Genomic DNA, 142,000 nt, shown 5'->3' on the forward strand with positions numbered 1-142,000 from the left:
TTTTAATTATTTATAAAGTATAATTGTATTGGATATAGAATTGAAAGTTTTATATATGATGTTTTGGATAAAATAATTATAAATATTCAACAAATTATAGTTAACAAATTATTATTATATACGTTTTATGATTCCATAAAGTACGGCGCATTTACTCCTCAATTTAAGAATGAGTAATTATTATATATATATTTGTCTGTATGATTAAATATTAAAATCTTAAAAGTTAGATATTAAGCGGGGAACACACACTTTTCCATAAGCGCATAACCATAAGTATAAGGAAATTGATTGGTTCATTTTCTTATGCATACATTTGTGGACCAATCAATTTCTTTATGTTTATGGTTATGCGCTTATGCTAAAGTGTGTGCTCCCCGCTTTAGTATCGAGATTATCGAGTATGAGACTCGCTCGCAAGTTCGTTCTCAAAGTAATCAGCAGGTTAGTTCTAGAAAATCACTGCTGTACAACTAGTTAGTTCTAAATAATGCTTCCTGATTCGTCGATCCAAGGAATTCTCAATTCCTTGCGCCATCGATTATTATTACTAAAAGGATTAAAATATATTCGGTTTTTAGGCTAAATAACCATATGGAATTAAAATAATAAACGATTAATGAAATTAGTTAACAATTAAAATAAAAGCAAATGGATTACATAATTATTCTATAGGTATTTTGTAGGGATAAAAGCGGTACTTAATTACTAGCTATAATATAGTTTTAAAATTGGCAGGTCGTTACATTGCCCTATTAAAGTAGAGAGCAATCTTTTTCTTACTGAGCTAATTTCACCACCTTCGGTTAAGTTAACCGACGGTTAAAATCAGGGTGGTAACAGAAAATAAAGGCGAATGAAAACTAAGCATTCTTATCATTTCAGTTGCCACCCTGCCGTTTGGTTAATCTTACCGAAGATGGTGAAATTGGGCCTAACTGAGGTATAGAGAGAAAAAGAGCATCGCTGAGACGTAACACTTTTGTATTTTTCACTTCGTTTCGAAAACTGTAATAGGCCTTCTAATGGCTTAGAGTCTCTATTGTTATTATAGGGATTCTAATTTGAACCAATGAAATTATAATTTTTCTAGTAAATTCGCTCATTTTTGTAATTTCTACCCTCATTTGAATTACAGAATTGATGCCCTTGAATGATTATCTATGTGAACGTCTATCTATGTGGCATGAATTGAATGACTCTGCGAGAGAGAATTGGAGATAATTGTGACAGCTGAGTTAGAAAAATTTTTGATAAGAATGGCTTATGTGGGTAATATTTTGCAACAAGCGGCTACTATTTCGGAAAATATGATGCCGGACTGGTTAACTTCGGAGCAGAGCACTGGGGTAAGTTCTTGAAAATAATGATGACGATGATATGTTATTAGGTTATAATGACACTGCAAAGATATGATTAAAAAACAATCTTTTTATGAAATTTATTTAAGTAGATGAATATTTCAGACACAATTAAAAAATATATTTATTTACTATTCTTTTGAGTTAAAAAAAATTGATTTTTTTTTTACTGATATATTCGTGGATATATACTCTGAAGTATATGTATTTGCAATTAATTTTCTTTTTTTTTAATTTAAATATGGACACTCTATATATTAATTGTTTAAAAATATTTCCATTGTAACAAAGCTAAAATTATAAAGGAAAAGTTTTTACTCATTGTACACAGAGTGTTCCAGAAATACTTCAACAGACTTTGGGGGTGAGTGCTCGACACAAAAACAAGAAAAAAAGTCATATAAATATATAGAAATGCCTGATTTATAATCAAAAGATTACATTCAATTTAATACCAATATCTGGCTTAAATCCATTATATTTTTGTCTGTGAGACACTTAAAAGACTTACTTTATATAATTAAAATTACAAATGAAGAGATGCTTCATTGACATAGATGTCTACAAAACAATTTGTAATCATGGGATCATTGAAAGGGTGCGACAATTCATGATCTGATGTGTTGATGCGCGCATTGAAGCAGGTTGAAGCATTTTGAGCAGTTTTATAAATTGTTACTAAATAAACAATTATATTAAATATATATTACATTAATCATGTGTCATTGTAGACATATCCTGTTAAGTTTTTTTGTCATTGAAATCTTTCGATTATAACTCATAAACTAGGCATTTTTAGATATATGTTTACATAACTTTTTTCTTGTTTCTTGGAGAATTTGCTCCAAAAATTTGTTGAAATATTTCTGAAACACCTTGCATAAATAATCAAATAACATTGCTATTTTATTTGTATTCTGCATACATACTTTAAAATATAGTTTTGATTCAATATCTTTTTTATAAAAATTTAAAAGGATGCAAAGTTTAATTTAAAATCTTAAAAGTATAGTTATAAAAAGTATTGGAAATATTGAAGGAATATTTATAGAAAGTTATTGTATTTGAAAGAGGAGAAAATGACAGAAAAATATATAAACATAGACAAATGAAATAACAATTTTTATAAGTGTGATGTAAAACGTTATATTTAAACATCATCAGTGAGATTCTATTAAAAGATTTGAATATGTGAGATTCTGATAAAGAGAATTATGAGTTTATCACGTGTTTTTTTATCTTGATTTTATCTTGACACTGGATTTGAGCTCCTTATGTCAATTTAGTGCAATATTTGATATCATTACAACATATTTACAGACGTCAATCATGGCATGCGAATTCGACGGTGGCGTCGTAATTGGCGCCGATTCTCGGGGTACAACAGGGTAAAATATATAATTTATTGATGAGATTATATTTATCGATTACAATTCTTTGTTGTCGATTAATTTATGTAATTATTTTAGAGCTTATGTTTCCAATCGTTACGCCGACAAATTGACACGAGTGACGGATTACATTTATTGCTGTCGTTCCGGTTCAGCGGCGGACACACAAGCAATCGCTGATATTGTAGCTTATCATTTGGGATTGCATCAGTAAGATAACATTAGGGGAAATAAATAAGTGTCATATTTTATCGACAGCTATAAGACAAATAAATTTTTCATATTAGAATGGAGCTTGGAACACAGCCCTTGGTGGAAACGGCTGCCAACGTGTTTCGCGAGATATGCTACAATTATCGAGACTCTCTGATGGCTGGGATTCTGGTGGCGGGATGGGATAAACAAAAGGGTGGTCAGGTCTACAGTATTCCCATAGGTGGTATGTGCGTGAGACAGCCAATCTCGATAGGCGGTTCTGGTTCGACGTACGTGTACGGCTACGTAGACGCACAATATAAACCCAAAATGTCGAAGGACGAATGTCTCAAATTGGTGGAGAACAGTAAGTGTATTGTCAAAAGGAAAGGAGATTCAAATCTTAATAATAACTTTTTACAGCGCTCGCATTAGCCATGGCCCGTGACGGAAGTAGCGGTGGTGTCATACGAACCGGAGTGATTACAGAAAAGGGAATTGAGAGGAAAGTCATATTGGGCAATGAATTGCCACGTTTCTACGAAGGCTAAAAATTACTATGTCATTAAGTCGTTGTCGCGATACGTTTAACGTAAAGTTTACATTTTTAGAAATCTAAGCGCGGGATACATACACTATGCATTTGCTAATTAAAATTAAAAGGAAAATCGTATGATTATGTTCTTCTTTATTCCTCGATGTTTATCCTGGAAATGCAATATTTGCATATATATTTTTATCCTGTGATGTAGCGAAAGCTTAAATAATGATTGAAGAACACTTGATTACGAAAATTATGATTTGTTAATTGATCGTGAAGAATTTTGTAAATGAAAATTAGAAAGATTATTGATTGGTATCATCATTATTGTAAGATGCACTAATTCCAATCACAATATCTCTTGAAACGTTTTTGCGCGAGACAACTTCTCGTTCGTCGACTCTACAAGATTTCGTGTAGACTCTACAAGACATGGTGCTGGAATTGTTGCCGATTTCCAAACACGTATCCATACCGCCAATGCTAAATTTAGGTCGTATTATTCACTTACGATTCTCTGGCCGTGTGGTATAACTCGTCGGTCGTTCGTTTCGTACTCCGTACTTTATGCCTATTGTTAGGCTTAATTAGAAGATTGTCGCAATGACACTATCGTGACGCGTATAATCATGGCGCGATGCGATCCTCTTCCTCACCCGGCTGTGCTGCGATTCGCATCAAGGTAGTCGTCTCTCGGCTTCCGCGATAGACTTTTCAATCTTGCGCTTTGTTAATTTGAGAACGGTATCGGTCTGTTCTAATATCTATAAACTTCGAATCTTTCAATATTCGCGTACTTATCTCGATGTTAACGATACAACTTGGACATTAAATTCAATTTTGATTTAAAAAAGTGAAACTTAATCATCTAAACTCTCTTAAATGTTGATAAAATTTTAAAGCGATTAACATTTATTTTAACAAAATTTATTTTAGAGATAATTAAATTGTGGTAGCATCCCGCAAATTCTTTTGCGATTTATTCCATATTCTTCATGGTAGATCATAGCGTGACTATCCGCTGCTACTTCCGTGACATTAATAAAACGCGTTGCGTTTAAGCATTGGATTAAAACAATCGAAAAATCTTGCTCTCAAGAGCAACATTTCTCCACTTCGATAATCTATCAAAGCGACGAGATTCCGTTTTGTAACAAAATGACCTCGGAGGGTACCTCCGACGATCTGGGCTTGGCGAATTGGACGCCGGAAATGCCCACTGTACAGGAGATCAGCGAATCAATGCAGAATTTTGGTACATCCGATTACACCGTGTTCGCGGTGATGCTGATTGCCTGCGGCTTCGTCGGTATTTATTTTGGCTTCGTGAACAAATCTTCAGGCGAGGATGAGTATCTGGTCGGCGGAAGGAACATGAAGACATTTCCAGTCAGCCTTAGCCTGATAGCGAGTTTTATATCGGGTAGAACTATATTCTTACTTTTTACTAATTTTTCTCATAAGCAACAAGAGATCATTAAATATAAAAATATCAAAATGTATCTATAATACACATTTAGATCTTGATATAAAGTGGGAAAATTCGAAAAAGATTTATATTTTGCTAGCTTAATATATTTCTCCAATAATTTATTTATTTATTTTTATTTGTATTTGTTAAGCGTTATATACACAAGATAATCCAGGAGAAAAGATCAATATTCTGGAAGGTGATATCAGTCATTTTAAGCAAAAATGTTCATACAAACGAGTATCCTATTTCAAATGATTTCCAAAATAGAGCTGTTTGAATATACAGTTGCAAAATTACTGATAATAAAGAGATACTACATATTGTTTCTAACTTGTGTTCTAATTTATGTTCAAGTGACACATTTTTTTAGAGTTTATAATAAATTTTAATAATTTAATTTACTAATAATAAAGCTAAAATTAAGCAAAAATGTTCATACGACAGTCGTTCATATGAACATTTTTGCTTAAAATAATCGATGCTATCATCTTCCAGAATATTGATCTTTTCTCCTGGGATGTCTTGTATACATATATAATTAAAAAAGACTAAATACTTCACGGTGTTTCTCTTTAGGTTTCTCATTATGTGAGAAGTTTTTAATATCTTTTTTTGTTTATATTTATTTGTTATGTTATATTTATATGGAAAATTTCCATCTAATCATGATTTTTTTTTCATAGCATATATCATACAGCTTCATTCTAGATGATAACAAACTGTTAGATTAGATAAGCAAGCAGTTAAGTTGTAAATATCTTGTCACTTGTGTAAATTAAATGTGCGATAGGAAAATTTACATAATTGTCTATGTTCTACATTATATCATACGCGTATATATATTTTTGGAAATGTGAAACAGAGATAAAATTAATTAAATAATTAAAAAGCATGTGTAACATAATAACAAGAAATAACAATAATATTAACAGTAATAATAACAGTATTATTATATTATTATATTTATTGTATAAAATATTGATTTATGTGTGCCGAAAAATTTCAAAACTGAATGTTCATAAAATTATGCCTAATATTAAGCATAAGTAGGTTTAAAATCTCTATACATTTCTTATTCTATTTAATTTTATGATGTAACAAATATATTAATAATAATTGTTCAATGTCGGGAAATTGAATTATGAGATTAATTTCTCTAATCGTTCAAAATTGGTTGGACAACATCTCAGGTATCTCATTGCTGGGTACACCGACGGAGGTTTACGTGCACGGTACAAGTTATCTCTTCATCGGTTGCGCGGTCATCTTCGTCGGTCTCATCATGTCCATCGTATTTCTGCCAGTCTTTCACGATCTTAAACTTACCAGCACATACGAATATCTCGAGAAGCGTTTCGACAAAAGGATCAGATTGTTAGGTTCGATTCTCTTCGCCATCGGTATCGTAAGTAAATCCTCGAGAAAGAGAATCGCGTGCATAAATCTTTTTTTTTTACAATTTTACTGTCTCGAGCGATACAAATATATACGATGACTTCTTTTAGATGACTTGGCTGCCGATTGTCATCTATGTACCCGCATTGGCTTTCAATCAAGGTATATACCTCTTTTAAACGAAAGTTTAATGAGAAATCGAAATTAATTAAAATTTAATTAAATTGTTTTGCAAAATATGTCGCCTAAATAAGAGAACGTGTTATACGTGAGGAATCATTTCCGACAACTTTTATTTTCAGTTACGGGGGTGAATGTTCACATAATAACTCCTTTTGTGTGCATTGTTTGCATATTCTACACCTGTGTGGTAAGTTAGCCAAGCTCTAAGAGAAAAATATAAATACATGCCGCGAGACAAACTCAAATATAGACAAGAATAATCAATTTAAACCTGAATACATATATACCTGTGTTTGTCTTGTACATATATATTTTCGTAAAATCGAATAAAAATTTCATTAAAGTTTAATTTAAAATTAACTGAAGAAGTTTTATTGATTTTTTAAAAAATTTTAATTTTAAAAGTTTAGTTTACGAAAAGCCCCTTTTATAACACAAAAATTATTCCCTTTCATATTTTCTAAGAAAAAATTGAAAAAAATCAATCAAAGAATCTATTAAAAAGATGTTCAGTTAAAATGTCCTGTATGTATATGTAATTTTAACTGAATTACATTTTATAGTCAGATCAGATTGATCTAAATAAAATGGGTTTTATTAATGGCACTAGGGAAATAGCTTATTTAATCCTTCTTTTGAAAGGAATTTAATTCTTCTTTTTTTATTGCATTCAGGGCGGTCTCAAGGCAGTAGTATGGACGGATTTCATTCAAACTTTCATCATGTTCGGTTCCATGTTGTTAATTATAATTAAGGGCACAGCCGACGTCGGTGGATTGTCTTTGGTGATTCGAAGAAATCTAGAATCCGGAAGACTCGAATTACCCACGTGCGTACATTAATAATACAGATGTCTCGTTATCCTAATACTTAAATAAGTGTAGCTTTATACATATAAAAAAAAGAAAAAGATTTTATAAATGATATAAGTTACAGTCTGGTAAATATTTTTTTTTTTGTAAATTGGATTAATTTATATTTCACAGATCGTTTTTATTTTTATATATATCGTAGAGGATACATTTCTAATTGTAAGTAACATGCACTTTGAATTTTGTGGCGCTTTTTTTGAGTTCCAGAGATATGCATTTTTAAATATCATAATTTTTGCATTTACTTATATCATCTTTTCATTATATCTTACTTGCGTGTTTATATTTTTTTATTTACATTTGTGTTATTGTCAGTACACATCCGCTAAGAAATTTTTTTGTTTACATTTAATTGTCTTTGTATTATTGTTAGTATGCTTCAGAATCACAATTGCTACTTCACGCAAAACGAAGTTCAACGCAAATCTATGTGTCTAGTTTTTTGATAGTGGAGATCTCTTGCAGGGGGAGGGGTGGAACATATTGCCTTCATGCATATATTTTTTTATGCAAAATGAGGTTCCACATGGGTTTACCCGTGAGTAACTTTCCACATAAGTCGAGGTTCAACTCAAATCTTTATATTGATAAGTGCTGTTTTGTATAATTTTCTAGTAAATGGAAAATCGTAAATCCATGAAATCTCACTTCGCATTAAAAAGTATATGCGGAGGCAGTATGTTCCGCTCCCCTTGCGGGGACTCTACTATCAAAAAACTAGATACATAGATTCGCGTTAAATCCCGCTTTGCGTGGAAAGTAGAAAAATCCAAGAAGTTTTGTCTTTGAAAATAAATAGATACGTTTGTTTTACACAAACGTAACAAACTTTATTATTTATACAACGTAAACAAACTTTATTTTTTTCTTATTTTATAATAAAAAAAGCATTAAAATTGTGAAACTTTAAAATCGTATATCTCTGGAAACAGAAGAAAGCGCCACAAAATTCGGTACGATTACAATAACTATGGCCCCTTATTTGAAGAGTCGTTTCTGAAGGCATTTTTCAAGAAAGATAGGAAAAATAGTAAAAAAAATTTTTGATCAATATTTTCCAAGATATGCGATTTTAAAGTTTTACAGTTTTTTTCTGTTATAAAATTAGAAAAAATAAAGTTTGTTTACGTTGCATTTGTGTAAAGCAGATGTGAAAAAGTCTCTTTACATTTCCAAGGACGAAACTCCTTGGGCTTTTTTACTTTCCACACAAATCGACTCAAACTTTCGTTCTACTCAAATTTTTGTATTGATAAGTATTGTTTATATAATTTATTGGTAAATATAAAGTGGAAAGTTGTGAAACCCATATGGAATCTCATTTCGCATTAAAAAATATTAGCGTGGAGGCAGTATATGTTCCGTCCCTCTCCCCCGTAGGGGGGCTCCACTATCAGAAAATTAGACACATAGGTTGCGTTGAACTTTGTTTTACGTGGAAAGTAGAAAAATCCAAGAAGTTTTGTCTCTGGAAAAGTAAACAAACACTTTTTCTACGTCTGCTTTACACAAACACAATGTAAACAAACTTTATTTTTCCTTATTTTATAACAGAAAATGCATTAAAATTATGAAAATTTAAAATCGCATATTTTGGAAACTATTGGTCAAAAATTTTTTTTACTATTTTTTCCATGTTTCTCAACAAAAATGTTTTCAGAAACGACCCTTCAAATAGGGGGTCGTAGTTATTGTAATCATCCCAAAATTCAAAGTGTGTGTTACTTAGAAATGCACCTTTTACAATATATGTAAAAATGAAAACAATCTGTGAGATGTAAGTTAATCCAATCATTTACCTTTTTTTAAAAGAAATGATATAGTTTTATTTTATAAAAGAATGATTTAAAATATATGATGATTAAAAATATATGTTAATTGAAATTACGTTTGAAAAGTACGCTCCAGGACAATAGTTTGGAAACACTTTTTAAAAACTATATTTTTGGAATTATTCATTCCAGGGACCCGGAACGAAACAAAATTAGGGTTCGGGTTTGGTTATGGTTTAATAAAATATTTAATGACTATTCAGTTTCAATTCCTTGATAAGTAATGGAAATCGAAACCGCTTAAAACACAGTTTTTTCGGTTACGATCCCGGTTCTTTTAAAATTATTACTTTTCTAACTTTTTTCTAATAAATTCTAATAAATATTATTTTTATTCGCAAATATATTGTTGCTTTTTTATGTAAAAATGCAGAGTTTATTAAATTTACTTCTTTTCTTTCTCTATATATATATATATATATATATATATATATATATATATATATATATATATATGTATTGTACAGGATGTTCTAGACCATACGTCCACCGTTTTTTTTTCAAAAACTAAGCATTTTAGAGAAAAATGATTTGAACAAAAATTGTTTGAGAAGAACATAAGATGGTATCATTAGTTTGACCTTGGATGGCATTCTTAAGGTCAAGTCAAGGATACCTTTAATTTCTTAAATAGAATCCCCTATTTTTTATTGCATATTCTTATTGCTTATGTCGAGAGCTTTCCAAAACACTATAACAAAGTATTTTTTCATTAAGAATTTTTTGAGTTATTTTGTATCTGACATATTTTAGTATAAAATATAAAATATCTCGAAAATTATTTAGTGTTCAATAATTGTATCGTAATACTTTTATGTACAGAATAATAAGATGAATCAAATGGTGTAAAGAAAAAATAAATAAATAATTGTTATAAAAAAATATATTGCAAATAATTGCATACTTTTTTTTAAAAAACAATTATTTTCTGTACTGTAAAATGCTTAGTTTTTGAAAGAAAAGGGGTGTACGGTGGTCTAGGACACCTTGTATGTACAGGGTGTCTCAGAGCACTTGTGATAACGTTCGTGAGTGGGTAGAACACAGTAAACTGAACAGAAAAGTTCTTTACCATTTTTTGATCTGAACTTTCTTTTCGTTGTTATATGATGTTAAAGTTAGTTAATCAGCGCCTGTTTACACGAGAAACAAAGGAGGGATGTCAAGGATTGAAGTAACGAGACGGCTTTCTGCTGTGAGGCATCAGCCCTCTGACTCTGACATTGTTCTATTTTCATTAAGTTTTTCATCTTCCGATGACTTTCAAAAGTCGAGAAAATGACAAAGTTAATAATATAAAAATATTTTGTAGAAATAAATTACAAGAACTGTAAAAGTACTGAAAAGAACCGTAAACCGAAAATATTTTAACGGTCCGATTACAGTTCCGGATTACAGTTTATTATAAATTTTACAGTTTCAATACGGTTTACGGTTTTAGTCCTATTAAAAAAAATTATGAAACGGTTATCGGTTCCGGTTTGATCCAGATCTTTGATTCATTCAAATATCTACAATATATTTTATTTTATATAATTTGTTTGAATGCTTTTGTACTCGCTTTATACATTTTTGTATATTTATTTTATTTTTTATGTTTAAAATCAATTTTTGTTAATAAATAAATATAAATTTAATATAATTTATCGGTATTTTTAAACTTTTGGTTTAAAATATATAATCGTCTCGCTTAACAGGATAGATTGGAGCCCTTTGACAAGACACACGATTTGGGCGCTTACGATAGGCGGTTTTGTACATTGGCTGCAAATTTCCGCTATTAATCAAAATATGATTCAACGATACTTGTCGCTTCCCACTTTGCAATCAGCTAGAAGGTATATTTTATTCTTTCATAAATGAAAAAAATTAATAATTTCTTTTTTTACAAGAACAACAATATTTTTAATTAAAATAATTATATATATGTTATTATCATTATACATATATATATATATATATATATATATATATATATATATGTATATATCAATTTAAATTTATTAGTATTGCATATAATATTTTCGTGCTTTCAAAATAAATAAATTTATTTTATACATATGTCATATGTAACTGATAATTACAAACATACACAACATGTAATAAATAAATTCATTCTTCTCTTTTATGTATATGTACATATAAATAATACCGTTCTTGATAACTATGTATTTTAGAGCACTCTGGTGTTTTATAATCGGAGTTTTAATTTTAATTGGTATGTGTGGATATGCTGGTCTACTAATTTATGCTTGGTATCACGAATGCGATCCACTCACGACCAAGGTAACATCAAGTTTGCTTATTTAACCGCGACCACTGAACATCGATTAATGTATGCATATACATGCTACAGCTGGCACGTGCCAAGGATCAATTGCTACCTCTGCTGGTCATGAACGTTTTAGGAAAATTTCCAGGACTGCCCGGTCTCTTCGTGGCTGGCGTGTTTAGCGCCGCACTCAGGTATTCACATTTATAATTATTTAATTCAAATAAAATGGGAAGAAATCTGTGTATAATTATTAGAAGATATCAAAAGAAGATAATGAATAGCTATCCCTTTTATTTTTAAATGCATGCAGAGTGTTTCCTAAGTAAGTACACAAACTTGAGAAAATATTCCTTGGCTTATTTTAAGGAGAAAAGGTTCTATAAATATGTATTCTAAACTGCTTCAAAATACAAGGTGTTAAAATTGTGCAAACAAAATGAGAATTTCGGAAATTTGGAAAAGGTTTAAAGATAATCTATTCAAAATTTTTGAAATTAATATTATTTTATTAAATTACATATATTTCTTAACATTTTTTATTAAAAAATTAATATGACTATGCACCACTCTGGTAAATCTAAAAATATTTTATAAAAAAGCTTTATCATTAACGTTTCATCAGTTCTTAATATCACATTTGTATCACATTATGTATATAATATTGTATGTAAAAAACTATATAATATATGTAATAATTAAAACTATAATAATGTATGTAATAATGTATATAAAAACTATATAATATATATAAATATACGTAATAATTAAAAAATGAATAATAATATATAATAAAAAATATGTAACAATATTACATTAATGTCGCGTAATAATATCACATTAATCACGCATACCAAATTTGAATAAAATATTTTTAAACATTTCCTAGATTTTCGAAATTTTCATTTTCTTTGCACAACTTTGACACCTTATATTTTGAAAACGAAACAGTTTAGGACACATATTTATATATAAGTTATATATATTTGTTTATATATAGTTTATATATATTTTTTTCTTAAAATAAGCCAAGGAATATCCCTTCAAGTTTGTGTACTTATTTAAGAAATATCATGTATGTATGCAATATAAGATTTTTTGGGGATTTTTTTAGCTCGCTGTCGACTGGCTTAAACTCTATGGCGGCAGTAGTACTAGAAGACTTTGTCAAGCCTTTCATCAAAACTCCGTTTACACGTAGAAATGCCGATATCTTCATGAAGCTTACAGTTGTCGTTTTGGGGGCGACGTGCGTCGCCCTTGTCTTTGTCGTCGAACAAACAGGCATTCATGTGCTGCAGGTAAACAGATCGGAGATCTATCAAGTAATATAAATTGAATTTTTTCTCTCTTATATATTGGAATTATTTTTGTAGTTATCCATGAGCCTGGGTGCCATTACTAGCGGACCGTCTCTCGGCATTTTTAGCATGGGATTATTGTTACCGTGGATTAACGGCAAAGCATGTGTTTTAACGATAACTTTATTTTGACTTAATTTAATAGCTATATGTATATTTGGATTTGTCTACAGTAAAAAAGACCTTCTCATATTTTCAATTTGGCAGGGTGCTCTGATCGGAGGACTCGCGGGTCTGAGCTTCATGAGTTGGCTCGGTCTTTCCGCTGAAGCGGCCATCGCTAGTGGACAAATTAAGTTAATGTTAAATTCATTTATTATAAAGGTGTCCCGAAAATTGCGCAAATACTTTTATCATTTAATTTTTTGACAATTTTTCTGTATAATAGTATTTTGATTCGCGAAGCTCGGAATATTCTGTATATGATGATATAAACTTAATGTCATATATCATATTGTCTCCTTTTAAAATCCTCTAACAATCACATGTCTTTGCAGATTCGATGTGAAACCCGTCACTACGGAGGGATGTGCTTATTCGTTCCCGCAAGTGGAAAATTTACTGTTATCTGTACCGCCGGATTCGATTTTCAACGATGCGAATGGAGAGTAAGTTTTAGAGAGTGTTATTAAATTTATTTATACATATATAAATTTGACATAAATGAATAACTGATAAAATAACCAGCTTGGGTAAATTAATCTTTTCATTTTAACTTAAGTTTAAAGTTAATAACGAAAAATTAATTAAGTTTACGTTAAAAGTTACTTAAACAAAAATTAAAGTTAGTTAAAATTAGTTAAAATTATTAGTTAAAATTAAAAAATTATTAACTTATTAAAAAATTAAAAACAAAAAATAATGATTACATAATTAATCTTTTAATTGTACATTTTAAATTGAACCTTTTAAATTTAGGTTATATAATAAAAAGATAATTTTTTTTATAATAGAGATAAAATATTTTTTCTTATATGTATAACAATTAATAATACACATTATTTAAATATAGTTGTATAATGGAAATATAATGTTTAAAAACAAAACGATTAATTAGGAACTTCGGTTAAGAGGACTTTCCTGTTTAATTATTTGAACCGCTCTCCCTGCATACATGCGTTTTATCTTTATCTTTAATTGTTAGATATTCTAATAATAAATTTAAACGATTTAAAATTATTTATTGAATTTTAATAAAAATGTCATTTTAAAATTATGGTAATTTTTCCTCTTAAGTCAGTTATATACTAAACAATCTGCAGTAGACATACGTTTTACGTGCGTCGAAGATGGTACTAGTGTTGCATTTTATGAATGCACATTTCACTGTCTTATGTTCTTATAATTATTAGTAAACAGATAATTTTCGATTATCAAAGATACAAAATTTTAACCCGTATAAAAAAAATTAATAAGTAAACGTTAATGCATTTAAAAGTAATTAGTTTAAGTTAAAAGTTATTAACTTTCAATTTTTTAACTTAACTTTTAACTTTTTAACTTTAGTTGCTATCCAACTCTGACAATAACTATATTATTGTGAATTTATTAAGATAAAGACTCGATTATACAAGTTTTATAATAAAATATATAATTATCATTTAATAGGGAACCATGGGCATTGTACCGTCTCAGTTATCTTTGGTACACCATGACCGGTGCCTTAATGACTATAAGCGTCGGTCTCCTCGTAACTCTTATTACCTCTCAAAATGTTGAAAAATTAGATCCGATGCTCCTGGCGCCATTTATGAGAAAATATTTGAAGACTTCAAGCAAAGATATCACTCCCGAAGAGCTTCATCAGGTCAAGGTATTTTATCATTTTTTAATTAAATTATTTTATTATTTTTGATTGAATTTCTTCTTATTAAATAATAACCGTTCCCTTTGTCTGCCTGCTTTCGTCCGATAATTCTGCTGATAATTTGCTAGTGATACAGCTTGTTTTACTGAATGTGCGCTGTATGTATTTGAATATATCATATATTGTTTAGATGCTTTTCTTATTAAAATAATTTTGTAATATTATTAATAATATTATTATTAATAAGATAATATATAATAATAATAAAATATATTTTTTAATACATTTAATTTATTGTTTTTATTAGATTGCGAAATCTGAAAAGGACGAAAAAACGGCATCTCGAACTATCAATGAAGATGATAAATTATTAGAAGCGACTTTGACATGATATGTAATATACAGTTCAGTTATAAAATTAATGAATGTATTATTGAATTTCCAAATGTATTAAAAACGATAGCATATTTCGTAACTCGGCGATATCGTTTTGTATAACTAAAGTTCGAATTGTACTATAACAGAAGCTTTGTACAAAGTTCATATATGTGATATTATACATATATATTCCTGGTAGCATTGTTATATGTACATTGTTAAAATTATTATAGATCGCTGTGCATATTATTTTTACTTAAGCGCAATAAAGGATACGAAGACATTGTATAATAATTTTACTAATTATTAATTAATTTTATTAATTGTTTCACATTATATATACATATAATTCAAAAAATATGTAGAAAATATATATGCATATCATAATCGATTCAGTATTTATTATCAAGTAAATAGAATTTTAAATTAGTAAAAAGTTTGTTTTAATCTTTCTCTCTCTTTTTCTTTTTTGATATATCTGAAAAACTTAATTATTATAGAAATATTTATTAAAATAAATAAATAAATAAATAAATAATATATAATATTTTTTATTTATACATATATATATATATATATATATATATATATATATATACACACGCATGCATGCATGCACGCACATATATAAATATATGTATATATATATGTATATATATATATATGTATATATATATATGTGTGTGTATATATATATATATATATATATATATATATATATATATATATATAATACAGGGTGTTTGAGTATACAAACTTAAAGGGGATATTGCTTGGCTTATTTTAGGAAGAAAAAATCCGATAAATATGTGTCGCGTTTTGTTTTCAAAATACAGAGTGTCAAAAAGTTGTACAAATCCTTACGGAAAAACACCTCAAATATTGAAAACACTTAATTTTGGGAGTTTACTCTCAAATTTGGGTTGTATATATTCAATTTTGAAAGTTTACTCTCAAGTTTGGATATATACACTCAAAATTTTGAGTGTTTACACTGAAGAGTGAGTGTGTGCACCAAACATTGAGTGTTTTTATACTCAAACTTGAGTGTGTACATCCTACATTGAGTATGAACATTGAACTTTTAAAAGTTTATTCTCAACACTTGAATATGACATTGAATAGATGAGTATATGCCCTAAACCTTTGAGTGTTATTCACAAGATTGAGTATTATTCTCAAGAGCCAATTGAGTGTTAACTGAAGGTGCTTTCCAGCAACATATACTCTGGATGCCTTCCGTTTCACGCATTGAGCGCATAGATCGCCTGAAAATCTATAGTTCACATATGTTATAGATTTCCAAGCTATTATGCGCTCTATGCGTGAAACGGAACGCAACCTCTGTTACACAAAAGCATTTTGTTGGCTACATATTATCTTAAAAGATGCTATAGATGTCGTTTGCTAGAAAATTTCCTGAGTCATAATTGAGTATTCTTAAGCGGGAAGCACACACTTTTGCATAAGCGCATAATTATAAGCATAAGGAAATTGATTGGTTCATTTTTTTATGCATATATTTATGGACCAATTAATTTTTTTATGTTTATGGTTATGCAAAAGTGTGTGCTCCCCGCTTTGTTATTAATGCTGAAATGTGTGTTGAGTGTGTATGCCCGCAAATATTTTAACACTGTTTAAAAATAATTGCATTTAAATTTTTTAAGTAAATGCAATAAATTTAAAGTATATTATATATATTATTACGGTTGCAATTTAATAAAACCTCAGTTCTTAAAAGTTAAAAATATATACTTAAATATATTTAAAATATATTTAAATATATTTTTTTAAGTAAACTGGAAGTTAATGTTTTTTTAACATCGAGTATCTAGGAAATAAAAGCCCATATATATGCATATATTATAAATTCATATATAAATTAGATAATTCATGTATAATTATATTTAAATATATATAATTCAGATATATAATCTCATATAAAATCTTTCTCTATACTTACGTATACATAGACATTTTGTCTATGCGTGTGACCTCTGCAAGTCAAATACTTTCTATGAAGTAAATAATATTATTTCATTAAATTATATTTATTTATTAACATTTTTTTATTAAAGGTTTAATATGATTACTCTCATACGCATAACTCTAGTAAATCTAAAAATGTTTTATCGGTATTATAAAAAAAAAGTTGTTTTCGATAATGTTTCATCGGTTTTTAATATCACATATTATAAAAATAATGTATGTAATAATAAAAAATAATCACATAATGCGTAAAAATGTATGCAATTATAAAAAAATTGTAATAAAAAGTAATATGTAATAATACTACATTAACATGCATACTTTGTATGCAAATTTGAACAAAATATCGTTAATTAAAACATTTTCCTGATTTTCGAAATTTTCATTTTCTTTGTACAACTTTAACATCTTGTATTTTGAAAACAAAGCAGTTTAGGACACATGTTTATGGGATCTTTTCTTCTTAAAATAAGCCAAAGAATATCCCCTTTAAGTTTATGTATTTACTTAGGAACACCTTGTATAATAAATTAATTACCTCTCCCGAGGAGGGTTTGTTTCCGAATTAAAATTCGCGGTTGCACTCGCGCGCTATCTTCAATCGGCGAATTATAACATATGAATTATTCTATCTATGTATAATCAGTGATATGTGTTTCACGCGTTCGTGACGTTAAGGTTAGTGATAAAAGGGAAAAAAATTTTTTTCATTGTTTATGATTGAAATGATAAACGTATCGCGAGTGTGTTGGTATCAATCATCAAACAACCGTGATGATAGATTTTACTAAAATCGCATATTTTTATGACACGTTACACAATTGCACGTGACAGAAACGCTTTTGTAGGTTATATCTGCTATGAAGGTTATGTTTATCAATCCCTTTCGATGATCTGTCGTGCTTTATGGACTTTTCTAATTTTATCTTAGGACCAAGTATTGTCGAACGTTTTCGTCAAATAAGTATCTCTTGACTGCAGTCGGGGATCATCATAAATCCATTCGGCGAAATGGCAGAAGCGGAGAATGTCAATCAGGATTTTGATGTAGATGGTGAGTGAGAGAAAGAGATTACATATTACATATGGAAATATAATACATCTATTATCATTATAATGACACACTGCATTTCACATACATGATGCCTCATTATTTCAGACACCTCATTATTTCAGACATCTTGTATATCGATTTTTCTGTACATATATTGACCTCTGTGAAGCTAGCCATTAATAGAGGGCTTTTCCTTAAAGAGTTTTAAAATTCCTGATGTTTAAAAATTTGAATTCTATTAATTAAATGTAAAAAGGAGTTTGAAGATGTGTCTATTTCACCATAATTTTCCAATTCTAACATTTATTCTTTAAACTGAGATAGAATTGAAACTAAGAGTAGCAATTTTTCCTTTCCCAGATTAAATTTTTTTTATTCAGAACTGATTTTGAATTTTTGTTTTTTCTAAAATTCTGAATAATGCAAAGAGTTTTGTAGAAAAGTAATATGACTCAAATCGATTCCTATTAAAATAAAAAAGTTATAGTCAATTTTCATGTTACAAGAACGTAATATTGATACTATATATCTCTAGATTTTTATTTTTTTATATTTAATCGACAGAACTCTTTTTAAAACATTATACAAACTCAAACTTTTTGAGAAAAAGAGGCCAAAACTTCATTAATTATATCGAAATTCTGAAGTCGTTAACTTCACAAAGATAATAGAATATTTTAATTTAAAATATAAATGAAACAATATATGCAAAGTGGTCCATCGAAAACGAAACGATTTTTTCATTTAACCTTATTTGTTCGAAAAACGTTTGGTCAACTGTTTGTGTGTGCGTGTGCGTGTGCATGTGTGCGTGAGCATGTGTGCGTGTGCGTGTGCATGTGTGCGTGTGCGCGTGTGTGTGTGTGTGTGTATATATATATATACAGGCGAGCAAAATGTTTTTCGAACAAATAAGATTAAATGAAAAAACATTCCTGTTTCGTTTCCGATGGGCCAGTCTGTATATAATGAATTTAATAATATAAGTATATTGTCAAAATAATATATGTATATTGTCAGTATTATTTTCTTGATCTTTTGCATTAATAGAAAGTTATATCATTTGCAAAGCGGAAAAATATAAGAAAAATATATTATACTATTGCGAATGATAAATAAATCAAAGAGTGAGACAAGATTCAGGAATAAATTCGGGCTTAAGGCAATAAATTAGTAACAAATTATCACTTAATTATGCACTATAACCGAACCCGATTTTTCATGATGAGGATACCAGCTGTATCAGATTAATATGGGTATTCAGGAATTAAGAAATTGAAATGCAAGTAGCTGATTGAATCAGTTTCCGACTTCAAATATGTATATTGTAAAAAACATACTTGATATATATATAAAAGTAAATACGTTTGTGTTTTTTGATTGACTAAATATTAGTATTGTCAATAGTTTTTTTGATTAATAAGACATATGTAATGGATTTCTTATTTGAGAATTCGCTCTTATATATTATTATACAGAATGGACCAGTAACTCTTGCCACCTCGAATATCTTCGAGTCTAGAATAGTCGCGAAAAATTTTTTCGTACAAAAGTTTCATAGTTTCAAAGGAGTCATCGAGTGATGGTAACATAGTTCGTTGGGGTGGCGGCGCTTCGGAGATCTCAAGGTCAACTCTACTTTTTCAAATCGGATTATTATTTTTTTTCGTAATTCAATAGAGGAACTCAAAAAACGTTAGCAAGGTAAATTACAAGACTGTCGATTAATATATTGATCATAAAAAATTTATAAAAAAATAACTAATATTAAATAATATAAATTATTTTTAATATATTAAAATATTAATAAATTAATAATAATATAAATTAATATTAATAACATATTAATATTAATATTAATAAAAATCACTATTCGATCGCCCCTTTGAAATTATAAAACTTTTGTAGGAAAAAATTTTTCGTAACTGTTCTAGACTCGAAGATATTCGAGGTGAGAGTTACTGGTCCAAGAGTTACTCCACTCTGTATATTTCATATAAAAATAATATCATTCTGCTAGCGAAATTATTCTGAGAATATATTTTATGTATAGTTATCTATATATAGTATCTAATATATAGTTATTTTCTTATCATATTCAACGATAATTTTCGCTTTTATATATATACACAGTATGATCCAGTCTATTCTTCCCATGGAAGTTAAGATTCTTGCGATTGTGCGAGCTTATCCTTTAAAGCGTCAGATATCTTTGGAATTTGTAAGAAAATATCAATTATAGAGAGACCAAATCTTTTCCAAATGAGATGAGAATATCGTCAGTACGAATAGTACTCTTGCCGTTGTGGAGGACGTGCGTTCGGCGTGAAGCACAAAGCGCAAATAAATATCAAGAGACTATACTGACGAGTACTGCTATGTTGCCCACTCGGGGAACTCGGACAGATTGAATACATATGTGCCCCATGTGGAGAACGCCCCCACAGTGACGATGAGTGTGACGATGCTAGGTCCGATACCGGCAATCATAAAGTCCCTTGTCTTTATATGACCCGCTGCGCTGGCAATTGCATTCGGCGGAGTACCTACCGGTAAATGAAACGAGAACGAGCAGCAGATAGCCGCCGGTAGCATCAGGTACAAAGGATGTATTTTAATAGCCACACACTGAAAAAAAAAGGTTTTGTCAAAATCATATTTGACTTATGTCACTCGTATTGTGAGAATAGAATTTAAAGTCAAATCTTGATATTAACTTACATATTAACACACATCATTTTTCTTTTGACGTATATTGTAAAAAGTGCACTTCTAAATAATATACGTTTTGAATTATGTGATACTTTCTTTCTCTCCTAATACACGCTATTTTAAAATATTTAATTGTCTTGTACTATCTTTTCATGATATTATATTTGTGTATTTATATTTTTATTTGCATTTGCTCGTTATTATATCACTGAAATAATTGCAACTTTACGAATTTCTAGTCATTCCTGTGGTAAAGATAAACTTATTGATTATTTTCTTGAATATAATAGATCACACCTCGCTTTACAATTAGATATGTTGCAAGAGAAATTTTGTGTGTGCATGTGTTCTGAGTAATTTCCCGCAAATACAGGACGATATTAGTTTAAAAGATATAATAAATTAAAATTCGACAATTTTAATGCTTTTCCTTAGGCATTATAAACTGATATTAGGAAATTTATGTATGCTATATTAATCTGTTTGTCGTCTTCTAACTAGAAAAAATTGTTGTTTACATTATTTAAGGGATAGTTACATGGTCATAGTTATTTATCATGATTAACGTTTATTTCACCTACGTTCCCTAATTTGTTAACAACTTTTAATATGCGACTATCCGAATTTCTAAGTTTCTTATCGAAAATAATAATTAATTAATAGATATTTCTTGCTGATTGAAAAGTTATTCATGGATATATTAAATGTTCACGGATGTGGGCATCTCCTGGTGTGGAAAATATTATTTATCGATTGCATGGACAGAAAAAGTTTCCTTCGCTACCGCGCCACACAAAAAAAAATTCTAACCTAATCCACATCTAATTTTAATTTAAAATCAGAAATAGGTTTGCGTTAGTTTTTTCGGGGTGGAGGTTCAGGAGGAAGGAAAGAGCCTTTATATGTTTATTTTATAAGATAATAAAATAAAACTGGTTTATAATTCTTAATATGGTTTAGAGCTTTCAACATAAAAATTTGAAAATTGAATGAGAAAATTTGATATACTTTGTATGTTTAAATCTTTAAATACATATTTAATAATATACGAATGTTTAATAATGATGAAAACTTTTTGAAAATTATTGAGAATCATGATCTTGAAAACATGTCTAGTTAAGATCATTGGAATTAAATTTTCCAAAAATTTGATTTTTGTAATATTTCGCATATTCGCAGTAGTCGCATATTTAAGAAACGTAAAGAGAGAGCGCCACATAATTCAAAGCGTGTATTACTTAAGAATATACTATTTATAATACATGTCGAAAGAAAAGTGAGTTATAACTTTTAAATTATTCAACAAAAAAAAACGAAAAATCACAAACAATTATAAATAATTTTAAATTAAAATATGTTAACATTTTTTCTTTATCTTAAAGTTAAATGAGAGACATTTTAAAAAAATTTTCTATTTTTTAATGTTTTGAATTATAAGCGAAAATATTGTTATTACAAACAACTAATAACGAAATACTGTCATTTTATATATTAAAAACATTATTTATTATAAGTGAAGCCAAGCTCACATAGATCTTATTGCTTACGGCCTCACGCGTTAGCAACAAGATGCTGGACGCATGTAACAAGACGCTGGACGCATGTAACGCAAGGAGCGTGGCACTCAGCTTCAAGAATGTCAATACCGTAAATGTACGTGGGCAATACGCTTTAATTAATTTAAATAACAACACTGCAAAAGTATTTAAATATAATTTTTTTTTTATATTTTATATTTGATTACTAATTATAAATCTATTTTTTCTATTAATAATTACGTATGTTTTGCAATAATTAAAAAATTTTAATAACATTTTATTCAAAACTTTTTATTGCAATCGTATTGATGTATACATATAGCTTTGAATAAAATGTTACAAAAAAATTTTAATTATTGCGCGCAAAACATATACGTAATTAATAACACCATTCGACAAAAAAAAATGTATGTCAGGTAACTCCACTCTAATCAGAGTAGATGATTAGTAGTTACAAAATAAGAAGTGTTGCTTATAAATTTTTGGCCATAAAAAACAATGCCACAAATCAAATTGCTCCATCATGCTAGATTTTAAAGTTATTTTGAATTTAAAGATGAAAAATCGCTGATTTCTCGTCATAAAATTAAAAATAACTTTAAAACCTGATGTGATGAAGCAATTTGGTTTGCGGCATTGTTTTTTGTAACCGAAAATCTATAAGAAATATTTACTCTGATTAAAATTATTCGACAAAAATTTTATTCACAGGCCAACAACAACAAAATTTGTGAAGTAACTTTAATCAAAGTAGGTGTTTCTTAGATTTTTGGCCATAAAAAGCAATGTTGCAAACCAAATTGCTCCATCACGTTAGATTTTAAAGTTATTTAGAATTTTAAAATAAAACATCATTAATTTCTCATCTTAAAACTCAAAACAATTTTAAAACCTTTTGTTGCTTTATGAAAAAATATTTGACTAATAATTTTAATCAGAGTGAGTGTTTCTTATAGATTTTCAGCCTCAAAAAATAATGTTGCAAGCCAAATTCCTCTATCACGTCAGGTTTTAAAGTTCTTTTGAATTTTAATGAGAAATCAGCAATTTTTCATTTTTAAATTCAAAATAACTTTAAAACCTGACGTGATAGAGCAGTTTGATTTGCGGCATTGTTTTTTGTGGCTGAAAATCTATAAGAAACATCTACTCTGATTAGAATTATTTGACAAAAATTTTTTTTGTCAGCCTGTATAATTTAAACCATAAATCGATATGATTGCAAAAGCATGTAAGAAGCTCTGTGTGAATAAAATATAAAATTTTTTAATTATTACAAAAGATATACATAATTAATAATAGAAAAAATAGTTTTAATTATTAATAAGATATAAAATATAAAATTACTTTTTTTGGAAACTTTTGTTGTATTATTAGAAACGTATTGTTACATTAAATTTGTGATGTGAACACTCTTGAAGCTAACGATAAGTATCACACTCCTTAATTATGTACAGCATTTCGTTGCTGACGCACGAGCAATAAGTGGAGATGCAGTAGAAGTGGATCACGAAATCTGATCGAAAGTTGCAAATAAAGAACAACATTGATATAGAAAATATTGGTTATATATAAAACAATTTTATTGTGTTGACTTCACTTGACTCACCATTTCCGCTAAGACTGGCAGTATAATATTTGCGACGGCCACATTAGCCGTCAATTCCGTCACGTTCTCAGCGAAGAAGCAGACGATCAACAATATCGCTACCACATTGATTTTCTGTAGACCGATCAAGGATTGACCGAGCATGGCCGATAAACCCGATGTAGTACTACCTGCAGAGATGGCAAATCCGCCACCCAGCACGAATATCAGACTCCAATGCATCTTCTGGTTGATCATCTTCCATGTTATTAGACCGGGTGACGGTTTCGTGGGCCGTTTGCGTGAATTTTTATCGAATGCGTGTAGAAAATCGAGTTTCGATGGAATGATAAAGAACAATATTGTCACGCATATGGCGGCGGTTGAATCCTTGATCGATCTGGAAATTTTAAAAAAATTTCAGTTATTTGATATTTTTTTCTATTAATTTTTTAGTAAATATATCGAAAAGGGAACCCACTCTCAATGACTTTGATCTTGACAAATAATTATCAAGATTGTGTCCTTGAATAATATTCAATAGATTTTAGTCTGCTCAATATTTATTTTTTATATATACAGGGTGTCCCAAAACTACCGCACTTTCTCTTAATGGCAGATTCCTTAGAACATTTCAAGACGAAAATCCTAAACAAAAATGTCGAAGCTATAATAGTTTTTAAACGGAAAGCGATTATATTTTACGAAGAGGGCTGAGATTTCATGCATTCAGATTCGCGAAATAACAAGCAAAAAAGTTATAAATGCGATGCTCTTTTTATGAGATTATGATTATCGTATAAATTTACAATAGCATTGTTATATGTTTTTTTGCTTCTCTACGCAATGCATTCTTTTTAAGAATAATGAATGTAAGAACTAAAGGCATCTCAAAAATGATTAAAAAATTTGATATATTCCAACTTCAGCTGTCAAAGTGATTGATCAGTATTAAATGTCAATATTAAAATGAAGGTGTCTACTATGATATGTTATGAAAATAATTTGCATTTCATTACAAAGATTTTAAAATATTTCAAAATGTCAAATTTAATTCTATTATAATTTATTTGTCTTGCATAGCATATCATAGCAAACACCTTCATAGTAACATTGATCGATCACTTTGATAGCTGAAGTTGAAACATGTTGCAAAATTTTTTTTTAATCATTTTTGAGATGCCTTTAGTTCTCGCATTCATTATTCGTAAAAAGAATATATTAATGCAATGCGTAGAGAAGTGGGAACATATAATTACAATGCTATTGTAATTTTATACTATAATCATAATATTATAAAAAGATCATCCCATTTATAGAGCACTTTTTTCACTTATTATTTCGCCTGAGCGCGCGAAATCTCAGCTTTCTCATTCGTAAAATATAATTGTTTCCCGTTTAAAAACTATTACAGCCTTGACATTTTTGTATTAGGATTTTCATCTTGAAATGTTCTAAGGAATCTGCCATTAAAAGGAAGTCCGGTAGTTTTGGGACACTCTGAATATATATATATATATATATATATATATATATATATATATATATATATATATACAAGGTGTCCTCCAAAGATTGTGCCAACATTCGTGAGCGGATAGAGCACAGTAAACTGAACAGAAAAGTCCTTTATCATTTTTTGATCTGAGCTTCCTTTTCGTTGTTATACGATGTTAAAGTTAACTAATCAGCTCCTGTCTATACAGCAGAAAGCCGTCTGCTTACTCCGACCCCCGACGTCCCTCCTTTGTTTTCCGTTGTAGACAGGCGCTGATTAGCTAACTTTAACATCATATAACAACGAAAAGAACGCTTAGATCAAAAAATGGTAAAGGACTTTTCTGTTCAGTTTACTGTGCTCTACCCACTCACGAGCGTTGGCATAATCTTTGCAGGACACCCTGTATATATATATATATATATATATATATATATATATAATTAACAAAAGAAGTTTTATAAATGGAATATAATTATTCGTGTTTGAAAAGTTATTAGGTAGCATTTTATAATGAATATGAGATGTATCCCTTAAACCCCCATGTACCCCCTATTTATAATTTAAAATTAAAATTATAAAGTAATTTGATTATAAAGTAAACAAAATTAGATTTGGATTATATTATAATTTTTTGGGGAAGAATACGCAGGAGAAGGGGCAGAGCCCTTCCCTCCCTCACACTGAGGTTTCCTGAGGAATATACGGTTCCACATAGATTTTCAATTTTCTACGCAAAACGAAGTCCACTCCACGGTTTCCTGCTTTGAATGCAAAACGATTTATCATTGTACGATTTCGCACATAGCGTTTTCGAATGAAGTTTTGATCGCTCTGAGAGTGATCAATTACATCATAAACTTCATTTCGGATTAGAGACAGATTATTAGAATATTCAATAAAATCCGTAGAGTAAACATTTGATTGATTAATCAAAATGAAAAGTCCTGTGCTTTAAGATCAAAATAGCATCAAATGGGATGCTTTATATCTATTTATATATCATTTATATTTCATTTTCGATCGAATGTCTGTTCATGGATAATTGAGCTTAATCGTTCTCAGAGTGATTATATCTTTCTTCACTCGAAAACGCTAATAGATTTTTGATGAAACGAGATCTACTCAATATCGTCCGATACTTGCACTATAAAACCAAGTTTATCATTGTTTATCAAAGATTTAACACAAAATAGTAAATCATATGGTTAATTTGTAGATCCAATAATTGGCATCTACATACAAAATATAAAAAGATTGTGAAGAGAATGCGAGCATTCATCAAACATTTCTTGCTATGGTATACGTGATTATCACTTCATGAATTATCTTGCTGAATTTATGTTCAAAACGAGGAGTCAACCACTGTGGCAATCATTGTACATTTCATTAGAAATATATTGCAGCAGTACAGTAATATAATTACAATAACAGATAATACTAGTAATACTAGCAAACAATATGCCAGCAATACACAGCAATACATAGCAAAACATTAGCAATACATTAGTAATACATGAGTGCTACGTAAAAGTTATGAAAAAGCCAAGCTTTCAAAAATTGTTACTCCCATTTGGAAAATGCTAAAAAAATGTTTGAAGTGTGAAAGTGTTTATCTTTTTAAATCCTTTCCATCAAAAAATTCAGATTTGATCTTAGTTTTATAAAAAAAAAATTTTGACATTAAATTGTTTTATGGAAAGAACTCACAAAGATGAAAATTTTCACATTTTAAGCGTTTTCTTTGGATTTTTCGGAACGGAGTAACAATTTTTTGAAAGTTGGCTTTTTCGAACTTTGACTCTAAATAACTTCCGAATGGGTCAATGTATCAACTTTCGGTTTACGCCAAAAATTTTCTATTTTTGATATATTTTCAAACGATACGTGTAGAACAAAATACATCTAAAATTAAATTTTTATGTGCCAATATGGACGAATTTAGATGGCTCTTAACGAAAGATGATATTCAATAAGTCGAAAAAGATTTATAATGTATGAACAAATATCTTTAAATTATCAATCAATCCTTTTATAATTATAAAGAAGTACATAAAGAAATCCCCCCAAAATTAAAAAATAATAATTATTATTATATTTTATTCATTATATTTCCATGAAAATTTTAGATTTTAGTTTTAGTATAATAAATTTTAATGTACCAAATTTGTATATGTTATATTATTTATTACATGTTTATTACATTATCTGTCTTATATAAAACAGAAAGAATTATATATTTATTTTGTTTTTTTAACTGATCGCATTGATACATTTTTTTATCAAACTATTTCCAATTTTTAATAAATTACTATTGGTATATAGTGCTTAAATAAATAAATAAATAAATAAATATAATTTTAGGAAATATGTTTTAGAAAAATATACTGAGATAATACTAGCAATATAAGAAAAAAAGTAATACACTAGAAATATTTCTTAATACTGCGGTAGTAGATACTAGCACTGATATATAAATATTATAAAATTAATACTATGAAAGCAATACAATGACAATACCAGCAATAAAATGTGTTGTATTACTAGAAATGGTAATTACTGAACATTTTTTGAGTAGTGGTTGATTCCTCGGTTCAAAAAATTTTCAACTATGATGATCACATTGATGCGTTTTTTCAATATGAATTCAATAGATTCATTAGATTCATTAAGTGTTGAATACAATTCTTGCTTTATATATTTACCATTGATTTTTTGTTACATCATAACAAGAAGTTTTGCCTTGTCCATATATGTATATATATTGTTTTCTAAATATCATTTTCAGCAAATTACATTTTTAAATATCGATATTAATTGGAACATTTTTTTTTGTTAACAACTTTTTAATGAACAATGCGCGACGGCCAAACTTTTGGAATATTACTTAAAAGTATAGCATGGATCATATATGTCAAGAATAAGGTAATGGATTTTCTTTTCAATATATTTACTAATTTTTTATCTTTTTCCATTTTTTAAATTATTTTTTTTGCATTTTTGGAGATTTTTTAAAATAAATAAATAAAATATTAGATTTTAGAAATTATAAAACTTAACTCTGATAAATACAAAATAAAATAACAGAAAGCATTTTTAATTATTTCATAATTTTTTTAATTAATAATTTTAGTAAATATATACTTTGGGCATTCTTTGCCACCCACTGTTCCAAAATTGTACTCAACGTAGAAAAACCACTTTGCATACAAATATAGTTGCAGGCATAAGCTATCGAAAACCATATGACGTGATGAACTTTTGAATTCACGATGGAAGTTTAAAATGACGGGTCCAAGCGAATATAAAGCAGAAAAACATGGAAATAAAAGAAAATACGATGACTCATAGAATTTACTTTAAACTTGATTTTCAGGGATATTGTGGCCTTGATTACAAATCTCTTGTTAAATTTTAGAAATTTAAAATGGCTTCAACAGGCAGACATAAAAGTACAAAGTAGAGGAATCGAAAATCTCTCTGCATTTTACAGGATTGACTGTCTATATAACATGTATAAAACCTGCGTTACTTTTTTTTGTTTTTTAATTTTTTGTTTTCCGTTTTTATTTTTTATTTTTTCTATTTTTATTCTTATTTTTAAATAATTATAGTAAAGAGTAACTAAAAATTTTCTACACAAGTTTGATAAGTTCTTTTTCTTCAGCTTATGAGTATATTTTTATTAGCAAGTCTCCATTTGGAAGGACTATAAAAGAATACCTACTTTGAAATTTTGGGATAGGCTTTGCATCTAAGAACCGTTTTTTAAGATGCTATTCAGTTTTTCTGTGAACTTTTAAAAAATTCAAGCGGATCTAATGTAGCAAACATAAAGCAAAAAATGTGGAAATAAAAGAAGAAACAGTGCTAATAGGAGCCATTTTAAATTTCTAAAATTTGACAACAATTTTGTAATTAAAGCCACAATATCTTTGAAAACCGATTTTAAAGTGAATTCTGCAAGTACTCGCACTATATTTTCTTTTATTTCTATGTTTTCTGCTTTATATTCGCTATATTGGATCTGCCATCTTGAATTTTTCAAAAGTTTACATGGCTCTCGATAGCTTATGCCTGCAACTACATTTGTGTGCAAGATGATTTTACTACGGCGAGTAAAATTTTGAAACAGTGGATGGCCGGCTTGGCAAAGAATGCCTCATATACTATATTATGATGTAAATATAAAAATATACTATTGCGCATGATGATGTCACGCGTAGTGACCTAAAACAATAAGTGAGCCAATAAGAAATATCCAGGAATGCAGCGAAACTCAGCAGCTGTTAGCAGCCATATTAGATTCTAACATTTCTGAGTATTTCTGATTGGCTATTATTTTGTACGATTGCGTATTCATTTGACTGGTACATCTTTATATTTATATTATTATGTATATTATATATATGATATGTCTCCTCCTCAGTTCTTGTGCTTCTTGACAGAGGCGTGGTGACCTCTCAACATATATCTACGGTGTGCGTCCCGCAACATATGGGATCTACGATTTAACGCCAACTTCGAACGGCCTTAGTTTTAAAGAGGTGTTCATAGCAAGAATACTCTCGGCAGTTTGCTTTCCGAGAGGTGGCGATCGTGAATTATTCAATATTTCTGGCTCTGGCTGGATTTGAACCCGAGATCTTCGGCACAGAAAACAGACGCACAGCTCTATGTGCGAGTGAGTCTCGATTGCGCACATTACAGATCGGACACGACAAAATTTCCCGATTGGACACAGACCTGATCGGATACAGACCCGATCAGACACAATCCCAATCGGACACAGGCTTGATCAGACACAGATCCAATCGGACACAGTTCCGATTGGACACAGGCTCGATCGAACACAAACTCAATCGGACACAGTTTCGGACCGGTGTCCGATCAGGCCCGTGTCCAATCAGGTCGGTGTCCAATTTGCAACCAATGTATCCGATCGAAACTGTGTCCGATTGAGTTTGTGTTTGATTGAGCCTGTGTCCAATCGGAACTGTGTCCGATTGGATCTGTGTCTGATCGGGAAATTTTGTCGTGTCCAGCCCATAATGTGCGCAAACGGGACAATCCCCTATGTGCCACGATCGCTTATTCACATTTGATATGTATATATAATATATATATATACATATATATATATATATATATATATATATATATATATATATATACATGGGCATCCATCATCAAAATTATAGGATAAGTAGGTGGACATATTATGATGATCTTAAGTAAGCTTGAGTATCTTTGGTTTTCACATTATAAATTAAATTTTTTTTTTTTAAATAAGGGATACTTCTGAGTCATTGCATCGATAGAACTTAATGAGCTTAATAACTTTTGTCAGAGCATATTTTCCGAATTACTGTTGAAATATTTACAAAATCAGAAGAATAAATGAACTTACAAGCAGCTACATATTTCTTTTTAAGAACAACTTTATGTTTTCTTTACATTAATTGATTTTTCTCATTTTTTTATAAAGGTCTTGAGGCAAGATAGTTAAAATTAAAAGTTAAAATTAATATTTTACAAGATATTTTATAATTTATATAAAATTATATCAAATTAAAATATAAAATATTTCATAAACTATTCAATTTTTGGTCATTCAGCGTTAATAATTTTTTACCAAATATTGGAATCGATTTATAAAAAAAATCAAGATGATTCTATTTAAAAAAACTAAGTTTATCTTCACATGATCTTAAAAAATTATCTTAGTTAAAATTCAAGATTATCAACTTTTTTTTTTAAATTCTATAAATTTTATCTGAACTTTTTTTACGATGCCAATTTTCGAAGAAAACATCTCGTAATATATACTTTATACTTTATACATAATATGTGAAACGGTGTATTGCATATTATACAGGATGACAGTTTAATCCAGTGATTGGAATAGATATCACATTGTAAGAGATAAGAAGGCTCACATTTAAAGCACTTTCATCGTGAGAGGCAAAGGGATTTATGTTAATAAAAAACCCCATCGTGAGAGGCAAGAAAATGTTAATAAAATACTCCAAAGGAAACAAAAAGCTATGTTCACGTCGTTCTTCCCGAGAAATAAAAATAGAATTAGAATAAAAATATATTAAAACAATTTAAGATAGTTCCGATCTGAGCTTGAGCTTAGCATGTCAAAGTTAATCAAGATCATCATTTTTTCTTTGTCTCAAACTTAATTACTTTAAGATAGTAGGTTGACTAAATATTGATCTGTTAACTTTAAAACCGCATATCCCAGTAATAGTTTATCGAAAAAAGACAGGTACATAATATTTTGAAAATCTTGAAGTGTGTCAAAACCTTGACTTGATTTTGAGGATACTTTTTTAAAATCAACCAAGGTCATCATCTTCTTTTCTCCTAACAATTGAGTAACTTTTGTCTTAAACTCTTAAAAACTAAGAATTCTAAAATATTCCAGTAAATTATTTAAAATGCATCTGCTTGTATATTATATATATTATATACATATTTGTATATGCACATTTTAAATTAAAGAATTATATAAAATAATTTAAAATTATGTTTTTATTATTTTTCTCACTTCAAATACGTTCATGACAACATATAATATAGTTCAATTTTGAAAAAACGAATATTTTGTATTACAAATTTAATACTTACAAATTTGTAACATAAGCAGCCCAGCCCGGCATGAATCCGGGATTCCTGAAGAACCACAGGAGCACTACGAGGATAAATAAAACACCCACCGAGGATTCGTGCCATGTGATCGGTCCTAATTCCTTGTATTTTTTCTCGATGACGGCTGCTGCAACACGCTCGCCTTGCCGACCGATGTCTATGGCACGAGCATCCTTGCTCTCCGGTTTGAAGAGACCCATGTACATCACCTGCAGCCATAACCATGTGACGAAGCTCATTAGCAACATGGGCGGCACTGAGTATAGCATCCAGGACGCAAAATTTATGCCGGGACTATCAGGAAAGCGTCTAGAAAAAAAAAGCGAATCTTACATCGTTCCCTGAAAAGAGCAATTAAACTTTAAAAGAAATAGAAAATGAAAATTGGAGAGAAAAAAAAATTAAAATATACATATATATTAATACATTATACTTCCTCCCTTTCTTAGAATGCACATGCATAATATAATTGCAATGCACATACTTCTCCAGAAAGCCTTTTAATGTTAAATTGGTACCGCTGCCAACAATAGTACCAATGCCACCTAGACTGGACGCATAGGCCGCAACAAGATAATACACCATAGTGCTGTGCGTCGGCCTTTTATTCCTAAAAAAGATTACACTTGAATGGAATATGAACGCAAAGAGTTATTTTGCTTATGAGTATTTTTAATATTAATATTCAAAAATTAAATATTTCCCGAAAATGAGAAAGAATAAAAAAGAGAGAAGAGATGAATTTATGATGATAACTATTTACGTTTCCGCGCTCTCCTCCTCAGTCGCTTCCTCTATCTGGACGAACATATTCCCGAGTCCTTGCTGAAGCAAAAATTTGTATAATTATTCCTCTGCGCATTTTCTGAAAAGAAATTGAAAACTCACCGCTTCTAGTTCTATTAGAACTGTTTCCATTATGGGTATCATCATGGCTGTGGCGGCAGTGTTCGATATCCACATTGAGATAAACATTGTTACGAAGAAGAGGCCTAACGTTAGCCTAGGAATTTATTAAAATTTAATTAAAATTAATTAACTGCTTTATTTATTTAAAAAAATTTTATCTTGAAATTTTAAACTAAGAATAAATAAGTAAATAAATATTATCTGTAGAATTATTAAAAATATTTTCGTTATATTTTCTCGCACTATTCGTTATTGAAATATGACGAGAGAACGACACATACTACAACATTTTTGAAGATTCGATCAATTTTATAAAATAACGAATTTTGATAAGTAGGCTTGAGAAACAGAGAACGGCTTCTACATGATTTAATTAATGGAAAGCACCTTCGATGACTACAACCGATGATCTTAATGATGAATAACGCCATTCGCATATGCAAACCGGAGTTCTCAATTACCACCGCGATCACCAAACTGCCTAGAAACATCATCGTAGTATCGTTCATATAACATAGGCAGGTATCATTGGTAGACATGATGCCCATCAGCGGATACAGGACCACCGGAATCATGCCTGTTACAGGCAATGGCAGAACCTCGGTCACCCAGAACATCGCCATCAACGCGACGACGTATAAACATTTCATTGCAAGGGGCTGCTTCCGGAAAAAAGAGAAGGATTCTTTAATTCTCTCAATTTCTCGGTTTTCTAACAAGTTATCGTAATAATTTATACATGTGATTCCTTTTCTTTAATATAATTTTGCATATATGTATGCGCTCTGTTTGTCTTTAAATGCGAGTTTATTACAATTTATGAACATACCTTTTCACTCTCGAGCGTCAGTATCGGGATCAGAATTAATGGCCATATTATCACGATGAATGATCGCCAATAAATAGCTAGGAACTTTAGAAATAATCTGCCAAAGCCGATGGTTTTTCTAAAATTACAAAAAAACAACATTGAACAACTGTGGGACATGTATATCAGAAATAAATATGCCTTACCCCCTGTCTTTTTCCTTTGCTTCGGATTCAGTGATCTCCGGGTACGAATCTTCTGATCTGGTGACCATTGTCTTTTACTGAAATTAAGTTGAAATTTTTAAAAATGATTTTAATATTATATAGGGTGTCCGGTAAAGATTGTGCCAACGCTCATGAACGGGTAGAGCAATAAACTAAACAGAAAAGTCCTTTATTATTGTTTTTCTATAACGCTTAATAGAAAAGTTATTATTGAGTAAAATCTGCGCCAACTTTTAGTCGGGCGCATGTCAGTGAGCCGTGCACCTGGTAACGCGGCGCCGTAACGGTGGAGCGTTTAAGTACGCTTGTGTGCGCCCGGCTAAAAATCGGCGATGATTGGCCAGACTTTATTCAATAATAACACTTATTAAGCGTTATAGGAAAAAATGGTACAGGACTTTTGTCTCAGTTTTATCTGCTCTACCTGCATACGACGGGTGATGCGATTAACGCCGGACACCGTATATATATATATATATATATATATATATATATATATATATATATATAGTTATATATATAGTTATATATAGTTATATATAGTTAGTCTTCCGAAAGTGCAGCCCCATAGAAAATGCAAAACTCACTGCTCCCACGTATATATTTTCCTATCCACAACAATTGTGATGTATCATGCATCAGTGAACCTGATTATTGATAAAATATCTGAGAAGATCATAAACAAACTATCACGTACATAAACACGATTGTTTCTAATATCAGTTTATAATATCTAGGGAAAAAATAAAAATTATATCTTTTCAATATATATATATATATATATATATGTGTGTGTGTGTGTGTGTGTGTGTGTGTGTGTGTGTGTGTGTGTGTGTGTGTGTGTGTGTGTGTGTGTGTGTGTAGGGTATCATATATATATATATATATATATATATATATATATATATATATATATATATATATATATATATTGAAAAGGAATAACATTCGTAACAAGATTTCGAAAATTTTAAAGAAAGATAGCGTTATAAAAGAAGAGATTTTTTTCTATGTAAAAGAATTATAGTTTCTCAAAGATTTTTGAATGTATTTAACATTATTAAACATAAAATATACTATATTTTCTCATTATATTTTTTCTTTTTGTCAGATCTAATTATATTTTTGATTGAAAACTGCATAAGATTACACATCATCGATTTTATCACCATTTCAATAGATTGTAGAGGAGGCTTTTTCTCCGCAAGAATAATTTTCCGCAAGGAAGAAGTAGAGGCGGCATTGATTTAAAAGATATGACAAATTGAAATTTGACATTAAAGTGTATACTATAATAAAATTTGCTATTTTTTTATTAATTGGCTATTTATGATATTTACGTGAGTCCTTTCCTCTTCTCTTTTCACCCAGAAAAAGTTCTAGTCTAATCCAAATTTATTTTCAATTTTAAAAGTAAAGTTGAGTTGGGTTAGGTTAAAATTTTTTTGAGATAGGAATGTTGAATGAGGTAGGACTCCCTATACGTATTCAATAAATAATATTTTTTACTTTAGATATATATATATATATATATATATATATATATATATATATATTCATCAGAATAAGAAGATATGAAAAAAAATGATAAGCTTCATATAAATATTTAATATATCTTTTTAATTTACATGTCATGATCATATATTTATCTTATATATGTAAACAAAAATTTTTTCCGTCTGCTCTATAACAAATACAAATTCGCACACAAACTTTATTGTTTGTAATGTTATTTTATAATACCTAACAAAAAGTATTAAAACTGTGAAACTTTGATTTGTTATCTTCTATGCACATATTAATGCTCCCATTTATTTTTTGCGGGGAATTACTAAAAAAAAACTCTCTTACAATATATTTAAGTGGCAATAAAATTAGTGATACGTAATGTTTTATCATATTTATTTTAGTTTTATCATATTTATTTTTGATTAAATTTTGAAGCAGTATTAGAAAAAAATTGATGAACCTTGATATTAGCGTCGACCTCACCGATTTCAACCAATTTTGACCTTGACATATGTTATCAAGAACATGACTGAGTAACTTGCAAAAAATTTTAGCCGTCGTTGTTGTTTATTACAAAATTATTAACAATTGAAGATAGTGACCGATTGCAACATAAGATTGCATATATATCGATCGATTAAATATATGAACACGTCTTTTTATATAGAAACAAATACTTTAGCGCTCGTTGTTGTAACAATAATGGGCTGTTAGTAGAGATGTTTAGACTCGTCCTAAACTGCGCATTTATGTCTATAATTATTTGTTTAATAGTAAGCATAATGAATGAACAAAAGCTGTCTCGATTGTGCGTATAATTATTAAATTTTTAATCCACGAACATGTTAAACCAACTAAAATTTAAGTAAATTACTCAGAGCCATGACCTTGACAACATATTTTTTCTAACAATTATTTATTTTTTCTATACATCATTTGATTCATCTTATTATTCTGTACATAAAAGTATTACGATACAATTATCGAACACTAAATAATTTTCGAGATATTTTATATTTTATACTAAAATATGTCAGATTAAGATACAAAATAACTCAAAAAATTCTTAATGAAAAAATACTTTATTATAGTGTTTTGGAAAGCTCTCGACATAAGCTATAAGAATATGCTATAAAAAATAGGGTATTTCATTAAAAAAATTAAAGGTGTCCTTGACTTGACCTTAACAATGCCATCCAAGGTCAAAACCAATGACACCATCTTATGTTTCCCTCAAAACCATATAATTTTTGTTCAAAATGTTTTTTCTCTAAAATGCTTAGTTTTTGAAAGAAAAGGGGTGTACGGGTGGTCTAGGACCTGTATATATATATATATATATATATATATATATATATATATATATATATATATAGTATATATATACACGAAAGATATACAAACTTCGATAACAACCAATATTCCAGAAAATTTCAGATCAATTTGAATCGACTTTTCTTTCCCTGTCATGACATATGATAAATATTAAGACATATATTAAGTATATATTATTGACAAAAAAAGAAGTGAAGTTTTTTTTTTATTTTTACAAAGTGGTACTGGTTATTTCAAAGTCAATTTTTTGAATTTTAACACTTTGTGTAATAATGTTTTGCGATAACAGTGTTTCCAATTGATTGCGACGTTGTGCAATCTTTATGTCAAATCAAATGGCAATTCTCATGACATAAACCTTTGAACAATGGAGAAAAAATTGATAATCAATAGTACTCTATTCTTTGAAAGCGCAACGCGATTGCTAAATAACGATTTGATTTTTTTAAAATTGATTTTTTTATGCGATTTTTTGATTAGTTTTGTAAAAAAAAGAGTACAGGTAAGATTAATGCGGCAGTTTAATATAATTGATTGTAAAAACATATGGAATAATGAGTAATAATTTGAGGACGCTTTGTGAACAAACGCAATTAAAACAATGGTATATCGTGCATATTTATGCATATATTATTTCTTTTTTAAATGATTTATAAATCCTTTTAGAACACACATTCGTGTGAATATGCTGATAATTACTTTTCACACTTATTTTACGTCGCGCATATCAAATTAATAAATCTAAAAAAAAATTTAAAATTGATTAAACATTCATAAACACATTGCATTATTGTTTCAATTTTTCAAAATGTTTTGATACTGCGTTAAATAATATTTTGAGAAAATGAAAAAATTAAATTTTTTAAAAAGACGAAATCAACAATTTAAGTTATCAATGTTAATATTAAATCAGTCAGCAAAAAAATACTTATTGAAAATATAATCTATTTGTAATTACATAAGAATAGATTAACGGATTTAAATTTATTCAAAATTAAGCTAGAAGAGAAGTTGAATACACGCATACATACACACACAAAATAAAAATATATGATAATATAATATAATAATAATTATATATATAATAATATAATATAAAAATTTTAAAAAACTATCATTAACATGTTAAAATTAAAACTTTAAACTTGTCAAACTTCAAACTTCAATCTTTTCTTTGTTCGAGCATGACATTCCAGAAAACGTTTGCAATAATGTCGCCCATAAATCTGCATCTATTAGTAAGAAAATTGTAATGTAATCGTATGATTAAACATTCATAAACACATTGCATTATCGTTTCAATTTTTCAAAATGTTTTGATACTGCGTTAAATAATATTTTGACAAAATTATTATATACACAATTATTATTTATATACACATATTATATTATACATACACATTATTATATATACAAAATTTCTCATAAAAATGTTTGAGTTAATTTTTGATAATAATTAGATTCATAAATACATTTCGCACTGATTCGAATCTGCTTCAGATTTTTTCTTTATTCAAACTAATTTGAGAGCTTGTATTATTTTTTAAATAAATGTAGCGAGACATTTCGTAAATCCAATGACGAAAATAGATTCGCCGCCAATTTAACTTTGTGTTTCACGTTATTATCAGCAAAGTTGAAGATCTTCGCATTATTCAATAATTTTATCATCAATGATGCTATTGCTTTAATTTAATACGTTACATCAAGTTGTTTCCAGAATTATGACTTTTTTATTCCGTATTTTTCTCTTATGATTTCATATATTTTATTTAAATATGATGAAGAAATTATTTTCTTATTTTTTATTTTTTGTTAGTATTTAATTGATTTCAATTAAATTGATGTGAATATTATCACAATGTTTTTATATATATAACGTGAGAAGGCTGCATTCGTAATAGAATTAACAAGACATCAGTAAATAAAACAAAATGCGAAACGACATTCATAATTAGATAATAATTTTATTCGAAAAAATTGAGAAAACTTGTGCCAATCTAAAATCTAGACTGACACTTCACTGACATTATAATTGGTAATAACACACAAAATTACGTCATTGAATCACTATTCTTCCCATCTTCCACATCTTTGTCTTCAATATTATTGCAAACATTTACACGATACATTACGAATGAAAGATTGTATGATATTTATCGATATTTAAATACTTGGAAGTAAATGTAGTTCACGCGATAACAAAGAATATCATGACAATCATTGTAATTACATGCATATGTATTACACGTGACTATATACATATGTTGTAGATAGATAATCGGGAATATAGAGACGGGTCGGGTATCGTTATCGCGGTCAAAGTTCTCAAATGATGATGTTGCGTGTCATGAATAGCGCGATTATGAAATAATGTATCATAAAACGCTCTATAATCTGTAATCCAGGGATCATATCACGATTTTAACAAGTCAGATTTTTGCGTATCTTAAAAAGTGGGATTCTCTCAGAACTGTTATCACGCATCATTACTACTCGCGAGCTCCCTCGCGTTTTAGACGCGTTAAATATAGAACCGCAGATCGCATAAGAAAGGGCGATAAAAGCATTTAATTCAGCGGCAGACGCGGTCACTTGTTCTCATCGTATATTTGTTTTTCGTAACATTTTTCATGCACACGTATGTATGTATTATATATGTATATTTTATTATATATTTATATATATTTTTTTGCTTGTTTATTATAATGAGACTCTTAAAAAATGTTTCGGCTGTACAATAATAGTAAAAACTTGTCAAAATTTAAAAAAAATATTTTTTATATTTATACTGTTTAAAAAATCAAATAAATAAATCCGGATTATAAAAAGAATTAAAGTATCGCAAAATAATATTGTTTGTGTCTTTGTAAAGAAAATTAGTATATATAATTAATATTTTTTCTAATTTATGACAAAATTTAATTATTAATATTCTCCGAAATCAACTGCAAAAAACAAAAAAAAGTAATTTACAGATTTGAGAAAGAGGGGGAGAGAGAGAGAGAGAGAGAATATTTTTCTATAATTTTTAGTAAATAACTTTTAAAGTAAATGGATCTAAACCAATTTTGCACAAATATTTATTAGTTTTCTTAATATATGTAAAAATTTTTATCTTGTTGCTATGTTTTTTCTTCGTCAAATTTGTCAATAAGTGTTATTTAATATGCAATTTTTCATAAGAATCAATATTAACTTTAAACTTAAATAATTCTAAACCGTTAAAAGAATTGTGCTCCAGTTTTGCACAGATACTCAGAAGAAGTAATAGAATAATTTACGAAATTACTTTTGTCAATGTTTTGACATACATCCATATATGATACATATATCCTTAATGATAGGTTTTTTTTCACGAGAAAAATTTTATTCTTTATTATTGACCAATTACATTATTTTCAAAGAAGAGAAATGTTTTTTAAAGAAATATCGAATAAATATTTATAGCGTAACATTTTAGAATATATATATATATATATATATATATATATATATATATATATCTTTTTAATATAAAGAAAAAATATTTAAGACTTTATTTTCGACTTAACATACGCATGTTAAGTCTTTAATTTAACAAATTTAATTTTTATATATTGTTATCTGTGTTGAAGATTAAAAAAGATCTGAGACGTATATATTTAATGCATACTTGAAATTAAATATGTGTATAATGAAATTAAACAACAAAAAGTTGCACACCATGCCTCGGTTTTTATTTTTCAATTTCGTCACTTAGTACGTTGAGCCTTTTGCTGTTATTATTGTAAGAAAGAAAAAGAAATTTTTTCGATTCTTATCGTGTTGTTGAAGATAAAAAGACGATTTAGGCGCGTGCAAGATATTGTAAAATTGTTTCTACATCACTGATTCGCGGTATATTGCGCGATTTGTGTACGCATTTGCAATAGAATGCGAATTATTGTGCATGTTCGTTTTATTGTCTTTTCGAGAACATCCGCAGGCGTTTAAACCGGAAGCATATCGAGTAAACGTATTTCAGTGAAAAATAGCATTGTTTATAATTAATAATTTTAAATATAACAAAAATTATTTTATGCAAGGTTTTAGGAAAAATTATTTAAAACAAGACTTTTTAAAATTAATAATTGACGCTCTTTTTATGCTCGTTCGTGATCGCTCGTACTTACAATTAATTTACACTCCATTTGCACCCGGCTTAATGTACCGCAATTTGCGCGACACTGAGTATTATTAATCTTTTTGATGGGGGGTTAATTCTTCCTCTCATTCTCAGCAATACTCACATACATAAAAGGTGAATTGAAGGTTTTATCGATATTGTCAATCGTGGGATACGTCAAAAATAGAAACTAAAATGTATTTTATTTTGTTTTTTCTCTTTTTTTTTAAGGATACTTAATATCTTGCCGTTATTAAAAAATAATTTGCTTGATAAGATTGCGAAATATTTTTTATTAAATTTTTATTATTTTTTATTATAATAATTAAATTTATTATATCTAAATTAATTAATAAATTGTTGAATGATTTACTAATTATTAATAATTTATTAACTATTAATAATTTAATATCTCAAGAAATACGCGATCAAATTTAATCATTCTGATTTTGAATTTTAGAGAATTATTAGGGAGAGATTGATCCCTCCGACCTATAGAGAATAAACTTTAAAATTTCAAATGAATACCTATGTAAAATCAATCATTTCCGTAATCTACGTTAGATAACAAACAACTTTTATCGAAAACACTTTTTTTACCATTAACTTTTAAATGTTACAAGTGTTTAAAGTTTGAAATTAAATGATTTGATTAAATCGAAATTGATTGAAAAAAAGGTGAAACGCAAAATAACATGTGTGTAATTTTATTTATAAATAAAATATGTAAAAGTAATATTTGAACAATCAACTGCAGAAGATGACATAAAGTAACGAATAAATGAAGCAATAAGCGAATTTACTATAGTAATCTTCGAAAAATTGTCTGGAGATAGAAATTTAGAAAAATTTTATTCTTAGAATAAACAAATATTTACATATAAATGGTTGACATTTTGAGCGTTTAATCCATGAAATTTGAGACTGATTGAAGTTGAATGATTGCGTAATTTTTGAGATATTAGACTATTAAGAGGAAATTATGTTGATCACTCTGTATAATATAGGAGGAGGAATATATATATATATATATATATATATATATATATATATGTATATATATATGTATATATATATGTGCGTGTGCGTGTGCGTGTGTGTGTATATATATGTTTATAATATTTATAATAATGATTAGAATTAACTTATGTGATATGAAAATGCGATGTTTATTTTTTCACTACAATACTCTCAATCACGAAGTATCAAGTGAGTTGGCTGTGATGTAGACTATTTTTTACGATCACCTTTTACGTTACGATGTAACGTTACGAAAGAAACGACGGTTTCAAATGAAGCATAACAGTAGATGCATTTCGAATATTTATTATAAATAATATTCCATCATCTATTTTTAAAATCATAAATATTTTTGAAACGTTGGAACAATACTTCGCATAAAAAATTATGTATGTTACTTAAGCATGTTACTTTATTTCTAGTTATTTTTTCAGAGGCATCAGTAAAAAATTCCTTCACATAAAATAAATTCTATTTTAAAATATCGATAAATTTAAATATTAATAAATGCATTTATAAAAAGTTGCGTATTAAAGTCAAGCACAATCTAGTACGCTAATTCGACAATTTTATAGCTCTCATTTAAAAACTATTGTTTGGATGGAGTTTAAAACTATTGTTTTGATAAACGACAAGTTGATATCAAGAATTTCCCTGTATGCGAGAGTTTTCAGACAACCTGTATATAAATTTGCATATTATATTGTTTTAAGAGATAACATCCATTTACTCAAAAATTGCTACAAAAAATTCATTTTTAATTAATCACTAAGAATCTATAATACAAAGAATATTCATCAGATCATGCATAAATTCGTATAAACTATAACATAATGTTATATTATTTTAATACACTTTTAATACATATATTTTAATATATATATATATATATATATAAAATAATTTATTACAATTAATATAATAATATATATAAGAATCTCTATAGTACAAAAAGATATTTAATAGATTATGTATAAATTTACATATATATATATATATATATATATATATATATATATATATATATGTAAATTTATACATAATCTATTAAATATCTTTTTTGTACTATAGAGATTCTTATATATATATTATTATATTAATTGTAATAAATTATTTTAACATATATATTTTACTGTATTAATTGTATTTAAATATACAAATTAAAAAACACTATATTTTAATGTATATATATTAAATACTTAATAATTGTACTTTAAATATATATATATATTTAAAATATAATTTAAAATATTATATTCTAATCAAATTAAATTTATGCATAATTTATTGAATGTTCTTTTTTGTATATTGAATGTTCTTTTATACAAACTTTAAGTATTTCTTTAGTACAAAAAAAAAGATATTTAATAGATTATGTACAAATACATACACACATATACATACACACACACGCGCGCGCGCGATAAAATTCAAGAATATATTTTGATTTTGAAATATTATGAACATATTAGGGGCTTGTGCAATATTAAATATGCATATCTATGTTTTAAAATCAAGCACGAACAATTGCAAGTAAATATAACACCGAACGAACACAAAAAGACGTTACAATTAATATTTTTTATTAATATTTTTAAATGATTTTTTATAAAATTAATAATTAAGTAATGCTTTTTAACTTTTTGATATATGTTGATATTTGTTTGTGATCATTTGTATTCTTTTGGTTTGAATCTAACTTGTTGTGTTAAGTTTTTAAAAAATATATATATATATATATATATATATATATATATATATTATATATATATATATATATAGACAATATTATAAAATATAAATAATAATAATTTTGTTACGTCCAATTACAGCGTTTTGCACACTTTGAATTATTATATATTTCTTTAAAATCACTTTGTGTAATCCATCTTTTTTAATCACAACACTTTAAACAATACGCCCATAAATATTACGATCGTGCGTTGCGATAACACAATCACTTTTGAATGAGACGAGACGAGATAGTCACATCGTTACCACTAATTCGAATTTATTACAACTGGATTTCCCATAAATTATAAGAATAAAATTAATTAATTTCATAATATTAATTAATTTCATAAATTTTTCTTATTGCATGAATTTACCTCATTTAACGTTAATTCGTCTATTAATTCCCGCTTGTTGCGAGCTTTCGAGCGTTGCGTTCCGCGCGCACTGACCGTCCAAGCCAAAAGCATACGAAGTTAAAGTCTGCAGAGTTCAAGCCTCATCCCTTCTCTTCTTCGATGCTTCTCCTCTGTTCGTGTTTCTTTTTCTGCCTCTGTCAGCTTACTCTGACTGTAGTAAATTCTCGAGCCGCGAGACTTCTTTCAGCGAGAATCTTGACCTGTTAACGAGTGGTCGACAGAATTTGATCAAGAGCTCCTGAAGCCTCTCTCGAGGGGTTTACAACAACACAACTGACCTTTGCTCCTTGAAACAAAAATACGAAAGAAATTGTGACATAACACACGCAATTGTTTTTTTGGCAAATTTTTGACATTCCGAGATTCTTGAGTACGATTAGATTTTTTCGAGGTTCTCTGCAATATTAAAGCTCTAAACACAGAAAAATTAATAGAATTTCACTCTAGAAACGCTCTCTCGATGTTCGTTCGTAAGATTGAACAACAACCTTCAAACTCGTATTGATTTGATAAGCCTGAATATTTAATTAGATCTAAATACATATACGTAAAATTTGCTTTTCCTGATATCAGAGATTTTTTGGAAGCGATATTGTCTTATTATAATAATGTGTTCAGTCTAGGTTATTTTCAAATTATGTAAAATGTTATTGATGATAATGTTGCAATTTTGTGGAAAAGAGTGGAAAATATAAAATTTATTAAGGAAGTAATATATAAAAATAACACATAAATAATACATAAAAATTATTGAATAAAATAAATCGATAAAATTGTTTTCGTTGGTTCAAGATTGGGATTATGTTGTTCGAATATCTCTTTCTTCCGCTTATATTTTTTAAATCTCTTAACAATCTTTTTTCCTTTATTTTCTTCGATTAAATCTTAAATAGTTTTATTATTAAATTATCTAGGTGAGGATTATATAAATCATTATACTTATAAAGGAATGTGAAACATTGGTTTAAAGATTTAGGTAAAAAAATGAGAGAATATTGATTTGAAGTGAGGAGATAGATAATATAAAAGGAAAGATACTGCGGAAATTTTGGATAGAGAAAGAAATAATTATTAAGAATAAAAAAAGAATATAAATGTAGTCTTATTAGTTATAGAGATACGAGTGTGTGAATGGAAAGAATGAGTTTTAAGGAATTTATGTGAACCCCCAAGTTTACTTCTTGGCTAATAGTTGAAGTTTTAATAAAATTATTATTATTACAATTAATTAATTATTTAATCTATATAATTAATTTTTTATTTAAATGGATGATCATAACTATATCATATATTGAAAAAAATTATTTTATATTTGATCATTGCATTCCAAAAGATCTTCGTCAATTGTATTGATGAATGCGGTGTGCATGTATAATCCTTAAGAAAATCGGGTTCACAGACCCACTTACATCTTTTTTTGTCAAAAGAAAGAGGAAGAGAGAGACCTGAAATGTGTTATGGCAACAAGAAAATCTACATTCCTTCATTTGCTCGTATATACACGGATGGAGAAAGAACTTTGCGGATGCATACGAAGAACAGGATGTCAAAAAGGACACATCGAAAACTAATTACATATTTTGTTCTTCTGTTACTATCTATGTTTTTTTCGTGGCAAATATTTGTTCGCCGATAATTTGAGAGAAACTAGCAATCTACTTGCACCAAATATTTGACATTTGATCAGCGATTTTTCAGGAGAATTAATAATTACAGATTAATTGTTTTTTGACTGCGTTAATTTATTGATCGATAAATGAAACGATAAAACATGTGAGGAAAATATGAGAACGAAAAACCATTCTTAAATTATTTCTTCTGCATTGTTACGTTCACTTGTTTGACGAAGTGTGAATTTCAATGCGTTCGATTGAATTGTGATTCGTCGGAAATCCTTCTTTATTCGTGCTTCACATTATTCATTCCACGTGCATGCCGTCATGTTGTTTTGCATTCGAGAAAGCTGCGCAAAGCGTCGAAACATACGTGTGTATATAGAAAATCAATATCTTCAAGAAATTAATTCAATTAAAATCCATAATTGTATAATAAAAAGAACTGTATTATTATTTTATAATATTATTTCTATTTTTCCCGGGGAAGAAAATATATGGAACTTATGAAGCTTGAGAGTATACTGGTATAAAAGTTATATGCTAGTGTACATGCATGTGTGGCAAATTATTTATGGTGCCTATTATATTTTATCGAAAGAACATGAAAATTTTTTATTATTAATACAAATAACGTTTATATCATCTAATACTAATAAATATAAATAATACAATAAATGCACATTTTTTGTTTTATATCATCATTTGCGCATTTGAATAAACATATATTTGACAGAAGAAACATAAAAGAATTATTTCTTTATTGAAGAATTTTATTAATATTGACACGAATTTGCTAACTATTTAAAATATATTTTAACGCATCTTATATTATCTATATATTTATCTTTTAATCTTATATTTTAATTATAAAATAGTTATATTTTTTTTTAATTAATTAAAAAACGAAAGATTATTGTTTTGCCAACAATATTTTTAATTTAAAAAAGATTTTTTTTTTAGTTATCCGAGTTATTTTCGAGAACTATACATATATGTATTGTCATACAACTTTTTTTTTATACATTGAAGATTATAAAAAATATTAAAATGATAAATAATGATAGATAATTAAATAGATACTTAATGATTTTGTAATTTTTATTCTATTCTAAAACTCTTTATTATGTTTTGTAATTTTTTCGTGCAATTTTGTCATTATGCTATGTTACAATAATGCCTGATAATGTCATACATTGATGGATTAAATTAATCGTTACGTAATAGTCTTGTTGCGCACTTTTAAGGAAATCAATGTACGGAATTCTCTTTTACCGTATGTTATCGCGAAATAAAGTTAATTTAAGAAAATGAGCAAGAAACAATAGTCGGAAACGTAAAGCCGTTATAATACCTCACATTTTTCTTGTTTCGAGTAATTGGAATGATTATGCGATTCGTAAACAGACCTAGAATAAACCTGACCGCGAAAAATATCACGCGAGTCATTCTTGGCTGAAGAATATTTGTTATCTCATATAATGATTTGATATTATGTAAAATCTAAGAGCTAAGAGAGAAAATTAAAGAAAATATATTAAATATATTTAATTAATGAAAATCAAATATAATTTTTTAGAATAAAATCTTCTTTCTAATATCATTAAATTGCAAATATTATATAAAATTCCTATTCTTTTTTTACCATAATAAATATAGATTTCTATTGTGAAAAACCAAAGCAGTTGTCAAATGACTGATATTGTTATAAATAATTAATTGATAAATGATAATAATAAATGAAATAAATGATTAATTGTGATAAATAGTTCTATCAATGTTAATTTTTCTCATTTAATCTTTTATAATTTACAGTTTATATTGCCTCTTTCAATTTATAAAATTCTTGGATAATGTGAATACATTAAATTATAAATATGCAAAATTTGATTATAATTGAATAATAGCATGTATATTGATATAGGCAATTAATATGTACACACACATACACACGCACACGCACACCCACACACACACACATACACACAGAGTGTCCCAGAATTGGCGGAAAAGTTTTTAATGACATTCTTTATAAACAAATGTAAAATAAATAATTATTAAATAACAAATTGATCATAATTTTATCAATCAATTAATTAATTAATTACTCAAATAACTTAAATTAGTTTTCCATATTTTTCCGTGTTTAAAGATTAAGCAACTAGTATGTAATACAGAATAAATCAATAATGAATAAATAAATAAATGTAGAGTAATAAGAAAAAAATAATAAATAATTAAAAGATAATAATTAAAAGATAATAACAAAAAGATAATAATTAAAAAATAATAACAAATAAAAAAACAATAATAAATAAATAATAAATAATTAAATGTAGAGTAACATGCATCGTCACGATACACGAGTCATGAGTCAAACTTGGTCATGCCGATCTTGACCGCATGAATTTCATGCGCTCCCATATGTCAACTTCAATGCCTCACCATTCAAATTCTATTCATCAGATCACTTTTTTGTAAAGAACTTTTTGACTTGGAATTTCATGAACAATCTGACATTAAAAACTTTTCCGCCAGTTCTGGGATACCCTGTATATATATATATATATATTTCTTAAATAGAATCCCCTATTTTTTATTGCATATTCTTATAGCTTATGTCGAGAACTTTTCAAAACACTATAACAAAGTATTTTTTCATTAAGAATTTTTTGAGTTATTTTGTATCTTAATTTGACATATTTTAGTATAAAATATAAAACATCTCAAAAATTATTTAGTGTTCGATAATTGTATCGTAATACTTTTATATACAGAACAATAAGATGAATCAAATATTATTCACATATGTTGTATATGTGTCTGAATCAATTTAAATTTGAATTCCAAAATTTGACCTAAAAACTTAATTACAGAAGAAGGACTGATACAAACTTCCTTTAGAATTGATATATAGATTATTTATGCTTAGGAAATTTTTCCGGTGAGAAAAAATATAAAATTTGATTTTATCAACAGATATTTCGAGACCTAGTATGGACAGGATCTCTTTTGCTCTGTCTATAGCATATTCAGGTTTATTCTTCGAGAATATTCAGATCTATTCGTATAGGATTGTTTTTGTAATGATAAGTATATTATCGGAATATTGAATAATATTACGGTTATCATTTTTAATTTCATCTAAATCAGACACATACAAAGAGTAAAGCATCATCTTGATGAAGTTAAATTGTAAATAAAATGAAAAGTATTTGGAGGAATGCTTAATTTAGCAAGTTTTTTGATTTTTTCCATTTATTAATACATTGTCATACGCTGATTTAATGTCCAAGAAGTTAGAAACCGTTGCTTTGTTTAATTTGAAGGACTTCATGATATTTGAATATAAAATAGAAGAGTTATCAATATATAATAAACTTCTTCGAAATCCGAACTGAGAATTCGGAAGAAAATTATTCGATATTAGATCCATCAATTCAATCTGTTATGAATAATTTTCTTAAGTATTTTACAAACACAAGGGGCTAAAGAAATAGGCCTGAATTTGCTTTTATCCGCTTTAGAGATGAAGATTAAGTATCTTTTCCATTCTGGAAAAAACATTTTGGATGAAAAGATGATTAAATATCTCAAAAAGGATATCAATATCCGTTAGAGAAATGATAATTTTTTAATCGATTTCGTTAAGTCACAGGCTGGTTTTTATCTTAAGATGGAAAACAACAAATCGTAGTTTTCCAGGCTAAATGATATATCTAAAAAATGATTGAAGTCATAATTAGATAATTTCGAACACTTTCGTTTCTTGGAAATTCCATCTTATTTTAATTCTTTTACAATCTTCCAAATATAGGAGGGATTTGTGTCTTTCCCTTAGTTTTTGCAAAATGTAGAATTTATTCTAGCTTTAGTTTTTGCTTTCTTAAAGTTAATAAAGTCTATCCAGGAACGAGAAATTTTAAATTTACCTAGAGTATCATTATGTAATGTAACTAACTTGTCACATTCTGAATTCTATCATGAGCAAGAAGGGGAGTTCGACCATGTTCGAGATTGTGCAACATTATTCCTATTTTAATTATTACTCTGTGATAATAAATAATTAAATTTTTTATTTGGAGTGGCTTTTTTTAACCGATTTCTACATAATGTTAATAAAAGTATTGAATTTAGGTAGAATATTAAGAAATAGTTTTTTTTAAGAGGGGATTCTACTAATTCTTCAATTTTATTACTAAAAAATTCAGTACGTTCCCAATCCAAAATTCAGTACGTTCCAAATATGTCATTGAGCCACTATTGATCCAAACCATATTAAATTCCGTTAAACTATCCAGTAATTTGATATTAGTTTGACAATCTCTGCCAAGAAAGCGAGACACGTGGAGCGCTCGGAAATTATGCTGATGTGTATCTCACACAATAGCGCTTGAAAAAAGACACTCGAAACCAAAAAGATGGAATTTTAACCAGTAAGCATTTGGCATTTCCTTGGCCCTACCTCAGCGGCCAAGGAAACCTGTAAAGATTTCTCCTTCATTATAAAAAAAAGAGTGTCCTCAAACATCATGATAGACATTGAAATCCCCTCTGAAAAAAACAACTACTTGAATATTGTTCAAAAAATTTTTTTCAATTATAAGTCCCAATCAGATGACTGTCAGCAGGCCTATAATATGAAAGTTACTTTATCAAAATTTACAAAGAAGTCAATAGCACATATATCGTTCCACTATAATTGAACATCTGACTTTTCTCTGAATGATACTATTAATTCCTATGACAACTCTGCTCTCACAGTGTTCAATGCGACCCTTATTATATCGAAGTCCTTTAATACGTCTAAGAAATTAAACCACATCTCTCAAAGCAAAAAATTATCAATATTCGCGATATACTTAAGTATATTAATTTCTGTTTAAGGTTTTTACAATTCTACTGTAACAGTCTAAGATTTCTTTTCGGATTTATCATATGGGAAAAATTTATTATTATTATTTATTACTAGTTGATTTAATCTTGACCCGTAGATTTTCTATTTATTGATTCTTTTCAAGTTATCAATTAAATCTAATAAGAACGCTTCAGCCGTTATTGAGATGCGGTATTAAGGTACTTTCAACTGGCCGACTCACATGTAAATACACAGGGTGTCTCGCTGCTGCTGCACATGATTTGGCGTGAGACACTATCGTTTTTTTTTATAATTCTATCAATTACATAAAGAACGTCGTGTAATGTTTTTTTTCAAATTTTTTTTGTTGTGTTTCTGATACAATTAACTTTAAAGAGGAATTAAACGAATCAACTACATCAAAAATTAATAAATCTAATATATGTTTTTCGCGATTCGTGAATTTGACATTGCGCAAAGCATATACTTTTATATGATTGATTTTATCCTTTCAAAATATAAAAGAAATAATTAATTTGTGAGATAGTAAAATATAAGAATTGTAAGAAAGTAAAAATTTGTTCTGTAGAATATAATTTAATCTCAAAATTGCAAATATTATCTTATATCAAACTAACTTTTTTTCTAATGATTGTACGATTTTAACTGTATACACAAAAATTTATAAAAATAAAAATTTTAATTTATATGATGACACAAGAATAATTTAATCTAATAACAAATATATAAAATACATAACAAAATAAAAATGAAATATATAAAAGTGAAATAATTCAATAATTTTTTATTATATTATTGATAAAAAATATTTAAATGTATTATTATTTATATGTAGATGTATGGTTGCATAATAAAATTTTTGGTTTTAAAGATTAGCAGCTGCCGTGCAGGTTATTGTGCAATAATTTGGAAGTCCTCTAATCGTATAAACAACTTTAAGGTTAAGTATTTTGTTGTGTGATTGATAATATCAAAGTTGAAACAAGTTTATTTGGAAAGGAAAAATTGTTACTAAAAAAGTATACCAAGAGAAACTTCAATTTCAGTAATTTTAGTAATAAGTATTTTTAGAATATTGACAGTACGGTAACTAATTATATATCGCGTTATTACGTTATAATAAATTTTTTAATAATTTATATTTTTTATATTAAATAGTTAAAATCAAATTGAAAGTTTTTAATCGAATATAGGATATAATGGCACTAGAGCCCAGCGCAGGATTTAAGGGCGCATAGTAGTTTATTAATAAAATATATTAAGTTAACCTATATTTATACAATATATATATATATATATATATATATATATATATATATATATATATATATATATTTGAAGCGTACATTTCGGCCTTTCTTTTAGCCTTCATCAACGCAGTAAAAACGGAAAGATATGGATACAAGTTCTTAACGATCAAAATAACAAATTAAAACACATTGTAGTTATTCGTACGACGTGCGGATTTTGATTCTATGATCGAAAGTTAAGCCAATTTTCCCGAATGTTAGACAAGTCCACTGTACGTTTGGACGCCGAGCCAGGTCTAATAATTTATACTCGTGGATCACGGAATGCAATAAGCGTTGAACATCCTCGGACCAGTTTTAACGAAAAAAATTACTTGTCTTGTAAACTATAAGTAAGCGTAACTACCGGCACAATTACGATAACTACGGCCCCCTATTTGAAAGGTTGGTTCTGAAGGCATTTTTGATGAGAAACACGGGAAAATTAGTAAAAAAATTTTTAACCAATAGTTTATAAGATATGCGATTTTAAAGTTTTACAGTTTTAATGCTTTTTCTGTTATAAAATAAGAAAAAATATAGTTTGTTTATGTTGCATTTGTATAAAGCAGACATGAAAAAAGTGTCTGTTTACATTTCCAAGGACGAAACTTCTTGGGTTTTTTTATTTTCCACACAAATCGAGGTTCAATTCAAAATTTTTGTATTGATAATTGTTGTTTATATAATTTTTTGGTAAATATAAAGTGGAAAGTTTTAAATCCATGTAGAATTTCATTTTGCGTTAAAAAATATATGCAGGATGGAAGCAGTATATTTTGCCTCTCCCCCCCTACGGAAGGGTTTCACTTCCGGAATGTATATAACCTAACTCAAGCCTATTTCTAATTTAAAACTAAATTAAAACTAAAGTTGGTTTGGATTAGGTTATATCTTCCGGAAGTAGGGATCCGGTAGGGGGGAGGGAACGGAATTCAGTGTTCATGCATATACTTTATAAGCAAGGTCCAACTTACAATTGTTGTATGGGAGATGGGTTGGATTAGATTAATAAAACATACATAATATCTAAAAATTACATATTATATATGTAAATAAAAATTAAACGAATAAATAAAAAATTAAGGCATTGGTAGATACGATTCTAAACTACATATGGAAGATACTTGCGACAGTGATCTTCGCAACATATGTCAAGGTTAAGATCATTGCGTCCGTTTTTGTAAAGTTTTATCATCATGTCCAATACTTTAAAGTGATATATCTCGGATACTATTGGTTGGAAAATTTTTTTACTATTTTTCCCGTGTTTCTCGTCAAAAATGCTTTCAGAAACGACCTTTTAAATAGGGCGCCATAGTTATCGTAATCGTCTATAAATTATGTAAATATTTTTTTTAATTATATTGAACATTTCGTCGATTCCTTCTTTAGACAATTTTCAACAAATCTCAATGACAAAAAATTCATATATTTTGACTTTCAGTTTCCACCATTATCATTTTTGTCTTAAGTAAGTCTCTTATTTCAGTCATTTAGAGATGACGATTAATTCAAAATAATCAGACGTTGGAGAATGAAAATTGGGGAAAATACTAAATAAAAAAAAGATAAAGATAACTACGAAGACTTACTGGAAAAACTTATATAAAAAAAAATCTATAATTTTGTCATGTGACGAATCATGACAGTTGCGTGTAATTTTGCAAAATTAAAACAATTTTTTCGTTGATTTGAATCCATTTTCCACATTTTTTGTAAAAAAGTCGCATAACTTTACAACGTGCATAAAGTGCATGTTTACGCATTTCTATCTTGAAAAACATATGCGTATATAAAGACGGAGCAGATTAATTGATCCATTAAATTTGTTTGAATGCGGGCGCATACATTTATATGTCAATTTGTTTAACCCGCGTGCATTCACAATCACAACTTGTACAAACATACGTCATAAATATAATAATAAAACCTCTCAAGTCTCGGAACGCAACTGTATGTTTGAAAAAAATTGAATAAATTAAGATAAATGAAAATTTATATTTCTTAAATTAATATAATACCATTCCCCACATGATTTTTGCGAGAAATTATTCAGAACTTTTCTTACTGCACATAAGTGTCATCTAAGTTTCGATTAAATCAGTGATGTGTGCACTTTTAATCAAATTTTATAATTTTTTTTTATCATATAAATATAAATGTATTTATATATAATACACAATAAATATAAAATTTGTTGTTTTTACTACATTTAGTAATATATTAACATATAAAGTAATGTACTTTGAATGTAAAACATAAAATAAATAATATGATATAATATATAAAAACAATAATTTTTAACACAATGTTTATTTTGTGGAATAAAAAAATTTATTTATGAAGTGATCCATTCAAATTTTTAAAATTTTCCGATCATGCTGAAATTTATACAAATGTAGTCATATCAAAAGTAAAATCGTTGCCCAAACTTTTTGGTTCGCGAGCATGAGCTCGCTATTAATAGGAACTTGAATTTTTATCATTTGGGCTGTCGCGTCTAATTTTAAACGCCGATAAGTTTTAGTAGACTACTCCGATTTTAAAAAAACTGGTAGTGGTATCGAAAGGTCTTTTTACACTCTTTAATCTTATAAAATTATTTTTTTTTTAAATTTATCTAAGAATTTTAAAAAACAAAAAATAAAAAATAAAAATTGTTCTTTTTTTTAATTGAACATTTTCGACTTTTTTTGAAATCTTAAAAAAAAGTAAAAATTTTTTCCTTTAAAAGCCGAGGATCAAAATGGGCAGATTTTTAGTTTTTAAAATATAGGTTGTTTTACGACCAAGCGCGCCACCATGGTGCTCGGACACTGTTGCAAGTGCAGATTAATAATCTAGTCAAGCTTATTGCTTATGGTCGGCGAGATGATCTCTCTCACATATTAATTATAAGAATTAAATAATATAAGAATTAAAGTAATATTTTAACGTTGATGCTATAGTCAATAATTAATTTTATATATTTGATATAAAATATTTAAATGATAATACTGCAGAATGTGTTAAGACAAAACATTTATTATATATTATATGTAAATATATGGTGTGTGATGCTGTCGTATCATTTCGTGGAAACTCATAAATAATTTAGGGTTTTGATTTTATTTTTAACAATTCTAGAATTCTTGATAGTTTAAACAAATGGTTCTGATTATTAAGGATGTATATGACATATATCGAAATATTAAAAAGCATTAAAATTTCATAGATTATTCTACTATTTCTTCTGAATATTTGTGCAAAAACTAAGCACAATTCTCTTAACGGTTTGGAAGTTATTTAAATTTAAAGTTATTATTGATTCTTATGGAAAATCACGTATTGTAACACTTATTGACAAATTTGACAAAGAAAAAATATTACCAATGAAATAAAAATTTTCTCATATAGTAAGGAAATTCTAATAAATATTTGTGCAAAACTTGATTTAGATCTACTAATTCGTTTAAAAGTTATTTACTAAAAATTGTAGAAAAATATTATCTGTCTCTTTTTCTCTTTCTGTAAATTACTCGTTTTTAATTGTTTTTTGCAGTTGATTTCAGAGGATATTCACGATCAAAAGTTTTTGTCATAAATTAGAAAAAATATTAATTAAAACTATTTTCTTTTACGAAGATGTCAAAATCCATATTATATTGCGATACTTTAATTTTTTTCATAACCCAAATTTATTTTTTGAATTTTTCAAACGGTATAAATATGTAAGAAACATGTTTTCTTTTTAATTTTGACAATTTTTTGCTACTATTGTACATCCAGAACATCCTTGAAGCATTGAAAATGTCTTAGGACAAATTGAAACGCCAACTTCACACAGCGTTTTGTCTTACATTTTCCTTATCATAATTCTCAAAATTGAAAAAATTTATAGTCATACATGAATTTTAAAAAAGAGTTCTGTTTTTTGAAAGCAAAAAAAATATTATTTAAGATGAAATAAAGACAAACGGCGGATCCTTATATCTATAGGTACAGAGATGAAACGCTGCTTAATTTTCGAGAGTTCTCTTTATTTTAAAGTTCTGATCCTAGTTTCTGACCCTCTTCTCTAGTTCTGGCCATGTACATTGCCTTCCTAAAGAGTTTTGATGATAAAAACAATTAGAAAATTTTGTATTTAATTATTTTGTCTCGAAAACATATATTTTTGAGTATAAAGGTGAGGCGCCGATCGATTTTCAAGAATTCTGTTTATTCTAAAGTTCTGAACGTATTAATGCATTTTCTAAACAGTTCTGACAAGCAAAACAATTAGAAATTTTTTGATACAATTATTTTGCCCTCAAAGCACCTATTTTTGAGTATTAAGATGAAATGCCAGTCATTTTTTATGAGTTCTGTTTATTGTAAAACAGTTCTCATATAATTCTAGGCATTGTACATCTTTCCAAAGAGTTCTAATAATAAAAACAATTAGAAAATTTTTTAAATAATTATTTTACTCCGAAAATGCTTATTTTTGAGTCTAAAAGTGAGATACCGGTCGATTTTCTGAAGAATTCTGTTTATTTTAAAGCAGTTTGGATACAAATCTGAATGTATTAATACATTTTTACGAGTTTTAATTGTTAGGAACGTTAGATTTTTTAAGAAATCTTGCTAGTTTGATACTCTGAAAATAAAGCAATTTTTGGAAATTTTTTTAAAGAAAAATGTAAAACATTAATTCCAAACTGTCTACGTTTACTGACTAACTTTTCAAGTATATTCCCAATTTTTTTCAAACAAAAATATTTATTTCGAATTTATAATACTCCAACAAAAGGGTGTCTAAAAAAGAATTGTTATTCGTGACAAACATGATTTCTGTTGTAGACATCTGAAATAAAAAAAAAAAATTCTTAATCTATATGTAGCTATCGGGTGATCTAGAATAAAAGAATAAAAAAATATTGAAAAATAAAAAAATGGCAGTATTTCAAACAAAAATTCCATTTTTCACCAAAAAATTGATTAATTTTATAAGTCATAAATTTGAATTTTACAAATATCAATCTATTCTATCATTTACATGATAATAGGACATCTGCTGAATATATCTAACTAAAATTTAAGTAAATATATCTAACTAAAGTTTAAGTAAATCGATTGATTGATTTTTGAGATATCATGTTCGCCAATTGGGAAAGTCATTTTGAGTGTTACGTCCAGACTCTCGGAAGGATGAATCACAAGGAAGGGCGCAACAACTATTTTAAATATCGAAATCAAATGCTTTACGGGCGTAAGAATCGGGTCGAGCGAACTCGAAGGTTCGAACTGAAAATCAGGTAAACGACTATACACGTCGCTGTTACGCTGTTTTCCGATGTTCACTCGGTGGTTTCTTTTTAGTTAAAGAATTTAATCCCTATTACTCGGGATGGGATCAAGTGCGATCTTTCATTGGAAACGAGAGAAGAGTCAAAAAATATTTAGATTAGTTAGACAAAAGTATACATTTATTTATTAAATAAGTAGGAAAGTTGATACATGATTTTTGTGATTTAACATTAATACTAAGTATATGAATGTATGTATGAGTGTATATGTATGTGTTCATTTATTCGCGAGTGTTACATTTATGCGGAAGACGTCGGTCAAAGTGAATGAGGAAGTAGATTCTATTGTTAATATTTAATTCTGACCGATTATTATATAATAATTTTGTTAATAAGTAAATAAAATTAAATAAACATGTGTGTGTGTGTAGAATGGTCGGAAGTATAAAATTGGTCGTTCGCATATGAGTTAAATTAGGGTTATAAAATTTTCTACAGCTTATTACGGCTATTACGGAACAAGTTAATGATTTAAAGGAATAAAACAGCTTACGGAATTGTTTTGATTTATATTAATAAGACATAAGACAAAAGAAAAAAAGGAGAGAATTATTTAATTAGACTTACTTTTTAAGAATAGCGATTCGGAGTCTAAGGGATGGCGAATTAATGCGAATTTCGCTCTCATGTCGATAGCTCGATGCTCGTTGCAGGTAGATTGCTCTGGAGGTGATCCCAAGGACACTGATTGCACAAGTAACTAACTCATAACTCATTATGCACAAGCACGAAATAAGACTGCGGTAATAATAACTAGTGAGTGAATGAAGTCTGAAGTTTTGATTATTGTGTGTCTCTTATGAGTCTTCTTTTTATAGTTCTTTTTCGTGTTCTAATTTTTAGAAGTAAGGATCCTCCAAAAATTTAACGAATTAGAAATTTTCCCTGTGTCTTCGTTAGGCGGGGTGTTTTTCCTACTTTTTGTTTTTTTCTCGTAGTGATCATCGATTGGTGAATCTGATATCAGTTCAAAGTTCCTTGATCACCTTTTCTGGTAGACTTTTGCGCATATGATTTGATTAGAAAAAGTCTTATTTCTTCATGATTAGGAAAGAATTTATTTTCTTATGATTACTTTTACCAAATAGTACGGCTTTATTTGTTAAATATTTCGCTAGAAAAATTTATTATCTTTTCAGTACTGCTTTATTCTTCCTCCGAAAAATTCTACTGTAAGGGATATTTATCAATTTTTATTTATTCGAGAGAATTGGTGTGGTTTCATTGATTTTCTTGCTTCCCTTTCTCACGATTAGATATACAGTTATTGATAAGTGACTAAGAGTTTACAAAACGCGTAACGTAGGATGCTTTATTTATTAAACGATTCATTTTTATCACCAATAAATGATAGCCGCAACTTCGCGGAAGGAAGGAATCATGGAATCGCCAGGACATAACAGAGAAAAACGTATTTAAAGTTTTAGATACTATTTTAGAGTATACAAGAAACAAAAAATTATACTTATAGCTAATTAGATATTCCAGGACCGTAAAGCACGTCTTCCTCTTTCTCGTAAACAAAACAACTGAGAAGTAACATTTACACAAATGAAAAACTTAGTTTCGGTCGCCAATCGAGTTCGAATGCTTCGATTTCTACCGATGCGCCGCTACGTTTACAATCTTCCAGTGTTGCCAAATATTTATATTTATCTATAATACTTTGGGATTATGTTTTTGAGATATCAAACTGTATAAAAAAAAGAAAAAAAATCAATTTTTTTGATCCGTTAAACTAGGAAGACTCTTTAAATAATTTATTTCACTCAAAAAAGGTGTATCTAGACGGATATCAAGAGGAGAGTTCTAATTATTAAAAACGGTAGAACATGCGAAAATCGACCGGCGTCTCACTTTACTCATACTGGAAACATGTATTTTAGGAGCAAAATAATTTAAAACATTTCCAATTATTTTTATCATCAGAACTCTTAGAAAATGCATTAATACGTTCAGAACTATATCAAAATTGTTTTATAATAAACAGAACTTTTGAAAACCAATCGGCGTTTCACCTTTACGCTAAAAAATAAATGTTTTTAGGGCAAAATAATTGTTTTAAAAAATTTCTAACTGTTTTTATCATCAGAATTAAAAAATGTATTAATATGACTATGTCAGAACTACTATAGAATAAACAGAACTCTTGAAAATAAACCAGAGTCTCACTTTTATACTCAAAAATAGGCAATTTGGAGGCAAAATGATTGAATAAAAAAATTTTTTATTGTTTTTATCAGTATCCTTTAGAAAATACATTAATACGTTTAGAACTATATCAGAACTATTTTAGAATAAACAGAAATTTGAAAATTGACCGACATCTCACCTTTAATCAAAAATATACGTTTCCGAATAAAATAATTGATTAAAAAATTTTCTAATTGTTTTTATCATCAGAATTCTTTAAAAAATGCAGTAATATGTTTAGGATTATATCAAAACGGCTTTAGAATAAACAGAACTCTTGAAAATCAACTGGCATTTTTGAATACTCAAAAATACGCATTTTGGGGGCAAAATAATTGATTAAAAAATTTTTTAATTGTTTTTATCATTAGAACTTTTTGAAAAGACAATGTACATGCCCAGAATTATATCAGAACTGCTTTAAAATAAACAAAATGCTTGAAAATCGAGCGATCAATTTTCATCTCTATATTTATAGATATATTTATAGATATCTCTATATTTATAGATATAGATATCTCGTTTCTGTTTTATTTTAATTAATATTGTTTTACTTTTAAAAGACTGAAATTTTTTTGAAACTTATGCAGAATTATGCAGAACTATAAATTTTTTCAATTCTAATAATTATTGATAAGGACATGTAGCATAAAGTGAGACGCAAAGTTGGTGAGATGTAAAGTTGGCGTCTCAGTTTGTCCTAAGGCATTTTTGGTGTTTTAATGACCAGAACTATTTGTTTAAACTCAAGAACTCTATAACTATTGAAAATAAAGCTCTTAATTATTTATGAGTTTCCATGAAATGATACGTCGGCTTCACACACACAAATATATGTGTGATAAAAAAAAATTATAAAATTTGGGTAAAATGCAGAAAAAAGCCTTTTCACGTCTGCTTTACACAAATACAACGTAAACAATTTTATTTTTCCTTATTTTATAACAGAAAATGCATTAAAACCGTGAAACTTTAAAATCGCATATCTCGGAAACTATTGGTCGGAAATTTTTTTTACTATTTTTCTCGTGTTCCTCGTCAAAAATGCCTTCAGAACTAATCTTTCAAATAAGAGGCCGTAGTTATCGTAATCGCCCCCTGGAAGAGACTCTGCCCCTCATCCCGAAAAAATTGATTTAACCCAATCTATGTCCGAGGGATAAATCTTTATTGTAGGTAATAATTTATCTCTTGGACTTGGATTAAATTAATTCTATTTGGAGTAGAGATATAGAGCATTTAAAGTAAGGTCTTTTGAATTGATACTACGAGGGCGGACTGAAAAATAATGTACCTTCGATTATCTCAAGAATGAAGAAGTATTTAAAAAAAATGGAATAAACATAATTATTGATTACTTATTTTAAAATGTATAAAAACATATAATTAATGATATACTATACTATTCAAAATCAGATCAATAATTTTTGTTGCAAGAATATAAGAAACATTTATTTGTAGACCCTATTATTCCGATCCATAATATTTCATTTCATAGAAACTCTATAATATCTTTCACTATAAAACATTATTTATTCTTTATTGCAAAAGTAAAAGCCACATTTTTAATAAAAACATAATGAGAGTAATTTTTGCTGAGATGACTCGAGAAAGTGATAAAATTAACAATTACTTTCTTCTGTTTAAAATGTATCTCAAAATTTTTCCTGGATTCTAAGATTATTTTGATTATAATTTTCGGGTTCAAAGAAAAACTGAGTGAAAAAAAAGTGAGCTTAATGATCTTTGCGTGTTCTTCAAACTGTCTAAAATATATATCCTTCTTTTTTTAATGTCAAATTTCAATTTGTTATATTTTCTAAACCAATGCCATCCCTCCCCTCCATTTCTTTCTTGCGGAGAATTACTCAGAAAAACCTCTCTTATAACATATTAAATAGTGATAAAATTGTTGAGAAGTAACCTTTTATGCAATTTTACGAATATTCAGACAACAAGACTCATCGTTTTTTGATTAAGATCTATGATACATTGAATATATAATAACAATGAATAAAGCTTTTTGCTATTTTGATTATAATTTAAAATTATACTTACAATCTTGTCGAAATATGAGAACGAGTAGTCGATTCTCTTCAAAACGATCGGGAATTCGATAAATTTTTATTTGATAATAATTTGCATACGCATGATGTATGCATTAACAGTATTGCACGGCACGATCCATTATTTGTTTCAACAAAAGATACAATCATTGATCAATAATAATGCATGTCTATTATTCTTAAATATGTTTTATATTTATCGAAATGAAAACTAAAAAGACGTGATCGATCACTAATCGACTAGCTTCAGCATCTAGTTAGAAAATATGCTATTTCTAATTCGATATAATATTTAGAACAGATATCTTTTATCATGGATTATTTATCATTTTTATGATGCATTATATATTTTACTTTAGAGATTGATCTCATTAAGTTCGTTCTTATTCTTCAAAAATTTTTCAACGATGAGATATATGACATTATTATTGTTCAACAATTATTACATAATTCAGCACTATTATTTGGTATCGTTAGTATCGTTCATCTTCTCTCTCTCTCTCTCTCTCTCTCTCTCTCTCTCTCTCTCTCTGTGTCTCTCTCTCTGTCTCTGTCTCTCTCTCTCTCCCTCTGTCTCTCTCTGTCTCTCTCTGTATCTCTCTTTTTATCAATCGATATTTCATTACGAATTTCTCGCGCAGTTACCGAAATCGATGATGATCATGGAAATTGATCGACGATTCGGTTGCTTTGAATCCGGCGATTAAATAATCTTCGCAGTCGTGATGCTGCGAACTTAACATTGAACTAACGTTTCGACACGCCCGCACAGCAGAATACGAATATCAGTTTGGACTCGGTTCAATTTTATCTTGAAGGTTAAGAGAGTGGGAAAGAGAGCTCACTGTCATTGACGTTTCAGTCTCGCGAAATAAAAATCGCTGAGTTAATCTGATAATTTGCTTTAATTATTCAGATTAAATCAGTATTTTGTATTATCATGAATTGATTCATATTATTCATATTAGTTATCAATTGACCAATTCATTAAACATATCGAAGCATTAATAAATATAGGGGAAAAGAGTAGGTAAAACAACGATTTTAAGGTTTGTTGATTTCGATAATCTGTTTATCATATAATGATCAGTTTCACTAAAGTTTGTTTATTATCTGTAAAAATTTAAGAAGTAATAACTAAATTAGAATTTTTTTTTTTATTTAGAATTCTTAAAGACATGTCAATGTCGTCATCTTGTCCTCATATGCGGATAAGATGATTTTTATTAATGAGTGAAAAACCAAGTTAGGTTAAAAGTAGACTTTTTTAATTTAAAACATTTATTGCAATAAACATTTTATACTATTTTGATATAATATTTGCACATATAAAAGAAAAACAAAAAGAGAATAAAAAATATTTTATATTATATATATATATATATATATATATATATATATATATATATATATATATATATAGGGTGTCCCCGAGAATAAAAAATATTTTATATTATATATATATATATATATATATATATATATATATATATAGGGTGTCCCAGAATACCTGTGACAACGCTCATGAGATAGAATACAGTAAACTGAACAGAAAAGTCCTTTACTATTTTGCAATAATTATTGAAATATTAATTAAAAAGGATTGGCGAATAAGCATGAGGCTATCGCGCGGTTGGATCATGAGACGTACGTTCTAGGCATGACAGCGTGAAAAGTTTGGCCTCGCAACGAGAGGGATACCAAATTTTTCGTTGCTGTGCGACACTACGAAGCTCGCCGCTGTCACGCCCAGAGCGTCCCATGGCCTAGCCGCGCGATAGCCGCGCGAAACGCGTGCTCTTTCGCCAATATTTTTTAATTAATATCTCAATAATTATTGCGAAAATTGCAAAATGGTAAAGGATTTTTTTGATCAGTTTACTGTTCGCTATCTGCCCACGAACGTTGTCACAGGTGCTCTGGAATGTATATATATATACAGGGTGTCCGGCGTCAATCGCATCATCCGTCGTGTGCTGATAGAGCAGATAAAACTGAGAAGAAAAGTCCTGTACCATTTTTTTCGATAACGCTTAATAAAAAAGTATATATAAATAGATGTCAACTTAGGCAATTTATTAAAAAATAAGCATAGATCTAATATGTTACGTTATCATATTATACGCGTTTAGTTATAGCTCACGATGCATTACACAAGAAGTAGACAAAGCATCAATTGATGAAGAGTATCTGAACATACAACAATATAAATGTTTTCTTTCGGAGACACTTTGTGTAGGACAACAAAAGAAATATTCCCAGCTGGTATCAAGATGCCAAAAAATTTTAGTTGCGTGAATAATATACAAAGTGCTCTCAAGTTAAATAGTCAAACTTGAAATATGAATATAAGACTTTAAAACAATCGTTTCGTTCAAGAGATAATTTCTTAAATTAAAAAATTATAGGAATAAATAATCTCGAAATAGTTTAGGTTTATCCTAATTTATTGCTTTACAGTAATTAAAATTAATTAATTAAATGTTTTGTTCAAAATGATGGTCTCCAGCTCGAAGACAAGCTGTACCATCGAGAGAAAGAGTGATTGACTGACATTGTGCATCTGTAATTTCTTCGCACGTATGCACTATTCTCCGTTTTAATGATTGTTATTTTATTTTGTTTACAGAGCAAAGTTCTGTTAATGATCTTCCATCTTCAAAACAAAAAAGCAGACATTTCGACATTATTCATTCTTATACTTATGTAACTTAAGAAGTCAATATCTCTTGAACGAAGTTTTTGCGAGTATACTTCCACAGAAAAATTATTTTTGTTTTGAGATTCTAAATTCATATTTCAAATTTGGCCATTTAACGGGTGCACTCTGTATATATGATTTCAATTTTTGCGCTAATACAATAATTTCATATCCGCATCAAAAGATCTCAGAAACTTGAATGTTTCTTTCGGTTTATTTATTGGACGTCATTGACCGTTGAAGGTTCTACCGGATATTATTTAAAGAAGCATGTCTTTTTATTTTAATCACAGTAGCCAATAAACAGCTATAGAAGATTCAAGTAAGGGTTGAAATTGAAAATGAATTCTGAGAAAGTACTGTATTGCACAAACTTTTGATTTTTTTTTAAACTGTATCTTTTTGCTGATTGCTGATTGAATTGGTGCTGATAGGAGATGGCGAGCTGTCACTGATATAGATTGGTGAACAGTCGCCGATGATCGATGACAAGCAGGCAGCGGGAGATGTCGGCCGATGAGCGTCAATGGTTGTCGGCGGCCTGACGCCGGAGGTTGTCAGTGTCCGAGCGCCGGGGGTTGTCGGCGGGCGAGTTCCAGTGGTCGTCGGCAAGCGAGCGCCGGTGGACGTCGGCGTGCGCCGGAAGCTGGTGGTTGGCTGGTCGCTTTCCACTTTTCTCCTCTTGATCGCTCGGTGGAGCGGCGTAGGACGAGTCCTTCGCCGTAGGGTTATCTTCGCCTTGGCAGGCAGGGTGACAATACTCTTGATGCGTGACGTCTTGGATATTAGCGACGTGCGGGCCAATGTTTGCGACTGGTGCTAGGAAGTCTTCTGGCGACAGGCGCCAAGAATTTTCTTTGTCGTGACTTCTCAGTGGGGTGCCCATCTTATATGACCACTGGGCGGTTTTCCAATCGCGGGTTAGCTTGACCTAGCGGCGGCGACACGTTACCGCGTGAGCACGTATGCGGGTTGCCGTATCGTGTGGGGGCGTTTGACCGCCACTAAGTATGGCTGGCTGTGGTTAGCCGCCATATTACCTCTTTCATTGTGCATTAGTTGGGCGACTGGAAACGAATCGTTTTTTGTAACACCCTGCCACTTCTTGTAGTTACCTCGGCGGGTGATGGATCTATTTGTGCTTTAGATATTTGCTTTGGTGCTGGTGTCAATTTTTTGTCTGCTAATATCTAAGCAGCTTTGAGTCGGTCGGTTACGTGGACGGTTTTACCGTTAATTCGTAATTTGTAGGTTTTCTCTAATCGATCGAGGACTTGATACGGACCTTCATAAGTTGGTTGCAAGGCTCGGATTGGTGCGTCGTGTCTGAGGAACACGTGCGTGGAACTCTTGAGATCCTTGTATTCAAAGGTAGCAGGCATTCCGCGTCTTTTGTAAGATTGTGGTCGTAAATCCTTCATCGCTCTTTTCAACTTAAGCAGGAAGTCGTTTTTATCACTGTTTGTTTCGTTCGACTCTTGCAGAAACTCGTCAGGAAGTTTTAGCATTTCTCCATACACTAATTCGGCTGGTGTTGCCTGGAGATTCTCTTTGAAAGCTGTTTTGATGCCCAACATAATTACGGGCAAAATCTCGGTCCATGCTTCTGTTTCGTGATATTTAATGGCCATCTTCATCTGGCGATGGAAGCGTTCGACCATGCCATTGGCTGGATAATAGGCTGTTGTATGTATATGCATTGTTCCTGTCAACTTTATGAGTTGGCGGAATAAGTCGGTTTTGAACTGTCTGCCCTGATCAGTTGTAATCCGTAGTGGCGTGCCGAATAATAACCTAACCTTGCGATCCAGTACGTGAACAAACTCTGCGCTGTTGTTTCTGCTGTAATGTCTGCCATTGGAATAGCTTCAGGCCATCTTGAAAAACGATCGATAATTGTGAGACAGTATCTATAGTCTTTCGTAGTGGTCCTACTAAGTCCATGTGTATATGCTCGAATCGTTTTGTTGGGCCAATGAAATTTCCAAGAGGTGCATGATTATGCCTCGAAATCTTTGCCTTCTGACAGTTGATGCAAGCTCTTCTCCAGTGATGGCAATCTGCTTTAATTTTTGGCCAGATATATCGCTCTGCAACCAGTCTTACTGTAGCTCTGATTTCTGGATGCGATAAATCATGAAGAGACTGGAATATTTGTCTTCTAAACTGCTTGGTGACGAATGGTCGTGCAATCGGTGTTGAGACATCACAATACAGGACAGCGTTCGTTCCAAGAATTTGGACTTTCTGGAGTTTGAGCAAAGAGTTCCCGTTTAGCACTTCTAGGTGGCACATTTAGGTGTCCTACTCTTATGCTTTTGTTAGGTTCTCCAAGTTTACCGCTGTTTGGATTTCTATTACCCTAGATAAGGCGTCAGCGACAGTGTTATTTTTTCCAAAAATATGGCATATATCGGTAGTAAACTGCCCAATATACTGTAGATACCTTGCTTGTCTAGGGGAGCTGTGCAACGGATCTTGTTGAAACGCGTTATTGGCATGTGATCCGTATAAACTATGAAGTATCTTCCCTCTAGCATATGTCGATAATGCTTTATTGCAGTGTAAATCGCCAGGAGTGTACTTGCGCCTGCTTTTTGCTGAAGAAGGCTAATAGTTGCCAATCTTCTTCCACACATTGTTAGATCACTCTCTCAATGACTTTGTCAAATGCATCGGTTGTAAGAATGATCTCGACTTCCGACTTGGGAGTACCAGCAGTGTTGCTCTGGCTAGACTATCCTTGTTTTTGATGAAGGCTTCCTTTAATTCAGCGTTCCATCGGCGTCTTTTTTTGATTTTTGGCCCACTGAGTAGACTATTTAGCAGAACCTGCTCTTTTGCAGCATTTGAAATAAATCTGCGATAGAAATTTATTGTTCCCAGATATTGTCGCAGCTGTTGGATGTTTTGCGATTTCGGGAAGTTTCTAATCGCATCAATCCTATAAGCAGAAAGTCGTGTTGAGGTTTGACCGCCACTAAGTATGGCTGGTTATGATAGGCCTCTACAAAAATAATTTTCAATTTATTTTTTTTTTATTTTCTTGGTCGAATCGTTGTTTGGCAAAATGCAACTAATCGACACATTCAGTTTCAAATTCTATTTCTTTTATAGTTGGATTAGTAATCTAGAATTACTTCTGCAACAGAATATAATAAATATAAGTGAGTCTTGATTGCGCACATTACAGATCGGACACGACAAAATTTTCCGATTGGGTCTGTCCGGTCGGGTCTGTGTCCGATTGAGCCTGTGTCCGATCGGGAAATTTTGTCATGTCCGATCCGTAATGTGCGCAAACGGGACGATCCCGAGCTCACGCACATTACCAGGTGCACGGTTCATCGATATGCGCCCAGCTAAAGATCAGCGATGATTGGCCAGACTTTACTCAATAATTCCTTTATTAAGCGTTACACAAAAAAATAATAAAGGAATTTTCGACTCAGTTTGGTCCGCTCTATCTGCACACATTTTGTCCTCATTAATCTGAGACAACTTTTATATATAGATATATATACAGGATGTCCCATAATAATCGTATCACCTCTTGTGAGCAGATATAGCAAGTGAAACCGAGAAGAAAGTCCTTTACTATTTTTTTCTACAACGCTTAATAAAGGAGTTATTATTGAGTAAAGTTTGGTCAATCTTCATCGATTTTTAGCCGCGCGCCTGGTAGTGTGCGAGAGCGTTCAGCTATTACGTTGGCACACCACTACCAAGTGCGTGGCTATCATTGACGTGCGTCCGGCTAAAAATCGGCATTGTATATATATATATATATATATATATATATATATATATATATATATATGGGGCGTTTGTCAAAAAGGCCATTCCCTCTGTTCAATTTTTGAGATAAAATGTTCTAAAAGGGCTTAAAATTTTCATTGAAGTATTTTTTGATATCATGTAGCCTTTTTGAAAATTCAAAATAGCAGACTCAAAATCGCGAATTGCGATTAAAATGAAGAAAGCCATTGAAAAAATTAATGGATAATTATACAGTATAGGGGAGGCAGCTCCGATGATCTTGACCTTGACATATGTTGTCAAGGACATGACCTTGAACAACTTTTTCTTATAACTTAATCGGCGGTCATTGTTTATTAAAAAGTTATAAACAAAAGAAGTTTGAAAAATTTGCTACTTTATCTTAGTGCTAAGGAAGTAATTGACTGATATGTATGTGTAGACACAGTGTATGTGTGAACGGGGGAGAGATTTTGCTTCTCACTTGACAAAAACCTAAGTTAATATACATAAAATGTATAATCTTACGGATGACCTTGATGTTGACATATATTATCAAGATTTTAATTCAAAATTCTAGTGCATCGAAAAGAACAGACATTATATAAAATAACTCAATACTTAAGAAAATTATAGTTTGTATTATATAATTTAGGAAACAATGCATAAAATGTATAAAATATTAAAAGCTTAATGAGAAAGAATTAAAGAAGACTATTTATATTATTAAAATATTAAAGTCTAGTTGCACTAATGTTATTTTGGTTTTTAAACAAGATATGTTAAGCGCCTTAATGAAATTTACTGAAATTTTTAGACTAATCTCCTCAAAGGCATTCTATATGATCATAAGAGTAAATTCTTAATATAAATTTCAAATTTTTCTTGACTCTCGAATCATAATTACCTAATGGTGTCCAAAATGATATTGATTAAAAGAAATCACTTCTTTTTTTTATACTATTCCGCGATACTCTTATAACTTATAATCGTTAATAATTTCTTATTTATTATATTACCTTACTCATTTTATCACTTTCCTCATTGTTGCATTATTTTGCGATACTCTTACATGATGTGTCTCGTCGTTGCCGTTTTTACTTTGTGTGACATGAAATGCTTCGCATGGCGCGAGATACTACTATATCTCTTGATATTCTTTCTTGCACTATTCCGTGATACTTTTATAAATATCTCTATTTTTTATGATAAAATAATGCATTTTTGCATTGCAAACTTATTTTATAAATATATACTTGTCGAAAGTAAGTACGGATGCGAACAGTAATATCACGAAGCGCCGTAAAGAGGACTAGAAAGATTTGAAATTTCCAAAAAATCGATGTTTGGTTTTTTACATAATCAATTAGTATAATCTTTTAAAAACATAAATCTGCACATCACGAAGTCCAAAAAGCGATAAAATCTGTGTATGAAGCTTTGTCTGATGAGGAATTATTGTAAAAATGTGTGGGATACTACACAAAATGTAATATTAATATCAATTTTCAAATATCAATTTTCTAGCCGTTATCTTGCTCTGACTTTAACCGTGTTTTTCTCAAAAGCATTTTCCGCTAGTTTTGCCGCGATAATTCAAGAACAGCTGAAAATTTCAACTTATTATTTGTTTTTAAATTAAAGATAAAGATGTACTGAACCTAAGTCTGCACATAAAAATTAATTTTTTAATACTTTTTAACAATAAATAACTTGAATTTTTTGAAGTTTTTGGTTACCATTGTTCTAATTTTGATGATTTTTTACAAAATTTAGGTTCAGTCTATAGAAGAGGATTTTACGAATAAAATGACGCTAAAAACATCGAAAAATTCCAAAATTCTTTGTTTACTCGGAATCGCGGCAAGAAAATAGCAATACGCAAGTCGTGCGGTTGCCTTTAGATATAAATATTTTCCTTAATTATTAATATTTTTGAAAATTCTAACATTTGTTTTGTTTATTAAAAATGCATAAAAAACTTGCAAAAAAAAATTGTATATCTTTATTTGTTTGTCTACAATCGTCATTTAAATTTTGCCCAATTTTTGACTATTGAAATCTTTTTAGTCACCTTAACACAATCTTATGGCGAATGTTCCAATTGTACAACTTTTCATATCCGCGCATTGGAGACTGCCGATGATGCCGCAGAATCTTAAATAAAATTTTATATATTTCGACTTTTGCATCATATTATCTCAGTTTACGATGTAGAAAAAAAAATAAAGATACTTTCATTAGAATTCAAACCCAAGTTATCGATTAAGCTTATTAAAAATATGATTCAGCCGTTATTGAGATCCGATAATCTAAGGTATTCATAACTGGTCGACTCGTATAGATATATGCCTCACTGTTTTACATGAACTTTTCACATGAAAGGGATGAAAAATTACCATGTTTCTTCTGCATTTTATTTTTTTATATAGATATTTATATACATTTAAAACTTACACATGTTGATAATTATATTGTGTTTTCTGTACAGAGAAGTATAGAGTGTACGCAAGTGTATCATTCGCAATGCTGCTATTAGGAATCGGCATTCCCCTTTGGTGGCACACCACGGCGGTGCCTCGTGTTGCACTTCCCTACACCGGAATCGACGAGCTATCACAGCTGGACATCAGGATTACCACGAAGATTACGCTCGCAGCGTTCTCGCACGCTCGTGCGGAATTGCTCGTACGTGAAATCAGAAATGCGTTTATGAATGCTGGTGAGCGACAATAAAATATTCATTGATACATAGCATTATCTAAGGAGAGAGATTACATTGACGAAGAGATGGTTCACAAGACTCTATTCGTAATCACATTGATTAATGTTAAAGTAAACAATCATATGAATTCTTTTCTTGCAATATATACAAAGCCTCTGCAGACTATAGGAGATATTGTTTTAATAATAGATTTGTTGGCTAATTTGAAAATAAATAAATTTAAGAAGATCATAATTTTTGGCAAATTTCCAATTTGTTTCATAGTACATGTTATCATTAAACCTTAAATTGAAATTCTATTGAAATAAACTTCATAAGAAATTAATTGAAGAATATAGATTTGTTAATTTATTTTTAAATACACAAAATTTTGTAATGCTTTTTTTTCAATCGCTCATAATTCGGACATTATTGATATCATGGCATTTGTGCTTGAAAAAAATTGTCTTCAAATTGTTTCTAGAGAATCTATTAGTAAAAGAAAAATCCGGTGCTTTTTAGATATTCTGTATATATACGTCCAGAAATATACTATTATTCACATATATAAAATAGATTGATAAAAATAATTGTTTTCATCCTGTATTAATAAATATACATAATAACTTAATGCATCTTAATTTTCAGCGAAATAAATCTTATAACAATATTTATCAAGATTTACATCTTTCCTTATTAATTCATAAATTGAAATTAAAGTTTTTAATATATTTTATTAATCTATAATTAATTAATCGGTACCTAAAAAACCAATTTTTTTTAACATATAATGTAAAAAAAAGATTCACATAATTTTTTACTTCTGTGATGCCATAATACAATATGGTTGTAGCAAAGATTCGGATTTTAACAATTCGATATCATTGTTATGCACGTATGATCGCTTGAGCGATTTGATGACAACTTTGCGTGTTTGTGGATATCGAATGTGATTCGAATCTTAGCAATTGACACTGACCCGGATATGCCTATTGTGACTGGAAAAATAAACAAGGACGTTTGATCCATCTAAAGATACGAGCACGTATGGATTAGTTAAAGATTGGCAGAGATCTATGTCATAATCTTACGATTGCGACGCCACAATCGAGAAAATAAGTATCTATTTACGTCTATATTATAAAATATAGTCTTTTGATAAAATAAAAGTGAAAATAAGTCGAAAACAAAAGATAATATTTTGTTTAAAAATATTAAGTTATAAATATTAATAAACCATCGATATAAAGAGAATAGTAATTAATTAATATTTAATACAATTTATAATAAAATATAATTAACACGATTCAAGTTATACATGTATATGTATACGTATACATATATGGTTGTAGTAAAGGAACCTCACGAATTCGAAAATTCTGATTTTAATGACTATACACACATGTAGGGAAGATAAATAATATGAATTTCTAGTTGCGGCCTAAAAACGATTCTAAGGGGTGTAAGAAAATCGAGTTGCACGCTATAGGATCCACAGCGCTGCAACGTCGCACAAAAGAGTGACGATGAAGGAGTTAATGCCCGCGCAGGCATTTGAGATTAGAGATTAGTTAAACAGTAATTTTAACATAGAATTTGATAGATTTTATTACGTATTTTATGTTATATTTCTTATATATTTCTTACAAGGATGAAATCATCTTTCATATGTAGAACGGCTTTTTTTTCGATATATCTCGAAAATTATTTGAGATATCCAAAAATGTTTTATACAAAAATTTTATAGAAAAACAATTCTATTTAACTACATTAATAAATCTTCGAAAAAATAATTTTTTTGTACATACATACATACGTACATACGTACATACATACATACATATGTGTGCGTGCGTGTATATATAGTATATATATATATATATATATATATATATATATATATATATATACAGGGTGTCCGATAATTCGCGGATTACCCTTTAAGGGAAGGTGTTATTCTGAATAGAAAAGTCCTGTACCATTTTGTAATTTTCTCAATATTTAAGAAAATATTAATTTTAAAAGATCAGCCAACGAAGTGCCGCGAAAAGCTCGCGGCGTGAAGATGCCTCCTACTGTCAATTGATACTCGGTCCGCGGCGAAGCAATGGGAGGAGCAGTTTGTGAGCATGCTTCGCTATGGCAACCGAAAAAAATACACACATAATGCGCGCTCCGTTTTATGTATGTGATCTTTTCATTATGTATGTAATTCTTTCGGTTGCCATAGCGAAGCACGCTCGCAAACCGCTCCTTCCATTGCTTCGTCGCGGACCGAGTATCAATTAACAATGGGAGGCATCTTCGCGAGCTTTTCGCGGCACTTCGTTGGCTGATCTTTTAAAATTAATATTTTTTTAAATATTGAGAAAATCACAAAATGGTACAGGACTTTTCTATTCAGAATAACACCCTCTACCTTCCCTTAAAGGGTGATCCGCGAATTATTGGACACCCTGTATATATATATATATATATATATATATATATATATATATATGTTTGTTTACGTATGTTTATTTATAGATTACATAGTTTAAAAAAAAACAAAAAAGATTATTCCCCTTTTTTGGTAAAAGAAACTTATTCCCTTGGTAAAGGAAAAGTCTTCTGCTGAGATGTCTTATAGTTTGTATCTCGATTTAACTTGTCTAAAGGAATCGATATTTATTGACATTGAAAGCATTTACTTTACTTCGCTTTTCGTTCTGATTTTAATTTGCGATTTTTAGAAATCTACCAATTGGATGTGAAGTACCAAGTTATCTCTAACAATCTGCTGGCCTACGCCTTTACATATCACGAGCTCGAGAAGGTGGCTTCGACTTTCGATTTGGATGTGGGTGGTTTGTTGCTATTAGAAGCGACAAATCTAAATGATGCCGTTCTAGTCGGTTCAAACAGAACGCTATATTTCTCTACCAAAACCAGTAAGCCGATCGGAAACAGTTCAATTGCATCTACTTGAGATCATGTCAGCTTATTAATCGCAACGATGATAATTTCAAAACAGTCGAGAAACGCATGTTTTGATTCGCATAACACAGAGCTATTGTCAACATATTTATGACAGAGACATATTCTTTTATTAACATTATATTGTCTTATATCTTATACTCTATATATATATATATATATATATATATATATATATATATATATGTGTGTATAATCATTTCTAGGTGCTTCTAAATTGGTGCAAGTATTGTCGGAATGGATTCTTCATGACAAATCATTGGCACTGACAAAGAACGCGCTTGCCGAACCCACCATGTATAGCTTGGATGAGGAGAATAGAAGACGATTCCCAATCAGTTCGGCATACGACGTTCTAATCACCTTAGTTAATCCTGATCCCGAGAAGCTGAAGATCGATTGGGACTTAAGGATAGTGACTGAAGGTATCAACATTATTACAATATATACATTATTAAAATAATTAATTACGTTATAAAAAATTTATTAAACTTTATTATTTATTAAACTTTATGTATTATTATTAAATACCGACTTTAATCTTTAATTAAGAAGATATAGTACAATTCATTAAAAGAGACTAGAATTTAATTTTTTTTTTGTCGTAGAATATATACAGCCGTTTCTAGACGAACTGTCCATCTTGAGTAATTTCTCGGTCAAGTCGCAGTGGCTTTATCTGCTGCCATTAGATGTGAATCCCAGACGCGTGCCTGATAGCAGCCCGAGCCGCAGGCATTTCGCCTTACGCGAGAGCGTCTTGCCACAGCTGGTGACGCCATTGGAGAAAAAATTAGGTACGTAACGCATATATAAAGAATCACGTGTACCAAGCATTTCTGACTGAATTTTAGCGTCACAGGTCAGTCTTCATCCGTGCATTAACTTGGTCATCTATGCAGTACCATGCAGTAGCGCGCCACTGCATATCTACACTCGCAGCGGACATAAGTCGCGAACAGACAGTAATGTAGAAGCCTTCCTCTCTCCGAGGTATTTTCTTCGCTTCCGGGCAGTTTATTTTATTTCATCGTAATTGTGTTCTCTTATTTTTATTTTAAGTGCATGAACATTACGATAGGACTGTTTATGTCTATGATTACCGTGTTTATTAATTTTTCAAAAATATGCAATTATTAATATTATTAATTAATATTATATACAGGGGCGAAAAAGTTTGGTCTCTCGCGTATCTCTCTCGTCGCGAGGCCAAACTTTTCGTTGCCGTGCGACACTATGAAGCTCGGCGCTGTCACGCCTAAACTGTACGTCCCATAGTCTAGTCGCGCGATAGCCGCGCGAAACGCGTGCTTATTCGCCAATATTTTTAAATTAATATTTCATTAATTATTGCGAAAATTGCAAAATGGTAAAGGACTTTTCTGTTTAGTTTACTGTTCTCTACCCGCTCACGAGCGTTGGCACAATCTTTGTAGGACACTCTGTATAATATTTTAATATATTAATATTAGTTAATTTTCATCATTGATATCGTATTAATGAACATAGGTGGGGTGGCGTGGTTTTGATTAACCCACCATCAAAAGCTTGCGAAGATACGCGGGAGAATGAAACCGTCATTATTGTTCCCGAGGAGACCGCTGTAGTAGGCACGTTCTTAGCACAGCTCAGATTATTGTTGGGCATCTCTGAAAGGGTAACTTCTAATAAATAAAAACTCTTATTAAATTAAGTTTTCTCGAGCAATTGCTTTCATTAATTTTTAATTGCAGAGAGAGAGAGAGAGAGAGAGAGAGAGAGAGAGAATATAAAATAGAATAATCATGACATACATAAACTATTCGCAGAAACCCATCGATGAAGTCACGACGGTGCCGTTGGTGGGGCTAAAATCGCGCGACTGGGAAATCGATTCTTTACTGAGGTTTCGCACCGTCGAACAATTGACCTCGGCGAAACTAACTCTGCAGTCATTGGCACGGCTGTTGAAGGAGATCAGCAACATCGTTATCTCGGACGTAGTCGGGAACAGGATTAAGACTGCACTCGAGCTGGTGCACGAATCCGCAAAATATCTTCGAAATGGCGATCTCGAACGAAGCTTCATTCTCAGCAAGGAAGCCTTTGTCACTGCCGAAGCGGCTTTCTCTGACCCGACACTTTTGGCGCTCCTCTACTTTCCGGAAGATCAAAAGTAAGTGCGAAATTTTTATCTTAAAAAAAAAAACAAAAAAAAAACAGGGTGTCTACCTCCTGGAAAAAAAAAACATGAAAAACCTAAAATTCTCAAGGAATATTTTTTTCTGGAGAAATCAAAGAATTCTCATGGAATTTTAATGGAACTCAGAGAATTTTAAAAAATTTTCTTTTTGATAATTTTGTGAGCAGTATAAGAGACAATCTGCCGATTGTGACTTATGTCTTTAAAATATATTAAAATCATATACCTGTCTTTATTATATATTCAATGTCTTAACAAAATATTGAATATGTAGTACGTTTTTTTTATTTTAATTTTTAGTAATAAAAAATGAAAATGTTATAAAAGCTAAATATTTTTAACAAAAACTATTCATTTCTTTCAATACATTTGCAATACAAATCTAACTCTTGAATCTTAAATGATTTTGTGTTTTTCCTTATGTTTTTCGTATGAGTGAAAAACATTAGAAAACGTGTACAATAAAAAAAATTAAGAAAGAACACCAAAAATATCTTTAAAATATTTTCTTTACCTGGAATTTTGAACAAAAATACCTGGAAGATCAGGGAATTTTTAGAGAATTATTTTAGATCTTAGTAGACACCCTGAAAAAAAGAACAAATAAAAAAAAACAATTTCCATATTTCATAAATTCTTATAGTTAAAAAATAGAAACGGAATTGTTAGTTGAAGAAAAAATATAATACTGCTATTGTGCGCAATTTGGAAGAGAAGGAACGAAATATTACATATACAGGATGTCCTAAATATGTGCGAAAAAATTCAAAAGATATCTTGGATAATTTTTTGAAAAAAATGTTTATATACGTCGATGCTTTAAACGGCTTAGTTTTTCAGGGTATATCTTAATCATTGCATAAGCAAAATCTCAATCTTGGCCCTTTCGATCCCCAAAATTGAATCCCTCGGATTTTTTCTTTTTTCTGGAATTATCTTACAATTAAATCCTTAGTTTATAGCATTTTGATTGAAATATTAAAGATTTAAGAAATCGCATAATTGCATTATGCAAAACAATCCGAAATACATTTGGTATTTTTTAATGTATTCGTCAATCGATGAGGAGGAAAACAAATTCATATATCATGACTGAAAATGGTCATTTCTAAGAATTCCTATAATTTTAATTTTTTGTCAAAATATATTTTTTGAAATTTTTTTTAGCTCTTGAAAACCCTGTAACTCTCGAAAACAATGCCATTGAGGACATTAGAGTATATGAATTTTTCTTTAATAAAATAATCCAAGGACCTTGTACGAAATTTTTCGCACATGTTTAGGAACACAGTATAATTAATATTTTTCTATAAAAGTTTATTTGTTATTCCCAGATTTTATTTTGTACAAAATTAATAAGAGGCACATTCATGGAAAAGAGAGTAAGAGATAATTTTGTGATAATGTTACAGATATGCAGTGTATATTCCCTTGTTTCTTCCGGCGATGATACCGGTGTTGTTATCACTTAAGAATATACGAAGATATTACTTCCTCTAGAAGAGTAACAAGATAAGGACGGGCTGTAGAGAAAATAAAAATGATAAGGATAGTAAACCAAAGATCGAATATGAAATGATAATGCATTTATCTGATCGATAAGACATGATTACGTGTATACAATCGAATGCGATTCAATATTATTTCTTGATCAAAAGATAATGTATAGCAATAATAGACATGTAATTTCATACGTTTCTTATAGTTTATATATATCAAGTTTCGTGCAGTGACTGTTTATCGCAAGAAAAAGCTATTATCTGTTTTCTTTATTATTCATTGCGCATAGTAAAAAGAATGTGTGGCTATCGTATTTCGAGTATCGATCGAGTCATATTACATAATGTTAGACGCTTAAAGACGGTTGTTGTCCATAGATGGTATCGTGTAATGATCATTAAGTACCACAATAGAGTTGTAAGAATTTTTATTCACTGCCGGCAATAATTTCGCATCGAATATTCTCTCGCGAAAGAAAATAAGTGAAAGGAAAATTTATGAAGAAAACGCTAATAACTCTGTTTTATTCTGTTTGAAGAGGCAATGATTCGATGAAATGAATGTATGAAGTCACATATGTGCGAAAATATAATAAACAATTTCTTGAGCCACTTCTTTTTTTTTCATTCAAACGATAAAATCTCTCAGCAAGATCTCGAACGATCCGGAGGCATTAAATAACTGAACATTTCGTTTTCATTCTCTCTCTCTCTCTCTCTTCCCCCCTCCACCCTTCTCTCTCTCTCATTCACCACTCATTCATTCGTAAGTATATCGATTCGGACGAGGTTGTAGGCTAATTTATTGAAATTCTCGCCATCGATTGAATTTCATGTTTATGCGTACAGTGCACATCGACACGCATACACTCGGTCAAAATATGCACGTACGCAAGCATAAGCAAACCCCGCAAGACATCTTTCCTCTCGCATACTCTTTCCGATCAGATTTCGAAAGTTAATAATCGATTAGATCATTAGAAACAAACGTTGTTTTATGTATGTGTATCAACTCAATCCTCAACCACATTACCAAAAAGTTACAAAAAAAAATTGCGAACATTAAGTTACTATAAAAAGAAAAAGGGAAAAGAAAAAAAAAACGAACGAGAGGAAAAATGGTATATGTCCATCTACCGTGAGAGACCGATCTTTTTTTTTACTAATTTCTATAACAAAAGATTCAATGTCATTCAATAAAGAGAAGAACATAGTAATAAAAACACTAAAAAGAACAATAATAAAACAATTAGCTGCTCGATATATTTAGCTAGTATAAAATACGTGTGTGTGTATGTATGTATATAAACACCCTTTAAAAAAAAATTTTTTTAATTGTGTATTTGACCTATAAAGTAAAAATAATTGCTCAAGAAATGTCTTGTGCTCATAATAAATAGTAATAATAATAAAAATAAATGTGGAATATCTTGATGGAAATAAAAGATCTTGACTGCTTATGTTTTAACTTTGTCAAGAATTTAAAAATATATAATAATAATACACAGACGAACGATATCTCGTTAAAGATGTAAATAGCATGAGAGCTATCGAAATGATAATGATAAAATGATAATGATAAGATACATCATAAGGAGAATCTCTTGTATAGGCCAATAATAACACCAGTTACTACGAATAGGGTCACCCTTAATAGGAATAATAATGGCAATGCAAGCATCATCATCATCATCATCATCATCATCATCATCATCATCATCATTATACCTATGATATGTACCATAGTGTGGATCTCAAATGGTAGCTGGACATTATTAAAAGTAAAAATAAATTAGTCATCGAACCGTGAAGCTTATTTGTACGAAAATAATAGAAAAAAATAGTAAAGAGCAATTAAGTCAACAAGGATTTTGAACTAATTGTATCGCGTGTTGCAAAGCATCTGCGATATTCTGAAAAACAGGTACACCTTCACGCGTCGCATAATCCGACAGGTACATCCTCCCCCGGTTGTAATCTTTTCTGGCTTGTTCAGTCAACTAAATCAACAAACAAAAACATATTACATTTCTATTATAAAAAAGAAAATGTTGAAAAAATGTTTATATATTGTACATCATCATACATGATTTACTCGAAATAATATTCTCTTGAAGTTTAATTCTTCAAAGTATTCTTTTATCCTAAATAATATAAGTTAATTCTATATTCAGTTATATTTGTTAAGATATTTTGATGAATTCTATATTTAGTTACTGCTGACATATATTAATATTCAATATATCAATCGTACTTTTTCACCAGACACGATCGAATCCTCGGGAAGAGTCTGAACACAAAGGACAAGCTTAGCACGCAGTCCAATCAAATGAGCTGCCAACGCCATAATGGCAATACCGCGCGAATGTTGCGGCACTATCAGCAGGATTAGCCGCGAATTCTTCATCTTTTGTAATTCTTGTGGTAATACTCTTACGTTGTACTCGTTCAGACTTGATCGATACAGAGATAATCTCATCGACCTATAAGGGGATCATTTGAATGAAATGCCATTCGTTAACTATAAATAGATAATCGAAAGTCGATACTCACTCTATCAGCGGCACTGCAGAAGATTCCAACCAAAACAGATCTTTATTGACCACGCCGATATAAATATCTCTCTTCTCGGACTCTTGTGCGAAGGAGTTGGTCCAATCTGAAAATATTCGAGTTGATTACAGTTTTTTACTTTACGAGATATGTGAAATCAACTACGTGTTCAATTATAATTACATTTGAAGAGTGACATGATAAAGAATTTAGATGAAGTATAGGAATTGTATATATTAAGTGCCAGAGATCGTGAGGAAAATTTGATCGAAAAATTAGAAATACCTAGAAAATGATTAAAAGGATGTACAATAGCTCGGCGTAGAAAATTTGAAGCCTTCCTACAAAATATATTCCATACTGAAGGTATCTCACTTTCACAAGAAACGCCATTACTCTTCGTTCGTGTCCACGACGACTCGCTGGCCAGAGCACAGAACTGCTCGAAATTGATTCGAAATTTTGTCGGATCGCCGTTCGTCGGAAATCCGTTTATCAATGTCCTGTACATTTCTGCGAGATAAACATGTTATTTATTTATTTTTTTCATGAATCAGAACACAAGTCGTCAAATCTGATATATGAATATATTACCGGATTTATTCACAGTGTTGAGCAAATCTGAGAAAGGCATATTGTTGCACACTGTGTTCGACTGCAATGTCGCCCAAGCCTGGAAATGAAGAAAAACGTGTGTTGCCATCAATGAATTTTTTAAACTTTTCTCGCGCACATAAATATACATACTTCTCCCAACTTCACCGTTCCGCTATCATCAACATTCATAGATTTGAAAATCTCTCGCAATGTTCTAAAATATAGACAAAATTTTTTTGCAAATGCTCTCTTATTCTATTTTGTTTCATATGTATAAACGACTATATGTAATTGATTTTTCAAAATCGGCAGAAACTTACACTGCATCCATCCTATTCTGAGTAAGAGAGATTCTTATAGGTCTGATGCCATCTTCAGTATATAAATCCGTACAATCCTGCACATTGATCTCTTCGCGTAACATCTGTGTATACATATAATATACATGTATCAATCATTATTATCCTGTATAATTTGTTTGTTAATTAGAAGCCATTACCTTGGATGTGCAATGAAGGGCAACTGAAACGCTCTCGAATATCGGTATCCTTTTCTTCTCCATTAGATATTGAAGTACCAGCAATCCATTCATCAAATCATAATATTCTCTAAGAATAAAAAAATAATGAAACATGTAAGATGAAGAAAACTATGGCAGAATGTTTTTATTAATTAATCGCTAGTTAATATACTGAGTAGAAACGGTCTCCCCGAGTATAGTTTGCCCCTGTCGATACGGATAAATGACGAGCACCAGGGACTCGCTGCGCGTAGCTGCTAGTTGAGCCGCTTCAATGATACCCGCGCTGTTGCGCGTCTGGTTGTCGATAACGAATAGCAAGACCCGCGCCGTCTGCTTCGCCTCGTACTCCTGAGCTATCAACTCTGGACCCCATTGCGACACTTGCTGTGATACAGAATCCAATTATGATATCTTGTGCGCGAGGGCGAAGAGGACGACGATAGTGAGCAACCTACAGGATTGTAGTAAGTAATTCCGAGGTTCTGAAGGGTCGGGATCGCTATATCTGATCTCCAGGTGGTTGGATTGCAAGACCCGCCCAAAAATACCTCATATGCCATCCTCTCTAAGTGATCGATTGATAAATAAATAATAATTGATGTAGGACTTGTCGAGACAATCAGTTTATTTGCTAACTTACTTGAACCAGTTTTGTGATTGGTGTCCTTTCCATCACCGTGTAATGAGCGAGAAGCGCTCATAGGAACAGCTGCCGTTCTAGAGATATACAAGAATAGACACATGTAATACGACAATTCCAGATTTTGCATGCTGATCCAGTATTATCACACTCGATACTAATAGTAGCGACTATTATGTATGTGATAGGATTTGATATTTGAAAGTGCAATTGATGTCTGTACATTCGGCACGCACGCACGCACGCACGCACGCACGCACGCACGCACGCACGCACGCACGCACGCACGCACGCACGCACGCACGCACGCACGCACGCACGCACGCACGCACGCACGCACGCACGCACGCACGCACGCACGCACGCACGCACGCACGCACGCACATACGCATCGCACATATATATATATATATATATATATATATATATATATATATATATATATATATATATATATATATATACAGGGTGTCCCTAAACTGGCAACAAATATTTTCATCACCCATTCTAACATTTTAAGACGAAAATTCTAAGATGAAAATGTCGAAGCTACAGTAATTTTTAAATGGGAAAAATTTAAAGATCATGAACAACAGGGCTAGAATTTCGCATGCTCAGGGATGACAAAATGGCCAATGGTAAAGGTGCTTCCATGAACCGAATATCTTTGAAACAATTATTGTAAAAATATTCAAGATTTTTTTATTAAGAATTTATTTCTGCTTATTCATAAGGAATCATAAGAAGAATTAAAATATTTTTATTCAATAGTTTAATATACCGATATTGATATATGTCGATTGTTCCCACAATGAAATTAGTCAAGATAGCTAAATATGATAGTTGACACATATCAGTATATTGGCTATCACTGAAGGCGCGAAATTCTGGTCCTGTCATTTGGGATCAATAATAACTCTTTTATTAAGCGTTATGATAAAAAGCGTTATGATCTTCTACTTAACAATTTTCATAAAACAGTTGCATAATAAAAGTTATAAAATTTATACTTATGCTTATACTTTTTATATTTATACTTATACTTATTTATAAAATTTATATATATATATATATATATATATATATATATATATATATATAAGTTGAGTCAAAACTTTATATATTAGATTAGAAATAATTTTTCTTTACAATTTTTTGCGATTTTAGCTATTGCTGCTAGGAATAAATTTTATAACTTTTATTATACAACTGTTTTATGAAAATTGTTAAGTAGATCATTATAAGATTTTGAAAGACGAGTAGGTTAATAATATTAATAATATAATTAATATTCAGATTCATCATTTGTAGTTTTCATTCAAAATAAAAAATGGTAGTTATGCTGGATCATTTATGATTCATCTTGTATAGCAGGAAAAATATATCGATTATATAATTGTCAAATAAAATTTCATCAGAGTGTGGTAATAGATACGCTAGATCGTAGCATCAATAATCGGTTTTTTCTGTTTCTTTTTTAGCTGGACGTACTTCCATGTATCAAATAATTTTGCAACAATTAACATTGCGTTGCGTTTCATCATTGTTTTAAGACATTTTCCCATTATAATCATAATCAAATGCTCAATATTTTCGCCTGAAACATACAGATCTCCGTTCACCCGATAATCGCGTGTACAAAAAAATTATATACAGGGTGTCTACTCAAATTCTATAAAAAAATTTTCCTGAAACTTCCCTGATTTTTCAGATATTTTTGTTCAACATTGATAAAAAGAATATTTTAAATACTTTTTGATGCAATTTTCTAAAATAGGTTTTTTTATTGTACGCGTTTTTTAATACTTTTCATTCAAACAAAAGAAAATTACAAAGCCACTTAAGTTTCAAGTGCTAGATTTACAAATGTACTAAATGTACTAAAAATAAAATTGAACAGCTTTTGTTAAGATACAATTTTCTAACTTTTTCATAACATTTTTATTTTTTACCACTTAAAATTAAAATAACGAATATGTATTGCATATTTAATATTTTGTTAAGATAGCTATTGAATATATATAAACAGAGAGATATATATTTATAATATATTTTAAACACAATTCACAATATGGCTTATTGGTAAATTATCTATTGCTTACAATATAAGAGCAAAATTATCAAAAAGAATTTTTCAAAAATTTGCTAAACCCCAAAATTTCATGATAATCTCCTGATTTTTCTAGGTATAAAAAGATTCCCTAAGAATTCCAGATTTTCCATGTTTTTCCAGAGAATAGACACTCTGATATTATATGTTCTAGTGTGAGTAATTTAACTTACAAGGAAAAAATAAAAACCCATTATACTGTACAAGGCAATACCTGGTGTTTTTGCAAAATATCTAGCAAAGTCAAACCTGTATGATAAATCATAAAGTTTTTATGTTACCCTCGCTCGCACAGACGTGCCAGTTCTGTGGCAAATATGCAGAATTCTTCTAACATTATACAGGCATCAGTACATTCAGGACAGTCCTTATCGTTGTACTGCAGCTTGTTGCACAGCTGCAAACAGTTTGGAAACAACAGCATCACGTATATTTTTCGTATCTGAAATTAGCAAGCAAATTCTCTATATTCTATGTTGACGATTAAATAGAAACTATATAAATGCAGATATAAAGTTTGTGCACTTACACAGGATACACAGGTGACTATTAAATTTACGCTTAGTCGAGATCTGATGATAAATATTCCTCATCATTTAAAACTATACAATCGATTTAAATTTTTGCAGAAATATGAATGTATCTACAAATTTTTTGATTTGAACATTTGCATTCTCCTATAAGAAAAGATACAAAATATTAATTTTTATTTTAACTAAAAAATATCTCATCAAATATAAAATATATATATATATATATATATATATATATATATATATATATATATATACACACACACACATACATTCATCTCTGACATAATGCAACAAATAATTGAGGTATTCTTTTTTCTCTATGACAATTATACTAACCTTGATGATATTTTTGTCAAACATGCTAGTGTATTAACGATTCACTCTCGTATCTTCATATCAAGAGTTTCACCTAAGAATAAAACACAAAGAAAACCTTTAACTCTCTGTTTGAATTGAAGTTTATCATTTATATATATTGTGACATTAACAACGTTACAGGTGACTTAATAAAACCCAATAGGAACATGATTGACTCACTTTAGTCATATGGTAATATATCTCGATTACTCACTAATATTCCCAAGAAATACATACTGTCACTCAATCAATTTCCCGCAATTTCCAATTAACAAAACGTTAAAATCACATGATTAACTTGTGTAGTATTTAAAAAAAAAGTATCTATGCGCAAAACATGTCGGGAAGAAAAAGACGAACGTAAGGAAAGACAAATGCGAAGCATCCGTCAACAAATCGCAGGCACAACAAATCGCATTTCGAAGTCACAGTTACACACGCACGCATCACGTACGCGCGCGCGCGCGCGTGCGCGCACACACATGCACACACACAATGTACGCACCACGTAACCACCTTATACGTGTCGTTTCCTCTCTTTCGAAAACGCGGAATCGATGAGATTTGTATGCCAATTTAAAAATTTGTATCATTAAATTTCTGTCACAAAATATTACGCTCGGAACTGATAAGACATTTTATCGCTAGACGTTTTGTACATCCTTGTACTTGCTCGAGAGACGATTCGTCTTGAAATCCTGAGTTAATTATTATTATTTTAATTAACTGCCGATTAAGCGAACTGTATCCGTCCATCCTTCCATAATGTTTGGAACTAACGATCTAGCGATTTTCGCGCTTTCCTCTCCCTCCTCTCTGTCTCTTCTGCTTTTCTTATCATCCTCGGATCTATCATCCTTGTCAGAAAGAAGCGCGCAAAATACTAAGCAAAGAGCAAACACACTAACCTTGATAGAGTTTCGGCGGCGTTTATGTACAAAGGACACACTGGAAAAAAGTCGAATGCATCCGACGCTCACTTTGTCTCTCTCTCTCTCTCTCTTTCTCTCAGTAAGCAGATCTATCTCTCTCGCGTGCGGAGAGCGCGTGGATAAACAACGCGCGAACGGAAAGAAAAATCAGCCCCGCCGCGCACTCCCGCTATTGCTCATACTTATTTATAAACCGTTATATTTAAAATGAAAGAGAGGCGCGCCGCGTGTCGTACGTGCATCGATCTGATGGCTGGAGAGGTGATATGGTGGTATAAGAAAAAGAGCTGACGGCGATCTATCAATCACATATCTTCGTCAGTCTGATGATTTGCGGCAGGTGATAACGAAGTCATCAAATTGCGCAAAAATAGTCTCCCCGAAGGAGGACGCGCATCCGAATATCACTCACAGTAAAATGTGTCAGCGAAAAATTTTCGCGTCTTCTCATATAATGATATATACCCCCTCCGAATTTTGACAGTAGAAACACTAGAAACTCTGTTTCTCTTCACGAGAACGTCGTCGTCGACGTTTCCAATACAACGTCCGAACACTAGAGAGAATGCGATTCAACTCGTTCAGGTCAGCGACGATGGTGTGGGCGACTTTTTATCGCTTGTTGTCTTTTCCGCGACGAAAAGGAGGTTGTGCATGCATGCGTGCGTGCGTGCGTGCGTGCGCGCGCACGCCCGTCCGTCATCTCCGCGCATACTCTCCCCGAATGGATTCAGGAGAATGACGTAAACCTCCAACAATGAAGCGTGATGTCACACACAGTACACAGTGAAGTTCGACATGGGCTACCGTGTCGTCGTTGTCGCTTCATGCGCATGCGTGAAAATCCGAGGACCTTGAATTTCGTAGCTGTCTCTATACTGTTCTGTCAGTATAACATACGCGCACTTAGCGAGCGCGTGTGGTCATGATGTCATCGTCCATCTCCATGAGATGAGGTGCGCCCGCGCGCTGCGATTCAAAAAATATTCCCGCATGGATAAAAACCATGGCAGATCGAGATATTTTTGATTGATATCATCATGAAACGGACAATCTACAAATTTTATCTCACGCGCGCGTAGAAATCGATACGAAAGTGTCGCTTTTTCATTCCAAATGATGTAAGCAAATAATACTTTTACAAAAGCGTTTACGTCGCGAGGATTGTCGTTTTCATTATTGCCACAGCATTATTTCAAGAAGAATTTAGAAAGAACAATAAAGAAATAATAAATTTTCAAGATAGTTTAATATGTTGAATGCGTTGGAGTTTTCTAAACATATTTTTAATTGTTATACAGGATTTAGCATTCGCGAGATAATCGCATCTTATGCGTATAATCGATATCAAAGATGAGAAAACGGCCAATAAAAAATCATACATGTGCAAAATAGTTCGAACCTATTTGAAATAGAAAATGCAAAATAGAACTTTATTTAAAAATGCAAAATGCAATGTTTTTTAGACATCCATTTAAAATGGGAAGTGGAAAATGAATATTTTTAAAATTTCTTTAAAATAGGTTTTTTTAAAATAAAAATGATTTTTTTTAAATATTTTTATTCTTATATTTATTTATATTTAAATTCTTATATTTTTTATTGCTTAATCTATTAAATAGATTCTATCTATTAAATTATATCTTATTATTTATTCTTATTTCTTACGTAAAATCGCGTCTGTATTTTAGCATTTCGTTCATATACAAAGTATCCTTTTAAATGATGTCTTCAAATGAATTAATTAATGTAAAAATACAAATAATTGTTTAATAAAAATACATTGTAAATAATTACATATTTTTTCTTAAAACAATTATTTTCTTTATACTAATTGATTTGTCTCATTATTCTGTACATAAAAGTATTACGATAAGATTATCGAAAATTAAATACGAGATATTTTATATTTTATATCAAAATATGTCAAGTTAAGATATAAAATAACTCAAAAAATACTTAATGAAAAAATATTTTATTATAATTTCTTGAAAAGCTCTCGAGATAAGCTACACGAATATGTAATAAAATATGAGGATTTTCATCTAAAAAAATTGATTTAGATCCAACATAAACCCCCGATCCAAAATCTAATAAAATGTAATAAAATCTATTGGCTTCATTTGAACCCTACAACTTTTATCTGAAACATTTTTCTCTAAAATGCATTTGTTTAAGAGATATTTGAGGTGATCATTTAAACGCCTTGTACATATATCGCCAGCATGAATGATGGTAAGTTAGGTACGCACACTGAAGTATTAGCCAGTAGTCTCTATGTGTCTGCATTAGTATCATATGTTAAGCTTATCATTTTTCACTATAACTAAATTAATAAACATATTCAATTTATCATTTATCTTACAATGAACAAGTGCAATACAATGTTGAAAAAAATATCTTGATTTATCGTTATTTAGAGCTGTTATAGATCTCGATTAAGTTTTTAATTTGCAAGAAATATGCATTTGAAATAAATAAAAGAAAATGAATAAAAACCAACAAATATTGCTCTACAAATTTTATTAATATTTAACATTAATAATATATTTATACCAAATAATCATTAAACATTTTTTTTACAAAATAATCGGCCATTTAATCGTTGCTGTATTTCGATTATCCCTCATTCCAGGCGTGTCCTATTTGCGCCTCAAGCTTTAGACTTGAGCGATTGTCGCAAGTCACGATGAAATTTCAATGCCTTAAGAATAGTCGCGATGACATCAGTCCGGTTTGTCGTCAGGTTCGGTGCGCGATTGTACTTAAGGCTCTTCTTCTCGTCTAAAAAGGCTTCCACGCGCGCGCTTGACAAGCTTTTTAGAATGTATTAAACACGCGAGCGAAGTAAAAGGGAGTCAGTTGGTCACCGTGCGCGATGTTTTTGATCAAATATGGTAAGGAAGTTAGAGTGTGACACGCTCAAGAATCCAAGTTTCGCGTGCGAACATGGGCATTTATATTTTTTGATCACTCGTCGAGATCTGATTTTGATCCAAAATTGATTTTCAAGAAATTATGTGTCAATAATATTATATTTGACAATAACAATAACAAAAGTTTAACTCGTATTATTAACAATAAAAAATAACGAAAAACAACAAATAAATAATAAAGGCCTATAACGAGCAGTAGTGTAATTATTTAAAACGACTGATTTTTATTAATACATGATATAACTTTGAAATATTTGCGGAACGGTGAAGTTGAGTGTTATTTATTTTCTTATATTATTATCATTAGTCATTAAATTATTATAGTTTGACCACGTTATAATAATGGGAACATAAAACGGACGACATACCACAACAATCTAGTGAGTGCCAAATAAATCAATTATGTTTAATTTTAAAAATGTCGCCAGTAAATAAATTAATAAACAAGTGTTTATACGACCAAACTGGCAATTTATTGTTTGATTATTATATCACGACGTTTCGACCATATGGTTTTGGTCCTTATCAAGTGAAACTGTTTCACTTGATAAGGACCAAAACCATATGGTCGAAACGTCGTGATATAATAATCAAACAATAAATTGCCAGTTTGGTCGTATAAACACTTGTTTATCAAATAAATCAATGATCACATCATATTCCAAATAATATGCGCTAACAAACAACTATTGCAAAAAATTTAGTATTTAATTAATTAACATCGTTAAGAACAAGGATTTTATTATTATAAATTAATCAATTAAATCAGCAGCGGTTAAAGAGGCACAAATAAGTGCCAAAACGTTCCACAAATATTTCAAAGTTAAATCACGTATTAATAAAGATTAGTCGTTTTAAATAAGTATACTATTGCTCGCTATAATATTATATTTATTTATTTATTTTTATTATTATATGGAAACAAAATCCTAACCTTTAATACAAAAAGAATGCATAATAATCAGCAGACCATGTGGACGGATCAAATAAATTAGAGAAGGTAACGATACAATAATTGCTTAAAAGTACTGGATTGCGCATGAAAGAAATTGAGACAATCTAAAAATTCATTCGCATCCGGCATAATCGATTTAAGGGCTTATGATATCCATAAGTCAATCGATGCGTGGAAGGAAGAAATTTCTCTAAGTGACTTGACCGGAACATTAAAATTTATTTGCTCTAATAGTTCATGACAATCAATGCGCCTCTTTAATAATTTACACAAGGATAATAATTATAATTAAGTTCTTCTATATTTTGCAAAGTTAATTAATAATTTAAGATTATTCAGTAAAATATCGTAATTAATATCGTGATTTGCATAATTGAACTTCCTACAAAAAAACTAACTTTGTGGAGGATACACAGTTGAATATATTTTAACAAGCGTACAGAGATAAAAAATTTTAACTACTCTACTAGACTAGGTCAAAAAGTAACCTCCGTATACTTAGTAAACAAATTTGATATTTATTATTTTTTATTATTGCAATTGTTTGGGAATCTTTTGAGCAAATTTAGGAATATATTCTCAGTTTAGGAAATAATAATTTGTTTATAATAAATGAAAATTAATTGAGCGTATAGTTAGCAGACATAATTTTTAAAAAATTCTTTTTTTATTTTAATCAACGTGAAATCATTTGGGAAACACGTCTGTAATGTTTCTAACGTTTAGGAAATAATAGTTTTTATTTTATAATAATTAATTTTCTATTAGCTAATAATCCGGAACCAGATACATAAGGTCAAATATGCAAAGCTAAATGGCTGGGATCCGATATAGTTTACATTGCTAATTGGCCAGTTGTTGGACTAGGATTCTGATTGGTCAATCTACTAAATTGGTCCATTATTTTCTTAAGGTGCCTTTTCACGCTGACGCTCGACACTCATTTTTAGCGTCAAAATAGTCATATCATTAAAATTGACGCTATATTGTGAAAAATGCATGAAAAGAGTCAATTTACAGCGTCAATTCTGGTCAACAGTATGGCTTAACGCTTATTGTTGAAGTTGAGAAAATCCAATTTCTTTTTTCTTGATGCTAGCACGGCTAATGTCGAGTCGAAGTCACGTGACCACATGCAACGCTGAAACGAGCGTCTCATGAATTTGCATCTTAATGCATACTTATATAGACTAATTAATTTTCTTGCATATTTCTCTGCGCTATTTTTATTTGGATATATATTTACGGTTACAATTATTAAATAAAATTTTTTCATGCGGCATGCGTAGTCTACAACAGTCATAATTTGTAAAAAATGAGCAATTACGATATTCTCCTATCAATCAGTCTAGTACAATTTACCAATCTGAGAGTTCTAGTGCAACAGTCTAATTAGCAATGTAAACTATATATAGTCTATACTATAGTGACTATGTTTATACGTCGCCCTTAATCGAATTTAATAATGTCCATTGTTGTAAAACTTACCAATCAGCTATTCCTCTGAAGAATGGAATGACTGTGATTGGCCTTAGAACTACTAAGTTATTAAATCCGATTAGGAGTGACGTGTGTTACGTCTCAGCGACGCTCTTTCTCTCTCTATACCCAGTTAGTGAGAAAAAGATTGCTCTCTACTTTTAAGCGGGGAGCACACACTTTTGCATAAGCGCATAATTATAAGCATAAGGAAATTGATTGGTTCATTTCCTTATGCATATATTTGTGGACCAATCAATTTCTTTATGTTTATGGTTATGCGCTTATGCAAAAGTGTGTGCTCCCCGCTTTATAGGGAAACCTGCTTCCACCGGCTATACCCCAAGGACGCCGAGAGCTAAGACTAATCTAGTGGATCTAGGGGAATGATGTAGCGCGGAACTATTTGGTTACTAGGAAGTTTCACTAGGTATTTTAGGGATATGGACGCAACTAGGTATATGTAATTCGAAGGTTAATCAGGTTTAAAGAATAGACTTTTAATATTATAATAAAAGAAAGATATCGATTATGGTTGCGTTTTAGCGGCAAGTCCGCTTGTATTGCGGGTTCACCATATGCAAGGGGCTTGTTACTTAAGATATATATATATTAATTAGAAACCGTAAGAGTTAGAGAATTAAGATTTGAAAAGGAACATTATGATAGAAATTAAGGATAGTTAACAAATTGTGGACACTAAATAATAGAGAGTTAGTTAGATCGAATTAATTTATTATGAGAATTGTCTAAAGGATAAGGTCTTTTATTTAATATCAATACTTGATTATATTATGACTCTAAATTTCTGATAGAAAGGGAAGGTTTAGAAAAGAGGTCGAATGTCGCCAGGGGCACCGTAATAAGCGCTCGGCAACGATGGAATTTTAGGGAGAATGTGTAATGTCGCAAGGGCACCGTAATTAGCGCTCGGCAACTAGGTTCAAGGATTGGGTTGTGTTCAGAAAATTAGATAATAAATTTGATTTTAATTTAATCTCCTGTTGTCATTTCTTGTGGGAGATTTTTAAATTGATAGGAAACGCCGTCAGAGCACCTCGATCAGCGCTTGGCAACTAGGTTTAAGGGTTATATAAAGAATTCAAGAAGAAAGGAGGAAGTCGCCAGGGGCACCATAAGCGCTCGGCAACGAGGTCAAAATTTAGGAAAAAGGGAGTCGCCAGGGGCACCATAAGCGCTCGGCAACGATGGATTTTCGGGAAAAAGAGCAAAGTGTTTCAAGATTAAGTCAGGTTCAAATGACAACAGTAGTATATATTTTGCATGGAATTTATAAATCTTACTTAGTATTGATATTAGGGGTGTGTTTTAAATAATAGTAGGATAATAGATTAAAGTTGACTGACTGGAAACTGTCAGCCACATGCTAATGCTTGACAGAGGATTTCTTATTATTTAGAGGATGAAAAGGTAATTAAATGATATTAGGGGTTGTCAGTTAATTCAAATAAAGTTTCTAATATTTATGGAAAGATGGGATTTATAGTAATTGTAAGTATTTACCGTGATATGGCAGAAAAATCTTTTCTTATGTTCAAATTCTGGTCGTACTTTGTTAAGCCCTTCTCTCGTCCTTTAAGACCTCGGTCGTGGATGAAGTAGGCCGGATAAAAGTACACAGATGTATGCACAAAGTTCTTTATTATTTCCTTAGTTTTACACAACTTAACACTGAATCGACAATTATATTAATCGAAATGGAATAGTGAATAGTACGCGAACAATGAACAAATAATACGGAGCGAATACTTGTACGAAATAGTAAGGAATTAGTAATGAATAATGTTAGCTAAGAATAAATGATTCGAATGCTTGAAGATCTCTTAATTGACTGACCGAACTGACTGTAATGCTATGACTGAATGATCTGAACGTAATGCTCCGAATTGACTGCAATGCTCTGAACGTAATGCTGAATGATCTGAATGTAATGCCCCGAACTGAATGCTCCGAAGGTTCGAAATCGCCGGCTTATATACTGTCGAAACAAAGGGTCTTCGGGCCGTGCGCAGCACACGCGTCGCGCTCTGGAAGGTTCTTAGAATGATTCAGTGGAGGACTTCTGAGAAGAAAGATTTTTAACAACAATTCTTCTGAGAATTGTCGATCGATATGTTTATCTGACTATTGAGTTTCGGCGCTCGTGGTCGTAGCCGTCGCATGTCCGTTCGACTTATCGCTCGCAGTATCAGGTTTCACTGATATGAGGCCTCTTATGCGCATTCTCTTCTTAAGCTTAGTTAATATTTTATAATATAAAATCCTTAATAATATGGTTAATATTTATGCTTATTAATTTATGGAATCATTTGTTCTATTTATTTCAGTTCTGATAATAAGTTGGCAATTTAATATAAAGTTATGGCATTCTATAGTTTAAAAATATAGATATTTTAGATAACTTATATGTATTATATGTAGTGTATATAATTTATGATTCCATAGAATATAAGCCTCTTAAATTTATATTTATGGTCGCTTGATCGATACTACAATAAAGCATATTAATTTTATTAAAATCATTTCTTTATGGAAGCATTCGCGCATTATATAATAACCTGTTTTAATTAATATGATTTTAATTATTTATAAAGTATAATTGTATTGGATATAGTATTGAAAGTTTTATATGTGATGTTTTGGATAAAATAATTATAAATATTCAACAAATCATAGTCAACAAATTATTATTATATACGTTTTATGATTCCATAAAGTACGGCGCATTTACTCCTCAATTTAAGAGTGAGTAATTATTATATATATATTTGTCTGTATGATTAAATATTAAAATCTTAAAAGTTAGATATTAGTATCGATATTATCGAGTATGAAACTCGCTCGCAAGTTCGTTCTTAAAGTAATCAGCAGGTTAGTTCTAGAAAGTCACTGCTGTACAGCTAGCTAGTTCTAAATAATGCTTCCTGATTCGTCAATCTAAGGAATTCTCAATTCCTTGCGCCATCGATTATTATTACTAAAAGGATTAAAATATATTCAGGTTTTAGGCTAAATAACCATATGGAACTAAAATAATAAGCGATTAATGAAATTAGTTAACAATTAAAATAAAAGCAAATGGATTACATAATTATTCTATAGGTATTTTGTAGGGATAAAAGCGGTACTTAATTACTAGCTAAAATATAGTTTTAAAATTGGCAGGACGTTACACCTCCCCCCTTATTTAAGAACAAATTACGATGTTTTCGTAGTGATTTGTTCGAGATTCTTCAATCGGTCTCTTAGATTTTTATAAGCATGATTTTCAGAATCATCTATCTCAATGGTTGCTGATTCGATGTTGACTCCAGCATTTTCGCTTATTTTTAAAGAACAATCGGTCGCTGGTGGTTCTAGGGGCAATAGGGGTGGCTCTTCGGGTGCAGAGGGTGGTGATATGTCGTCCTTGTTGTTGTCGTCTTTGTTAATTGGTCCTCGTGCGAGATGAAGTAATAAATGGGCGAGAGAGCTCCAGATCGCTCCCAATAAATGTAAACTCCATCCATAGGCAGTATGTAGAGCATATCCATGAATAGCAGTATCGACAACGATTTTTATAATGCGGATGACTACTAGGATGCCAAATATACCGGCTGTTGCAGAACCAAATGTAACAAATCCATTCCATACTCGAGAAGCGGCATTCTCAGCTATTTTATTGAGAGAAGCTTCGTCTAGCAGGTTGTACATGGAGACTACGTTCGTATCGATGGAATGGCCAGTGAGTCCTCTAGCGATTGTATTAAGGAGAGCAGGTTTCTCTGCAGGAAACATAATGTGGTCCCTCAGCTTTTCTATATCCTTCTTGGAATATATTCCGCTGATAGCAAGAGGTCCTGGTGTTAAGTAGTCCCAAGATAAAGTTGTTAATGGTCGTAATTGTTGAGGTGGTAGTTGTCTTACTTGCGGTTCAGGTGTAAATTGAACCCAAGTATCTTCGATGCGATATATCGTAGGTAATTCGTAACTGCACTCTCTTTGATTTCCGAGTTTAGTAATTACTCGAGATTTAGGAGTAAGAAATAAGGAAATATTACGCACAGTTACTGGTAACTCCGTGTAACATCCTTCTGTCCTTCTTACTGTGACATCTACAGGTATGCATTTGACAATATGAGTAACTTCTCCAGTGGTGACTGCCATATAGCCTGGTCCCTTCATAAGTCGATATGCGAATTCATCTGGTTGAAGAGTAGCAAAAGACAAGGCATTAGTTATTACTTGTCTTTCCAGTTCGCATTTTTGTTGCATGACATTATGATATAATGAAGTCATTTGATGACGATTGTGTTTTTCTACATATACAAATTTAGAGTTCATATATGCGAAAATATCCAGATTATCCACGGAAATGATGCCACGACTGGCAAAGGTATCTCCCTTTTTGGTTTCCAGGATAAAAGTTTTGGATGTTCTGTGCAGAGTAGAATGTATCCACACAAGGGTTGTTCCTTAGTTTTGGTGAGAGCAAAGGTGATGTCTTCCGTTGTTAAGCTGTAGATGATGGGAGACACTGAATTGATAGCGTCGTCTACAATTCTGGTTGCTGGGTCTTCATAGAGGACATCATACCGATGGAAATTACATGATGATGTTGGTATAGGCTTCCAATGCGTGTAGCCGTCGTCTGAATCAATACAGAAACCTTCGCTGATAGCGCAAACGGTTCCTGATTTCAATATTATTTTCCCTGAGTTTAGCTGTACAGGGACGTGCGATGATCTCAAGAATATCTTAAGGACAGCTTGAACAATAACGTCATCCCATGTGCCGTAAGGATCGGAGTATTGCGTTCCTTTACAGCTTCCATCATTGCTAATTTATCCAGCCAGGGTAAGGCTGTGAAAAGAAGTCTGATTAGCTCTCAGACCATGGATGATGTTGCCGGCTCCTAATGAGAAGGTTCCATCTTGAAACATCCTTCGACATAAGGAGTATCCAGTCTCGTGGATATAGTCCGCTCTTCCATTGTGGACTGCCGAGACGTGCGAATGCATTCCGCAGTGGTAGATTGTCCTTGAGATTTCAACCTTGCATTGGATAACCTCTGCATGGTTGTAATCGGAAAGTTGTAAAAGTTGGACGTATGTTTCGCTGGTATTGGGTTTTCGATAATTTAAGTTGCATTCACCAAAATCGAGCAGCGATACCGAAGTAATGTTAAGGTGTTGTCCGCCGCAATCAAACCCGATAAGTGCGCAGAGTGGGCTTATAAAAATGAATATTGCAAGGTGTCTTAACATCTCTGCAATTATACAAATATACATATATATATATATACATATGTATATATATATATATATATATATATATATATATATATATATATGATTTCCTATTTTACTTACTTAATGTCTAGATTAAATTTCCCTTTTTTTTATTTTTTCTTTGTCATTACTCGTAAATAGCTACATAATGTATTTCTTGAGAGTTCGGATATATAAGAGTACATTTTAATATACACCTATATGTGTTACGAGTAATTATATTAATAATTATATTATCGATGCTTCAATTGAAAGGAAAAGTATATATAAATGTCTTAGAATCTTAAAGCAGTATTATTATAATAGAATTTTTTTTATAAGATAATGTATCTTTCTATAAAATTTAAAATTAATATAATATTGGTAATACAAAATATATGTACATAATATATAGGAATATATTATATAGACCCTTTTTATATATTTTTTTTTGTATGTGATTCCTATATGGTATTACCGAGTTATGTGTATTTCCTCTAATTTCAATATTTTCCTTAAGGTAGAAATGTTACTCTATAAAAAATATGTTTTTTTTTCTTTTTTTTTCTTTTATATTTTCTTATAATTACATACTAAGAAGGAATATATTTATATATATTATTGAAATTTTAAAGCATATTATTATTATTAATGTAACTATATTGGTATAATTTTTATAATATAATATTTCTTATGTCATTCTAATTAATGTTAGTAGTAAAGATTAGTGGTTAATGATTATTATTTAGATTTATTAGTAACTAGCACTAGTAATTATAGTATGGTAGTATTCCGTTAAAGTATTAAGTAATTAGTAATTAATAATTAAGTAATTAGTAATTAGTAATTAATATTCAATATAATTAGTAGAAGCTGTTAAATAATGATAAGCAGATGATATGCCATTAGAATAGTGTGTTAGGGTATTACTAAGATTCTAATAGAGGTCAATGATTTCTTGGGAGTTGACATCAAAATTACAAGCGCAATCCCGTTAGTATTGTTTTCTAAAAGTAATAATAAATCAAACGTATGAAGTAAAGCATTTATCGCATCGTAAAATTGAGCGCGTATAAACTATTTTAACTCTCTCAATTTTGACAAAATTTATAAATAACTACTGTATGACATAATCCAGCTGGAATAAAATGATAAAACAAGCGAAAATAAAATAATTTATAGTAAGTAGTTAATAACCGTTCAAAAAAAAGAATAGAGTTGTTATCCATCTTAAGATAACCCAGGACTTTAGCACAATAAGCACAGATGATGGTGTGCGGTTAAAGAGGAATGATGCTTTTGTCCTGAAATAATAATAAAATAATTCGTTGGCGATGCCAACGCATCTGTAACCAAAAATAATATTCACATTGTTTTATCCTGGCTCAACGTGAGCGAGTTTTAGTTTATTGATGTGTACAATTCGAGATTTATTCTTTATTAAAATTTTAACATTATATTGAGGTAAGATTTCTATAACTTGATGAGGGCCCGTATATTGATCAGAGAATTTCCCTCTTGCGGGTTCTTTTAATAAAAATACATATGATCCTACACGAAAATTTTGCGGATTAATTTTTTGATCATAATAATATTTACTTTTTTCTTTTGCTGCTATAAGATTTTTACGTGCTTCTTCCTGTATATCGTTAATTTTATTAAATAAATCAGTTAAATATTGTTGATAAGTTATCTCTAGATTCTCGTCTATTGGTGTGTGAGCGGAGGGTAATCGTGCTATACGACCAAAAATTAATTCAAATGGTGAAAATTTAGTACCTTCGTGAACGCTGGTATTATATGAGAACATTGCCATATTAATATAATTATCCCATTCCTTTTCTTTTTCGACTTGGGTTTTTAGATATTCGGTTAGTACGTGATGTGATCTCTCAATTGAACCGTTGAATTGTGGATGATAAGTAGTTTTAAAATGTTGGATATTAAACTTTTTTGTTAAGTTACGCATTAAGGCGGAGAGGAAATTAGTTCCTTGATCAGTAAGAATAGCTTTGAGAGTGTCATAAATACAAATAAAATTTTTAGTAAGAGCATCGGCTATGGCTAAAGAAGTTGCTTCTCTTAATGGTACGGCTACTGAATATTTAGTTAATAAATCTTGCATAGTCAAAATATATTGGTTACCGGTATTTGTGATTGGAAGAGGGCCTACTATATCAAGAGAAATTTTATCAAATGCAGAACCGGGTGTGTCTGTAATCACCATGGGTTGTTTTGTTTTTATTCTTGTTAATTTCTTTAATTGACATTGACGACATCTTTGAATGAAATTTTGAATGTCTTTTTTACTGGAAAAACATGTTTTTCCAGTAATAGTGAGGTCTTAATCGATTATATGTTTTAGTAATGCCTTTATGACCACCGTGAGCTGAAGAATGATTTTCATTTATAAGAGCTTCTCGTTGTTCGAAAGGTGGAGTTCGGACAAGGTTTTTGCAAACAGTAATGTGGACTGGTAAGTCTCTTAAATATCCTTGATTCTGGCCTATTATATAATGCCAGGGTAAATCATCGAAATTATCAGTTTTACTAATACTGAAGGAAGTTAATTGTAATTCCATTATTACATCTAAAAGAGAGCGTATGCAATTTTTTAAAGTTTGAATTTCTATATTTGTCCGATTATTATGTTTTATTGGAAGTGATATTAATTTACCGTGATTTAAAGATTTTACATTAGCCCTTTCATACATAAGATCTTGATAATTAGGTAACAAATTTGCTTCTTGATATTCTTTAGCGCCATTATCAAAAGGAGTTCCATTTAAATAAATAAAAATTACGTGATTGTCTGATTGTTTCAATAAGCTATCGCGGTTTTCGGTTATAATGATTCGGTCTGTGTTTTGAGGTTCATCGTTAAGGTCAATTATCTCTTCGTATTGATTACTATCTTCATCTGAATTTGCAATTATTCTATCCATTTCATCGCCATCGCTAAAATATTCTTCTATTGTTATATTAGGTTGTTCAGATGCGGATTGATTATCTTCTAATTGTTGATTATACGGGGAAAAATCAATTGGTGAAGAGGACATTTCTCTGTTTGAGATAGGCCTTCTAGGTCTACGTTCAAAAGAAAATGTTGATTCGTTTGATGATTCGTCTACTGGATTAGCGGTAAATAAGGGTAGAATGCAGTTTATAGGTGGGTTTCGAGATAAGGCGTCTGCATTATTATTCAAACTTCCCTTCTTATATTGTATTTCATATTCGTATTCTGCTAATTTTGTTCTCCATTTCCATAATCTTGAAGAGGGGTCTTTAATTGAATGGAGCCAAACTAAAGGTTTATGGTCAGTTACAATTGTGAATTTTTTACCATATAGATAGGGTCGAAAGTGATTAATACAATAAATTATTGCTAAACATTCTTTCTCAATAGTGGAATAATTTTGTTCTGCGATATTTAACACGCGAGATGTATAAGCGATAGGTAAATCTTTTCCGATTTATCCCTGACTGAGTACTCCTCCAATAGCATATCCGGATGCATCGGTCGTTAAAACAAAGGGTTTAGTAAAATCAGGATATTGAAGTACCGGTTCAGAACATAATGCGTTTCTTAAAATATTAAATGCTTCTGTTTGACGTTGTTGCCAATTAAATGTATTGTTTTTCTTTAACAAATCGGTTAATGGCTTGGCAGTCTTAGAAAATTGTGGAATAAATCGTCTGTAATAACCTGCTAATCCCAAAAATTGTTTAATGTTTTTCTCATTTTTAGGTATAGGAAATTCGGATATTGATTTTATTTTATTAGGATCAGGTTTAACTCCGTCAGCTCCGATTATATGACCGAGATAAGCTACTTCATGGCGAAGAAATTCGCATTTATCCGGCTGTAGTTTTAAATTTGCTTTTCTTAATCTTTCCATTAATTTATTAAATTTAACTTCATGTTCCTTTAAAGATCTAGCATAGATGACTATATCATCCATATAAACGAATAATTCGTTACCTTGCAGCCCGGAAAGGACATTATCCATTAATCGTTGAAAGGTTGCAGGAGCGTTTTTTAGACCAAATGGCATTCTTTTAAATTGATAATGGCCATATGGAGTTGAAAATGCGGTTTTTGGAGCGTCTTTAGATGCCATAGGAATTTGATGGAAACCAGAAGCTAAGTCGAGGACAGAAAAATATTTGGCAGATCCTAATTGATCGAGAATATCAGTTATATTTGGAAGAGGATAAGCGTCTCCTATAGTTTTTTCGTTAAGGCTGCGATAATCGATGACCATTCGCCATCGCTTATTACCTTGAGAATCAGGTTTCTTTGGCACTATCCACACAGGAGAATTATAGGGAGAAGTAGAATATTCGATTAAGTCATTGAATAATAATTCATTAACTTGTTTATTAATTTCGTTTTTATGGACAGGGGGAAATCGGTATTGTTTCGTATGGATAGGAATTTCGTCGGTTGTGGGTATAGAATGCTGCGTAGCATTAGTGGCTCCAAGACTGTCGTCTGGAAGATGAAATCTATCGGAATGATTAATAATCAACGATTTAACATTGTCTGACTCCTCGGAGTTCAAATGTTCCAATCGTAAAAGCTGCATGACAGCAGATGCGCGATCGCAAGGGGGGGCTTCCTTGTCGAGAAAATTAACAGGGGCAATATTATTATTATTTCTTTCATAATATAAAGGGTTATCAATAGAAGAATTAAAATTATTATAGATCGCTAAGGTCCCTAAGGCTGTGGCGATATAATTATTTTCAGAATTAAGTGAGTTTGTATTGATCACTGTATGCCCTAAGGTTGCAGTGATATATTTAGAATTATTTTCTTTATTAATATCGAGAGTTGAGTTTTTGATAAGAGGATCGTTGGTCGTTTCATTCCCTCGGGCTTCAACGACACCGTCTCGGATCGTGGATCCTTCAAGCGTATCCGCAAGATCAAAATCTAGTAACTCGATAGAAGGAATTTTTATATCGTATTCACATTCAGTGGTATTAAAAATAGGTAAGTAAGCTTTGCCTTTAATGTTCGTGATGATTGCTTCTCCGAAATAAACATTTTCGGCTGGTGTATAACGTGGTATATATCCATATTGTTTTTCAGGATTAGTAATATTGATATAAAATGGAGATACAGATCGTTTACCAATATGAATATAAATTGTTTCTGAAAAAGGAATACTAGAGTTATCGTAATGCAAGCATTTATTGTTATAATCTATACTAGCCATTCGTTCTTTTAGAAACATATTTCCTAAAATACCATCTTAAGGAAAACCAACTGTGTCGGGAACTACATGGAAATAGGTGGGTAGATTGAATAAATGTATGATGACGGAACCTACAGTACAGATAGGTTCAGAAGATATACCTTGAAGAATTAAGGTTTCATTTTTATCCAAGATTATATTTTCATTAATAAAGCGCTGTTTTATGAGATTAACTCCAGAGCCTGAGTCAATCATGAAAGAACATTTAATATTTAAATCTGGAGATGAAAGAATAACAGAGGATAAACTACTAGATTTTATTTTATTTTCTACTCGTTCGATGCGGGTGACGGAATCAGAGTTTGGTTTTGAGGTAATGCCATAGTCACAGGCGCTTGTTGTGGAAGGGAAGGGCGCCCCGTCTGAATGTCGTTCCGGCGGACGCCGTTTATTACCGGAACGCTCTGTGCGTTTCCCGGATTATTATTATGGTTATTGGAATACGAAGAAGATGGATTATTTTCAGTAGATCGCCTATATGCGAGTTTGCGACATTCGTCTATAAGATGTCCGGGATTTTTGCAATAACGACATGTTTTTCCGACAGGATAATTAGGTCCAGGTATTCCGGGAATCAGTGGTTTTATAAAAGGAGTTATATTATTTCGAGGATGTTGTGTTTCATTATATTGCGGTAAATTACTTGTTTGGGGAGGGTCCGATTTATTTAAGAAATCAGCGCGAGTGGAAAAGTTAGGTTTAGAAAGCGGTATGGTCCGTTTACGCGCGTTTTCTGCTTCTAAAGTTTTTGAAAGTTGTATTGCCGATTCTAGAGCTCCGTCGAATGTATAAGATCCTTCTAATTTAACTCTGATTAAAAGATCGGAAGGGAGACCGTTAATAAAACTTGTAGTTACGCTACGCTCAATACTATCTTTTGTAATTTCGTCGATATATCCACCGGCATTAGTTTCCCCATCAATTATAGTTGCGCGTAATTCCTTTACTCTTTCTATATAATCAAATATATTTTCGTTAGGTTTCATATAAATATTTGCTAATTCTCCGCGATATTGGTCTACGGATTTGTTAGGGCCAAAAATTTTTTTTAATTTTCTTGTTAATTCGAAAACAGTATGATATTCCGTACCTTCTATAGCAGCATAAGCATGTCCCTGTAATTTGTTAATTATTAATTGTACTAAATGATATTCATGATAACCAGGAATTAATGCGAGGGCTCGTTCACACATTTTGCTGAAATAAAAAACAGAAATTTTGTGTCCATCATATTTAGGAATAGAATCAACTACATCTTTAAGGCGAATCGGGGAGGCTGTATCTGCAGGGCTAGACCTGCGAGGAAAATTTTGAGCGGAATAGTAATCGGAATTATAATTTGGTTGTTGATTTTGAGGTGGATTAGAAAATTGAATGTCGTTAATACGTTGATTTAATTGTTCCATTTGTTCAGGCAATGAAACTAAAGCAGAGATTTGTTCATTTAGATTTTTTATTATTGACTCGTGTTGATTGTTATCGGAATTAGCATTTCTACTTTGTTCGATTTCGCGTTGTAAGTTTTTCAATTCATCCTGTTTTATTTGTAACATTTTGGCATGTTCTTTAAGCATCTTTTCTTTTTCATTTAATTTTTGATTGAGGATTTCTAAATCTGATTGTGTTAAAATTTCGTTAGTATCAGAAGGAGTGTTAGAACATTGGGATCGTGTATTAGGCATGATTAATTATTTAGGTTACTATAATGGATGTATGTATATGTTTTGATTCAAAGAATATGATTCAAGGTTTAGATTTTTTCTTACGTTGTTAAATTTATTTATTTTGGACCAAATAATTCATAAATTATATAGATTTTGCGACGAGGATCTGTTTGTTCGATTGTTTTATAATCAGGATGTTTATATTCAAATTCAATTGGTATTAGCTTATAGTTCGTATTTTTAGTCTCGTTAAGCTTAGATTTATCTGAATTATTGTCGGAATTAGATTTATCTAAATTACCATCAGATTTAAATTTGTCTAAATTATCGTCGGGTTTAGAGTTATCTGAATTGTTAATTAAGTTTTGCAATTTCGTAAGATGAGGAAGAGGGTCTTGGGAAGAAAGAAGTGCTTCTTTAATCTGGAATTTAATCCTTTTAACTTGAACTCGATGTCCACCCTTTTTGGGCATCTATACAAAGATTGAAATATGTCAGAAATTCAACATAGTTCGTTGCCGCGTTTTCCGGCAGCGACGATTACAACTGTTGCCACACTCCTCGTCAGCGACAATTGTTCGTTGCCACACTTTTTCGGCAGCGACAATTACAACTGTTGCCACACTCTTCGTCAGCGACAATTGTTTTGTTGCCACGCTTTTTCGGCAGCGATAGTACTTGTTGCCACACTCTTCGTCAGCGACAATACTACGCCACACCTTTTCCGGCAGCGACAAATACAACTGTTGCCACACTCTTCGTCAGCGACAATTGTTTTGTTGCCACGCTTTCAGCAGCAATAGTATTTGTTGCCACACTCTTCGTCAGCGACAATACTATGCCTCGCTGTACAGCGACGAACCTTAGGTGAATTTCAAGTTATATAAATATTGATCTTTAAGTTAAAAATATATATATTTGTATATAAATTATTTTCTTTTTTAGAAGAAAAGGATTAATTCCGAGACCTTTTTCCCTCGGGAAGATCCTTGTTAGTCCTTTTGGCAATCCCACCGCTGCCACCAAAAAATATGTTACGTCTCAGCGACGCTTTTTTCGTCTCTATACCTCAGTTAGTGAGAAAAAGATTGCTCTCTACTTTTATAGGGCAACCTGCTTTCACCGGCTATACCCCAGGGACGCCGAGAGCTAGGACTAATCTAGTGGAACTAGGGGAATGATGTAGGCGCGGAACTAGTCGGTTACTAGGAAGTTTCACTAGGTATTTTAGGGATATGGACGCAACTAGGTATATGTAATTCGAAGGTTAATCAGATTTAAAGAATAGACCTTTAATATTATAATAAAAGAAAGATATCGTTTATGGTTGCGTTTTAGCGGCAAGTCCGCTGTATTGCGGGTTCACCATATGCAAGGGGCTTGTTACTTAAGATATATATATATTAATTAGAAACCGTAAGAGTTAGAGAATTAAGATTTGAAAAGGAACATTATAATAGAAATTAAGGATAGTTAACAAATTGTGGACACTAAATAATAGAGAGTTAGTTAGATCGAATTAATTTATTATGAGAATTGTCTAAGTAATAAGGTCTTTTATTTAATATCAATACTTGATTATATTATGACTCTAAATTTCTGATAGAAAGAGAAGGTTTAGAAAAGAGGTCGAATGTCGCCAGGGGCACCGTACTAAGCGTTCGGCAACGATGGAATTTTAGGGAGAATGTATAATGTCACCAGGGCACCGTAATTAGCGCTCGGCAATTAGGTTCAAAGATTGAGTTGTGTTCAGAAAATTAGATAATAAATTTGATTTTAATTTAATCTCCTGTTGTCATTTCTTGTGGGAGATTTTAAATCGATAGGAAACGCCGCCAAGGCACCTTGATCAGCGCTCGGCAACTAGGTTTAAGAGTTATATCAAGAATTCAAAAAAGGAGGGCGCCAGAGGCATCATAAGTGCTCGGTAACGATGGATTTTCGGAAAAAAGTGCAAAATGTTGCAAGATTAAGTCAGGTTTAAATGACAACAGTAGTGTATATTTTGCATGGAATTTATAAATCTTACTTAGTATTGATATTATGGGGGTGTTTTAAATAATAGTAGGATAATAGATTGAAGTTGACTGACTGGAAACTGTCAGCAACTTGTTAATACTTGACAGGGGATTTCTTATTATTTAGAGGATTAAAAGGTAATTGAATGATATTAGGGGTTATCAGTCAATTGAAATAATGTTTCTAATATTTATAGACTGAAGGGGGTTTATAGTAATTGTAAGTACTTACCGTGATGAATCAAGAAAATCCTTTCTTCTTCTCAAGTTCTGGTCGTACTCTGTTAGGCCCTTCTCTCGTCCTTTAAGATTTCGGTCGTGGATGAGGTAGGCCGGATAAAAATACACAGACTTATGCACAAAGTTTTTATTATTTCCTTAGTTTTACACAATTTAAACACTGAATCGACAGTAATAACAATTAATATGTTAATCAAAATTGTATAGCGAATAGTATCGAATACGCGAACACAATGACCAGGTGCAGAGCGAATGAATGATTTGAAAATGAGTTCGTGAGTCAATGAATTTAATAATGAACGAATAATACGGAGCGAGTACTAAATAGTAATGAAATAGTAATGAATAATGCTGACTAAGATGAATGCTTAAAGATTTTTTAATTGAATGACTCTGAATGCTTGGAGGCTTTTAATTGAATGACTCCTTGAGGTTCGAAATCGCCGGCTTATATACTGTCGAAACAAAGGGTTTTCAGGCCGTGTGCAGATCACGCGTTGCGCTTTGCGGAATGTTCTTAGGATGATTCAGTGGAGGACTTCCGAGAAGAAAGATTTTTAACAATAATTCTTCTGAGAATTGTCGATCGATATGCTTATCTGCCTATTAAGTTTCGGCGCTCGTGGTCGAAGCCGTCGCGAGTCCGTTCGACTTATCGCTCGCAGTATCAGGTTTCACTGATATGAGATCTCTTATGCACATTCTTCTCAGCTTAGTTAATATTTTATAATATAAAATCCTTAATAAGATGATTAATATTTATGCTTATTAATTTATGGAATCATTTGTTCTATTTATTTCAGTTCTGATAATAAGTTGGTAATTTATATAAAGTTATGGCATTCTATAGTTTAAAAATATAGATATTTTAGATAACTTATATGTATTATATGTAGTGTATATAATTTATGATTCCATAGAATATAAGCCTCTTAAATTTATATTTATGGTCGCTTGATCGATACTACAATAAAGCATATTAATTTTATTAAAATCATTTCTTTATGGAAGCATTCGCGCATTATATAATAACCTGTTTTAATTAATATGATTTTAATTATTTATAAAGTATAATTGTATTGGATATAGTATTGAAAGTTTTATATGTGATGTTTTGGATAAAATAATTATAAATATTCAACAAATCATAGTCAACAAATTATTATTATATACGTTTTATGATTCCATAAAGTACGGCGCATTTACTTCTCATTTTAAGAGTGAATAATTATTATATATATTTGCCTGTATGATTAAATATTAAAATTTTAAAAGTTAGATATTAGTATCGATATTATCGAGTGTGAAACTCGCTCGCAAGTACATTCTTAAAGTAATCAGCACGTTAGTTCTAGAAAGTCACTGCTGTACAGGTAGCTAGTTCTAAATAATGCTTTCTGATTCGTCGATCTAAGGAATTCTCAATTCCTTGCGCCATCGATTATTATCACTAAAAGAATTAAAATATATTCGGTTTTTAGGCTAAATAACCATATGGAACTAGATTGATAAACGATTAATGAAATTAGTTAACGATTGAAATAAAAGCAAATTGATTAAATAAATGTTCTATATTCCATAGATATTTTGCAGGGATAAAAGCGGTACTTAATTACTAGCTAAAATATAGTTTTTAAAATTGGCAGGATGTTTACCTCCTCCGTCTCCTTATTTAAGGACAAATTACGATATTTTCGTAGTGATTTGTTCGAGATTCTTCAATCGGTCTCTTAGATTTTTATATACAAAAGCTTCAAGAATATCTATATCAATGGTTGCTGATTCGATGTTGAATCCAGCATTTTCGTTTATTTTAGAGAACCATCAATCGCTGATGATTTTAAGGGCAATAAGGGTGATTCTTCGGATGCAGAAAGTGGTGATCCGTCGTTTTTGTTGTTGTCATTTTTCTTAATAGGTTTTCGTGCAAGATGAAATAACAGATGAGAGAGCTCCTGATAGCTCCCAATAAATATAAGCTTCATTCATAGAGTATTTTTACAAGGCACCCTTAATCAGATTTAATAATGTCCGTAGTTGTAAAACTGGCCAATCACAGCTATTCCTCTAAAAAATGGAATGAGTGTGATTGGCCAGCCTTAAAACTACGGATGTTATTAAATCCGATTAGGAATAACGTGTAAACGTAGTCATCGGCAGTATGTAGAGCATCCATGAATAGCAGTATCGACAATTTTTATAATGCAGATGACTACTAGGATGCCGACGATTGCAGAGTTAAATGTAACAAATCCATTCTATACTCGAGAAACGGCATTCTCAGCTATTTTATTAAGAGAGGTTTTGTTTAACAGATGTACATGGAGACTGCCCCATCAATAGAATGGTCAGTGAGCCCTCTAGCAATGGTGTTGAAAAGAGCAAGAAGTTTTTCTGCAGAAAACATAATGTGCCCTCAGCTTTTTTATATCCTTCTTGGAATATATTCCGCTGATCCCAAAAGGTCCTGGTGTTAGGTAGTCTCAAAATAAAGTTGTCAATGATCGTAGTTGAGGAGGTAGTTGTCTTACTTGCGGTTTAGATATAAATTGAACCCAAATATCTTCGATGCTATATATCGTAGATAATTTGTAGCTGCACTCTCTTTGGGTGCGTTCGGTTTGGACGCTTATATGCTATGAGCGCTCACGCTTATAAGTGCCAATTTCAATTGTTCATTTTGATTTGTGAGTGCTAATACAATGTTTACACAACCGTTCATTTTAATGCTTGTAAGCGAATTTAAGCATCAAAATGTCTGACAAAACAAAATTTTACGACAAAATTTTTTCACAATGACCTTAATAACGTTATTTACAACGATATTAATGTTACTTGAATTATTAGATGATATTAAAGATAAAAATTCTTATTATAAGAATATACAAAAATGTAAAAGATTATTAATTAAACGCTCTATAATATCAATACCACGATTGCAAAATTTAGAGAATATTATATCAGCTTAGATGATGAATCATTTAGATTACATTTTAGACAAGTATTATGTTTCAATATTTTTAAATCGTATAGCTTGATATAAATTTAATGCATTTATAACAATAACAATAACTTTTATTTAGAAGTATACTGTTACGTCCAGACTCTTTAACGTCAGAGTCAACGGGAGGGCGTAACCTATCTAACTCCGCTAGACAAACGTTAGACAACGAGTGTCTCGGAGACGAACGAATTGACCGGGGCCTGAGACAGGTCAACGACCTAGAGGGTCACTTTTACTCTGTCAGTAGACCGTTCGTTCGGTGGTCCCCTTTTCGGTAAAAAAACTAAATCCTTATTACCCAGGACGAGACCTTGTGCGATCTCGGGATAAAAGATAGAGAACGGGTTATGCAAGAAAAAGAAAATTATTTATAATTTTAAAGACATCAAATTTTCACATTTATTTAATAAAAGAAATAAGAAAAAAACAAAATTATATGGATTATCTAGGTTAACATCATTACTTAGTTTATTACTTAGTATATACTATTTATTAATTATTTTTTATTTATATATATATATTTTTTTTTTGAGTGCGTTTTATGGAATTTCCTCTATGACACATGAAGAAGGGGGAAATTTTTTCCAAAGAATCTCGATAGGGACGACGACAGGATATTTACACCTCGGGGTGAACCACGGGATTACGCTGTCTGGTAGGCCCTCCGTTAATGCGGTCCGCAATTCTTTAAAGTCCACCGGGCCGGGCCCTATGCGGACGATTCCGTCTGGAAGTGAGTCGTAGATCGGAGGAAACTGGCCCAACATCCAGAAGTGGAACTGGTCCTCGGACAACCCTTGTTGATTGGGTTGCGGTTCCGGCTTAGATCGAGATGTGTCCTCGGTCTCTGGGGATACTTCTCTTGATTGAATCGGGAAGCCGGGGAGAGAGGTGATTCGCCTTCGTAATTGATATCCCGTAGTTCTTTGAGGAGGTCTTCTTGGTAAAGGGGGTGATGGGGGGAAGAATAGGGAGAATCGCTTAAAATGATAATAGAGGGGGTGGGCAACTCTGATCTTAAGCGAGTAGGGAAAGCTGGAGGAGAAGTAGCAGAAATCGGGGAGTGAGGAGTGTCAGCTATAGATATATTAACGTTAGTGTCGTTATTGATGTTAATTTCGAGTGGTTCCGCCTGAGCTCGAGCCAATTTCTTCCTAAGCCGTCCATTCCGATGGTTACGCGTGCGTTTTACCGACGCACGGAGGATCGCTTTCGAGATACTCCTTCCACTAAGGGAGGATATAATAATAATAAAAAAAGACAAAAAAACGGTTTGGCGATAAGGAAATCTGAAATAATTCTTGGGATTTGTTTAAAGAAGAGAAAATAATTTTAGTCTTGCATAGTATTATTCACTATTTTAATCTTTAGATTTTAGAATAAATGCTCGATCTTCTATTTTTTCTGATAGATTTGTATTCGATGTAATGTGTATTAATTTATTTTAATTTATTATATATGCATTTGGGTTTTATATAAATAATTATGTGAGTTAGAATCCACAAAGAGATTAAATTGGGAGTCGTTCTTGGGGAATGCGAACTATCCTTGATGACTGATAGAAAGTCACGGGTAGCTCTGCAAAATGCGAACGACTCTTGGTGACTGATAGAGAGTCACGGATAGCTCTACAAAATGCGAACGACCCTTGGTGACTGATAGAAAAAGGGAATATAGTTTCGGAAGTATGGGAAGTAGAAGAGAAATATAGTAATAATTTAATTTTACTTTTTATTCAGGTAATAAGTTGTATATAATTTTTGGTTTTTGAATATTTATAGATCTATATGTGAAAAATTTTGTGTTGCAAGAGCAACAGCATTATATGCTGTAAGAACAGTTATAAAAGCTCTAGTAAATTTGGCACCTTTTTTTATAATTTGGCCGGAAGGCAATAAGTGCGAAGAAATTTTTATGTTAGGCTATTTGTGATCATACACGAAAATTTATACATTGCTTTACTGGACATGCTAGTTCTTTACGATTCTATGATCAACGTGTATTTCGCTTAGCTGAGATATTTGAATATTTGGAAGATCCAAATAAATTTCCTAATAATAGTCATTTAGTAGGCGATGCAGCTTATACTTTCCAGGATCACTTAATGATTCCATTCCGAGATAATGGACATCTAACAGATCGACAATAAAATTATAACTTCTGTCATGCTTCCACTAGAATGGCAATTGACCGAGCTTTTGCCTTAAAGGGAAGATTTCGAAGTTTGCGTACTGTGCTAGATATGGAAAGAATTGATATAATCCAGGATTTTATCATAGCTTGTTGTGTGTTACATAATATATGCCTTTTGCAACATGACAAATTGTCACTTTCAGAAATTAATCTCACAGAAAATCCGTCAGCATTTAATTTACAAGAAAGAAAAAGGAATGAAGCTGCGGGACTTGCAAAACGAGATATGATATGTAATAATTTGATAATGCAAAATGCATAAAAATATATGCATGTTTATTTTTTAATGTTATTAATACTAGAAAAGTATAAAATATAAAGTTGATATTGAAGTTGAAAAACAAATGTTATATTATTTGTTAAACAAACAGAATAATAAACAATATCACTTTTTTTCTAAAATATTAATTAACTTGTCCAAAAAATCAAGAATTCTTTGATAAAATACTGAATTTTCTTGATGTCGTCTTTCTAAAGCTTCTTCTACTCTTTTTTCATCTTCTTTTATTTCTTTAAGTAATGTTTCAGTCGTTGAAATGCGCCGTATTTTCTCTAAAAAATTAATAATTATTTAAAACAAATTATTTAAAAATCTCGAATTGAGATTAATTTTAAATCTTGATATCAAACCAAATAAATTTCGTGCCTTGTGCACATAATCAGTTTCACAGAAAACTTATTTTTCTGTTTCGATCGGACACAGGCCCGATCGAGCCTGTGTCCAATTGCAACCATATGTGTCTGATCGAGCCGATGTCCGATCGGGTCTGTGTCTGATCGGTAATGTGCGCAATCGAGACTCACTCGAGTCAATTATAAAAAAACATTTAGTATTTAAATCTGGAGACGAAAAAACAACAGAGGGTACACTACTAAATTTTGTTTTATCTTCTATTCGTACAATATGGGCGACGGAATCAGAATTTGGTTTTGAGATAGTGCTATATAGTCACAGGCGCTTGTTGTGGAAAGGGCGTCCCGTCAGAATGTTGTTCCGGCGGACACTGTTCATTATCGGAACGCTCTGTCGCATTTCTCGCATTATTATTATTATTATTATTATTATTATTATTATTATTATTATTATTGTTATTACTATTATTATTATATTATTATTATTATTAGAGTATGAGGTATATAGATTATTTTCAGTAGATCGCCTATATGCGAGTTTGCGGCATTCATCTATAAGATGTCCAAAAGTTTTACAATAACGACAGGTTTTTCAATAAGATAATTAGGTTCAAGTGTTCCCGGGATAAGTGGTTTTATAAAAGAAGTTGCATTAGTTCGCGGGGGTTGTGGTTGATTAAATTGTGGTAAGTTTGTCGCTTAAGGAGGATTCGATCTATTTGAGAAATCAGCGCTGGAAGAAATATTAGATTTGTAAAGCAGTACGGTCCGTCTACATGCATTTTCTGCTTCTAACTTTCTGTTTTTGAAAGTTGTATTGCAGATACTAAAGCTCCCAAATGTATAAGATCCTTCTAATTTAACTTTAATTAAAAGATAGGAAGGGAGACCATTAATAAAACTTGTAGTTACGCTACGCTTAATGCTATCTTTTGTAATTTTATCGATATATCCGCTGGCACCAGTTTCCTCATCAATTACAATTGCGTGTAGTTCTTTTACTCTTTCTATATAATCGAATATATTTTTGTTAGGCTTTATATAAATATTTGCTAATTTTCCGCGATATTGATCTACAGATTTATTGAGACCAAAAATTTTTTTCAATCTTTTTGTTAGTTCGAAAATGGTATTATATTCTGTACCTTCTATAGCAGCATAAGTATGTCCCTGTAATTTGTTAATTATTAATTGCACCAAGTGGTATTCATGGTAACCTGGAATTAATTCGAGAGCTCGGTCACACATTTTACTGAAATGAAAAACAGAAATTTTATGATCATCGTATTTAGGAGTAGACTCAACTACATCTTTAAGGCGAATCGGGGAATCTGTATCTGCAGGGCTAGATCTGCGAGGAAGAGTTTGGGCAAAATAATAGAGAATTAGAATTAGAAAATCAGAATTATAATTTGTTTGTTGTTTGCGAGATGGATTAGAAAATTGAATATCATTAATACGTTGATTTAATCGTTTCATTTGTTCAGGCAGCGAACTTAAAGCAGAGATCGGTTCGTTCTTATTATTGATTCATATTGATTATTGTCAGAATTAGCATTTCTACTTTGTTCGAGTTCGCGTTGTAAATTTTTTAATTCATCTTGTTTTACTTGTAACATTTAAACATGTTCTTTAAACATCTTTTCTTTTTAATTTAATTTTTGATTAACGGTTTCTAAATCTGATTGTGTTAAAATTTCATTGGTCTCAGAAAAAGCGTTAGATCACTGTGATCGTTTATTAGACATGATTAATTAGTTAAATTACTATATAATAGATATGTATTTTGATATGTACTTTGTATATGTACTTTGATTTGAAGGATATGTTTCGAGTTTTGAATCTTACTTACGTTTTTTAATTTATTTATTCAGGATCAAGGGATTCACAAATTTTATAAGTTTTGCAATTTTGTAAGAAGAGGAAGAGGATCTTGGAAAGAAAACTTCTTAAATCTGAAACTTAATCCTTTTAATTTGAATTTGACATTTGCCCCTTTTGAGCATTTATATAAAAAAAATGTATTTGGAATTTAACTGAGTTCGTGCCGCATTTTTTGGCAGCGACAATTGCCACTCTTCGTCAGCGACAATTGTTTGTTGCTACACTTTTTGGCAGCAATAGTATTTGTTACCACGCTCTTCATCAGCGACAATACTATGCCACACTTTTCGGTAGCAGTAGTAGTTGTTGTCGCGTTCTTCGTCAGCGATACAATACTATGCTATGCTGTACAATGACGAATTTTGGATGAATTGCAAATTATATAGACATTTGTCTTTTCTCTCAAAGAATTAATTTCCGAGACTCTTTTCACTTAGGAAGATCCTTGTTAATCCTTTTGGCAATCCCACCGCTGCCACCAAAAATATTGTGTATATGTTTCAGCGGGGAACACACACTTTTGCATAAGTGCAGAGCCATAAGTATAAGGAAATTGATTGGTTCATTTCGTTAGGCATATGTTTGTGGACCAATCAATTTCTTTATACTTATGGCTATGCGCTTATGCAAAAGTATGTGTTCCCCGCTTTAGTCTTAACGACGCTCTTTCTCTCACTATACCTTAGTTAGTGAGAAAAAGATTTTTCTTTATTTTTATAGGACAATCTGCTTTCACCGGCTATACCCCAGGGAGAGCCGAGAGCTAGGACTAGTGGATCTAGGGGAATGACGTATCGGAACTAGTTTACTAGAGGGTTTCACTAGGTATCTTAGGGATATACGTAGCGTAACTATTATCAGAGAGAAGCCTGAAAGCGGTCATCCTGTTTTTCATATTATAGTTCTCGGTCCCGTAAAGCAGCGCCTCTACGTCTATTTTACTATTCTACGGCCGCTTGGAACTACGTGGCCACGTCCATTTTCAAGCAGGATAAAGCGGGGAGCACACTTTTGCATAAGCGCATAGCAATAAACATAAGGAAATTGATTGGTTCATTTTCTTATGCATACATTTGTGGACCAATTAATTTCTTTATGTTTATGGTTATGCGCTTATGCAAAAGTGTGTGCTCCCCGCTTAAAACAGCCGAATGGTTCATTTCCGTGCTACGTCCACTTTTCAATTTTGGTTCATGTCTGTGCTACATTCACTTTTCGATATTGTCAATACTGGTAGTACACTGATCGCTAAACAAAGAGAAATGATTGCATCGTCTTCGTCTCTCTTTCATCGCGTATGTGTGTAGCGTTCATGAAGGCACAAGCGCCGACATGTTGAACACACGGATGCGATTGTTGGAAGTTGGGATGAGATAATATATAATAAACAAGGAGCGACAATCGCATGTTGTCCTTGTTTCTCTAGCGTATTGCTTTACGGCCGAAATACGGGCTGAAAATGCTTTTTGGCCTTTCAAGGTAGAAAGCAGTTATGCAATAAGACTAATAAGAACCCACTTTTTGCATATTTTATACTTGCGTACATATTTTTAGTATTTATAATTTTATATTTATATAAACTTAATATATATTTTTTTACAAAAATAAAATCTTTATGTTAATATGTATCCTAATTCTGCACAAAATTGCGTATTAATTCTAGATAAAAATGCTAACATACTTTAAATAATGTAATAATGTAATCCATTCTTTTAGAAACATGCTAATTAAATTTTATATTTAATTATTTCCAGGTAAACGATCTTCGTTAATTTGGATGTCAAAAAATATATACAACATATATTTTATATCTATATATTTTATATTTAAAAAAATAAAAAATTCTGATTAAAAAAAATTAATAGTATTTACATTTTTATTTATAAAAATAGATAAAATTTATTTACATTTATATTTCTTACATTTATATAAATAAATAATATATGTATTTTTATTTTATTTATTATGTTAAAATGTTTTATTTTTAATTTTTGTTAAATATATAAAATACAATTTTTATAATTTTATTTATATAACAATAATATTAATAAAAATAATAATATGTATAATATTACTAATATGAAAATAATTAATAATATGTATAATAGTATAAATATAATAAAAATATTTTAATATTTTGATTTATATAGATATTTTTTTAGTATTTTAAAATAATAAAAAGCACTTTCATAGATATAACATCATATATGACATTATGTATAGCATCATAATAGTCGTCAATCGATTTCAATTATTCAAACAAAGTGCCGCGCACAACTAACATATGGCGAATGATTGAACCTGAAGATCAAAAGTGCCGACACAGACTGAAACTACTGTATATATTTATTACTGTGATGGTGAGCGCTCGGTAATGATGGAATTTAGGGAAAAACGGATAATGTCGCCAGGGCAACGTAATAAGCGCTCAACAATTAGATTCAAGGATTGGATCGTGTTCGGATGAAAATTAGGTAATAAATATTTGATATGATTTTTATTTAATTTTATTTAATCTCCTATTGTCATTTCTTATGGGAAGTTTTAAAGTCAATGGAAGGCGTCGCTAGGGCACCTTGATTAGCGCTCGGGCACTTGATTAGCTCTCGGCAACTAAGTTTTAAAGAGTTATAGAAGGAAAAGTAGTTGTCAAAGTATCGTAAGCGCTCGGCAACGGATTTTCAGGAAAAAAGAAGGTCGGAAGGTTAAGTCAGGTTTAAATAACAACAGTAGTATATATTTTGCATAGAATTTATAAACCTTAACTAGTATTGATATTTGAGTGAGTCTCGATTGTGCACATTACAGATCGGACATGACAAAATTTCCCGATCGGACACAGATTCAATCGGACATAGTCCCGATCGGACACAGGCTCAATCGGACACAGATCCAATCGGACACAGTTCCGATTGAACACAATCCCAATCGGACACAGGCTCGATTGTGTCCGATCGAGAGACACAAACTCAATCGGACACAGTTTCGATCGGACACATATGGTTGCAAATTGGACCCGACCGGATTGGACACTGGTCTGATCGGATACCGGTTAGATCGGACACTGGCCCGATCGGACACAGACGCTAGCAAAGTACATGCATGGACAGAAAGCATGCGCGCACATGCGCATACATACACACACACACACACACACACACACACAGAAGGGTGTAAGGAGGGCCTTTGGCACCCCTCCCGCACCTACCCCGCCGATAGGCAGGATGGACCTCGCTTTATAACTTATAAAGTACATGCTACAGTGTCCGATCGGGCCTGTGTCTGTGATCGAGAAATTTTGTTGTGTCCGATCCGTAATGTGCGCAAACGGGACGATCCTTGATATTTTATAATTATGGGAATATTTTGATTGTAAATAATAAGTACAGATAGTAAGTATAGATAGTAGATTAAATGATAGTAGGATAATAGATTAAAGTTGACCGACTGAAAACTGTCAGCAACGTGCCAATGCTTGACAGGGGATTTCTTATTATTTAAAGGATGAAGAGGTAATGAAGGAAATAATATTAATGAACTGTCAATCAATTATAAATTTTAAATTAAAATTTTTAATATTTGTGGGGAATAGGATTTTTAATAATTGTAATTATTTATCGTATTGCAGCAGGAAATTCTTCTTCTCAAGCCCGATGTATATACAAGGTATAACAAAAGTATAGGATCCTTAAAAGATCGTATTCCTAAATAAATTCTAAGACTATTATTCGTTATTAGTATGGAAATAATGAGTGAATTACGGGACGAGTACGTATGGTATGCAGGGGCGGCGCAACTCATCATCTGATGCAGGCGCTTACACAAGGCGCCGCTGAGCGCTCGAGCGCTACAGCGTATCCGTCCCGTAATTCGCTCACTATTTCTTTTTATAATTTAAAAACTAAGCTTCAGACAAAATTTTCGTAAAGGAAAAATCATTTTAGAAATCATTCAAGAAAATCCTTTAAAGACAAACAGTTGTTTTAAATCACCCTGTTACAGCGCTCGATCAGCGGTTTGCTATACGCGATGAATGTGTGTGTGTATATGAGAACGTTGACGCGTATTACATCATACACGTTTACACATACATACACACACAAACACTCTCTCTCTCTTTCTCTCCCTCTTATTCACTTACTCTTTCTCGCTCTCTAATCTTGCTTGCTTGCTCGCTCGCTCGCTTGCTCATTCATTCACTCATTCATCCTCTCACTCATTCACTCACTCACTTATTCTTACTTTGTAGAGATTCTTCATAAATAAAATAATTAAACAAATAATTGCTGCACGGCCGCGGATAGCACGAATTTTGTATCGATTATTTTGTATCGATACTTTACACTTTTACACTCACGCATTTAATCGATGAATTGATTAATTATAACGATTATAACGATCGCGGTTATTCACACTAAATCACTACCGATTCACTTAGAGCCAATTTCACCCCTTTTGGTTAAGTTAACCGACAGTTAAAATCAGCAGGGTGGCAACAGAAAATAGAGGTGAAGGAAAACCAAGCATTCTTATCATTTCATTTGCCACCCTGCTGATTTTAATCGTTGGTTAACTTAACCGAAGGTGGTGAAATTAGTCCTTAATCATTTGAAAAAACACGTTATACGTGTACGTATTATTTGAAGAGCGCGCGACGGTAACAAACATGTCGATACTAGCGCTGCCCGCTGCCGATTACAAACATCGCATCGAAATAACCTCTCCCGAAATAACTTTCCAAAAATTAGTTCGTATGGAGTGTGCTTTGTTTCTTCATGTACACTTGTATTATAATTAAACATGGCAAAGTTTATCCATTTATCCCATTGTTTTTGTTTGTTCGCATATTGTTTTAAATATTCGCCTAATGCGTGATGTGAGCTTTCTAAAGGTCTGTTTGACTGAGGGTGGAAAGCTGTGCGAAATTTACAGATTTTTAATTATTTTGCAATTTTTTTTATCAAATCACTAAGAAAATTTCTACTCTGATCAGTTAATATTGCTTTCGGTGCTCCGAGTACACAAATAAAACCATCTAGAAAGACTTCTGCAATAGTTTCGGAAGTTTGATTCGGTAATGGTATTCTCATGTAAAATTTAGTTCATTGATCCTGTAGTGTTAAAATGTATTCATTTCCTCATTCAGTTTTGGGCAGTGGACCCATGATATCCATAACTACTTTATCGAAAGAAGATCCTGGGGTGTCTGTAATTATCATATTTTGTTATCATGACTGTTTTGTTTTTACTCTTACAAGTTTTTTCAATTGGCATTGTAAACACTGTTGTATGTATCGTTGAACATCTGCTTTTAAATTTTTCCAGTAATAATTATGCTTGATTTTATTATATGTTTTCGTAACTCCACGATGTCATCCCATTGGTAAACAATGCATTTTACTGATAATGACAAAACGTAAATCTTTTAGTGGATATTTGATTAATCCGTGACAAATAATGACTTTAGTAGGAGCGTCAGTAAATATTGATTGTAAATGTGATTTAACATCATTTCATGGGACATTATTAATAAATTTGATTTTTGCAATACTAAAAGTTTCTAATTTTAAGTCTTCGGTTATATCCCGTAAATCCGCAGATTTTAATAATTTTATTGAGAGTAGTGCCTTCTCTCTGTTCTTCACTAATGGGTGACTATATAATAATGATTTTTATATTTTATTGCTTTAGCCTGTTCTAGCACAAGAATTTCTAGGTTTGGCAGTTCTTTTCGCTCAAAAAATTTTTGAGCCAGAATCTAAAGGTTTTCCCTGAGTGTCGACGAAATATGCCACGTTATCTTTGCGTAAAAATAATAGTTCTCGAGAGTCTATGATATTATTTTTTATTATTCTATTTTCAGTAAATGCGCGTTTAGTTTTTCTCGATTTAAAATTTTGATTAATAATATCTTTTTCGTCTTCCTCATCGTCGCTATTTTTATTAATATTAAAAGTTTTGTCTGATAGGTTATTTTCAATTTCTTCAATATTACTTTCATCACTATTAAATTCATTAATTATTTTATTCTGTTTAATATTTTGTTTTGTCACTTGACTTCTGGTTTGTATTTTGTTTATTTTAAAAATATCATGTATTAAAGCTTCTTCTGTAATTTGTAAATTAGGTAGTTCGTTTTAATTCTTCAGACGTAAACGGAAGATTATTATTTTCAGGTACATTTTCAGGTATTATTTCCTCGATTTCTTCAATATCTGAGAGATGTAGATAAAAATCATCATTTTCCTCTTATTCCTCTTCGCTGTCGGATTTTTCTAACATTTTAGAAATTAATTGTGCATCTTTAGGATTATTAAGATTTAGAAGATTTTATTTTTTATGATTTTGCAATTTATTTCTTCGATATTTACAGGATTTCTTGATGATGCATTTGCGTTTACGTTTGTTTTTTTGGCTTTATATACAACATCGTAATCATATTCTGCTAATTTTAGTCTCCAACGAAGTGTTTGCATATTTGCATCTTGTGCATTTTTAAACCATAGCAAAGGTTTATGATCTGTTACTAAAGTAAATTTTCTTCCATACAAATATGGTCGAAAATGTTTAATTGCAATATATAATAGCTAGTGCTTCCTTTTCATATGTATCGTACTTTAATTCCTTATCTGTTAAAGTTCGTGAGGCGTATGCTATCGGCTGATCTTTGTTTATCTCTCCCTGCGATAATATTCCTCTGACGGCTATTCCAGATGTATCAGTAGTTAAAATAAATGGTTTAGAAAAATCTGGATATTGCAATACTGGTATTCACATAACTTTTGTTTTAAGATTTCAAAAGATCTTTCCTGCTCGGATATCCATTCAAAGCGAGTGTCGTTTTTTAATAAATTTGTTAATGGTTTAGCGAATTTAGAAAAATTTGGTATAAAACATCTATAATATTCGGCGAGTCCTAAAAATTGTTTAATGTTTTTTGGGGTTTTAGGTTTTGGAAATCATTGTACTGCTTCTAATTTTTTCGGATCTGGTTTTACTTCATCCTTACTAATTAAGTGTCCTAAATACGTTACTTCCGTTTTTAAAAATTCGCATTTATCTAGTTGTAATTTTAACATGGCTTCACAAAGGCGCATTAAAGTGTTGCAGTTTCTTTCATGTTCTTCTAAAGAGGTCTCGTAGATAATAATATCATCTATGTAAACAAATAATTCCTTGCCTTGTAACCTAGTTAATACTAAGTCCATTAAGTGCTGGAATGTAGCAGGTGAATTTTTTAGACCGAACGGCATTTGGTCGAACTCATAATGTTCGAAAAGAGTATTAAAAGCTGTTTTATGCCCATCTTCAGGATTCATCTTTATTTGATGAAATCCGGATGCTAAATCGCATACTGAAAAATATCGAGCTCCTCCTAATTGATCCAATATGTCGATATACGACAGAGGATATGCATTTCCGATGATTTTATCATTTAAAGCTCAGAAGTCTAATACTTTCTCCATCGTTTATTTTCTTTAGAATCTTCCTTTTTTGGTGCAATCCATATAGAAGTGTTATAAATGGTGATTGTGAATGTTTTACAATCCCTCCTTCCAGGAGTTCTACTACCTATCTGTTTATTTTCTCCTTATGAGTTTGTGGAAATCGATACTGGCGTGTGTTTATCGGCTAGTCATCCGTGGTTGTTATTTGATGTTGTAGTACATGTGTTGCGATTAATTTTTCTCCAGAAATATAAAATCGATTTTGGCTTTGCATTATTAATTTAGTAATGCTTTCTTTTTCTTTTTCGTTCAAATGTTCTAATCGTAATGATTCTATGATTTTAGTAAGTCGATCTCTTTTATTTTATTTAGAGATTGTTAGACAATTATTTAAACTATAATTCTCAACTTGTTGATTTCTTTTATATCTCGTATTTCTTTTTCGCATAAATTTTTCCAAAATTTCTTGAAATTTATTCATTAAAGATGTAAATTTTTGAAGACGGTTTATTTTTATTTTTATCTTTTTGTAGATTTAAATTTTCAATATTTATATTATATTTTTGTGCCTCTCCAAGGAGGTCTTTTATTGAAATATGAAAGGTTTTTAATTTCTTATTATTTTCTTTTGTAAATAATCCAACCTTAGGAAAGTTAATATTTAAGGAGGATAAAGGATCTTTCCCTTTTTTGAAATAAGATTGTATCGAGTTACGTAGTGAGGTTTGACAATTTTCCTCCTCGCAATCGACGGAGCTAGGATTTTCTGTCGAGATTTGGAAATTTTTTTCCGAAATTTTAGAATTATCCCCTTTTTGAAAGGTTTGGAAATTTCTCTCTTTAAGGGTTTTTGAATTATTAAAATTTTTAGGAGAGGTTTGATAACTTCTCCTTCCAGGAATGGTTGGATTTATTAGATTTTCAAGAGAGGTTTGATAATTTTCCTCTCCGAGGATTTTTGAGTTATTTAATTTTTTATTTTTTCTCTCGATTTTATTTTTTATTTTATTTTTATTCTTAATTTTATTTTTATTTTGATTTATCATTTTTCCTTCGTCTTCGGTTAATTTCTTTGATAATTCTTTCTGTATTTTTGTTTTCATTCTTTTTATTCTTATAATTATCGAATTCATCATCTTTTTCCTTATTTGTTTGTTCTTCGTAATTAGTTTTTTTTTTTTCCTTATTTGTTTGTTTTTGTGGGCTGATCAGACCCTCAGGATTTGATTTATGATTGTCTAACAATTCGCCCAACGGTTCTAGGCGTAAAGTCGGAACATGTATTTCTGCTTCTTCGTCCAAAGTACTTACGACATTTAAATATGCTTTTCCTGAAATGTTTTCCACGATGGTATTTCCCAAATAAATTCTGTGTGATACTTTTAATCGAGGTATATAGCCCACCTTTAATTCAGAATTTTTTATCCGTACATAAAATAATAATTCGGATCGCAGAGCTACTATTTCAGATGATAAGAACGGTACGTTGATTCCGGAAACATTTAAATGCCCTTGTGCGTAGTCTATTTTTGATGAAGTTTGTTTAAAGAAATTGTTTCCAAATATATATATATATATATATATATATATATATATATATATATATATATATACCGGATTATGAAACCGGAAAATCGTTAGACACAATATAAAATATTACTGGTATTCTGAAAATAATTAGCGTTATTTCATCTAAGATGTATACCGGATAATTATTTATGCTATTTAATTTAAGAATATTTGTGTAATTAATATTTATTTCTTCAGAAACGAGATTTTCTTTAATTATATTTGGTCCAGTGTCTAGCATAAAAGTTATACGAATAATCAAGTTATCAATATTTATTTAGATGGTAGGCACGCGACTCTATTTATCGAGATTTACGGTCACGGACGTTATGTCCGTTCTTATCTATTTGGCTACCTGAGCTTTGAATGGGTATGGCTCGCGTTCGGACCCCTGCTGTACACTCGACGTCGAGGGGCTGTTGTAGTTTCCCTGATTATTTCCTTTTTTCCGAATATTATTTGCACGACGTAATTCGCAATCCTCGAGAAAATGACCTTGTTCTTTGCAATAGCAACAAAATAAAAAGTTCTTCGATCCCATTTGTTGGTTTATTCTTGCTCGACAATCTTTAGTAACGTGTCCGAAATTGTTGCAAATTTGACAAGTTATGCGAGTTTTATTTTCTGCAAAACGTTGTTCGTTTTATTTCTTCCAGCAATTGTTTGCAGAGTGACCGGATTTTTCACACCATTGGCAAATTACTGAGATTTTATTATTGCTAGTAGTATTATTTTGTCGACAGGATTTAGCATTATTACTGTTGTGATTTTGAACATAATTGACAAATTATTATTTTTGCTTGAATTACATTTATTGATTGATGAAGTTGTGGATTGTGAAAACGGCATTTCTCTGCACCGTGCCTGCGTTTTACAAATCTGACAGATAAGAAAGCTGAGGTTCCTAAATCTGTTTGGTAATTAACTTGTTGATTTGTTTGTAAATATTTCTTACAGTTACTACCTATATGGCCTTTCTTATAACAAATCTGACAAATATCTTTTACCCTATTGATTTTCTGTCTACCCGCACTATTGTTTGTCTCTGTCGTAAATCTGTTATCGTTCGAAGCTCTCTTTCTATCTTTAAAGCATCGGCTACTGTTCGCGTGTACATCTAAATTTCTTGTAATTCGCTGCTCGATTTCTGGTTTTAATCCTCTAATAAAGCACTTGCACATATTTTTTTCTAACAAAGCTTTAATATTTTGATAACACGGTTATCAGATAACACGGTTCCTGAACTTCTATACGCCTCTAATATTTGTTTTCCAAGCAACTTGACACTATTTCCTATAGTAAGTATTCCTATAGTAAGTATTTCTATAGTAAGTATTTCCTAGAGTAAGTCCTTTATTCCTATAATAAGTAACTAGATCTTTGTTATTTTTTTTGATATACACAACCCAATTTCCCTTGTAATTGATAGACGGTTTTAACCGGTCCATAAATTTATTTTAAATATTTTGTTAATTGTGAAACACTATCGAAATCGTGATCTTGTATGGTTCGATGAGCTTTTCCTATTATTTTAGTTCTTATTATTTTAATAAATTGTTCTGCCTCGCTAGGCAACATAAATTTCGCTTCTTCACACCCCTCAATAAAATAATGAGATATTCTGACCGTCAAAATAAGGGATGGCTTCAACCGCGTATTTTAAGGTAGCAAATGAATTATTTTGAGCCATGTTGCTGATACTGCTTGGTTCCTCAATTTTATTTATATTGGGTACGATAGTTAAAGAAAAAATAAATAATTGTAATAAAAAAATATATTGCAAATAATTGCATACTTTTTTAAAAAACAATTATTTTCTGTACACTTTAATTCATCTTATTATTCTGTACATAAAAATATTACGATACAATTATCGAACACTAAATAATTTTTGAGCTATTTTATATTTTATACTAAAATATGTCAAATTAAGATACAAAATAACTCAAAAAAATCTAAATGAAAAAAATATTTTATTATAGTGTTTTGAAAAGCTCTCGAGATAAGTTACAAGAATATGCAATAAACAATAGAGGTTTCCATTTAAAAAACGGAAGTTGATCTTCAAATGACCTTGAAAATGACCTTTAATGTCAAATCCAAGGTCACTATTAGATAGACCCCTTTGTTCCCTACAACTTTTATCCGAGTCGTTTTCCTTCAAACATTGATCTTGAAAAGTTATAAGCGTGGAACTTTTAAAATGGGACACTCTGTATAAGTGTTTGTTCTTATGCGTATCACTCTCGTTGCGAAGCCAAACTTTTCGTTGCCATGCGACACGATGAAGCTCACCGCTGGCACGCCTAGAGCGTACGTCCCATGGTCTAGCCATGCGATAGCTGCGAGAATCGCGTGCTCATTTGCTAATATTTTTTAATTAATATTTCAATAATTATTACGAAAATTGCAAAATGGTAAAGGACTTTTCTGTTCAGTTTACTGTCCTCTACCCGCTCACGAGCGTTGGCACAATCTTTGCAGGACTTCCTGTTTATATATATATATATATAATTAGACTTTCTAAAAATGTAATAATTTTTATTAAATACCCCCAATTATGTGTGTGTGTGTGTGTGCGCGCGCGCGCGTGTGTGTGTATGTGTATGTGTGTAGGTATAAAGTATATAGAAAATTAAAAATTTTATTTAAAACATTCTTTTATGTCTTATTCTTTTGACGATAATTATTTATGCATATAGCACGAATAAGCACAAATAGCATATATACGGAAGAGTTTATAATTAATTCTTGAAAATGATATTTCGCAATATAATACATTTTATTATACATGGATGAATTTAGAAAAAGTAAATATTCAGATTAGATTACACCGCACCGATGACCTTGACCTTGACATATGTTGTCAAGGACATGACCCTGAGTAACTTTTCCTTATAAATTTATCGGCGGTCTCTTATAGTTTTTTAGATATTTAATGTTAAATTTTGACAGTTTTAGTGTATTTTCGGTAATTATTTACTTTTAGAGGAGCACCTTGATGGTCAGAATGACTTTGACCTTGACATATGTTGTCAAGGACATGACCCTGAGTAACTTTTCCTTATAAATTTATCGGCGGTCTCTTATAATTTTTTAGATATTTAATGTTAAATTTTGACAATTTTAGTGTATTTTCAGTAATTATTTACTTTTAGAGGAGCACCTTGATGGTTAGAATGACCTTGACCTTGACATATGTTGTCAAGGTCATGACTCTGAGTAAGATAAATAAAATTTTAGCCGTCGGTCGCACATCATTAAAAAGTTATTAACAAAAAAAGTTTGAAATATATCAAAGTACATGCATAGACAGGAAGCACGCGCGCGCGCGTACCACACACACGCGGGGATGCAAGAGGGTCTTCTCCCTCCCGTACCCTTTTCGCCGGTAGATAGGGTGGACCTTGCTTTACAATGTAGCATGTACTTTGTAAATTATAAAGTGAGGTCCACTCTGCCGGCGGGTGGATGCGGGAGCAGGGGCGAAGGCCCCCCCGTGTGTATGTGCGCGCGCGTGTTTCCTGTCCATGCATGTATTTTGGTATATTTCAAACTTTTTTGTTAATAATTTTTTAATGATGAGCAACCGACGGCTAAAATTTTTTTTATGTTCAGGGTCATGACCTTGACAACATATGTCAAGATCAAGGTCATCGGTGCAGTGTAACCTAATCTGAATATTTACCTTAAAAAAAATAAGCTATTAAATCAATAAAAAAAAAATTATAAAATTTTGAAAAAAAGTGAGTGATAAAGGTTTAAAAAGAAATTAAAATAAAATTTCTTTTTTTTTATAACTTTAAAGTATTCTTTAAGTCGTTAAATTTTGACTTAAAAATTTTTTTCTATTTTTTATAGTTTCGACGATATTTGATTCCAAAGAAAAACACGGTTTCTTTTTAAAGGGATGTTTCACCCCTTAAATGTGAAAATACGCACATATAAAAAAATACATTTCTTAAAATTTTTGTGTTAAACATATTTCAAGCAAATCAGTTCTGGATAGTTATGAAACATCTCTTGTAGGTAGAACATGATACGAAAAACGGAAGCTTCTTTCAGATTTCTCTCTGATGAATTAATTTTAAGACTCTATTTGTTAATCAACAATATATCATTTCGATAAGAATAGAAATGTAAAAAATGTTTTTTCGTTGAATAAATTGTAATATTATATAGAAAAATTTACATCATGTGTATTTTATTAATTTTTCTCTTATTATTCTTAAGAATAAATTATAAATACTATTTTACTAATGATTTAAACTTATTTATTGATTAAATTGCAGGGTAAAAACTTTCAATGTAATTCAATGTAATTATCATGTATACATATAATAGAAATTTTTAAATTTTAATATCCTACAAATTTATCAACGATTAAGTTTAAATATTAAGTTAAATATAATAGAGAAACAGGCAAAAGTAAGTAAAATAGAACACATTTAAATATAGCAACACTATTCTAAAACGTTCCTTTTGAGATACATATATTGAAGATATGAAAAAAATTTTAAACATATCCATATAGAAATCTGACTTTTTATGTGAATTCATAATTATTTATTGACAACAATATAAAAGTGACAAATTCACTTTTATTCATACTAATAATTCAGTATGTTTTACAACAATATTGAAACACTAGAGTCATGCTTGATCATTATTGGAAAATTTTGGAATATTTGTGTGTGTGTGTGTGTGTACCTATATATATATATATATATGTATATATTGACAAAGGGTCTAAAATTTTATTACACGCAATCTCCATCACGACTTCCAAAAATTCGGATTCTGCTGTAATCGCCTCTCGAAAGTTTCGTACCAGTTTTGTAATGTGGATAAGGGTACAAAGTTTTCTGTGGGATTTGGCGTCATTTGTGCTTGCGTCACTGTGAAACTCGTCACATAATTCACAAAATTCGTCAGCATTTTCTGTACGAATTCTGCATTTTTGTTGGTGGTGGTTGCAGCGACCGTAGCTGCCTGCTGCTCGATTATCGCAAGCGGTTCCATTGATACGCCAATCTGCGCGACGTGCGAGATTTTACCGATCCCGAAAATTCCCACATTGCTATTCTCGAACTCATGATTTTTCTTCAGATTCGATATTTTGAAAATGGCTGACGGTTTAGCATTGGAAATATATCCAAGAAATTGCCAGTTGGGTGGAGCACTTGCATCTGGCCAACTGAAATATACTGCAAATAGTTTGTCATATTAATAATCAATTTTTAGTAAAACGTTTAATGTATGAAAAAATTTAAAATCTTTATAATCTTTCTATGTAAAAAATAGTGTTTGTTGTGCTTCATTTTACCTGCACCTCCCATGCCATCTGGAAAAGGTATAGTGCCAGTGAGAAAGACTACTATATGATTTATATTGTCGGCATCTGGCACAGTAATTAAAAATTGATTCTCTCCAACTTGTTGGAAATCAGTTTGAACCTGAAAAACATGTTATATATTTTTACTATTATTAAACAAAAACCCTAATAAAGCATTATATATAATAACATATTAAATATTAACCGTCCACGTGCACTTGTTTTTGACACCTTCGGTGTACACACTAAGCCTTTAAAGAACAGTCTAAGTTTTCTAACTATTCCAGACTTTCAAAAAAAAGGGTTACTTCTTATAATGTGTAGTACATTATCTAAGAGTTAATGAAGTCAAATATTTAAAAGTTTTTTTAAATAAAAATTGAAAGTTGTGCTAAAATACAGGAAAAATGGGAATTTCGACTATTCCTTTAAAGATTCAGTGTACACACAAAGGGTTAATATAAGTTTCAAAAATAAATAAATATAATAATGAATTTAATAAAAGATTAGAGTAATAAAAAGAATATTATATTCTTATAATATCAAATATTGCATATCTTTTCTTTATTTCGATATAAATATCATTTAAATTTAACTAAATTAAGATATTAAAATATGTTTTTTATAGTATGCACTAAGTGCACAGTTTTCTGTATCGATTTTCAAAATCAACCAAATATACAAAAAAATCGAATGAGAATATAATTAATGTGAGCGCAATAGTACATATAACCAAATTTGAAATTAATTTTTATTTACATAAAATCAATCAATAGAGAATCAATCAATAAAGAAAAAAATCAGTTAACTTTAATTCATTTATTTATTAATTTTAATACATTACATATATATAATCATTTCTATGCAATTATATATCTTATCATTTTTCATTTATAACTTTGTATTTACAAAATTTACTTATAAGATGAAAACTTTGAAATCATAAAAAATAAGTGTTTCATAAATCACTATACGATTATGACAAGCAAAATGTGATAATAGATAAAGTAAGGTTTTATTCTAAGAAGAATAAAACTTCTTTCTCATCATATACCATCGAAATAACTATGATACATCAACGATTAATAAACGCGACTAATAAGATATGACATATCAACGAAGTTATACTTACAAGTCGCCCAGCCACGATTATACCGAGCATTTTCGCGATGCATCTAGATTGTTCTACCGTGTTCTATCGTACTCTACACGTCTCACACTGAACAGCCTGGAAAATTATCACAAGCACATCATCACATGTTTACACCACTCTGCTGAATCGTTTCTGCTAGAGATTCTTTAATAAGAGATTGGCCATAAGAGGGCTACCTTTGGTTGGTCCGCCATATTTATTCTATCCCCACTCATATTCAAATTTCAAATTACTCTATTTTAAATGTAGATAAATTTGTAATATTTTTTATTAAATGATAAATGTTATAGAAATATTAAAAATCTGGTTTTTATATTAATTTTAATAACTTAAAATAATTTTTATATTAAAATAATTTTTATATTTAATATTTTCTCTTAATTCTATGAAAACTTAAATAAAATTTAAGTAAGGGTAAGGAATAATTTATAAAGTTAAAAATACTTTTAAACATTTGTCAAATTTATTTTAAAAAAGTATGTACAGCTATAGATTTATTATCATATCTTCTCTTGTCTTTCTCTTAATTTAACATTAATATTTTTACATTAATATATATATTATAATATATTATACAGGGTGTCCCAAAAATACCGAATTTCCTCTTAATGGCAGATTTATTAGAACATTTTAAGATGAAAATCCTAATATAAAAATGTTGAACTTATAATAGTTTTTAAACGTGAAGCAATTATATTTTACGAATGAAAGGGCTAAGATTTCGCGCGCTTAATCACGGCGAAATAACAAGTGAAAAAAGTGCTCTATAAATGAGGTGCCTTTTTATGATATTATGATTATTGTATAGATTTACAATAGCTTTGTCATTATATGTTTTGCCGCTTCTCTACGCATTGCATTAGTACATTCTCTTTACGAATAATGAATGTGAGAATTAAAGTGTCAAAAATGATTCAAGTAAAAATTTGCGACATATTTCAACTTCAGCTATCAAAGTAGTCGATCAATATTATCATGAAGGTGTCTACTCCTATAGACCCGTATTCATAGTCGAGTCTCAAGACGATACTTAGGACGAGTTTGATCAAATCTGTCTTATTTAATGAAGACCGTCTTAAGATTGATAGATTTCATAGTCATGATATAAGACGATCTTCATGAAGAAGTTTTTGCTCAAGTAAATCTTATTTGATTTGAAATCGACTTGATGAAGACGTACTCAAGACCATGCTTAGTCTTGCCTATTCGACTTTTTCCGTAATATTTCCGTTAGGGGCCATATTAATTTAAATTTAATAAAAATAGTTATATCTTTGATCTTATTATAGCCGCTCTTTGTAAACTTTATATACATATGAAAGTAATATTGAGTAATTCTGAATCGCTTTGTAAATTTAAACCTGATATCTGTCTTTTTATGTATAGCATTTCGGAAGTCTTCTTATATAACAAAGACTCGATCGTTGTTCAAGACACGTATATTATTCCAATCAAAATCATAATTCGTTGATTCGATGCTTCGATATCACGGAATTCTGAGAGCGAGCTCTATTTATATGATTTTGGTGTTCTTTTACAAGGATTTCTAACAATCTTTTTGTTTAGCCCACTTAGGAAACATCGCAATTTTTTCAATCAATCTATATACTACGTTATTATGATATAAATGAAGCAAGGAATTTTTTTGTACCTTAATGAAACATTTCAAATTTTTGAGTGTAAGCCAAACGCAGATCGTTATTTTTTGTGATAGAAACAAATTTCTCAGATACAGATTTTACGTATGGTATCAGAAAAAAAGGATGTGAGTCGTTGGAGTTTCTTGGTTTAATTTATCTTTATGTAGAAGATATTTTAATTTAAAAATTGATGGTATTAAAAATGAGATCCAGAGGATAACCATTCTCCAATAAAAGATCAATGACAAGGTTTTTCTTAAGTAAATGGCGTGAGAGAAACGAAAGCCTGTCCATAAGATCAATAATAGTGCCTTTTCTTATAGCATGAAGGGTGTTGCGAATAAAAGTTCAGGTATCTCCCTGAGAAGGTCGACTTATAGAACCAATCAAAATTGAAATGACCATCAGTGGAGATCATCGTGACATCAAAAAAATTACGACGATTGTTTAGGGTACCCAAACAACACAAGTCGACTGTTAGTTGACTGTCAGTCGGCAGAAAAAGTCTAAAGTCGACTTCAAAGTTAGACTGAATGTCAACTTGTAATTGACTAGCAGGTGATAAATGTCTTGACTATAGTCGATGGTGAGTCGACAAATATAGTCGACTTTATGACGACTAAAAGCCGACCAATCGTCAATCATTTTGGCGTAGGTCGACTTTTAGTTAATATTTTGATGAACTTTAAGTCGACTTTTAGCCAATTTGACGTCATCTATATTAATTTACTACATTTTCATTAGGGTAATGACATATCTCAAAAACTTAATCAATTCCCATACAGCACCGCAAGATTATAATAATATTGCAACCAAATTTTTCTGTAAGATTGCAACATTGCAGAAACATTGCAAAATATTATTACAATGTTGTTATGATATTGCAACAACAGTAAAATATCTGCTTATAGAAATATTGCAATATAATGTATATGTAATAATATTTTATTTATGGATATAATAAACCTTTTAACATATGAAAAAAATAATAAGGAATTAGACCTATAAATTCAAGATCTAGTATGTATATATAGATTTTACATAATCTCAAAATTTATTTGTTAAAATTTGAAGTATCTTGCATATAAGAAAATTATTATCAAATTTTTTGTTTTATATAAGAATGAAAACTATTAAACAATTTTCAGTCCATTGTCTGAATTTCCTGTGTTGGGGGATCATATCATACAATTTGAAATTACTACTTAGTAAAAATAGTTATTATATCTTTGATATTACTAGCCGCTCTTGTAAATTTTATATAATCATCATGACCAGAAATTAAATGCGGTAGATAGCGCAACATGTGCCGCATAGCGGTAAACGAACAAACTAGCGATTACCGAATACTATTTTTGTAACGTTTTTGGAATGTTGCTATAACATTGCTAAAGTTATTGTAAAATAATATCTCTGCAATATTTCTGCAACACTGTTAAAGTTATATTGTAAAATAATGTCCATGCAATATTTCTGCAACATTACATTGCAATATGCAATGATACAATGTTAGAGGAGCAATGTTGCCGCAAGTTTCATTGCTCTGTATGGGATATTTTCTTAAGTAGATCAATGAATTTGATTATTCACAAAAAATATATATTATTTCCGATTGAACATATAAAAACGATACCTTCAATTTCTTGGAAATGTGGTTGCTTTTAAGTCGACTTACAGTCAACAGTTAATGTCAACAAAACCCATTCTGGAAATAGTCGGCTTAAAGTCGACTTTTTAAAGTCGACTTTAAGTTGACTGAAAAAAGACGACTATCAGCTACCAGCCGGCAAACAGTCATCCGTGTTGTGTGGGTAACTTCCATAGTAAAATTTAGCCTTGAATGGAAAGAATTAAAAGTATGTAAGACAGTAATCAGACAGGATGTAGGAGCGGCTAACGCTTGTCATCTACGTTTCTAATATAAAAGAGTAGAGTGATTGGAATATATGGTTTGTTCTTTTTAGCTGAACTGGGGCTGCACTAGTTCAAATTAGTTCAAGCTAATATATAAGCAAGTGCAAAAATATATGGGTCTAAAAAGAACGATATAGTGCAATCAAGTGCAATAGCCAACATAGTGAACAACAAGGCTTGATGTCTTAATAATACTTAATTATTAAATTATATAGAAGAAGAGAATTTAATCGTTTTCAGATAGCACACAATATTTACAAAATATGTACAAAATATTTATAATAATTATTCAAATATTTTATAGATATTTCTCAAAATATTTTTGTGATCTTAAATTTAACAGATCCTAAAGACTTATTATAAATATTATAAAAATATTTATAAAAGTATTGAAAAATATTTATACAAAATTACAATAAATTTTATTTATTTCTTATTTATTTTTTATTTACCATAATTACCATTTTTAATTTACCATAAATATTAAATAAAATATTTAGTTTATATTTTAATAATATACGAATAAAGTTATTTTTATAATTTCTTTTTTTAATAAACATAAAATATTTATAAAATATTTCAAAAGATAAATAGTAAAAAATGTTTATTTTCCCATTTCTGAGGAGCTATTACGATTCTCGAAACAATGTGAAAATTACAAAAGTAAACAGATTTCAAAGAATAAAATTGTAGATATTCTAGTGAATTTTCTCACTTTTGTATTTTTTACTTTGTTTCGAAAACCGTAATAAATCTCCTGAACTATTTTCGAGTGCTTTTTTGGTCTAATGTATTCATATTATCGAGTGCTTCCTTCAAAATAGTTAATTTATGGCGTTCTTATCTTTATTGAACACATATTTGGATAATTCTCAACCAGTTGTTGGCCTGCAGAATTATCTGATCACATAGATCAGTAGCGGCCATTATATAGAAGAAGAAGAAGACAATATCTGCAGTAATAGAAAAACGAGGGGTGCTTATGGGTGTGTCAAAAGTTGGTAAATTTTTTTGTTAAAAGTGAAAACCGTGGAGTAGCAATCATAAACTACATTACAACTAACTGTACATTTTTTTTGATTAACTTTTATTTGCAATCTGCGATATCCGTTCAAAATATATTATAATTGTTCAAATTTGTCTTTATTGCATCTATTATTTTATATTAAGTTATTTATATTTATTTGATGTTTGCGTGCTTCTAAAGCCTACTTATTGTACTTGTTTTGATTTCTTAGGAACTTTGTCATTTTAAAAAGATATTTTGAAATTCGATTTTACGTTGTCGAATCATTCGACTATATATTAAAATCTAATAATTATAATATATATTTTTTCTGGAAACCATACCATAACTATTTACAACACGTTAATATTAAAAATGCTAATAAAAAATGTGAGATCTGTTTCTCAACTTTTAATTTTGTTGCTTCTATCCTTTTTCATGTATAAAAATTACCGTTGTATAGTTCAGCGATAAAAATTGTCACGTAATCTTTTTTGTCGCTCAAACGATCGGTTTCAACAGCTTGTGAAAGTGCACTTTAATGCTAAGGGCGGATTCACACACTTAGCAGAAGACAAAAAGCAGAAAAACAGAAGCCAATTAGAACTCGCGCTGGTAGTAAGCGATACAACAGAATATCATTCTGTTGTACAACTTACTATTAGCGCGAGTTCTGATTGGCTGCTGCTTTTCTGCCAAGATGTAAATTTGCCCTAAGACTCCATATGGGCGGCAAATGCTGCGGTAACTAATTAAGAGCTAAACGGGGAGCACACACTTTTGCATAAGTGCATAACTATAAGGAAATTGATTGGTTCATTTCCTTATGCATAAATTTGTGGACCAATCAATTTCTTTATGTTTATGATTATGCGCTTATGCAAAAGTGTGTGCTCCTCGCTTCAGGCGCTTGCCGAAACCCAAGCTGCGCCTGGCTCTTGATTGATCACTGCAGCGTTTGCCGAAGCCACCGCATGTATGGAGCAGAGAGTCAATCATGTAACTTTTTCTCTAAGGCGGAAACATGAAAAATTTTCCCATTAATGTTAAGGCCATTGCAGTAATAATAATCGATGGCGCAAAGAATTGAAAATTCCTTAGATCGACGAATCAGGAAGCATTATATAGAACTAGCTAGCTGTACAGCAGTGACTTTTTAGAACTAATCTGCTGATTAGTTTAAGAACAGACTTGCGAGCGAGTTTCACATTCGTGTAACATCCTTCCAATTTTAAAAACTATATTTTAGCTAGTAATTAAGTACCGCTTTTATCCCTGCAAAATACCTATGAAATAATTATGTAATCCATTTGCTTTTATTTTAATTGTTAACTAATTTCATTAATCGCTTATCATTTTAGTTCCATATGGTTATTTAGCCTAAAAACCGAATATATTTTAATCCTTTTAGTGATAATAATCGATGGCGCAAGGAATTGAGAATTCCTTAGATCGACGAATCAGAAAGCATTATTTAGAACTAGCTACCTGTACAGCAGTGACTTTCTAGAACTAACGTGCTGATTACTTTAAGAACGAACTTGCGAGCGAGTTTCACACTCGATAATATCGATACTAATATCTAACTTTTAAGATTTTAATATTTAATCATACAGACAAATATATATATAATAATTACTCATTCTTAAATTGAGGAGTAAATGCGCCGTACTTTATGAAATCATAAAACGTATATAATAATAATTTGTTAACTATAATTTGTTAAATATTTATAATTATTTTATCCAAAACATCACATATAAAACTTTCAATACTATATCCAATACAATTATACTTTATAAATAATTAAAATCATATTAATTAAAACAGGTTATTATATAATGCGCGAATGCTTCCATAAAGAAATGATTTTAATAAAATTAATATGCTTTATTGTAGTATCGATCAAGCGACCATAAATATAAATTTAAGAGGCTTATATTCTATGGAATCATAAATTATATACACCACATATAATACATATAAGTTATCTAAAATATCTATATTTTTAAACTATAGAATGCCATAACTTTATATAAATTACCAACTTATTATCAGAACTGAAATAAATAGAACAAATGATTCCATAAATTAATAAGCATAAATATTAATCATCTTATTAAGGATTTTATATTATAAAATATTAACTAAGCTGAGAAGAATGTGCATAAGAGATCTCATATCAGTGAAACCTGATACTGCGAGCGATAAGTCGAACGGACTCGCGACGGCTACGATCACGAGCGCCGAAACTTAATAGGCAGATAAGCAGATATCGATCGACAATTCTCGGAAGAATTGTTGTTAAAAATCTTTCTTCTCGGAAGTCCTCCACTGAATTATCCGAAGAACATTCCGCAAAGCGCAACGCGTGATCTGCACACGGCCTGAAAACCCTTTGTTTCGACAGTATATAAGCCGGCGATTTCGAACCTCAAGGAGTCATTCAATTAAAAGCCTCCAAGCATTCAGAGTCATTCAATTAAAAAATCTTTAAGCATTCATCTTAGTCAGCATTATTCATTACTATTTCATTACTATTTAGTACTCGCTCCGTATTATTCGTTCATTATTAAATTCATTGACTCACGAACTCATTTTCAAATCATTCATCCGCTCTGCACCTGGTCATTGTGTTCGCGTATTCGATACTATTCGCTATACAATTTTGATTAACATATTAATTGTTATTACTGTCGATTCAGTGTTAAGTTGTGTAAAACTAAGGAAATAATAAAAAACTTTGTGCATACGTCTGTGTACTTTCATCTGGCCTACCTCATCCACGATCGAGGTCTTAAAGGATGAGAGAAGAGCCTAACAGAGTACGACCAGAACTTAAGCAGAAGGAAGGATTTTCCTGCCACTTCACGGTAAGTACTTACAATTACTATAAACGTCTTTCTATAAATATTAGAAATTTTATTTGAATTGACTGACAACCCCTAATATCATTTAATTACCTTTTCATCCTCTAAATAATAAGAAATCTCCTGTCAAGCATTAGCAAGTGGCTGACAGTTTCCAGTCAGTCAACTTTAATCTATTATCCTACTATTATTTAAAACACCCCCATAATATTAATACTAAGTAAGATTTATAAATTCCATGCAAAATATACTGCTGTTGTCATTTAAACCTGACTTAATCTTGCAACATTTTGCTCTTTTTCCCGAAAATCCATCGTTGCCGAGCGTTTATGATGCCTCTGGCGACTCCCTCCTTTTTTCTTAAATTTTGAATATAATCCTTAAACCTCATTGCCGAGCGCTTATGGTGCCCTGGCGACCTTCTCCTTTCTTTTTTAATTCTTGATACAACCCTTAAACTTAGTTGCCGAGCGCTGATCAAGGTGCCCTGGCGACATTACCTATTCTCCCTAAGATTCCATCGTTGCCGAGCGCTTATTACGGTGCCCCTGGCGACACCTTTCTAAACCTTCTCTTTCTATCAGAAATTTAGAGTCATATAATCAAGTATTGATTTTAAATAAAAGACTTTATTCTTTAGATAATTCTCATAATAAATTAATTCGCTCTAACTAACTCTCTATTATTTAGTGTCCACAATTTATTAATTACTCTTAATTTCTATTATAATATTCTTTTCCGAATCTTAATTCTTTAACTCTTGTACTGTTTCTAATTAATGTATATATTTATCTTAAGTAGTAAGCCCTTTGCATATGGTGAACCCGCAATACAAGCGGGCTTGCCGTAAAAAACGGAACCATAGATTCCTTATGCTTTCCGGCATAAAGAAACGTATCAAATGCATTTCTAATCTATCTCAGTTTAAACATTCTACTAATAAATCAAAACTTCGTATAATATCGTGTAAAAGAGTTTTTTTCTCTCTTATTATTCGCCTGAAATTCTCTCATAGATTTCATAAAGACATTCAAAAACATTCACGAATAAAACTTCATAATAAAATCGACTTAACTAATAACGGTCTCTATCTAATAAGTGACCTACAGGCTCTACAGGCCTATTTACGTATACGCCAGAATTTATATTACTAAACCAATTATATCAAAATATAATACATGTTAAGGACAGTTATCAACATAATTTAACAATTCCTTCTCGTGATCTAAGCTCCCAATTAAAATATCAATTAACTGAAAATCATTTGAACATAGATGAATATATTAGATATTTAGATATATAATCGATATATTTCTTTTATTATAATATTAAAGCGGGGAGCACACACTTTTGCATAAGCGCATAACAATAAGCATAAGGAAATTGATTGGTTCATTTTCTTATGCATACATTTGTGGACCAATCAATTTCTTTATGTTTATGGTTATGCGCTTATGCAAAAGTGTGTGCTCCCCGCTTAAAATTTTATTCTTTAAACTTGATTAACCTTCGAATTACATATACTTAGTTGCGTCCATATCCCTAAAATACTAGTGAAACTTCCTAGTAACCAACTAGTTCCGCGCTACATCATTCCCCTAGATCCACTAGGTTAGTCCTAGCTCTTGGCGTCCCTGGGGTATAGCCGGTGAAAGCAGGTTGCCCTATAAAAGTAGAGAGCAATCTTTTTCTCACTAACTGAGGTATAGAGAGAAAAAAAGCGTCGCTGAGACGTAACACAATCAAACATTCTAAAACATATAAGAATGTTTGAACTGTGATTGATTTACTTACGGCTTTACGAATACGATTAAAATTTTTTCACGTGCGATGGCCTTTATGTTCCGATTCTTCACCCGATGAGTAATAGTTAAGTAAGCGAGTGATGGGCAGAGTCAAACCAAAAAAGTATCTGAGAGAATAATAGAATCTGAACGTACTTCATAGTCTGATGCCCGATACTGACTTAATGAACTAGACTTACTAGATTTTTCAATATTGCTCGCATATTATGTCACTACCACCCAAATCATTTGACTCGTTGAGCCGGGTGGCTTTTACACTCTCTCGGGTGGATAGAGTGACAATTTGAACGTCTCACTTGAGAGTCCGGCGGGAGCGTTTGGAAGGAATCTGATCGGGTATCTTTCTGGGTGTCTGGGGTTGCGTTCCGTTTCATGTGTTACGTCTCAGCGACGCTCTTTCTCTCTCTATACCTCAGTTAGTGAGAAAAAGATTGCTCTCTACTTTTATAGGGCAACCTGCTTCCACCGGCTATACCCCAGGGACGCCGAGAGCTAGGACTAATCTAGTGGATCTAGGGGAATGATGTAGCGCGGAACTATTTGGTTACTAGGAAGTTTCACTAGGTATTTTAGGGATATGGACGCAACTAGGTATATGTAATTCGAAGGTTAATCAGGTTTAAAGAATAGACTTTTAATATTATAATAAAAGAAAGATATCGATTATGGTTGCGTTTTAGCGGCAAGTCCGCTTGTATTGCGGGTTCACCATATGCAAGGAGCTTGTTACTTAAGATATACATATATTAATTAGAAACCGTAAGAGTTAGAGAATTAAGATTTGAAAAGGAACATTATGATAGAAATTAAGGATAGTTAACAAATTGTGGACACTAAATAATAGAGAGTTAGTTAGATCGAATTAATTTATTATGAGAATTGTCTAAAGGATAAGGTCTTTTATTTAATATCAATACTTGATTATATTATGACTCTAAATTTCTGATAGAAAGGGAAGGTTTAGAAAAGAGGTCGAATGTCGCCAGGGGCACCGTAATAAGCGCTCGGCAACGATGGAATTTTAGGGAGAATGTGTAATGTCGCCAGGGCACCGTAATTAGCGCTCGGCAACTAGGTTCAAGGATTGGGTTGTGTTCAGAAAATTAGATAATAAATTTGATTTTAATTTAATCTCCTGTTGTCATTTCTTGTGGGAGATTTTTAAATTGATAGGAAACGCCGTCAGAGCACCTCGATCAGCGCTTGGCAACTAGGTTTAAGGGTTATATAAAGAATTCAAGAAGAAAGGAGGAAGTCGCCAGGGGCACCATAAGCGCTCGGCAACGAGGTCAAAATTTAGGAAAAAGGGAGTCGCCAGGGGCACCATAAGCGCTCGGCAACGATGGATTTTCGGGAAAAGAGCAAAGTGTTGCAAGATTAAGTCAGGTTCAAATGACAACAGTAGTATATATTTTGCATGGAATTTATAAATCTTACTTAGTATTGATATTAGGGGTGTGTTTTAAATAATAGTAGGATAATAGATTAAAGTTGACTGACTGGAAACTGTCAGCCACATGCTAATGCTTGACAGAGGATTTCTTATTATTTAGAGGATGAAAAGGTAATTAAATGATATTAGGGGTTGTCAGTTAATTCAAATAAAGTTTCTAATATTTATGGAAAGATGGGATTTATAGTAATTGTAAGTACTTACCGTGATGTGGCAGAAAAATCTTTTCTTATGTTCAAATTCTGGTCGTACTTTGTTAAGCCCTTCTCTCGTCCTTTAAGACCTCGGTCGTGGATGAATTAGGCCGGATAAAAGTACACAGATGTATGCACAAAGTTCTTTATTATTTCCTTAGTTTTACACAACTTAACACTGAATCGACAATTATATTAATCGAAATGGAATAGTGAATAGTACGCGAACAATGAACAAATAATACGGAGCGAATACTTGTACGAAATAGTAAGGAATTAGTAATGAATAATGTTAGCTAAGAATAAATGATTCGAATGCTTGAAGATCTCTTAATTGACTGACCGAACTGACTGTAATGCTATGACTGAATGATCTGAACGTAATGCTCCGAATTGACTGCAATGCTCTGAACGTAATGCTGAATGATCTGAATGTAATGCCCCGAACTGAATGCTCCGAAGGTTCGAAATCGCCGGCTTATATACTGTCGAAACAAAGGGTCTTCGGGCCGTGCGCAGCACACGCGTCGCGCTCTGGAAGGTTCTTAGAATGATTCAGTGGAGGACTTCTGAGAAGAAAGATTTTTAACAACAATTCTTCTGAGAATTGTCGATCGATATGTTTATCTGACTATTGAGTTTCGGCGCTCGTGGTCGTAGCCGTCGCATGTCTGTTCGACTTATCGCTCGCAATATCAGGTTTCACTGATATGAGGCCTCTTATGCGCATTCTCTTCTTAAGCTTAGTTAATATTTTATAATATAAAATCCTTAATAATATGGTTAATATTTATGCTTATTAATTTATGGAATCATTTGTTCTATTTATTTCAGTTCTGATAATAAGTTGGCAATTTAAATAAAGTTATGGCATTCTATAGTTTAAAAAATAGATATTTTAGATAACTTATATGTATTATATGTAATGTATATAATTTATAATTCCATAGAATATAAGCCTCTTAAATTTATATTTATGGTCGCTTGATCGATACTACAATAAAGCATATTAATTTTATTAAAATCATTTCTTTATGGAAGCATTCGCGCATTATATAATAACCTGTTTTAATTAATATGATTTTAATTATTTATAAAGTATAATTGTATTGGATATAGTATTGAAAGTTTTATATGTGATGTTTTGGATAAAATAATTATAAATATTTAACAAATTATAATTATTATTATATACGTTTTATGATTTCATAAAGTACGGCGCATTTACTCCTCAATTTAAGAATGAGTAATTATTATATATATATTTGTCTGTATGATTAAATATTAAAATCTTAAAAGTTAGATATTAGTATCGATATTATCGAGTATGAGACTCGCTCGCAAGTTCGTTCTTAAAGTAATCAGCAGGTTAGTTCTAGAAAGTCACTGCTGTACAACTAGCTAGTTCTAAATAATGCTTCCTGATTCGTCGATCCAAGGAATTCTCAATTCCTTGCGCCATCGATTATTATTACTAAAAGGATTAAAATATATTCGGTTTTTAGGCTAAATAACCATATGGAACTAAAATAATAAGCGATTAATGAAATTAGTTAACAATTAAAATAAAAGCAAATGGATTACATAATTATTCTATAGGTATTTTGTAGGGATAAAAGCGGTACTTAATTACTAGCTAATATATAGTTTTTAAAATTGGCAGGACGTTACACATCCATAGAGCGCATAGATCGTTTAGAAATCTATAATATAAGTAACGTGAACTATAGATTTTAAGACGATCTATGAGCTCAATGCTTAAAACAGAACGCATCCTGGGTGTATCCGGGTGAGGAATCGAAACGCACCCCTAGGAGGCCTATTACAGTTTTCGAAACGAAGTAAAAAATACAAAATTAGGAAATTCACTAGGATGTCTACAATTTCATTTGTTGAAATCTAGTAAATCTGTTCACTTTTGTAATTTTCACCTCATTTCAAGAACCATGATAGCTCCCTAGAAATAATAAAATTTTTTACTTTTCACTTTTCCGCCCTAGAGAAAAAGTTACATGATCGATCCTCAGAACTGTAAAGGCTTTTGCACAATGCGAGATGATAGCGATAGAAACAAGGTAATATCGATAAGCAATATCCAATGAGAACACTGCATTTTCAAAAAAGCAGATCTCTTATTGGATATCGTCTATTGCTATCGCTGTTCTCTTGTTTCTATCGTTATCGCCTCACATTGTACAAAGGCCTTAAAGGTACAATTTCATTTGCTGCAGACTCGTGCAGCAGAGAGGTGATGTGATCGAAATGAATGATTGACGACATTGTGGCCGATTCGTGGTCATTTTGATCACGTGACTTTTTTGTTACATTAATTTGCAGCAAATGAAATTATACCTAAGGTAATATTACGTTTGTCAAACGACAAACTTTTTAAGCATATTTGATTGGTTACAAAATAGAA

At 30.8% G+C, this 142,000-nt stretch overlaps 8 protein-coding genes and 1 pseudogene across 15 annotated transcripts; 4 read left to right on the plus strand and 5 right to left on the minus strand.

Annotated features, from left to right (window-relative positions):
* The first annotated feature begins 1,155 nt into the window (after window positions 1-1,155).
* Window positions 1,156-3,620, plus strand: LOC126859165 (proteasome subunit beta type-6). The gene is made up of 5 exons (XM_050610201.1): window positions 1,156-1,349; window positions 2,682-2,749; window positions 2,831-2,962; window positions 3,040-3,314; window positions 3,371-3,620. Exons 1-5 carry the CDS (start codon window positions 1,260-1,262, stop codon window positions 3,496-3,498), a joined length of 693 nt encoding a protein of 230 aa, XP_050466158.1. The 5' UTR covers window positions 1,156-1,259; the 3' UTR covers window positions 3,499-3,620.
* Window positions 3,621-4,119: 499 nt separating this feature from the next.
* Window positions 4,120-15,365, plus strand: LOC126859148 (sodium-coupled monocarboxylate transporter 1-like). The gene is made up of 14 exons (XM_050610171.1): window positions 4,120-4,911; window positions 6,153-6,367; window positions 6,468-6,519; window positions 6,660-6,727; window positions 7,215-7,369; window positions 10,942-11,082; window positions 11,422-11,530; window positions 11,601-11,710; window positions 12,631-12,817; window positions 12,893-12,979; window positions 13,085-13,173; window positions 13,375-13,485; window positions 14,486-14,690; window positions 14,992-15,365. Exons 1-14 carry the CDS (start codon window positions 4,647-4,649, stop codon window positions 15,073-15,075), a joined length of 1,878 nt encoding a protein of 625 aa, XP_050466128.1. The 5' UTR covers window positions 4,120-4,646; the 3' UTR covers window positions 15,076-15,365.
* Window positions 15,366-17,727: 2,362 nt separating this feature from the next.
* Window positions 17,728-78,015, plus strand: LOC126859155 (GPI transamidase component PIG-S). Its single transcript, XM_050610188.1, has 10 exons — window positions 17,728-17,898; window positions 17,986-18,108; window positions 70,534-70,764; window positions 73,479-73,676; window positions 73,929-74,147; window positions 74,331-74,519; window positions 74,577-74,715; window positions 75,232-75,379; window positions 75,531-75,877; window positions 77,317-78,015. Exons 2-10 carry the CDS (start codon window positions 18,066-18,068, stop codon window positions 77,402-77,404), a joined length of 1,602 nt encoding a protein of 533 aa, XP_050466145.1. The 5' UTR covers window positions 17,728-17,898; window positions 17,986-18,065; the 3' UTR covers window positions 77,405-78,015.
* LOC126859151 (protein I'm not dead yet) lies at window positions 18,132-44,442 on the minus strand. 2 transcript variants are annotated; one of them, XM_050610176.1, is made up of 10 exons: window positions 44,168-44,442; window positions 34,028-34,104; window positions 33,843-33,960; window positions 33,401-33,675; window positions 32,993-33,107; window positions 32,868-32,929; window positions 32,589-32,714; window positions 32,084-32,413; window positions 23,968-24,346; window positions 18,132-20,736 (listed from the first exon to the last, which is right to left on the minus strand). In XM_050610176.1, the coding sequence occupies exons 2-10, from the start codon at window positions 34,093-34,095 to the stop codon at window positions 20,485-20,487; spliced, it is 1,725 nt and encodes a 574-aa protein (XP_050466133.1). In that variant the 5' UTR covers window positions 34,096-34,104; window positions 44,168-44,442; the 3' UTR covers window positions 18,132-20,484. The 2 variants fall into 2 exon arrangements, with proteins under 2 accessions (XP_050466133.1, XP_050466134.1); XM_050610177.1 differs by having other exon boundaries at window positions 33,401-33,672; window positions 44,168-44,441.
* LOC126859153 (uncharacterized) lies at window positions 77,201-86,408 on the minus strand. Of its 7 annotated transcripts, none has more exons than XM_050610186.1 (15): window positions 84,900-86,408; window positions 84,699-84,771; window positions 84,356-84,503; window positions 84,108-84,268; window positions 81,717-81,793; window positions 81,532-81,641; window positions 81,246-81,460; window positions 81,053-81,161; window positions 80,874-80,977; window positions 80,704-80,767; window positions 80,551-80,629; window positions 80,332-80,469; window positions 79,957-80,062; window positions 79,658-79,886; window positions 77,201-79,403 (listed from the first exon to the last, which is right to left on the minus strand). In XM_050610186.1, exons 4-15 carry the CDS (start codon window positions 84,248-84,250, stop codon window positions 79,263-79,265), a joined length of 1,515 nt encoding a protein of 504 aa, XP_050466143.1. In that variant the 5' UTR covers window positions 84,251-84,268; window positions 84,356-84,503; window positions 84,699-84,771; window positions 84,900-86,408; the 3' UTR covers window positions 77,201-79,262. The 7 variants fall into 7 exon arrangements, with proteins under 7 accessions (XP_050466143.1, XP_050466138.1, XP_050466141.1 ...); XM_050610181.1 differs by having other exon boundaries at window positions 80,242-80,469; window positions 85,628-86,407; XM_050610184.1 differs by having other exon boundaries at window positions 80,242-80,469; window positions 85,225-86,407.
* Window positions 86,409-94,486: 8,078 nt separating this feature from the next.
* On the minus strand, window positions 94,487-96,184 carry LOC126859162 (uncharacterized; the record flags this gene model as incomplete). The annotated part of the gene is made up of 1 exon (XM_050610197.1): window positions 94,487-96,184. A coding segment is annotated over exon 1 (879 nt), but the record flags the coding sequence as incomplete, so codon positions are not given.
* Window positions 96,185-97,539: 1,355 nt separating this feature from the next.
* LOC126857007 (uncharacterized) lies at window positions 97,540-101,534 on the minus strand. Its single transcript, XM_050606073.1, has 6 exons — window positions 100,209-101,534; window positions 99,776-100,154; window positions 98,969-99,574; window positions 98,663-98,881; window positions 97,891-98,505; window positions 97,540-97,637 (listed from the first exon to the last, which is right to left on the minus strand). The coding sequence occupies exons 1-6, from the start codon at window positions 101,532-101,534 to the stop codon at window positions 97,540-97,542; spliced, it is 3,243 nt and encodes a 1,080-aa protein (XP_050462030.1).
* Window positions 101,535-108,386: 6,852 nt separating this feature from the next.
* LOC126857015 (uncharacterized) lies at window positions 108,387-113,550 on the plus strand (annotated as a pseudogene).
* Window positions 113,551-126,792: 13,242 nt separating this feature from the next.
* Window positions 126,793-128,853, minus strand: LOC126859166 (protein OPI10 homolog). The gene is made up of 3 exons (XM_050610202.1): window positions 128,679-128,853; window positions 127,538-127,667; window positions 126,793-127,418 (listed from the first exon to the last, which is right to left on the minus strand). The coding sequence occupies exons 1-3, from the start codon at window positions 128,706-128,708 to the stop codon at window positions 126,988-126,990; spliced, it is 591 nt and encodes a 196-aa protein (XP_050466159.1). The 5' UTR covers window positions 128,709-128,853; the 3' UTR covers window positions 126,793-126,987.
* Between the last annotated feature and the right edge of the window lie 13,147 nt (window positions 128,854-142,000).

This window comes from Cataglyphis hispanica, chromosome 2 (assembly GCF_021464435.1).
Source record: "Cataglyphis hispanica isolate Lineage 1 chromosome 2, ULB_Chis1_1.0, whole genome shotgun sequence".
NCBI classification, from domain to species: Eukaryota; Metazoa; Arthropoda; class Insecta; order Hymenoptera; family Formicidae; genus Cataglyphis; species Cataglyphis hispanica.

Coding starts and splice junctions, on each gene's coding strand:
- LOC126859155 (XM_050610188.1), top strand. CDS start 18,066: ATGGCAGAAGCGGAGAATGTCAATCAGGATTTTGATGTAGATG. Junction 70,765..73,478: donor AAATGCGTTTATGAATGCTG/GTGAGCGACAAT, acceptor TGCGATTTTTAG/AAATCTACCAATTGGATGTG. Junction 74,716..75,231: donor GAAGCCTTCCTCTCTCCGAG/GTATTTTCTTCG, acceptor TAATGAACATAG/GTGGGGTGGCGTGGTTTTGA.
- LOC126857007 (XM_050606073.1), bottom strand. CDS start 101,534: ATGTTTCTAAAAGAACGAATGGCTAGTATAGATTATAACAATAAATGC. Junction 100,155..100,208: donor GATCTTTAAAGGAACATGAA/GTTAAATTTAAT, acceptor TTAAAACTACAG/CCGGATAAATGCGAATTTCT. Junction 99,575..99,775: donor TGCTATTGGAGGAGTACTCA/GTCAGGGATAAA, acceptor ATTCAATTAAAG/ACCCCTCTTCAAGATTATGG.
- LOC126859151 (XM_050610176.1), bottom strand. CDS start 34,095: ATGGTCACCAGATCAGAAGATTCGTACCCGGAGATCACTGAATCCGAA. Junction 33,961..34,027: donor GCAAAGGAAAAAGACAGGGG/GTAAGGCATATT, acceptor TTGTAATTTTAG/AAAAACCATCGGCTTTGGCA. Junction 32,715..32,867: donor GAGGAGGAGAGCGCGGAAAC/GTAAATAGTTAT, acceptor AATCTTTTTTAG/GAATAAAAGGCCGACGCACA.
- LOC126859166 (XM_050610202.1), bottom strand. CDS start 128,708: ATGCTCGGTATAATCGTGGCTGGGCGACTT. Junction 127,668..128,678: donor TAATCGTGGCTGGGCGACTT/GTAAGTATAACT, acceptor CATGTTTTTCAG/GTTCAAACTGATTTCCAACA. Junction 127,419..127,537: donor AGATGGCATGGGAGGTGCAG/GTAAAATGAAGC, acceptor AACTATTTGCAG/TATATTTCAGTTGGCCAGAT.
- LOC126859165 (XM_050610201.1), top strand. CDS start 1,260: ATGGCTTATGTGGGTAATATTTTGCAACAAGCGGCTACTATTTCGGAA. Junction 1,350..2,681: donor CTTCGGAGCAGAGCACTGGG/GTAAGTTCTTGA, acceptor ACATATTTACAG/ACGTCAATCATGGCATGCGA. Junction 3,315..3,370: donor TCTCAAATTGGTGGAGAACA/GTAAGTGTATTG, acceptor AACTTTTTACAG/CGCTCGCATTAGCCATGGCC.
- LOC126859148 (XM_050610171.1), top strand. CDS start 4,647: ATGACCTCGGAGGGTACCTCCGACGATCTGGGCTTGGCGAATTGGACG. Junction 6,368..6,467: donor TTCTCTTCGCCATCGGTATC/GTAAGTAAATCC, acceptor GACTTCTTTTAG/ATGACTTGGCTGCCGATTGT. Junction 11,531..11,600: donor GCGATCCACTCACGACCAAG/GTAACATCAAGT, acceptor TACATGCTACAG/CTGGCACGTGCCAAGGATCA.
- LOC126859153 (XM_050610181.1), bottom strand. CDS start 84,250: ATGCTGTTGTTTCCAAACTGTTTGCAGCTGTGCAACAAGCTGCAGTAC. Junction 81,794..84,107: donor GCACGTCTGTGCGAGCGAGG/GTAACATAAAAA, acceptor GTATATCTCTAG/AACGGCAGCTGTTCCTATGA. Junction 80,768..80,873: donor CAGAATAGGATGGATGCAGT/GTAAGTTTCTGC, acceptor TCTATATTTTAG/AACATTGCGAGAGATTTTCA.